This window comes from Aulonocara stuartgranti, assembly GCF_965226115.1.
Source record: "Aulonocara stuartgranti genome assembly, chromosome: 6".
Classification (NCBI taxonomy): Eukaryota; Metazoa; Chordata; class Actinopteri; order Cichliformes; family Cichlidae; genus Aulonocara; species Aulonocara stuartgranti.
Window position 1 is genome coordinate 38918865 of NC_138944.1, and position 144179 is coordinate 39063043.

At 41.3% G+C, this 144179-nt stretch overlaps 1 protein-coding gene and 3 long non-coding RNA genes across 5 annotated transcripts; 3 read left to right on the forward strand and 1 right to left on the reverse strand.

The window, feature by feature from the left end:
* The first annotated feature begins 2263 nt into the window (after positions 1 to 2263).
* On the forward strand, positions 2264 to 109073 carry LOC309708432 (voltage-gated delayed rectifier potassium channel KCNH1). Of its 2 annotated transcripts, none has more exons than XM_082536483.1 (11): positions 2264 to 2658; positions 6459 to 6582; positions 6685 to 6791; positions 15980 to 16108; positions 24245 to 24363; positions 25104 to 25496; positions 41466 to 41895; positions 52468 to 52667; positions 53963 to 54215; positions 94475 to 94671; positions 103837 to 109073. In XM_082536483.1, exons 1-11 carry the CDS (start codon positions 2586 to 2588, stop codon positions 104674 to 104676), a joined length of 2865 nt encoding a protein of 954 aa, XP_082392609.1. In that variant the 5' UTR covers positions 2264 to 2585; the 3' UTR covers positions 104677 to 109073. The 2 variants fall into 2 exon arrangements, with proteins under 2 accessions (XP_082392609.1, XP_082392610.1); XM_082536484.1 differs by lacking the exon at positions 103837 to 109073 and adding an exon at positions 87290 to 87414 and having other exon boundaries at positions 94475 to 94559.
* On the forward strand, positions 30750 to 32747 carry LOC309708448. Its single transcript, XR_014277267.1, has 3 exons — positions 30750 to 31104; positions 31268 to 31355; positions 32067 to 32747. It is a non-coding gene; the product is annotated as an uncharacterized lncRNA (long non-coding RNA).
* Positions 54946 to 56561, forward strand: LOC309708449. The gene is made up of 2 exons (XR_014277268.1): positions 54946 to 55228; positions 55944 to 56561. It is a non-coding gene; the product is annotated as an uncharacterized lncRNA (long non-coding RNA).
* Positions 109074 to 130248: 21175 nt separating the features above from the next.
* On the reverse strand, positions 130249 to 140220 carry LOC309708451. Its single transcript, XR_014277270.1, has 3 exons — positions 140139 to 140220; positions 139357 to 139427; positions 130249 to 131314 (listed from the first exon to the last, which is right to left on the reverse strand). It is a non-coding gene; the product is annotated as an uncharacterized lncRNA (long non-coding RNA).
* Positions 140221 to 144179: the final 3959 nt, after the last annotated feature.

Genomic DNA, 144179 nt, shown 5'->3' on the forward strand with positions numbered 1-144179 from the left:
GAAGATTGCTAATTCGTCATCTCTTCTGTGCAGAAGCCTGGATGTTTCCCTGGCCAAGTGTTTTTGTGAGTGAGAGAGAGCCAAGGAGGAGATTCTGTGTCTGCATGGATTTAAAAGTGTAAATTTGATTCACCCATAGAGTTACTTTTCCCAATTTATAAATATAGTCTGTGATTAATTACTTGATTGAAGATGCTGTAAATAACTTCTATGAGGACTGTAAATGACTGGTCGTGCATCAACATACAGGATTACGTTAAGTATGTGATTGGGTACATTAGCACTTTTGTTAACAACAATGCCAACACCTTTAACATGGTCATTCCCCACAAACACACCCATAAACTGTCTACACTTGGCCTGTACCTCACCTGGACTCTTTGACTGGGAAGCCTCAGTCTGTCAGTGTTGGTAATAAACCTTCAGCCGGTATTACTATAAACATGGGCACTCCACAAAGAGGCATTTTCAGTCCCATCCGCTACACTCCGTTCACCAACAACTGTGTTACCTATCACAAAGATAACATCCTCTTAAAGTTTGTGGACAACACCATCCTGATAGGACACAGTACATACAAAGCAACCTACAGAAGGGAGGTCTGATGTCTATGTGCGAGAACAACAACCTCACTCTCAACACAGCCAAGACAAAAGAGATCATAGTGGAAGAAGAGGAGATTCCACCTGCCACCGGTCATCTGGGAGCTGGAAGTGGAGAGGGTAAGCTGCTTGGGTATCTACATCAGTGAGGACGTGTAATACCAAGTAGTCTGGTATGTTGCCTAAAATCCTCAGCAGTGTCTACAGCTGCATTGTGGACAATATCTTGACCAGTACAGTAATGCCAGTGCTATGCACCACAAATGCCTGAAAAGTAGTAAGGACTGCCAAACAATTTTCAAGTTTTCACAATTGATTATTAAGTATTTATTGGCATCAGACAAACTGGAAAGGATGCCACTGCCTATTGAACAGAATTTTTGTAATATGGAACAATAAAGGCATTAATGTGATTGGTTAAAAAAGTTGGGCCAAGGCAAGGGTTTAAACTTGGCCCTCCCTTTATGGTCTTTGTCCATCCCTTGGTCATGTTTCATCTTCTGCACTGGGCTTGTCCTGCAAGATAAGAGCAGACAACTCCTCCCACTTCACCATGGCAACAGCTCTGTCAGCCCTGGGGAGGAAGGGTGAGAGGGATGAAAGAGAGAGAGAAAGAGAGAGCGCTCTTCTCTAAAACTTTTGAATAAAACTTTTGAACAAGATGGAAAAAAAGTCACAAAATACTTGCACTATAAGAAAAATTCTAAAAACAAGCAGCATAGCCTGCTAACCTTCTGTCAAAAAGTTATTAGGCCTTTTTTAATGAAATAAATTGATTTTTACAGTAATCGCCATTAAACAGGCATTCAGTTATTGGCAAAATGGAAACATTCTTATTTACAGCACAGGCTCTGTATCAATAACTTTTTTATCAAATCTGTACCACTAGTACTCAACACCTGTAGAACTAATAACACGTAGGCTTCATTTTGTGTTAAATATAAATCTATTTTATTTCACTCTATTTCTCCTTTGAGAAGATCAGTAAATTGCAGTTACACCAACATGAATAAATAAATTCACAAACTGAACATCTTTTAAACATACTTTCCAGATAAGTTGTATCTCATGTGAATGTGTTCGTATATATGCATTCAAGTATTCGCTCGTCTATTGTAAGACACATATGATCTTGGGTATCATCTGATTCTTAATCCATAAAGTTCAATCTCATGTCGACCCAGCCTTTGCAACTATCACAGCCGAAATTGTGGTTTATTAAAATGGGACAAACAGACAAATGGCACAGCTGTCGTGCCGAAAATAAATGCGCACTATCACAATATCATAGTGCCTTTTCCAGTTACGATCACATGGCCGCAAACTCGGTACAGTAGAAATGCGGTATAGCTTACAAACGTAGTCCTTGTGCGTGTGTGTGTGTGTGTGTGTGTGTGAGAGAGAGAGAGATTTCACTGTATTTCTAAGTTTTTTCACTTAGAAAAAACGGTGAACCTGGCTGAAGACTTGAAAACTATTTCTCTTTGGAAAAGCGAGCGAAATCCCTCACCTCGGGAAACCCAGGTGCAACACTTTGAAGCACATTGGTTCCGTTTAGGTGGCCCCACATTACATTTTCAGCATAAAGTAAAAAAACAACAACACACATTTGTTTTCACTACAGGTGCAATTACTTACTGTGGTACGTTTTCTTAATACCGAAATATTATGTCTGCAGTGTTTTTAATTACAATCAGTGACGTGATGATAATGTAATGCTCACTGTATAAAGCATCAATACGCCTCTCTCACTCCTCTGGCATCCACCCTCTCTCCCCACATATGTTTGAAGCTCGCTCTATCACAGCCAGTCTCTGGCCCATCTCGAAGCTTGTGCAGCAATAATCTGCCAATAGCGAGCCTGCTGAGGTGGGGAGAGAGCGAGCACAAGCACATACTATACAGCGTGCGAAGCTCGTGTTTATATGTAATATGTGAGCGGCAGGAAGCAGCTCGCTCTGCTCATTGCAGAAGGACGGCAGGATGGCGAGAGGACGGCGGGGTCTCGTGGCCCCTCAGAACACGTTTCTAGAGAACATCGTCCGCCGGTCCAACGGTAAGATACGATCCGGTTCTGATCTGTTCTGCACCTGGCTTCAAATGGTGATAATATATTTCTTATATATAATGTTTTGTGATTTTGTTGCTCATTTCGCCTTCAGGCATAGCCACATAAACACACACGGGCAATTGCTAAAAACCTAAGTAGTACTGAAACCACAAGTAATTATGGTTTAAATTTATTATGGTAGCTCTTTACTTTCAGTGATGGCTATTCCTCTCTCTCTCTCTCGCTCTCTCTCGCTCTCTCTCTCTCTCTCTCGCTCTCCCTCACTTTCCCCCCACACACACACACACACACACACACACACACACACACACACATATATATATATATATATATATATATATATATATATATATATATATATATATATATATATATTCACACGTTGTAACAGTTACAAAAGGCACATAGGCTCCTTATTAACAAGTAGGGGTAAGGCAAATCAATTTCATAGAGCAAAGTTTATTAGATAAACAACTACCAATTTAGAGCTGCAGAGAATAAAAACAAACTAAATAGCAGGGCTGACAGTACCAAACCGTTAAGACACTTTATTAATAAACATTACTTTAAAGGACCAGGTTCACTGCCATGATGCTGCCCTTGGTTAAAATAGCAGCTCAAGAAAATAGTTAACTAAAATGGTGGAGACTAGCCACTTGAAGGCAACCTACAGGGAGGAGGGACCAAGGGTGCCACCAATCACTCACCCGTGCAATCTTTCTGAAATCCTCACTGCCACTCTCACTGCAACTTAAATGGCCCGTTATACTTGTTTCCCGGTATGTACACTCCAATCCACAAAAGGGAATTCCACCACACGTGCCTAGCCCCCCTCCCCCTGCAAGCAGCTGTGTCTTCACTAAAGAAAATTAAAATAAACATGCATATCAAGCAATACAGAACACAAAATTCAGGAAATATTAAATACAGGAATACAAACACACACACACACCGTTTAAAATACAATTATTAGCAGTACAACTAAAAGCATGATTAAAATATAACAAACTGTTAACACTAAAGCACTATAGAACAAGGAACCAATCGATGCCAGTCAAACACAACAGCAACAAAGCAACAAAGGGTACAAGACAGCAGCGGTGTGTAGGCCTGTAACAGGAGAAAGAAACCAGTTATCCAGGGTCCACCCTACTTCTAAAAACAAAGAAAAGTACAAATGAAGTCACTTAAAAACAGCAAAAGTACGTAAGTGCAAATTGCATCAATAAATAATATGTACACTATAAAACTAAGAAAATTTTCTAATTGTTACTCGCTGCTCTCTATGGGCGTATTTGCTTTAACTAAAGCCACACTAATCGGGGGGAATAATTATTTTACTAAATCACAGCCTGTATAGTAACATTCTACATTTACCTTTGCTGTAAGCTAACATTACCATCACACCTCACTGAATTGAATAAAATTACTCAGCTGCCTTAATTCAAACTGACACTACTCTACATTTATAATAATAATAATAATCAGTTTGTGGTTCCAAGTTTCACAAGAAACAATTTTCTTGAATGTTTTGCAAAGTACTGGTTGTTAAAGTAAATCCCTTTTTTGCTGCTAGTGCTCTCTCAGAAATGCCCAGACTTGTCCCATTGTTGCTTATACTAGGAAATGTAAATGTGCTGCATTGGTATCGAAAAGATACTTGCAAAATGGATGGATGGATGGATGGATATTTTTTTTTTCATATCACCAGGCACTAATTTAAATGCTAGGAAGTTCTTCTAGACATGCTTTGAATTACACCAGCCATTATTCAGTAAAAGGGGGTAACTGCATCTCTAATTATATATTAACAAAAGACATTCATGAAGACTCAAGAAGGAATGCAGCACACTAAATCCAGTGCCAAGACCATGACCGTGCTGGAAAAGATAAGCAACTTTAATGACTTGAGTTTTCATTCATTATATTTATATGATGTCAATTTACAACAGTCACTTCAAGGCACTTTTATATTGTAAAGACCCTAAGACAATAATAGAAGAAAAATAGAGTACTTAGAGGAAGATGTCCGTGAAGGTTATCAGTCATCCAGGTCATCGTAGTCAAAGGAGCTTGGAAAGAAAAGCGTCTGGACTTTTTTAAGTTGCTTGAAGACGTTTCACCTCTCATCCGAGAAGCTTCTTCAGTTCTATGGTCAAATGGTGGAGAGTCCCAGATTTAAGATCTGTGGAAGTAACCCACCATGAGGGACAATTGACCCAATAATGATCCTCTACCTAATCACATGAGCCAAGGTGTGAAAATGGGTGTAGGTCACAATCAGCCAAGGTTTCGGGTGAGCTCATTGTGAAACCTAGCCCCACCCTATCATGTGATTTCCTGAGGTCAGATGGCCCAGGATGTGAGTGGGCGCTAAGGCGTCTGGGAAGGGATCTCAAAACTGGATTATAGATGGCAGACAATTAGTGTCGTAAACCACCGCCTGAGAGTAATGAGAGGTGAAACGTCTTCAAGCAACTTAAAGAAGTCCAGACGCTTTTCTTTCCAAGCTCCTTAGAGTACTTAGAGGAAGTAACAAGCAAGACAGTATTTTCCCCATAGTAGCTTCTTTTCATTGCCTTCGTGTTAAATCCAGAATCAAATTTCAACGTCCTTCTCCTTATGTAAGGTCTTGAATAATCAGGCCCCATTTTACCATCCATATTTTATCTGTGAAAAGTGCTTTATAAATAAATGTTACTTACTTAATTACTTTCTTAGCCTCTGGTTCCTGAGGTAAAAGTAGAATGTGGGGCAGAAAAAAAAGAGTTTTTCTTTTCTGCCGTCGCCTTATTTCCTCATAGAACATCTGATTGTTGGGGGTGGGATGGGAATCAAGAACCAGTTCCCAGGAGTTCAATTCCTTTGAACTGTTAGTCTGTGTGCCTGCTCATTGATTCCACTTGCACTTGTACTACAATCAGCTGATTTTGGCACATTCTTAAAGGTGGATATAGACATTACTTTTATTTTTAATTCACAAAAGGACAAAAATACAAGAGTAAGTGGAACCTCCATCCAGGACAAACACATTTTGCTGCCAACACAAATTCGGCTCTTTGCAAGTACCTGCACAGACAACATGCTAACACTAAGCTAGCTAAAAACCTAGATTGATGTTAAAGCTGAGTGAATCCCATCCCTGGTCCAGCAACTAGACCCTGAACTTCAACAGGTAACAAACAAATCAGTAAGAGAATCAATAAGTAATATCACTTATCCATACCAATAATAATGGTATTGGAATTGATAAATTCTTATTAATTCCCATCCACTATTAGAGGTTTCCCCTCTGTTATCGGAGGGTCCCAACCTTACAATAAAACGCACGTGGAGGACACTGTTGTGATTTGGCACTTTATAAATTAACCTGAATTGAACTGAATTGAAAAATGACTGTCTTTTAATAGCACAGGTATTAAGTGTAGGCCAGTTGGTTATTAAATAAAAAGAATCATCATAATTAGTTTAACACTGATTTTACAGGTGTAAAAGTGAGGCAATTATTTATTAGTTTAATTTACCACTTAATTGATTAGCAATAATTACTTACGTAATAGTTAGCTTAACTTAGCTTCTCTATTGGGTTTGGTGCTATTGAACAACCAAAATATTTTATCAGAATAATGTGGACTCTGGAAGGCTGCAATGGGCATTTTTTAAACTAGTTGTTGTAGCCCTCGTGAAATGTGGAGAAATATTGTGTATGCTGGATTCATATAATTTTTCAGTCATGTGATGTTGCGAAGTAGGGCAGACTATCACTTATTGGTTTCTGTGGTCAGATACCAATTTTGTGCTGGGAAACGCTCAGATCGTGGAGTGGCCTATTGTCTATAGCAATGATGGCTTCTGTAAACTCTCTGGCTACCATCGTGCTGAGGTCATGCAAAAGAGCAGCACCTGCAGGTACCACAACACACATGGATACCACCGCATGGATTATTGAGGACTGATTGTCTCAAGTAAATGTGTACTGTATCAATGCAAATACTTGGTTTTCCTCTGCAGCTTCATGTATGGAGAGCTGACAGACAAGGAAATGAGTGAGAAGGTTCGACAGACCTTTGAGAACTACGAGATGAACTCTTTTGAGATTCTGATGTACAAGAAAAACCGTGAGTATTTAATAGTACTGGATATGACCGTGTAAGCTGCATCCAAAAATGTTTGTATGAACTGCTTCCTCAAAAACCCAGATACCTAAGGATCTCAAGAAATCTAGAAATTGTATATATGCTAATCTGGGACACACCATGCTAAAAGCTCACAGCCTTTTAATTACCTAGCCAGGGGTCAGCAACCTTTAACACCCAAAGAGCCATTTGGACCTGGTTTCCACGCAAAAGAAAACACTGGGAGCCGCAAATACTTTTTGACATCTAAAATGAAGATAACACTATATATTGTTTTTTTTACCTTTATGCTTTGTGTGAACAACTAAAGTAAGTAAAGTTTATTTATTAAGCGCTTTTCACAGACAGGCAGTCACAAAGCGCTGTACACAAATATTAAAATAAACAATACAATCAATAGACATTATACAGAATGTAAAAGATCAAATGTAAATAATGTAAAGAATATAAAATACGTAGATCAACAAAAGGCTTGTTTGAACAGAATATTTTTTAACTGCTTTTTAAAAGAATCCACAGAGCAACTAAGTTGTGTTGCTTATGAAATCCATGAAGTGCTACAGAGAAAATGACATTTTATTCATGTAAATAACACATTTTGAACTCTTAAAGAAATATAACAAAAGGAAAGACACCCAGCTGAACTAAAATGATCCAGCAAACAAAAGCTGTTGTGAGCCGCCACCCTTATATCGCCTTTGGGCTTTTGGAGCCTTGACCTGACTTTTAAAAAATAATTTGAAAAAAAAGCACTATGCTGCAAAAAAAAATTTGATATTTGCAAAATTCTGCCTAAATATGTATTTTACCTGGTTAATGTGTGTGGCGGGGCGTGGTCTGCAGCGCCGCTGCAGGGGAGGCAGACGCACCTGAGCGGGACCCGCAATCACGCCTCGCTGCCTTAAAGTCTGTGCCCTCTCTGCTGTTGAAAAGCTACAGCTGGCTGTATGCGTCAGCAACCGTGTGTGAAAAGTGGTCAATAAAGAGATGCTGAAAAGCATGATCATGCAAACATCGTCAGGTCTGCCGTGATATGTTTACAATAAGACTTATGGTCCCGAACCTCTGCGCACAGCGTCTGCAAATCGGGGCTTTCATCTTTACGCAGGACTGTAAGCTGTCGTCTGTGAGGCGTGAGCGGTGTTTGTTTTTAACGTAGTTCACGGTGGAGAACAGCTGCCGACATAATGTGGATCCGAAGATCCACGATTGGCCTACCTGGGGTTGAAAGTCTCGATAAACGCACAGCGTTTCGGCGGGTACACCGGCTTCCGCGAGTGTGACGCTTATTTTGAGCGATGAAAAAATAATAAGATATAATTTTATTTTTATATTTCAAAATCACAATAATCTTCCAATTTAGAACTACAAGTTAAAAAAAGAACTAAACACAAATAAAATATACTTCAGCTAAATACTTCTAATTTATTTTCCCAAACCACCCGGAGCCGCAAAATAAAGACTAAAGAGCCGCGGGTTGCTGACCCCTGACCTAGCCTATTACATTTGCAAACAACTTTTGCCAGTAAAAAAAAAAATGTATTTGATAAAGAATTCAGAAGGTGAAGGTTCCTTTATTTTTTATTTCTGTGTTTTTATATATTTTTATAAGCATAACACCACCTAAAGCAAACTTCACACATCATACAAAATAACTTAGTATTTAACAAGACTTTGGTTTTAAAATGGTATTGATTCTTCTAAGTTGTAAGATTATACTAAACAACTTTCCTTTTTGATAAAATTTATGGTTGGATCAGGTGACCCAGAACACTTGTTTAGGTATGCTGCAATAGGTCAAGGCTGCTGGAGGCTGCATATCAACAAAAAAACTGGGCTTTCTTGGCTCCCATGTTATCTTTTTCTCTGTTGGTGACAAGTTGTATAGTTAGGGGTTGTTTTGTGTAAAGGATCAGTGAAAAAAATATTGTTCTTTTTTTTCTGCCTGGATAGAAAGTTATCGGTGAAATTTAAATCTCTCTATTTGGGAGCAAATAACATAATTAGAATAGAAGATATCAAGCTAATGCCACTGAGCTATGTATAGCTGCAGATCGCATACGTTTACTTTTCAAATTCAAAGCTTGAAATTGGTCTTTCCATGGGATGCAGCATTTAACATTCCATTTTTAGGCACTTGCCATTATTGAATATTTCTTTGTTGTAACAGTGCTTCTTGGCAGTAGATTTTATACCATTGGAAAACACATTTCCTCTAAATGGTGTAACATTTATAAGGAAATTTAATTGGTTTGTTGAGCAGCAGAGTTGAGTATGTGGGTTGTATCAATGAAAACCTTGGCATATCATCTCTGCCAATGCCAAACAGGTTATTTTCCAATTGACTCCTTTTTGGTGGTTGGATGATTAGTCTAAAGAAACAAGACATATTAAGAGTTTAACAGTTTATTCATCCTCACTCATGCTCAGTGGCGGTCCTAGCCTGTTTGGCGCCCTGGGCGAGCACTAACCTCTGCCCCCCCCCCCACACACACACACACACACACACAAAACATGTTAAGGATTGTACCATTGTACCGAATTGGTGAATTGTACTGGATTGCACACACACACACACACACACACACACACACACACACATATGAAGAGAGAGAGAGTATGCATAGTAGCATAGTATGCAAATGATTACCAAACAGCCATCATAATTTGTCATACAATGAGAACAGGACAAATCAACAACTGACAATGACTAATTAATATTAAAATCTGTAACATAATGTATTGTTTGGAGTTTAGTCTGTTACTGTTACTATTTTTACCATTTCTTCTTGGAACAACTGTAACCCATATAGTGTCCTTAGGGATTAATAAAGATTCTGATTGTTTCAGGATACATGACATAATCCAATGACACATCTGCTTACCTGCATCTTTTGCTCGTTTCTCCTCCTCTTCTTTTCTCTTTTTTCTAAACTGAGGACCTGATGGCTTTGAACTTTTCTTGTCGATCTCCCATTGGTTTTAATTTTGCACTCCAGTATGAACACCCATCCCCCAACCTGAGGATCACCACAACATAACCTTCACCTTAGTTCACAGATTCACTTTGTCTAGGGTTTATTTCTGGGATTCCAGGATTCAAATCATGAATACATAATGGATTTGGATTTACAACATTATGAATGAAATGTGCTCTATTTGGAAGCAGCAGGGCCCCGTCCCCTTTTGACGGGTTGTGTGTGAGACTTTAAATCATCAAACTATAAATTATAAATTGTTATTGATCCCTTTACCCCGAGTCCTAAAGTGTGTATTTATTTTCTTACTCTTCTTCTTCTTATTGTTTGTTTACTTGCACTGCTGTAACAGGAGCCTCGTCGTCTCGTCTCTCTATATACTGGACTGTATGTAGCGGAGATGACAATAAAGTTTACTTTGACTTCAGCAGCGAGCAGGCGCACCGAGGGCTCTCGCGCTCACTTTTCGCTTATAGAATTTCGAAAAAACATCGGTGCAAATTGTAAGTCTGTATCATGATGTCTGGTGTTTTCGTGTTTGTTGGTTTGTTTTTATTTTGTGTTATTTTGCGAGCTGGTTATTAGATGCTGCTCCAGCCAGCCGGAGAATACACCACCCCCCCGCCCTCTCCTCCCTGTGCCGCAAGCAGCAGGCGCACCTCGCAAATGGAGGGCGCCCTTACTCCCAGCAAATGGGCGATAGAAAACCGGTCGGTGCCTATGCCATTCCCAATATGCGCTGGCATGATGTCAGGGCAGCATGAGTACGAGCAATTTTTTTTTTTTCCTGATGCCTGTGATGCCGCCCCCCACCACGATGCCGCCCCGGGCAACCGCCTGTGTCGCCCGTATCAAAAACCACTACTGCTCATGCTGGCCAGCTTGCTGTGGGATGGCATCCCAGTGTATTGGCCAATCTGGCACAAGCAGCACACCCAAGGCAATCCCATAAGTGTTCAATAGCACTGAGATCTGGACTGCAGGTCCGTTTTTCCATCCTCTCCACTCCACTTCAGGGTTCAGTGCTAAGACCACTTCTCTTTACATTACACATGATTCCATTAGGCAGTATCATTAGAGAACATAGCATATGTTTTCATTGCTAGGTAGATGATACCCAGCTTTATCCATGAAGACAGACACCACACACACCAATTAGCTAGACTATAGGAATGTATTTAAAACATAAAGACCTGGATGACCTGGATTCAGATAAAACTGAGGTTATTGTGCTCTGGCCTAAAAAATTTGAAACATGGGGCCTGTTCTTCGTACCGCGCTAAGTGAGTTAGCTGGATGAGATTGTTGACGATTTCACGTGATCCTGGATCGTTCGGTTCCCCGAAGCCCATCCGGGACTTGCTGTCATAGCAACAGAGCCGTAAGCGTAAACCTGCTGGGGAGCAGGTTTACTTTATGTAAACAGGATTAGATCGCGGCCACGCAGGTATGTCCGCGTCATTCATACGAAAGCAACAGCGATATTCCACCACTGTTTCACCATAAATAAATAACAGCAATGTAACTAAAGATAATGCAGCACTTGATCCTTTTATTGATGTCACACAGATACATACAGGTCATTTCCTAAAAAAGGGAAATGTACTATTAACATTCTATTACATGTATGTGATTATTACAGATGTAATTCATATTTCAGAGTAGTAATTGCAGATTACTTCGTGTAATCAAGATGAGAGACCACGGCTATAAAAGCGAAGGTGGATTTGGGAAGTCTGTCGCAGTCATATCCTGTCCGTTTACGCGAGCAACCCATTGCGGAAGGTGCAAGATTGATAAGGAGAGTTTTCAGAATTCAGCGTATATTGCGGGACAGACAGGATCCTTTAGCTCAGCGCGACAGTGTGCTCATAGAGAGATATCGATTTTCCCGTGAGGGTATTATTCACTTAACCAACTTGTTGACGAGGGGGTGCAGGACCACCACCTGTCTTTTTTTTTTGCTCTGCCCTTTTCTTGGTTGCTGTTATGAACAAACAAACAGAGTATTCCAGGGTCTCTTTCCAAGAGACGACAAGCAATATAAGTGATAAATATTACCATTCTGTAGAATATTCTTATATTTCACTTTTACTTGTTCCCATGTTCTAGTGGGTCCTGTTGTGGCTCTAATGTGAAAGGGGATATAATATAACATATTATAATATAATATAATGTAATATAATATTGGATAATATGGTGTGATATGATAAATCTACCCTACCGCCTACTGGTGTTGGCCAGAGGGGCCGATGGCGGAATATGGCAGCCTGGCTTCTGTCAGTCTGCCCCAGGGCAGCTGTGGCTACAACTGTAGCTGCCTCCACCAGTGTGTGAATGTGAGAGTGACTGAATAGTGGCATTGTAAAGCGCTTTGGGTGCCTTGAAAAGCGCTATATAAATCCACTCCATTATTATTGTTATTATTGAATTACTTACGAGTTTGATTTGTCAGCAACTTCCTGCCAGCCCTCTCTCCTTGCTTTTGCAGCCTTTGCAGTGTTCCCTTGCGTTTTAATTAAACTCTGAAACTCCTGAAATCCCTCACTCAAGAGTTCTTGCTCTGCTGCCGAAAAATACCGAGCGCGCTCCTTCGACATTTTCGCCGACCAATCAAAGGGTTGCCGATCAATGTTTCTACTATCGATGCGTAGCCCCTGTTGGGCCACCCAGTGATCTCACATTACTTCATCCAGCTATACTAATCGTCAACAACAGGTGTGTTCGGGGAACCGGAATAGCGAGCTCAGAGTTAGCGCGATGATTTGGTCTTGGATGTTTCATTTGATCTTGGATGTAGTAAGCGACGTACGAAGCACAGGGCCATGGTTTCTAACCAGATACTTACTCTGAATGGCATTACCTTGGCCTCCAGTAACAGTGAAGAATCGTTTTTAAATGAATCTTTTTTGACCACAGTATGTTCTTCAGTGTGCATACTGTATTAAACTGTTTTCTTTTGATTGCACAATATGTCTAAAATTAGAAATATTTTGTATGAGAAGACTACTTTATGCATTTATTTCTTCCAGGCTGGACAATAATTCATTATTGTCAGGTTGTCTTGAAAACTCCCCAAAAAGCCTTCAGTTGATCGAAAATGCTGCAGCAAAAGTAATAATATATAAATAAAACTGAATTGAAATGAATTCAACTGACCACTGTAGTAGGGACCATGCTTACAGTTGCTGTGTATCATGCACCAATCAGCTACCTAATTGTCAGCACCTAGTGTAACAGTATACAGTAGAATCAGCTGCTCGGCATTGGCAGAGAAGGTTTGGCAACTGCATTTTCCATTTTCATATGTGTTTTCCTTACAAATGTGGCACAATGTAGGGGGAAATAAACAGGCTTTCCAACAATATAAGAAGAAGGATGGTTACAACAAAGATAACTGACCAAACACCAGGGCTGGTCTAGCATACCAGGCATTTTCCCGGTGGGCCATCGCACTTTTGGGCCGATGTGCCAGCCTGAAGGGCTGCTGCGTAGCAACCGTACAAGCACTGATAGCAGCTCGTTGGTTCATTTTCATTACTGACAGTGGATTTCCCAATTAAATCTCTCAATATGACCGGCGCCTCCCCTACCTTCGCTGTTGTCTCACGTTTCTTGTAGAAAAAGTTTAGTGTGGAAGAAGTGGCAAACAAAAAAAAAAAAACAGGCCCCACAGTCACAGAAAGCTGCTGCTGCTAGCACCAAGCCATCCTGTTCTATCCTGGTATTAATGTAATAGGGCTGCAGAAAAGCAGATGCCAATACAGATCACTGGTGCATCTCAGGTCCAACATAGAGACAGGCAACAGTCCACACCCTTACAAGATCTAACACTTATTTGTCTTTCCTCAACATTTTTCTTCTTTTTTGTGAGAATTCATTTATCATTTTTCTTTTTGTTTTGTTTTTTTGCCTGTTCTATCCAGCACTGTTTCAATCAGCATTATTGTCTGAAGGCCAAGAAAAAAGCCCATCAGATTGCTATAGTGGTCAATTTGACTGTCATAGTTTATTAGTTTATTAGTTATTTGAGATGTTCCGAGAGAGGTGGAGTCTAAGACCCCACTCTACACATAGACAAACAGGCACACACTCAGATACAAACAAACATACATTCCCACCCCCATTTCACATATACTCAGCAGCTGGTGTCAGCACAGCCCCTCCCAAGAACCCTCAATGTCTACATGTATTTAAAATTGAGAGCACCAGCACCAGAGGTGAAGCAAAATAAATAGACCGTCTTTTGGACGCCCATCCCCAAGGCCCAATATGTATGCGTCATGAGAGTGGAAGTAATGTGAGCCTCTAAGTGGTGGAATAAAATTGAGGCACAGGTGGCCTGGAGAGGAAAAAGGACATATGCCTCCCCTGCACCTCAGTGACGCACCTGTACCTCAAGGCCCTGCATGTGTGGTGGTGTGAAGGAGCGGGAGGAGAGATGCAATTGCGGATGGGGCGGAAAGGATTGGCAGTGGGGGCAAAGTACCCTATTCTTGGAGCCAGCTCCCCTGCTGACCCCCATGGGCATCCCTGTTCCCCGAAATCTACCAAGGGCAGGGGGCCTGGACCAATCCAGACCAGGGCCCACAGCAGCAGCACCACCAAGCCCCATAGAGCACAGGGCGGCCCACCTGTCCCCACCGCAGAGGACAAACAATGCCCACTCTACATTCAGTCAACTCTCAGACTACATAAGACAATAGACACCAAGGTTAGGTTTATCCGCCACCTCTGCTAGATCCCTCCCACTTATAGAAGCAGCTTCTGCTTCAATCAATCAATCGATCAATTAAAACAGAATATTATGGATTTCAAAATCTTATTTGGTTTTCATATGTACCTATTTTCAATGATATCAACTTTAATAGCAGGAAATTAACTCTATACATATTCTTTTTTTCTATTGCCAAATTTTTCAAGTAACTTATATTTGACAACAACATAAAAAAAAACCATGAAATTCTGTTTTTGGTGCTACCCCCCAATATTTGTATGTACCCCTATGAAAAAATTCTGGAGGCACCCCTGCTAGTACCAACTGTGGAGAAGTGAAGAAGAGATGGAGAAAGTGAAATTAATGTGGTAAGAAAATAGATGGAGAAACATAATTATGAAGGGAGAGTATCACAGATTACCAACTTGTTTCAATCAATCAAACAAGATGAAATATATACATATATACATTACATATATTGCCGTCTGAACTAGAAATGCCAGGGCTTTTTTTTTGTCCCATTTCAGCTCTGCCAAACACAAATTTCCTTACATTTTATATATTTATTATGGGGGTCTTGAGGCAATTGTTGTGATTTTGCGGTATATGAATGAATAAACTTTAATATCTATACACAAACTCTTGTAGTAAAATGACAATTGGAGAATTTCTATGTGGATGATGAGTAAATTTAAACTAGTGATTAGCTAATAATATGAAAATCTGCAGTATTAGTATTTGATAATGAAAAGAAATTTCTATTCTACTTATCCACTGAAAAATTCACTTGTCCCTAACAGGTAAACAAGCTTCAGTATTAAGCCCTGTAGTGTTCTGTTAGTATTATTGTAACCTAACAGCAATTTGGAGTCTTCCACTGGACTGTAAGTTAGGGCAGGCTGGGGAGCAGTTAAATAATGTAGTGATATCCAGATGCTGTAACAAATTATATTGTATAGACAAAAAGGATTAGCAGACCTTTGTATGCATATGACGTGGTAGTAAATACATTACATTGCAAGTGACTAGCAGGTGTATATACAGCTTTAGGCATAAAGTTGTTGATTTACCGATATAGCAGTGGGTTACGGTGCATGTGATCACTCACTGAACTTCAGAGAGTGTGAACAAAAAACATTTAGGTTGTAGACCGCGTACACACAATATTATCAGATGGTGTCGATATCAGAATTATATTGTTTAAAAGAACCTTTTTGTACAATAAATTTTTTAATTGGATATTTAAAATGGAGTGGTCCCACCGATGGTTACTTGAATTTTTGACACCATCATGTCAACATGCCAATGCCCAGAGGAAATGTAGTACTACAGTGAAACAGTACAAATCACAAATAAATTGTTGTCTACTTGTTATTCTTTATTAAATTTTATTTTAATTTTGCATTATTATATTTTCCTTGTTGACAGATTGTTGTTGTGAGAAACAGTGCTTTACTTCCTGTTCTGTTCCGCAGGGATGCCAGTTTGGTTTTTCATGAAGATTGCCCCAATCAGAAATGAGCAGGACAAAGTTGTCCTGTTTCTCTGCACTTTCAGTGACATCACTGCCTTCAAGCAACCGATTGAGGATGAATCTTCTAAAGGTGGGTTGGTTCCAAAGTGTGGGTAATCTTGACAGAGATAAAAGACAAACATAGAAAAGGCTGAAGGAACAGAATAGGAGCACACAGCTGGATTAACCTAAGGATATAAAAAACAGAAACTCAAAACTTTAGACTTGAAATAACAATATCAAAGGAAATTTTACCAGGTGTAGGGAAAAAATAAACATAGATATATAAACATTAGGAAATGGCTGACAGCTCAATTCCAACAATACATAATCCTCTTTCAAATAAATAAAACTCTAGAAAGAACCAAAAACCCCCAAACTCATAACATAGACAGCCCCAACAGCAAGTGTGCCAGAAGTGTAAAAGGGTCAAAAAGCTATTATCCTATAAGGATCACCTTAGCCTTCATTCGCATCCACTCAAAGTCATCTACTGAGCATAAATATTTACTATATTGAAGAAGAAAGATGTGTAAAAGTATTGTGAGCTTACTTGGGAAAAGTGACGAGACAGAAATCTCAAATATGAACAGGAATTCATAAATACTGATGTATCACCCTGTTTCAGAAAATCATTTCTTCTGTTGACATTTGGGCATTTATTGAAGAGGAACAATGCACAGAACTCTATAAGCCTCAGCCTTAGGTAAATAAATAAATAAAAAAAATGGCAGTGGTGCCACTATCGAAACTTTGGGGCATTACTGGAGATTGACAATTCATCTCTTCTTCCACAACATCGCAGGATAAAATACTGTCCTTACTCAAGAGTACACTTTAGCTAACTTTCAGAAGAGTTGATTCTGTTAATCTGGACATAGTATTTTCAGTGTTTCCTTACTTATCCAAGCGACTTCTTCGGTTTTAGCTGAATGCAAGTTTCCCCAACCTTATAGAGAGTACATTTGTACACTGTAAACCCGAACAAGTTGACTGAACTTAAAACTTTTGTGGAAACTGATTACCTCAAAAGATTTAAGTACAAAAACTCATATCTTCTAAGTATGGGGTACTCAAAATTTGTATTTATTGTTAACCTAAAAATTTTAAATTATATTTAATATTTTATTAATTGAGCTTTACTCAAAGACTGTATACTTTAATTTCAATATTTTTGTGTTTCTTGTAGTTTATTATTTTGATGCAACACAATGCAATTATATTACAACCTAAACTCAAATTATCTGATTATTAATTAAAAGATATTTATGTTGTGAGTGTAGACTACTAAAAAAAAAAAAAGTACGGAAATTCAGTTACTTATTTAACATTTTTTCATGAAAATTTAAAAACATCACAAATGTTTTTATAAAACAACTAACATGGACATCGGCACCATAAAGTGAGCATTATAAATTCTGTGTAGAACATTTATCTTTTTATAAACTCACAAAGGACGACATCAGTCCTAATTGCATCTTTCTCAAAATACACAAAAATGCAAAACAAAAAGTCAAATACTAATCACTTTTTTTTAAATAGAAATGAAAAACAATTTTTTAAAATGGGTACAAAGACGATCAGCTTCCAAATAACCAGATAAGGCAGTCAAGTATAGGAAAATTAGGTAAACTGATGGAGTTAAATCCACCCAAAGCCTGTAGTAAACTTAAAGTGCTTAAAGTGCTTCAAACAAAGTGCTCAGTAACAGAGTGCGTGTCCTGACCAGTGTTGGTCAAGTTACTTGAAAAAAGTAATCAGTAACTAATTACTGATTACTCCCCCCAAAAAGTAATCCCGTTACTTTACTGATTCCTTATTTTCAAAAGTAATTAATTACTTAGTTACTTAGTTACTTTTTAAAAACACGATTTACAACCTGAAGAGGTGATAAAGTGATAGATCTTTCAGCCCAATTCTACTTTTTCTACATAATCCATCATACAAAATGTAATCAAATGGAAAAGTCTCTTTTTAAAACTTGTTTTATCAGTTTTAATCTTTTAACTTTATGCATCAAGCAAAACATTTAATTATATGCAACATTCTCTGACTTGAATAAATTAGTTTAACATTTAAACCTATTTTCTACACATTCCAGCACATAAAATAAAATATTTTTTGTGTTTTCACTCACTCTTTCAAACAGATGCAAGTAAAACACAGCAGAAAATAAATAAAGTCAAAGACTCAGCGGTCCTTTTGCTCTATTTTCACCTGTAAAGCAGGAGCAGGGTAGGCGGAGGGTTACCCTGGTGCAGGTGTGCTGCGGTCAGTTGAAGAATCCGCGCGAGTGTCTCTGTGAGTTTCCCATCACGTCGTAGGTACTCGGTGCTTGCTCGGAAGTTTAGGGGTTTTTTTCGCTGTAAAAAGAAGTTTTCTTCCCACGCACGATGGACGCTAATGTTTTTGTCACTTTTTATGGAATCAAACTCAAAGTAAGGTCAGTACTTCCACACTTTAAACGCTGCACGCTCATACTCTCTCCCGCACTCGATATATTATCCATTGTTGATCTGCACACAGCTGCTGTCACCAACGTCGCACTTGCTTACGTCACTGTCATGAGACATTCTCGCAAAAAAATCACGGTTTTAGTAACGCAGTAACGCAGCGTTCCTACGGGAAAGTAACGGTAATCTAATTACCGATTTTGCAATAGTAATCCCTTACTTTACTCGTTACTTGAAAAAAGTAATCAGATTACAGTAACGCGTTACAAGTAACGCGTTACTGCCCATCTCTGGTCCTGACAAACATTGCCTTATATTCCTTAACAGCATGTAGGCAGGGGTTTCAGGGGTTTGCCGTCATCAAGCCCCATGAAGATATTTTGGACTAAGGCAAATGTGTGAACCAGCTTCCTGGGGTAGTCTAAATGCAGAGCATAGATCAAGCCAAACAATAAAGCAAATGCATTTGCAAATCTGGGAATATCACGCATCACCTAGTCGCCTTTCACCAAAACAGCCATGCTTGAGGAAGTAAAATGGACTGGACTGGGAAGCGCCGTCGGTAACCACTGTGAGAAGGGCAACTGGAGTGTCAATGAGGGTCGACTCATCCAATGCGTCCACCTGGAATAGACACAGTCTCAATGGTAAATGGCCTGTATTTGTATAGCGCTTTACACATTCAGTCATCCAGACATTCACACCCATTCACACACTGGTGATGGCAGCTACATTGTAGCCACAGCCACCCTGGGGGGCACTGACAGAGGCGAGGCTGCCGGACACTGGCACCAGCGGGCCCTCTGACCACCACCAGTAGGCAACGGGTGAAGTGTCTTGCCCAAGGACACAATGACCGAGACTGTCGGAGCCAGGGCTCGAACCGGCAACCTTCTGATTACAAGGCGAACTCCCAACTCTTGAGCCACGATCGCCCCAATTAAATGAGTAAGGTTGGTTTGAGAGAATGTGACAAGCATGACCTGTAATCTAGCAAAACATTCAGCAGTGTAGTGGGTTACTTTGTAACGAGTTAGGGTACTCTACTTTTTTTGAAAAATGTACATTAACGTGTTAGCTTCTTGCATTACATAATTTGTATTTTTATTATTTTTCTAAAAAAAAAAGTAATTTTTTATTGCATGACTTTATCTCAAAAAAAAACTAAATCTTGACTTCAGCCTGGTTTTTGGGCCACCTGCAGCATAGCCATAGTGCTGTGATACGCCTGTGCCCTGCTCCTGACCTGTGTGTGTGTGGGTTTTCTACAGAGAGGGTATTTTGTTTGTACAATTTGGTAGCTGCTAGGGTATTAAATTGTATTTAAAAAAATCCATAGCATTTTATCTTACTGGCAGAATTTAAGTAATGCAAAAATACACTTACATTACATGTCTAAAAGAATTCTGGGTCCTCCTCCCGCAGGTATACAGGAAGGGCACGAAGTACTGCAGTGCGTTTCACATTGATATCAGGCGCCTCCTAAAAAGGGAAAAGAAAAGTTCATTTAACGCAAAGTTTTCAGGTGTCATTCTTTGGGGAGAATACATGTTTATGAAACTGCATGACATCAGACTCTACTAAATTTTGGAGACTTTTCTTTTAAGATACAACCTTTCTGTCTCTTGTGACAGAGAGTATGTTTCTTAATCATTTGACAAAAACCCTACACAGTATTTTAAAATAGTGTTCTCCAGATCAGAGCTGTGATCTATATAGAACATGGGGTTCAAAGCAAGGAAAAATTGTGTGTTTATCAGTGAAACTTTTAATTTGTGTTAATTTTATCATTATCAATATATGAAATCTTCACCTTAAGGGACTTAATGAATGGTTTCTTCAATAGATCTTTCAACTCACCTGTGTTTACTGTCTCCACCTGAAATTAATTGCAGTCTGAATTTTTTTTTCTTCTGTCTTTTTGTCTTTGGCCTTCAAGCCTTGGAAGAAAAAATAAAAATATTGAAAACCTTATCAGCACACTAAATATACAACACCTTGCTATATTTCAATTGTTTTAGATAGAAGTTGCCACTGCTAGCTAAGTCACTTTTGAATGATGCTAATGAGAAGAAAAAAAAACAAAAACCTGCCGAACAATGAGGCTGCTGTTGTAAAAACGCCAACTTTCTTGCGTTGTGTTTTAATCGGTTAAAACTGTAAAACTGACGACATAATCTATGTTTGAAAAAGAGCGCGAACAACCGCGAACAACTATTCACCACCTGGGTCTGTGCTTTTTAACACAACAGCGCATTCGAAAACAAGTTATTGGCTGCAACATATTAATATACTTGCTTTTTTACGGAAAAAATAAACATAACGAAGGTTCCGTTTTACTTACAAGTTTCTCCAAATGTGTTCTCCAGTCGCTCGAGAAGGGCAGCCATATTGAACAGAATTTTCTGTCAACGTCGTTCAGGTTAGAGAGAAGACGTCATGACGTCATGACGTCCACATGCGGAGCTCGGAAAAAAACATTTACTCAAAAATCATAATTAAGAAAGCAGTATTTACTCTTAACTTCTAAGCCATGTACAATTATAACTGTTTGAATCGTTAACCGAACAGAAAAGTTTTAAGTTGTTTCAACTTTGTGAGGAATTTTAATTGTTATATCCACAAACTTTATAAGTCAGGTAGACTGTTGGGGTTTACAGTGTATGATTACTGAAACTAGCACCACTGACGAACGATGGGCTGTGAGGTCAGTTTCTTGATTATTAATATGCACATTGTCATGATTATTAATCAACAACCACTGATCATGACATGCCGTGAGTACCATTCACAGAGAGTTGGGGAATGGCTGCAATCTCAGCATTGCAATATAGTAAAAGATGTAACGTCCTCAATTCAGAGATAGTCTTTCCCCACTTCACGTAAATGGCCTCCTTGACTCCTTGCTCAAACTACTGTTCCTCTCTGTCCAGGATGCGTGTATCCTCATCTTGGAGTATACATGCATATGTATAAAATTCACCTCTCCCCCCTGTGGATGGTCTTTATCCTTCAAGCTCAGGTCCTCTGCAAGAGGCCTGGGAGCTTTAGGGTGCTGCACAGTGTCTTTGCTGTTCTTAGGACTGAGCTGCTCTGGACAGATCTCGGATGTTGTTCCTGGGATCTGCTGGAGCCACTCACCTAACATGGGAGTCACTGCACCGAGTGCTCCGATTATCACTGGGACCACTGTTACCTTCACCCTCCATATCTTCTCAAGCTCTTCTCTGAGTCATTGGAACTTCTCCAACTTCCTTTTTCCTGATGTTGCTGTCATTCGGTTTCGCTACATCTATCACAGGGGTCGGCGTGCGGCTCTTTAGTCGTTATAGTGCGGCTCCTCGTGGTTTGGGAAAATAAATTAGAAGTATTCAGCTGAAGTTTATTTTATTTATGTTAGTTCTTTTTTACCTTGTAGTTCTAAATTGGAAGATTATTGTGATATTGAAATATAATAATAAAATTATATTTTATTATTTTTTCATCACTCAAAATAAGCGTCACACTCGCGGAAGCCGGTATACCCGCCGAAACGCCGTGCATTTATCGAGACTTTCTTTCTCACAACAGTTTTTGTTTGCTGGATCATTTTAGTTCAGCGTCTTTCCTTTTGTTATATTTCTTTAAGAGTTCAAAATGTGTTAATTACATAAATAAAATGTAATTTTCTCTGTAGCACTTCATGGATTTCATAAGTAACACACCTTAGTTGTTCACACAAAGCATAAAGGTAAAAAACAGTATATACAGTGTTATCTTCATTTTAGATCTCAAAACGTATTTGTGGCTCCCAGTGTTTTCCCAAATGGCTCTTTGGGTCTTAAAGGTTGCTGACCCCCCTAATCTATCACTACGGCCATTTTCCTCTGCTTCTCCACTACTACTATGTCTGTTTGGTTAGCCATCGCCATTTTGTCTGTCTGTGGAAGTCCCCAGGATCTTAGCTAGGTCATTCTCAACCACCCATTTTGACCTCGGGACTTCCAAGCCATATTCGGCACAGATGTTTCTATATACTATGCCGGCCACTTGGTTATAGCGTTCTATGTATGCCCTGCCTGCTAGCATCTTGCACCCTGCTGTTATGTGCTAGATTGTCTAAGGGGTATCTTTACACAGCCTGCACCTGGGGTCTTGCACGGTGTGATAGACCCCAGCCTCTACGGATCTTGTGCTCAGAGCTGGTTTCTGTGGTGCCATGATTAGTGCCTCTGTGTTATCTGTCAGTCCAGCTTTGTCCAGCCACTGGTAGGATTTATGGATGTCAGCCACTTCCTCTATCTGCTGGTGGCACATACCGTGAAGGCATCTGTCCTTCCATGATGGTTCCTCCTCTTTCTTGGGTTTCTGCTGCCTGAGGTATTCACTGAGCATGCAGTTGGTCCTGGCCATTTTTCTGATGTACTCATGAATGTTTGTTGTCTCATCCTATACTGTGGTACTGACACTCAGTAGTCCCCGGCCTCCTTTCTTCCACTTAGTGTACAGTCTCAGGGTGCTGGACTTGGGGTGAAACTCTCTATGCATGGTCAGGAGCTTCCTTGTCTTGATGTCAGTGTCCTCTACCTCCTTTGACCAGCTTATTATTGCAGAAGGGTATGTGATCACAAGCAGGTCGTAGTTGTTGATAGCCCGAATGCGGTTCTCCCATTCAGTTGACACCTCAGGACTTCCCTGACCCTGCAGGTATTTGTTGGGTTCAGTTTTTCTAGCAGCCTCTTTATGGTTCCCATTTGCCTGTGGGATTCCCAGGTACTGTACTTGTAGCTGGTAAGCAAACTGAAGGGGATCCTGATGTGGCCTGACAATAGGTCAGAGCTGGTCAAGGATAAGTCTTTCCAGTGTCTTCATGACATGGGAAGTTAGTGCCACAGGTCTGAAATCCTGGGGGCCACTGGGACCCCAGTGTGTCTCATTCCCTGTGCGTCTTTGGCACAGGAATGAGGCATGATGTCTTCCACAGCAGTGGGACCCTCTGCATACTCAGACTCATCATGAACAGTTTATGAAGGACTCCACAAAGCTGGGTCTTCAAGACCCAGCTTTGTGGAGTCCGAGTGCTGGTCTTGAAGACACAGGGACTCACCCCATCTGGACCAGCAGATTTTCTTGAGTGGAGTCTTCTCATTAGTCTCTGAACCCGGGCATGAGTGAAAGTGATAGATGGGGGAGGGGTGTCAGAACTATTACAAGGGGCAATGGTGCCAGGTGGTAAGAGAGCGAGAAATAGTGGTGTAGCTGTGTATTACACGCTGACTAGAGGCAAGTCAGAAGGGTGGTGATCATTCATTGCAGTGATGAATCTGTTGAAAAACACATACAGCTCATTAGCTCTGTCCTCACCGCCCCCAGCTCCTCTGCTGTTAATTGGCCCGAATCCAGTGATTGCCTTCCACACCTTTCTCATGCTGTTCTGCTGGAGTTTCCAAACCAGCTTTCTCTTGTAATTGTCTTTAGCCTCTCTGATCTTGCCCTTCAATAACAAATGAACCATTCTGACCATTCATATACCTATCAGTTGATGTTCCTATACTTTGGGTCATACCACTACGGTTTGCTGTCATGGAAAGCTATCCGTCTTTAACATTAAATGGTTGGAATATTTAAAATTGTTTCAAAAAAGGAAAGAACCAAACCAACAAAACTAGCCTACTATGGCTAACTGGGTTAAACATTAGTTGCTTCAAAATCCAGCAGTGTTTTAGTCATTCATCATGTTTAATGTTAAGATAAGTTTTCAGTGTCTTCATGCTGTTGTGTTATCTCCTTGACAGGGTGGGGTAAATTTGCTCGTTTGACTCGTGCACTAACCAGCAGTCGAGGAGTTCTTCAGCAGCTTGCCCCAGCTGTCCATAAAGGAGAGAATGTTCATAAACATTCACGCCTGGCAGAGGTAACACCATTTCCCCTACAGTAAGGCCTTTTTTCTCCCTAATGAAAAAACAAACAAACAAAAAAAAAAACACTGGGATGGGGTACTGCAAGGGTTGAGGAGGTGATTATGAGAATGTGTGCCAGGCACAGTAGCAGGAGGGCAGGCCACACAAAGGACACACATTAATACAGAAAACCAAACAGGGAACCCAGGAGTAAAAAGAGTTGTAGAAACATCTTTTGTCACACATCAGCCATGTATAGAAGATAGAGGATTATGAGCTCATTTTGTCAGTTTGCTGAAAAAATTATCTGAATTAAATTTGTAATAGTCACCATGCCAAAAATAGAGATAAATACATCTAAATAACAAGAAGAATTGTGCTAAGCTAAAAGGTTTGTTGCCCCAAAATAAGTTTTTAAAAATACTTTATCATGTTTGTTGAACTTCTACTAAGTCAGGTACTTCTGGATAATTGCTGAATGTTATGTCTTACTTACTATAGGACAGAAAATACTGTAAGATAGCTCAAATGTGCTGTTTAGCAAAGTATTTCAGTCTCAGGCTGGACAGTTTCAGGTAAAAACAAGTTGTACTATACTGCATCGCTTGTTCACATTATGGTAATATATTCTTTCTGCTTTTAAGCCCAGCCTAACTCTTTTGTGTGTGTGTGTGTGTGTGTGTGTGTGTGTGTGTGTGTGTGTGTGTGTGTGTGTGTGTGTGTGTGTGTGTGTGTGTGTGTGTGTGTTTTGCAGGTTCTCCAGCTGGGTTCAGATATCTTGCCTCAGTACAAACAGGAAACCCCAAAGACACCACCACACATCATTCTCCACTACTGCCTTTTCAAGACCACGTGGGACTGGGTTATCCTCATCCTGACATTCTACACTGCTATCATGGTGCCCTACAATGTCTCGTTTAAGACCAAGCAGAACAATGTCACCTGGCTGGTGGTGGACAGCATTGTGGATGTCATCTTCCTCGTGGACATTGTCCTCAATTTCCACACTACGTTTGTTGGTCCAGCTGGAGAGGTTATCTCTGATCCCAAACTAATTCGCATGAACTATGTCAAAACCTGGTTTGTCATCGACCTCTTGTCCTGCTTGCCTTATGATGTTATCAACGCTTTTGAGAATGTGGATGAGGTTTGTAGGGATTTTTATTATAATTTATTTAAGATGAATGCTATGTTTTTACATCCTCTTTGTTCAGTCATGAGGTTGCAGTCATGATTGAACACTGGGTTCCTGTCACAGACCAGATTTAAAACTAATCAGTGTGTAGTACCTAAGATGAGCAGACTTAATAAGCTGTTCAGTGCAACTGAGTCTCTTGGAATTTGGGGATATTTTAGGGACATATGTTGATGATGTTTTAGATTGAAAATAACTACTGTGTTTAATTATCAATGAATCTATTATTCAGCTCCATTCAAATCCAAAGGCATTTGGTTGATTAAGACTTTCCATAATCATAACAGTATTAAATGATTATAAGTGATTTGTAACCTTTAGCAATTCAAATCACATTTGTTGAGAATGAGCTCTTGTTATGCAAATCTTTGAAACCAAAAAAATATAATTGGCTGATTTATGTCATGTTTGGGTTTGACCAGCAAATAGAACTCTTTAGAATTTGAATATTCTTTGGGTTAAGACTGGAAGTATTTAGCCTAGTCTAATTTTTGATTGAGGGAGAAACTGGAGTTTCTAGAGAAGACACGTGAAAGCACAGTGTATACAAAGCAAGATGTAATGTATTATCTTTATAACAAGTTTCCTATGTTATGCACAGGCCCTTAAACTTCAGCTTGTAGAATCAAAGCTCAAACATAGAGGTGGAAGTGTGATGATTTGGGTGTCCCTTGACTAAAAGAGATATGACAGAATTTTGCTGAGAAAACGCCTATGGGAGCAGCTATATTTTGACTTTTCGTAGAACAGAGTGCCGGCTTCCAACTCATATTCTTTTATTTGTGTTTTCTTTCAGCATTAATGTGAGAGTGCAGCTACAATGGATTTTTCATCTCAGAGACTCACTTTATTTTTTACTTCATGTGTTTTTAAGTCTTTGCAAACTGGCCTGAATTTTAATTTACTCAAGCAGTTTGCTACGAACCCAATTCCACAGAGGACTTGGGCTTATTTAATGCATAGTAACTTCTCAACAGAAAATATACATATAAAATGTAACAGTTATAAACTTCCAGTTTAACATAGGCTTACACACAGCTAACAAGTTGGTTACTCTTTTGAGACCTGCATATATGTGTCTTTCAGAAAGACATCAATGTTAAATACTATAGTTTAAATAATCTTTGGTAGTGAGGAACTAGTTTCTGTAATGCATCAAATTTCTGTGTGTCTATTTTTGATTTTTTGATAGCCAACTCTTCCTACACAGTCAGGAGTTGCGCATCCGAACTTGGCACATAAGTCCATTATAGGCCCTTGAAGACTCTGAAGACCATGTCACATATTATCTTGTCATTGTCCTGCATAAACTGTTCATGATGAGTCTGAGTATGCAGAGGGTCCCGCTGCTGTGGAAGACATCATGCCTCATTCCTGTCATTGCGTTGTTGACAATTGACAGGCAAGCGGGCTAACAGTTCCAAGGAATTCCCATCCTTACTTCTTATTCCCTTAGGTGGATTGGGCATGCAACCTTTTTCCTGCTCAGAACCATGGCCCCTATATTGGAGGAGTTAATTCGAATTCTTCACACGACATTGTAGAGGCATGTCAACCAAGGCAGCCCTACATCATCCAGGGCCATCTGGAAGTCAGGGTCTATTGCATCCACCCCAGGGGCCCTGCCACCAAGGAGTTAACAGCCTCAGTAACTTCGGCCCCACTGATAGGGAAGTCATCCCTGTCATTCCCACCCATATAGAAAAGAAATAGTAAAAACTTACATGATTTACTCATGAAAGTGGCCACTTTCTCATTACTTTCATATATTGTTTTAGTAAGTATCCAAAACATACAAGTTTCATTATATAATTTTTCACTCTTGTATGCTTTTCATACAAGTTTCACACAAGACAGATACAAACTTTATAAGATTTATATATATCTTTTCCATATGGGCAAACTTACCGTCTGAAATTTTAGTTCCGCACATCAAATAATTTTCAAGAAAATTTAGTTAAATCTGTGTATATTTGTCATTTTCAAAACCTGGATCACTTGAATCTCAAATCATCAGGTTTTTGGGGATGAATCTTCTAAAGGTGGGTTGGTTCCAAAGTGTGGGTAATCTTGACAGAGATAAAAGACAAACATAGAAAAGGCTGAAGGAACAGAATAGGAGCACACAGCTGGATTAACCTAAGGATATAAAAAACAGAAACTCAAAACTATAGACTTGAAATAACAATATCAAAGGAAATTTTACCAGGTGTAGGGAAAAAATAAACATAGACATATAAACATTAGGAAATGGCTGACAGCTCAATTCCAACAATACATAATCCTCTTTCAAATAAATAAAACTCTAGAAAGAACCAAAAACCCCAAAACTCATAACATAGACAGCCCCAACAGCAAGTGTGCCAGAAGTGTAAAAGGGTCAAAAAGCTATTATCCTATAAGGATCACCTTAGCCTTCATTCGCATCCACTCAAAGTCATCTACTGAGCATAAATATTTACTATATTGAAGAAGAAAGATGTGTAAAAGTATTGTGAGCTTACTTGGGAAAAGTGACGAGACAGAAATCTCAAATATGAACAGGAATTCATAAATACTGATGTATCACCCTGTTTCAGAAAATCATTTCTTCTGTTGACATTTGGGCATTTATTGAAGAGGAACAATGCACAGAACTCTATAAGCCTCAGCCTTAGGTAAGGTAAATAAATAAAAAAAATGGCAGTGGTGCCACTATCGAAACTTTGGGGCATTACTGGAGATTGACAATTCATCTCTTCTTCCACAACATCGCAGGATAAAATACTGTCCTTACTCAAGAGTACACTTTAGCTAACTTTCAGAAGAGTTGATTCTGTTAATCTGGACATAGTACTTTCAGTGTTTCCTTACTTATCCAAGCGACTTCTTCGGTTTTAGCTGAATGCAAGTTTCCCCAACCTTATAGAGAGTACATTTGTATGATTACTGAAACTAGCACCACTGACGAACGATGGGCTGTGAGGTCAGTTTCTTGATTATTAATATGCACATTGTCATGATTATTAATCAACAACCACTGATCATGACATGCCGTGAGTACCATTCACAGAGAGTTGGGGAATGGCTGCAATCTCAGCATTGCAATATAGTAAAAGATGTAACGTCCTCAATTCAGAGATAGTCTTTCCCCACTTCACGTAAATGGTCTCCTTGACTCCTTGCTCAAATTACTGTTCCTCCCTGTCCAGGATGCGTGTATCCTCATCTTGGAGTATACATGCATATGTATAAAGTTCCCCATTCGCACCTGTGGGCGGTTAATCCTTCAAGCTCAGGTCCTCTACCAGAGGCCTGGGAGCTTGAGGGTCCTGCGCAGTATCTTAGTTGTTCCTAGGACTGCGCTCTTCTGGACAGAGATCTCCGGGACAGAGATCGCCGATGTTGTTCCCGGGATCTGCTGGAGCCACTCGCCTAGCTTGGGAGTCACTGCACCTAGTGCTCCGATTACCACTGGGACCACCGTTACCTTCACCCTCCACATCCTCGCGAGCTCTTCTCTGAGCCCTTGGTATTTCTCGAGCTTCTCGTGTTCCTTCTTCCTGATGTTGCTGTCATTCGGAACCACTACATCGATCACTACGGCCGTCTTCTTCTGTTTGTCTACCACCACTATGTCTGCTTAGTTAGCCACCACCATTTTGTCTGTCTGTATCTGGAAGTCCCACAGGATCTTAGCTTGGTCATTCTTCATCACCCTTGGGAGCATCTCCCATTTTGACCTCGGGAGTTCCAGGTTGCTCAAGAAATGCTCTTTGCTCTTTTAAAGGGAGAGTACCTAGCCACTGGTACAGATATGTAGATGAAACCTGGGTCAAAATCAAAACACGAGAAGTGGAATCCTTCATTGCTCACATTAACGTTGTGGATAAAAACATCAAGTTCACCAGGGAAGACACAAAGGATAACTGTTTGCCTTTTCTGGACTGAAGAGAATGGAACCCTCAACATTGAAGTTTACCGGAAGCCCACACACACACGGACCAGTGCCTCCTCTTTGACTCCCACCACCCCCTGGAACACAAACTTGGAATAATCAGGACCCTACATCACCGGGCAGAGAATGTTCCCTCTAAGCCTGAAGGGAAAAAGAAGGAGCACACACATGTAAAGGAAGCGCTTAAAACATGCGGCTATCCTAGATGGGCTTTCATCAAGTCAGCAAAGAGGCACAGAGAAGAAGATCAGACACTAGGGAAGATAAGAAAGAAAAACGCAACAATATTGTCATCCCCTATGTAGCCGATGTATCTGAAACACTAAGAAGAGTCTTCTCCAAGCACGACATCCCAGTGTACTTCAGACCCCGTAACACACTCAGACAAAAACTGGTTAATCCCAAAGACAAAATTCCTAAACACAAGCTGTACAGTGTAGCGAGGAATGCCCAGACCTCTACATTGGAGAGACCAAACAGCTACTTCATAAACGCATGGCACAACACAGAAGAGACACCTCCATGGGACAAGACTCGGCGGTCCATCTGCATCTAAAGGACAAGAGTCAATCTTTTGAGGATGCCAATGTACACATATTTCGGACAGAGAAGACAGATGGTTTGAAAGAGGATTAAAAGAAGGCATTTATGTCCACTGTGAGCGAATGTCTTTGAGCAGTGGTTTACGGTGGTTTACAACACCATCTATAATTTTGAGATCCCTTCCCAAACGCCTTAATGCCCGTTCTGAGATCCCTTCCCAAACGCCTTAATGCCCTCTCCTGGGCCTCTAACCTCAGGAAATCACATGATAGGGTGGGGCTAGGTTTCACAACGAGCTCACCCAAAACCTTGGCTGATTATGACCTACACCCAGCTTCTCAGATGAGAGGTGAAACGTCTTCAAGCAACCTAAAGAAGTCCGAGAACGGTCATTGTAGTCTACGATGACAGAGAACCTGCACAGACAGGTAGGTGTACAGTTTCGCTAAACCAAAAAGACTATCATGAGAAAATTTTGTCACTGCTTAGTGACGAAAATACATATGAGTCCCTGAAACGAAACCACGGAAGTGACTACAGGAGGAGGGTGATAGACCATCTGAAGCAGTTAGAACAGGACAATGCTATTGACCGGACCTCATACCACAGGCTATACCCAGAGGAATCTACACCAAGTCTGTATGGTTTACCGAAGATACATAAATAGGATGCACCTTTAAGACCGATTGTCTGTATGATCAACTTGGTTATGTCTGTGAAGGTTCTCAGCAGGGGCGGAGCGTGGGGGTGGCTTACTGGGCTTAAGCCCGGGTTGTTTTGTCAGAAGCCCGGGGTCTTTTGGAGTGTAATTTTTTCATAGTTAGATGTCTGGCTGACAACTGTATAAAACAAAAAGTACACACAATATTCGAAGCACATAGTGCACACTGTGGGAATTTACGACTGTGCGTGAATCCCCCCTGATATTGGTATGATCCGAGCTCAGGCACTAAGTGACTGAGCGAGGGGGCGGGGCAGCTGCTGCCTGTGTGCGCTGTTGGAGAAACGGAGCCAGCCATACTAAGGAGAGCTTAAGTTTGACCAGTTACCAAAGAAAATCATTCATACCGTACAAATAATGTAAATATGACGGTGCATCACGAAAGATTGATATCAAACTGATCACTTGACCAATATTACGTTACTCGCTCTTCAAGTGAATCAACAAATGGCGAAATGAAAAGCCGAACAAATGCTATTTTTTTAGAGTCTTAGCTTACGTGTGTTTATTTCATATTTTCAGTTCTTACCCTCCCCGACTAAATCGGTTTCAGTTATGTACTGAAATATAAGAATGGACATTAGAGGCTTCTTTCAAAGAAAAAACTCAGGTAAATGTTATTTTATATATTATGCTTTGTATGTTGTTCAGTATATTTCTATGCAAAACAAGAGGGATTTCAGTACACAGCAGGATATTCACATTTGTAACCAGATATTTACATACACTTTAGGGAGAAAACATAAAACATTTTTACTGTACAACATCAATTTAGAGTAAACTTTTGTTTTAGATAAATATTGAAATATCTTTTGAATTAGTTAAATGTCAGAATAAAGAGAGACAGAGCTGTCTATTTTTTATCACTTTGATCAAATTTAGGAGTACATATACATTAAGTTTATTGTTAATTAGTAAGAAACTCCAGACGATTCCATTCTGAGCTGAAGAAGCTTCTGATAGGTTAGTAGAGTCCATGTGAGTAAACTGGTGGCACAGCTGTGGATGCATATAAGGCAAAACACAGAGCCTGTTTTTTTGAAATGGGAAAATCAAGAGATGTCAACCAAAACACCAGGAAAAGAACTGTGGAGCTCCATAAGTGTGGCTCAGTTTGAATACAATTTGGTGCCATTTGCAATTAAGAAATACAGATAGTTTCTCTCTTTACTCTTAAAGTTAACAAATATGTTTTTTATATTTATCAATCTAAAAAAATAAACATTTAGTCCGATTTGATGTTACAATTAAAAAGTGTTTGTGTTTTGATCTGAACAGTACATAAATATGTGGTTTCAACTGTATATTTGATGATTGTCAGCACAAAGAGGGAGAGAGAGGAACAGAGAGGGAGATGGAGAATGAGGACAGAACAGAGATGAACAAGAGCAGGTGAGACACACATGTTAGTCAAATGGTCATTTGCCAAAAGTATCACCGTATCATAGGTCCTCATGTATCTCGTACCTAGTGTTTCTTTTTAGGTTTGCTATTTTTCAAATTCTATATTTATTAAGTTATGCAGGCTTGTTCGCACAACAAGGATAAATAATTATATAAACTTTTCTCAATCTAAATATTGTACTTTGGTGGAATTAAAAAATAAGTGTAGTGCAGGTCTATGATGATTTTTAGTGCTACTATCATCTAGTTCTGATTCTGGTTCTGTCTTGGTTAAGTCCTCAGTAGTCCTGATTTTGAACTGTTGTAGTCCTGTTTTAATTCCGGATCAGTTCTGGGTCTGGTTGAATTGGGGTTTAGTCCCTGTGTCTTGATACAGCCCCGACTTTGTTCTGCCTTGCTGCTTAATTAAAAAACTAGTTTAAGATGTCCTGCACATGTGATATATATTTTTCCCTATATGAAGTCATTCTTTTTTGAACAAAACTCAAAACAGAGCCTATTAATCTTTCAGTCATTTCTAACCCCCCCCCCAAAAAAAAAAAAAAAAAAATACCACATGCATACTACCCTTTAGGGCTAAGCCCCGGGTGTTTCAAATGTCTGGCTCCGCCTCTGGTTCTCAGTCATCCAGGTCATCGTAGTCAAAGGAGCTTGCAAAGAAAAGCGTCTGGACTTCTTTAAGTTGCTTGAAGACGTTTCGCCTCTCATCCGAGAAGCTTCTTCAGTTCTAAGGTCAAATGGTGGGGAGTACCAGATTTAAACCTAGTGGGAGTGGTCTTCAAGCAACTTAAAGAAGTCCAGACGCTTTTCTTTGAAAGCTCCTTTGAGCAACTTGGTTACCTATAACATCTCTTATTTTCTGGCTTTGGTCCTCAACCCGCTGGTAGGCAGCTCTGAACACCACATTCAGAACCCCTTGGATTTTGTTGAGAAGGTGAGAGATGTCATTATGGAGGCACATGAAACCATGGTCTCGTACGATGTTACATCTCTCTTCACTTGCATCCCAGTCACGGAAGGGAGGTAGTTCGTAAGAGATTACAGGATGATCCCAACCTCAGCAACAGGACCACTCTCCGCATTGAAAAAGTCTGTTTGTTTTTGGAACTGTGTCTTCATTCCACCTATTTCACATACAAGGGTCAGTTCTACAGGCAGAAACATGGGTGTGCCTTGGGTTTCCCAGTTTCACCCATCATGGCAAATTTTGTACATGGAAGAAGTGAAAAAGAGGTCTTTATTTTGTCTACCTTGGAACACCACAAAGTCATTGGTTCAGGTATGTGGATGACACTTGGGTGAAAATCAGGACGTACCACAATTCACGGATCACATTAACTCGGTGGACCGACACATCAAATTCACCAGGGAGGATATGAAAAGTGGCAGGTTTGCCTTCTTAGACAGTGAGATCTCCATCAGTAATGGGGGACATCTAAAAGTCGATGTGTACCGGAAACCTACGCATATGGATTAGTATTTAAGGTTTGACTCTCATCATCCACTGGAGCATAAATTGGGTGTCATCAGGATGCTACAACACAGAGCAAACACCATCCCCACAGACACAGCGGGCAGAGAAGCAGAAGAACATCACATCAAGAAGGCCCTGAGTGAATATGGTTATCCCAGCTGGACATTTGTCAAAGCTGGGAAGGCTCCTAAAGAAAGCTCCAGCCGATCCAGGAGATAAGGATAACCGCTGACGAAGCGAAAACCTGTAGTGATCCCATACGTGTCAGGAGCATCGGAACAGTTGAGACATATTTTTTCTAAACACCGTGTCTCTGTGGGTTTCAAACCTCAAAAAATGCTGCGCCAAAAATTGGTCCACCCCAAGGATCAGGTCCCCCAACACAAACAGAGTAACATAGTGTACGCTGTTAAGTGCCAGGAGGATTGCCAGGATTTATACATTTGGGAAACCAAACAACCTCTGGCGAACCGAATGGCACAACACAGAAGAGTTACCTTGTCAGGCCAGGACTCTGCAGTCTATTTACACCTACAGGCCAGTGGACACTCTTTCAATGATGAGGATGTACACATCCTGGACAGGAAGGAACGCTGGTTTGAGCGCGGAATCAAGGAGGACATTTACGTGAAAAGGGAATCGAGGAGGGGGCTTCTGTAAGCCATCTTACAGTGCTGTGATTGCAGCCATTCCCCAACTCTCTGTGAATGGTATTCATGGCCATTGATCAGTGGTCTTTGATCAGTGGTTGTTGATCAGTGGTCATGAGAATTTGCATAATCACGATGAAGGAACTGACCTAAGTGCAGTCGAAAAAACCCTCAAGTGCTATCATGAAAGTGGCTCACATGAGGACCGCCCCAGGAAAGGAAGACCAACAGTCACCTCTGCTGCTGAGGATAAATTCATCTGAGTTACCAGCCTCAAAAATTGCTAGTCAAGAGTACCTCAGATTAGAGTTCCAGTAGCAGACACATCTCTACATCAACTGTTCAGGGGAGGCCAAGAAACACAAGGAATGTACATTAGACCAGTGGAAATCTGTGCTTTGGTCTAATGAGTCCAAATTTGAGATGTTTGCAACCATGCATATGGAGACCATCCCTTCACACAAAGACACTGTGTCTTTGTGTGAAGGGATGGTCTCTATTTGCATGGTTTCCATCATGAAGCATGGAGGAGGAGGTGTGATGGTGTGGTCAAACTGTTGGGGATTTATTCAAAAATGAAGGCACAATGAGTCAGCATGGCTAACCCAGCATCCTGCAGAGATGTGCTATCCCATCTGGTGTACGTTTAGTTGAACCATCATTTATTTTTCAACAGGACAATGACCCCAAACACACCTCCAGGATGGGTAAGGGCTATTTGACTATTTGACCAAGAAGGAGAGTGAGGGAGTGCTGCTCTAGATGGCCTGGCTTCCACAGTCACCTAAACTAAACCCAATCGAGATGCTTGGGATGAGATCGATTGAGGAGTGAAAACTATTTCAGGTGACTACATCATGAAGCTCAATGAGAGAATGCCAAGAGTGTGCAAAGGAGTAATCAAAGCAAAGGGTGGCTATTTTGAAGAATCTAAATCCTAAAACATTAGAATTTATGTTATGAGTTACTTCATAGTTTTTCATTTGCTACACAGTTCCACACGTGTTTATTCATAGTTTTGATGCCTTCAGTGAGAAGCTGCAATTTAAATAGTCATGAAAATAAAGAAAAACCATTAAATGAAATTAATTAAATTGACTGGTAGTGTATATTTACCTTTTAGTTAAAATATACTAAAAGGCAAAAAAATGCATATATATAAAATTCCCCTCTTGCCCCTGCTGGCAAACTTTATCCTTCAAGCTCAGGTCCTCTGCCAGAGGCGTGGGAGCTTGAGGGACCTCCACAGTATCTTATCTGTTCCTAGGACTGTGCTGTTCTGCATAGAGATCTTGGATGCTGTTCCAGGGATCTGCTGGAGACACTCCCTTAGTTTGGGAGTCACTGCACTAGGGATGGGTATCGTTTAGGTTTTATCCGATACCGGTGCCAAATCGGTACTTTTGAAACGGTGCCGGTGCTCAAACGGTGCTCAAACCGGTGCTTAAAGAATGGAGAACACAAAATTGGTCCAAAAACCTCTCATGTTCAGCTGTTTTTTGTAAAAAGATAACAATGTTAGCCTTTTCTGCAGCTATGGGGCATATATGGTATCACTCTTGGCTGGAAGCAGTGCTTAAACAATGGAAAAAACACAAACTTTGTCCAAAAACCTTTCATGTTTAACTGTTTTCCACTTTTTCTTTGGTCATTTTAGCCTTTTTGGCCAGGGTGAAGGGAGTATCTGCCATCAAACAAGAAGACAGCCGCATGTAGCTATGATGATGTTTGCTAGTTCACCTTACATGCATTAATGTAATAACGTGGTTAGCCTACTCAACGTAAATTACACACGAACAACATTAAGCTACTCACGCAGAGAAGAACGGCTGCTGCTGCATCATCATCCTCATCATTTCTGCTACACTGGCAGGGCTAGGGGCCAGGACTCTCCTCTTCGTGTTTTTGGGGGATGTTGCATAACAGGCAACCCACCCGCAGTAGATGCGCTCGGTGTGAGGTCTCGCAGCAAGCTATCAAATACGGTGCATTTCTGGGCTTTTAAAAAAAACGCTATGCGTCGCCAGGTGTTTCATCGGATTTGAGGTGTTACCTCCTTTGACAGTATCACAGTATCAGCTTAAAGCACTTGTTGCAGGCTGCTGAGTTTGCATATTTTGCTGTGAAGTACAGCCAGACTTTTGACCGCTTCGCCTTGGACATTTTTAATCTGTAGCTCTGCTCTAAAAGAACGTACGTACCTGGGCCCGCCTACTATCCTCGGAAACGTAAAGTGATTGGCTAGAAGTGTATCACAGCTCAGGAAAAAAAAGCACCGAAATAAAGCACCGAAATGTGCGCTGCTTTTCGGTCTGGTTACTACCGTTTATGTCAGAACCGGTGCCATCATGGCACCGGACACCGGTACCCATCCCTACACTGCACTAAGAGCATTGATTACCACTAGGTATTGCCTTCACCTTTCACATCTACTCAAGCTCTTCTCTCAGCACCTTTAGTTCTCTAGCTCCTCATGTTCCTTCTTCCTGTCCCATTTTGACCTCTGCTGTTATGTGCTGGGCTGTCTCAGGGGCACTTTACACTGCCTCCATCTGGGGTCTTGCCTTTCATGGTATGATCTTGTGCCACTTCCTCTATCTGCCAGGGGTACTATGCAGGGGCCTGATGATTTTTCTCTTTGCTCATCTTCTTTCTCAGGTTTCTGTTGCCTGCTGTATTCACTAAGCACACAGTCTGTTGTGGCCATCTTCCTGATGGATGTTTGTTGTGTCATCCTGGAAAGTGGTTCTGACACTCACCAGTCCTCAGTCTTCCTTGTTCTGCTGGGTGTACAGTCTCAGCATGCTGGATTTGGGGTGAAACCCTCCATGCATGGTCAAGGAGGGTTTTATGTTTCCTTTATGTTTCCTACCATTTGTTTTGTTTTGTTTTTTGGCAAAAAAGAATAAAACCTTACTCTTCTGGATGTCCTTCCTTATGTCAAGATCTGGTTTGGTACAGTTGCCAGTGCTCCTAGGTGTTGCCCACTTCTTGAGTGGTAAGAAAATAGAATAGCTTAGTGAAAAGGGAAGTCTGGGTTTCAAAAAAGAAAAGAGAGACACGTGGAAATTACACTCATAGCAAGTCAATATGAAAGAAACTGCTCGACTTCCCTAGTATTAGTTACCTTACTTCATTTCTAATGGAAAATAATGTTTTGGTTTTTTTTTAGCTGACATGTAATCGGTGCAGGCAGACCCTTTGAACATGTTATATTTATATTCATATTTTTTCTACACACAATTTATTTTGTGATAATAGTATATTATCACTACAACCCACATAACCAGAGTGTTTTTGGAGAAGTGTGTATTGCTTTGGATATATTTTGCACACTGTCGATGACTAATGCAGGTGAAGAGAGCTTTCATTAAGCTAAATCAGATTAAAACCCAATCTTTGCACAGTGTTATATTTTTAGGGCCACCGTGATTTGCAACATTAAACTAATATTAAATTGGGCTAATATTTTTTTCATGGGGCCCCAAATCCCTGGTGGCACCCCTGAGTACTCTTCCCCATTCCACACTCTTTAAGATTATGTTAAGCAGCCTGGTCAAAAGGTCCACGGCCTGCTCTTCTACACATCTCCATACCTCCATAGGCATGTCATCTGGACTGACTGTCTTTATCTTTTTGTGGCTATTTCAACAACATCTTTACCCCTCTATTCATCTTGACCTTTAGTAGACCTGGCTGGATTTTTACAGTGTCACATGAGCTCCTCGATTGTTTCTATTTTGTAATGATACTGATTGTAAAATACTTTAACAGTGCTGTTGCTTATGAATTAGCACAATTTGTGCAGCTAATATTTTTTTATTAGAAGCTGCAGTGTTCAGTACATCAACATAACAACAAGTTGACTTGTTTTTTCATTTAGTCTTTTACCTTATTGGGTAGTATAACTGATTTCATTTTAATCTAAACAATTTTGACAATAAAAAGAATAGAATCAACATTTTACACTGTAATGGATTTGTTGGTGAAATTAAACACTGACTTATCATTTTTGTTTTGGCCAGCCTATTACAGAATGAAGTATCACAGACTGAAGAAAAAGAAAGAAAATCCATCCATCCACCCATCCATCCATCCATCCATCCACCCATCCATCCATCCATCCATCCATCCATCCATCCATCCATCCATCCATCCATTTTCTTCAGCTAATCCAGGGCCAGGTTGCAGGGCCAGCCTAAGCAGAGAAGCCCTGGACTCCCTCTCCTGGGTACCTCCTCTAGCTTGTCAAAGGATTTCCTAGGCCAGCCAAGAAAAATAATCTCTCCAGTGTTTCCTGTGTCTGCCCCGTAGCCTCATTCAATGCCCAGAACACCTCACCCAGGAGGCGCCCAGGAGGCATTCTTGTCAGATGCCTGAACTTCCTCACTGGCTCCTTTCCTACTCTGAGCCCCACCCGAATGGCTGAACTCCTCACCCTATCTCTTAGGGAGAGGCCAGGTAAATCTTGAGAGAAAGTTCATTTCCACCACTTGTATCCGCAATCTCATTCTTTTGGTCACTACCCAAAGCTCGTGACGATAGGTGAGGGTAGGGACATAGATCAACCGGTAAACTGAGAGCCTCGCTTTTATACTCAGCTCTCAATTCCCCACGACGAACCGGTACAAGGCATCACTGCTGCTGCAGCACCAATCTGTCTGTCAATCTCCTGCTTACTTCTCCCATCACTCATGAACAAGACCCTAAGATACTTAAACTCCTCAACTTGGGGCAGGAACACATCCCTGCATTTAAGTCGGCACTCCACCCTTTTCTGACTTTTGGAGGTGCTGATTCTCATTGCCGCTACTTCACACTCGGAGCTGCTGGCTGTCACTTGATGAAGCCAATAGAACCACATCATCTGCAAAAAGCAGAGATCAGATTCTTAGACCACCCAAGTATAAGCCTTCCCCCACTTGGCTGCGCCTAGAAATTCTGTCCATAAAAATTCTGAACAGAAAAGGGCAGCCCTGGTGGAGTCCAACACCCAATGAGTCCAACTTATTGCTGGCTACGCAGACCAAGCTCTTTTAGCAGTTGTATAAGGATCGAATGGCCCATAGCAATGGGCCAAACACCCCATACTCCCGAAGCACCTCCCACAGGACAGTCTGAGGGGTACAGTCAAATGCCTTCTCCATGTCCTTAAAATACATGTAGACTTGTTGGGCAAACTCCCAGGCGTCCTCAAGAAACCTGAAGAAGGTAAAGAGCTGGTCTAGTGTTCCATGACTGGGACAAGAACCACATTGTTCCTCCTGTACCGTGGTTGGACTAACGGACGGACTCCAGCACCTTGGCATAGACTTTCCCAGGGAGGCTGAGGAGTGTGATCCCCCCATAGTTGGAGCACACCTTCCGGTCTCCCTTATTTGAAGATGGGAACCACACCCCTGGTTTGCCAATCCAGAGGTACCACCCCTGATCTCAACGCAAGATTGTAGAGGCATGAAAGAAAAACAAATTCAACTAAACTAAAATAAATGGGATTCAACAATGGGATTCAATACTGTTGCCATCATGTTCTGTGTCAGACCATATCATCACAATTGGTTTGGTGTCATGTACTGAAATTATAGATTAGAATTAGATTAGAATGTTGGATTAACAGTCTTACAAAATAAAAATAACAAAAAATAAAGCAAACATGGCAGTTCAGCTTCTTATTAACATGTATTGTCATCAATAAATAATTATTTCTATGATAACCAGAAAACAGAACTTATCATTTAACAATAATTTTAATGAATTATGTCAAGGACATGGGGGGAAAAAGCAAACAAATGATTTGTTGGTATTCCTAGAAATGAGGGGGGGTAAGTTGGTGAACAAAGAGATCTATTGATCCGTTCTCTTCCACTTATCCTTATTAGGGTCGCAAGGTGGCTGTAGCCTATCTCAGCTACCATAGCGAGGTACACTCTGAACAGGTGACCAACCTGATGCAGGACTAACACAAGCTTGCAATAAATTTTGCAAAGCTATTTGTGATGGCAAGAGGATAAACTCTTCTAATGTTGGTGGCCTAAAAACTTTTTAAACTGTAATTTGGACTGTACAAGAAATATAAAATAAACTTATGATAAAAATAAAACACCTCAAACTGCCCAAACTAATGTCATGCCAAGGAAGAAGCCTCAAAACTTTATACATAGCAATTATATAAGTTAAGCAAGTTCTTTCTGCACACAAATGTTTATATTATACAACAACAGTGGGAACATGTCTGTCTGAAATATGTTATTGGTATCAAATTCAAAATATGCTTATATTAAAAATGAAACTCCAGATAATAGACTGTGATTTTCTTTATATCCTTTCCTATGTTTGAATTTCATTAAGCAGTGGCTTATAGGATTCACAGAAAATGATATGCAACTGATCTGATCCAGCAAGACCACTCCTCAAGTCAGCAAAGCAATTATATGACAAATTGTCTGGATTGTCATAATATACATTTGATTCGTGAAATTAGATTAAATAAAACACCTGTGGATGACAGCAGTTTATATAATAATTTGAAGACAAATCAAAGAAAACAAATGAAGGAAGAGCAAGAAAACAGCTTGTAATGAAGTGAATTTTCAGGTCAACCATTTCCAAAAAAAAGCATCAATGAAAGTCTCCACTCAGTTTCCACTCAACACAAAGAGAGGCCCCAATATAAATACGTAACACTGAGTGGAATAACAGTTAAAAGTGTTTTATTACATGAGAAATTACAATCGAGATTGATGCAGGCTAAAAGATGCAATGGACAGCAAAAACAAAGACATCAATATTTCACAGTTTGTTTTTATTGATAAAATCTGTTTCCTTTTGTTTGAAATCTGGTTCAAGTTTACACTCATTCAACAAGATCTTCACATAACAAGATACGTGACTGACATGTCACATACTGATTAGATGATGATGTGATCCTGCATAATTATAGGTTACATGGTAAAAATAACAATAATAGCAAAGTTATTATAAGCACACAGTTTGTGTGAACTGATGCCAGCATGTTTGATGGAAAAGGCCCCTTAGATTCCCATGATGAGCTGAATGTTTGAAACAAGAAAAATCTTTCATAAAATTAATTGTTTCTGTACTCTTCTTTCACCTTTTTTCTCTTTATTTGTCCCCCTCCCTCCTACGGTGTCATATTTTCTCTTATCTGCTTTATCTCTTCTTTCACTTGCAGGGAATCAGCAGCCTTTTTAGCTCTCTCAAAGTGGTACGTCTGCTGCGTTTGGGTCGAGTTGCCAGAAAGCTGGATCATTACATTGAGTATGGCGCTGCTGTGCTGGTTTTGCTGGTTTGTGTGTTTGGCCTGGCAGCCCACTGGCTGGCCTGTATCTGGTACAGCATCGGATACTATGAGGTGATTGATGAGAACACCAACACTGTGAGGATGGACAGCTGGTTGTACCTGTTAGGAGAGACAGTTGGGACGCCATACAGATTCAATGCCTCGAGCTCAGGCATCTGGGAGGGCGGGCCCGGTAAAGACTCAGCCTACATCACTTCGTTGTACTTTACCATGACCAGTCTGACCAGTATTGGCTTTGGAAACATAGCACCAAACACAGATGGAGAGAAGATCTTTGCTGTAGCCATGATGATGATTGGATGTGAGTCCTTGTCATTTCCTTTCAACTTATTTCTCTGTGCCAAATATGCAAAACATTTCTGCCTTCCAGTTGTTTTTTGAGTTTATCAAGGTACTTGGCAGGAAAATTGCTGAACTTACCAGTTTTTCTGTGGATTTGACTCTCTCAGTGTCTTTTTTTCCCCTTATGACACCAGACAGACTCCATGATGCTGAGACCAGGTCTCTTTCTATAGTCTCCAGATTATCTCTTGCACTCTCTTTGTACTGCTCGTAAATCATTTCTTCCTGTCAAAACAACTTATTTTAGTTCTTTATGACTCTGACTGGATTGTCAAACATCTCCCCATTGATATTAAGGCAGTGTCAGCAATCTGTAAAGTCTTAGTCTAGGCTTTGCCATGTTTAACCAACCTAACGTTACAGTATACAACCTGGTAAATCCTGGAATATCTGTAGTTATACTGTACACCCGAAAAGTAAGGAGCTAAAGCATGCTCTTTAAGCTCTAGTCAGCTGCTACCAGAGAGGCCTTTCACAACATACAGCCTTTGTTACCGTCATTGTTAATATAAGCAAAAGCTTCTCACAACACTGTCAAAATGAAACATCCAGAGAGAGAGGATATTATGATTCATAGCTCTGTCAGTCAACCTACACGTGAATAATATTTTAATGATCAAATATCCTGTCCTATTCTTATGTGTGTTTGGTTTATATTAATGTATATAAATGCAGGACTAGGTAAACTTAAACCACAGGACTGTGTGCAATGTCTGTGTTTTTAAGTTCAGGTTTAGTTTATAGATAATTGTCCTGTTAGACCTCCAACTGTCTTTCGAAGCAAAATTAATGTAACATCCTGTGTTCTCCAACTTGAGTGTATTTAAATATTTATAGAAAATATATAAATTTAAATATAGAAAACTATTCATCTCCATCTAGTTTAGTGTACTAGAAATACCACTGACAATACCACTGTCTTTTTTTCTTGCGGAATTGCTGACCCCTCCCAGAAACTATTGTTAGGCTTCCATTGCATTTGCTCTTGGTATTCAGACTCTCCAGAAGATACATTTCTTTTTCTTTTTCCCACCAACAATATCATAAAATGTTCTGTTCCCATTCCTACTCTGCAGAAGATAAATCTTTCTATTCTAATGTCTTTGTCTTTGCACTATAAATAACAGTCTATTTTATGTAACTGCTGAAAGTAAAGGCAAGCAGACAGTTTCATGTTTTCCAGAGCAGAGAGGACATCTGCACGTAAAAGCTTTTCCTCACTGAGCTGAAGAATGAGGAGCTGTAGGGTTGACAATTTGTCTCCTTGATCGGAAGCGCCTGTCACCTTGTGTCATATCAGAATCTACAGTCTGTTAGCCTAGATCAGCTTCACACACCTAATGTTGCAGAAAAGGTAATCAAATGAAATAGGTGTCTAAAGCTTCGCTTGCAAATTGAAAATAATGAAAATATCTGATTTGTGATGGCATTGTTAGGCAGCAAACCTCAGAAATTAGGCCCCAGAGTGTTTAATGAAAATCCATTTCTAACCCAGTTTTAGTTGCTGTTTTTGAGTGTGCAGTGATTTATGTGGCTGTGAGAGCTTGTCCCTTTGAAACTCTTGTAAAGACGCTGTACTGAGACTATATTGAAGCTACCAAGCAGTCTGGTCTGGGTAGACCATTTGGTTTCCTATTAGAATTCACAAGGAACGAAAGGAATGAAAGCTGTAATTAGCACACCTTTCTTGTCCACAAAGTGGCTGAAAGCCTCTGGAGAATCAGTTTGGGTCATTAGGAATACGAGTGAGAGAGTTATAATGCTAACTGCAATATCAGGTTGGAATCTGCAGGAAAGACAAAAATAGATGGTTAATTTCCTTTCCAGAACATTCTACATCTGTGATATCTACATCAGAGATGCTGGACTGAAATCTGTTCATCACTTCTGTGATAATACCAAGAGATTCACCATTTTATGTAGCCTAAGGAGCTTGGAAAGAACCTCATCATGAAATTTCTCTAAGTTTCTTGAGGACATTTCATCTCTCAACCAAGAATCTTCTTTAGCTCTAAAACCAAATGGTGGTACAGAGTACAGTAGTTACAGAATAATAGTTTGCCATTTTTGCAGTGCACATTGAGGAGAATGGAAACCTTAACACTGAAGTTTACCCGAAGCCCACAGACACAGACCAGTACCTACTCTTTGACTCCCACTACCTTGTGGAACACAAATTTGCAGTAATAAGGACCCTGCAACACTGGGTAGAAAACGCTCCCTCTAAGCCAGAAGGGAAAGAAAAGGAACACACACATCTAAAGAAAACTGTTAAACCCAACTGGGCCTTCATCAAATCAGCAAAGATGCACAGGAGAGAAGGTCTGACACCAACTTTGGGCAAACAGAATGACAAACGGAACAACACTGTCATTCTTTGTTTATCAGGTTTATCAGAGAAACTCAAGAGAATTTTATTCACGCATGACATCCCAGTGTACTTCAGACCCAGCAACACCCTCAGACAAAAACTGGTTAATCCCAAGGAGAAAACTCCCAAACGCAAGCTAAACAAAATAGCTGCATAGCATACAAACAAAATAGTGTATGCTATGCAGTACGGTGAGGCTCGGACATACACTGGAGAAAAGAAACAGCCACTCAGTAAACCCATGGCACAACATAGAAGAGCCACTTCAACAAGACAAAATTCAGCTGTCTATCTGCATCTAAAGGATAAGAAGAAGAAGATAGATGGCTTAAAAGAGGAGTGCAAGAAGCCATCTACAGTGGTGTGAACAAGTGTTTGTCCCCTTCATGATTTCCCAAATTTGTTTTTGGTATATTTACCACACTTAAATGTTTGAGATCATCAAACAGATTTAAGTATTTCACAAAGATAAACACAAAATTCAGTGAATGAAGATGTTATTATTAAAGGGGGGGGGGGGGGGGGACAAACCTACATGGCCCAATGTGAAAAACACACATGCATTCATACTGATAAATGTATGTGCAAAAGTTTTGAGCCATCTCCATTTCTATGTATTTTGCTAGAAAAATGGTAAATAGGTCCAGCAATTTCTTGAAACATGGAAAAGCATACATCAAAATACAGTATGTTTGACATAATCAAAAACGTTTCCTAATGAACTTGAAAGTCAATTCTAGATTTGTATCCTTTATTCTTTATTCCTTCATAGCCTTAACTTTCTTTCTCTCTTTCGCTTTCATGTAATTTTTTGAAACAATCTTTGGGAAAAAGGTAATTCCAAAGCTGTTCTTTGGTGGTTGAATGCCTTTACTTGTTTTCTGTCAAAATGATCCCTTCAATAATGTTGAAGCCTGAGCTCCGTGGAGTCACTGCGTGACCAATATCATTCCATTTTGTGTTTCTCTATCCAAATTTTACTGCACTGGCAGTGTGTTTCGGATCTTTGTCATATTGAAAAATTAAGCCACTGCATTTATAATCCCCAGCACCACTTGCTGAAATGCAGCCCCATCCATAACAGCGCATTCACTATATTAGATTGGTGTAGACACTCAATCTTGTACATCTCTCCTGATGTCCTCTGTAAATATTAACAATGAACCAAAAATTTCTAATTTGTATTAATCACTCCATAACTTGTTGCCACTGATTTTCAGTCCATCTTTTCTGTATTGTGACATAGCCTAGCTTTTTCTCCCTATTTCAATTCTTTAAGAAATGTTTCTTGATAGTCACTTAGGTCTTTGTTGAATTTTTGTCTTTCAGATACTGCTCATTTGCTGCTTTAGGTCTGACTTTTGTTCTTTCATTTACAATTTGTGTAGTTTCCTCAAATTTATTGAGGACAAACTGTGCACCATGCAAAAATATGGCAAGTTTTCAACTAATAGTGTTCCTATCCAGGGGGGTCTCAGTGGCTGTAGGTAGCTTATGTGACGGAACAAAATGTGCTCCTTTGGAAAACCAATGACACCCACCAGAAATGATGTTTTAATAGCGAAGTTGTTCAACTCACACCTGGGTGACCCAATGGAGGGCAGCTCCATGGGTAGATCGTGGTACATATTGAAGATTGGGTAGACCTGTGCCAGGGTCTGGTTCCTCTCTGAGAGTGAGACGGATGGTGCCTTCAATTTCCCTGCAGCAGCGTTCTGCCATATGGATCAGTTCTCTGACACAGCTGCTCCCATACCAGGATGTGATGTGATGGAGGATGCTCTCCACAGTGCCTGTATAGAAAGTCCTGAGGATCCCTGGAGAGACCCTGAACTTCCTCAGTTGTCGGAGATGATACAGGCACTGCCTAGCCTTTTTGGATTAGACCTGAATGTGGGCAGACCATGCCAGGTCTGAGGAGATCCACTTTATCCATGTAGGCCGCCCAACACCACTGTGCTATCAGCAAACTTCACAATGGTATTGGAGCCATGGGTGGCCACCAGAGATGGGCTACGCGTTACTGTAATCTGATTCCTTTTTTTGAGTAACGTGTAAAGTAAGGGATTACTATTGCAGAAAAGGTAATTAGATTACTGTTACTTTCCCGTAAGCACGGTGCGTTACTGCGTTACTAAAACCATGATTTTTTTGCGAGAGTGTCTCATGTCAATGACGTAAGCGAGTGCGACATTCGTGGCGACAGCTGTGTGCAGATCAAAAATGGATAATATAACGAGTGCGGGAGAGAGTATGAGCGTGCAGCGTTTAAAGCGTGGAAGTACTGACCTTACTTTGAGTTTGATTCTGTAAAAAGTGATAAAAACATTAGCGTCCGCTGCTCACTGCGTGGGAAGAAAACTTCTTTTTACAGCGAAAAAAACCCTAAATGTCTGAGTAAGCACCGACAGTACGCTGCCACAGCAATGTGTGATTCACAGAGAAACTGCCGTATCCTTCCACTGACCGCTGCGGCACACCTGCACCAGGGCAAACCTCCGCCTACCCCACTCCTGCTTTACAGGTGAAAATAGAGCAACAGGACCGCTGAGTCTTTGATTTTATTTATTTTCTGCTGTGTTTTACGTGCATCTATTTGATAGAGTGAGTGTAAACACAAAAAACTATTTTATTTTATATGCTGGAAAATGCAGAAATTAGGTTTAAATGTTAAACAAATAAAACAAGTTTAAAAAGAGACTTTTTCATTTGATTACATTTTATATGATGGATTATGCAGTAAAAGTAGAATTGGACTAAAAGATCTATTGCTTTATTACCTATTTAGGGGATAAATCATGTTTTAAAAAGTAAATAAGTAACTAAGTAACTGATTACTTTTGTAAATAAGTAATCAGTAAAGTAACGGGATTACTTTTTGGGAAGTAATCAGTAATTAGTTGATGATTACTTTTTTCAAGTAACTTGACCAACACTGGTGGCCACACAGTCTGAAGTATAGAGGGAGTAAAGCACTGGCGACAGTACACACCCCTGTGGCGCTCCCGTGCTGATGGTGATGCTGTTCGAGATGCACCTGCCCACCCTCACCACCTGAGTTCTGCCAGTGAGGAAGTCCAACACCCATGCACACAGACGACTGTTGAGTCCTAGATCCTTTAGCTTAGTGAACAGTCTACTGGGCACTCTTGTGTTAAACGCTGAACTGTAATCAAAAAACAGCAGTCTCACATAGTTACTCTGTTTCTTGTCCACGTGGCTAAGGGTGGTGTGCAGGACATGGGCGATGGCATCCTCTGTGGATCTGTTAGGTCAGTAGGCGAACTGGAGCGGATCTGTGGTGTTTGGGATGGAGGAAGAGATAAAGTTCTTGAACAGCGTCTCGCACACCTCCGTAACCACTGAAGTCAGTGCAACTGGCCGGTAGTCATTCTGGCATGAGGGCTTGTTGTTCTTGGGCAAAGGGATGATTGTGGATTTCTTGAAGCATGCGGGGAACACAGACTTAGCCAGGGATTCATGGGAAAGTACCACACTTACATTTTTCGGCTTTAACATGAAGACGGTTTTCAAGCAAGCATTGTAAAACAGAGCCCACACAGAGATTTTACGACCTATGTGGGGATTGTGTTTCTCTAACTATGGGAAACCTAGAATGATAGAGCGTCTAGTAACCTGAATGTGGAAAAGGTGAGTGATTCAAGGGAATCAGAATCGGAGAAACTTAGGGAAATTAAGTTGTCATATCAGCATGTTTACAACAAACAACAAGCACTCATATAATAGGAGTGTAGAAACAGAGTTATGATAGATATATATTAAGATAAATAGATAAATATAGAGATATAGGTATAAACATAAATATACATATAAATATAAAAAGACAAATATGTGTGAAAATATGTCATGGTGTACAAAAGTGACCAGGGTGCATTGAGGTGTGATTAATGCTGTTCCACATGTGTAGATCTGATCCACGTAGATAAATTAAAGATTCCGATAGCAGTGGGAAGGAACGACCTCCTGTAACATTCCCTCAGGCAGCAAGGTTGAAGGAACATGTTGCTGAAACTGCTCTTCAGATTGTCCAGTGTGTTATGGAGTGGGTGGGAGTCATTGTCCATGATTGCCAGCACTCTTCCCAGCATTTTGTTACTGATCACCACCTCCAGGGTGGCAAGCTTCATGCTAGCAACAGACTCAGCCTTCCTGATGACTTTGTTCAGTCTTTTTGTGTCCTTCTCTTTGATGCCCGCACCTCAGCACACCCCAGCAAAGAAGATGGTGCTCCCAACAACAGACTGATAAAACGTATAGAGCAGCTTGCCGCATAAGGATCTGAGCCTTCATAGGAAGTAAAATCAGCTCAAACCCTTTTTGTAGGCAGCTTCTGTGTTGGCAGACGACTCCAGCTTGTGATCCAGATGAACTCCCAGATACTTGTAGGATGTGACTATTTCGACGTCAGTCTCACCAATGCAGGATCTGTTTCTTCAGAAGTCCTCCATCAGCTCCTTTGTTTTGGCCACATTCATCTGCAGGTGGCTCACCTCACACCACCTCACGATTGATCAGTCCTCTGTACTTCTCTTCCCTTCCCATGCCCACACTTCCAATAATGGCCGTGTCATCAGAGAATTTCTGGAGGAGACAAGTGTCTGTGATGTACTTGAAGTCGGCCCTATAGATGGTGAAGAGGAAAGGGGACAGAACAGTTCCCCGGAGTGCTCCAATATTGCTGTTCAGACTCTCTGACACACAGCTCTGCAGTCTCACAAACTGTGGTCTGCCTGTCAGGTAGTCGCTGATCCACTGGACCAGTGGAGCCTCTACCTGCATGTCCTCCAACTTCTCTCTCAGCAGCCCAGGCTAGATGGTGTTGAAGGCACTAGAGAAGTCAAAGAACATTATCCGAACTGTGGTGTTGTGTCTGTTGAGGGAGGAATACGCTCTCTGCTGCAGATGTATCACTGCATTGTCCACCCCTTAAGTGGGGCTGGTATGCAAACTGCAGAGGGTCTTGTGAGTGGAAGGCAAAGCTCACTGACGAAATCGAAGTCGATTAAGCTCTGCTCAGTGCCCAAATCTATGAGCGCATTCAATGAGTGAGACACACGGGGCAAGCTAATAGTCACAGGGAGCATTAGACAGGGCTTAGAGCTAACCGTGGATCCGCCTACCCGTATCCCCATACCTCGTACCTTTTCCTTTCTTCAGAAGTAACTGCCAAAGGAGCTGGACCGGAACGAGAAATGGGAGCGGAAAGGAAGAAAGATCACTAGGTTCAGTAGTTCCTCTCAACCAAATCCTTGAATGTGGCCAGCTCATCACAGGAAGCCAGGTGGTCCTGCATCTGATCATTCAGGGTATGATGGAAAACCCCACGGTGCAAAAATCAATAATAAATTCTGCTGTACTGCGTTTCCCTGCCTGAGATTTAATTTAATTTAATTTAATCTCTTTGCCGCACTGCCCTCAAAAGCAAGATAAGAAAAGGTCTTTTTAAACTCACCCAGAATAGCATCATACGGACACATGGAAACTGGACAGAACGTGAGAAACACTTCAGCCTAAGCCAGTGCTCCTCCCCTGGTTCAGCACAGAACCAGCTCGGGGTGAGTTGCAGTTTGTCATTCCCAAATGTTGGGTAAGATCTCATCCTGCTTACCCCCAATAGATTTACATTGTTCAGTTAGATGTTGTAGAACCTGTTCATATTGTCCTAATTACACACCTTGCTTGGCAATTGCAGAGCGAACCGGGTCTGTTGGGTCCATGGCTTGACCAGTCTGTACTGTCACAGGGCAGCCCAGAGGCCTGCGCAACTAAAAGGACCCAAAAGCAGGCTCAGTAAACTCAGCGATCAAATCACACATGTTTTATTCAGTGAGAAGAACTCCAAGTGAGAAGACACCCAAATCCACAATAACCCAACATGACCTATCACAAATATTTACACGACTGTACATAAGAATTGGGAAGTGGCGAGGAATAGACATAGGGAAGGCTTGAAACTTGAAAAAGGCACAGAAGACAGGTTTGTTAACAGTCATTTAACATGAAGTTAACTAGTTAAGTTAGTTAAGTTTTTTTTTTTTAAAGCAGCTTGACTGCTTTGGTAGATGGGAGAGAAGTTTCAGCTTTGAGTGTGTTTGTGAATAAATTAATGTTACAAAATAAGAAACATCTTAACTGCTGCGCACAACAGCTCAGTAGTGGACCTATAGACCTGGCATCTGTTCTGAACCTGCTGTTATTGTTTTAACACCAACTCAGCTCCACCTCTGTGCTGAGGCTGCACAGTAACCTTTCGGGAGGTCACAGCAAGTTCTCTATGCTGCGGTCAGCTCCACACTTTGACTGTGTTCATAGTGGATGACAGCAGGCTCCTGCTGCATGCTGGATGGGGTCGGCATTGATCTGATGACCCAGAGTGCATACTGCTGACAGGCAGTGAGGGAGAGCAGCTGAGTCAGGGATAGACTGTATGGGCTCAACTGATGGGCTGAGCTGTGGATTTGCTAAAGGTTAATTTTTTTATACAGAGAAACACCAGTGCACACGTTCATTACCTTGTAGGAAATACAACAGAACTTTCCAAAGAAACATCTTTAGAGTAAAAAAAAATGCCTGTTTGCTAGAAATGTCCTCTTGCTTAGAGCACCTCTCAAATGATCACTTACATGAGGTGAGAATAGCTAATCAGAGATTTTGTCTTTTTTAATATGTTAGTCTGGGCTGGGAAATGAATGTCTCTGTATGATTTACAGCACAAAATGAATGCCAGTCCTGTAATGTAGTACACAAGCCACAGTTAAAAACAGTCACACGGCACTTTATAACAAAAATGATGATCAATTTAGAATCCCCAGTTAACTTGGTATATGTTATAAGCATATGTTAGGACTGTGGGAGGAAGCCAGAGCACCCACACAGACACAGTAAGAACATTAAAACTCCACAAAAAAAGGCCAGAGTCAACAAGGAGATTCAAACCTTTCAATGCTGTAAGATTACTAAACTTCTGCACCGTCCTCTACTGTGATTTCACTGAACAAAAACCTTAAACCATAAAAAATCAGTTGCAACTATTGAGCATTTACATTTAAGTGCCTGATTAACAGCAAGTAAACAGATGATAAAACTGAAATTATGTTTCTTTCCGGAACACTTCTTTGTCATTGTTATTTCAAAGAGTGTTTTGAGGTCTATTAAGTGAATCACACAACATGTTGATGTGCTTTTACAAATCTGGTCTTTTCTCTGCTGTTGATTTCAAAAAAACTTTCAAAAACCTGTCACTTTTTATTATCTTTCACTTCAATCTCTTTGAACTAGGAGCTAAATGAGGAGCTATTTGTAGCTGATATAATGAGGAGTTTCAGAAATTTCAGACAACTTGTACAAGTATTCTAGCATTGCTATGGATAGAAATTTCCTACCCAACCTAGCACCACTGATTAAAAGTGGGCCGTGAGGTCAGTTTCATGGTCATTAATATGTTAGTGACCACTGACCATTGATCAGTGACCATTGATCAATGGCCATGGGCGCCATTGACAGAGAGGATGCAGTCACTGCATTGGGAGATGGTGAAAGATGTACCCTTTGGCCCCCTCTGCGATTCAGAGACGGTCTTTCCCTTTTCATATAAATGGCCTCAACCAGCATTCCTCCCTGTCAAGGATGTGTGCATCCTCGTCATTGACAGAGCAGTCACAGGGCTGTAAGTGAAAATTGACTGCAGATTCCTGGACTGATGAGTTAGATCTTCTATGGTCTGATGTGACGCCTTCATATTATTTATCAGAGTAATTTGTCGTTGTTTGAATCAAAAGACTCTTCAGAGTCCTCTGTCAGCTTAAGCAGAGTTTATTCGCATGACTGTGGCAGTGGTCAATGGAATTAGATAGTTAATGGATAAAGGCATTTCATGCATCTCATACTGGACTTTCGTATGGTCTTCACATTTTTGTATTTTCTGTTTAAACTTATTCTGTAACACAATAAGTTTTTAGCATTTCATATCTTATAATATGGTATTTGAGCACATCTACAAGTGACTGAAGTGATTGCTGCGACACTGAAATTCTGTTTTGTGAATAATAAAGACAGGTTTGACAATATAACATCTACAATGTAACAGTAGGTTTTGTAGAGAAGTATAAGAACTTAATGTTTTTTGTCCTCTGTTTACAGCGCTGCTGTATGCCACCATTTTTGGTAACGTCACCACCATCTTCCAGCAGATGTATGCCAACACCAACAGGTACCATGAGATGCTCAACAGTGTGAGAGACTTCCTCAAGCTCTACCAGGTCCCTAAAGGCTTGAGTGAGCGTGTGATGGACTACATTGTGTCCACCTGGTCCATGTCAAGAGGCATTGATACTGACAAGGTAAGAATTCAGTCCAAATCATTGTGTTATTGGAAGTGAAACAGCTGGTTGTGGTTGTATTTTTATTTATTATGAATTTTTGCTTCTATACAGTTATAGCTACAGTTTTAGCAGTAGCATCACTGCCCAACCAAACTGAAACCAGAATTCTTAAATTTTTAAGTTAGTTTTGAAAAAATGGAACCATTCATTTCCAACACCAGGCCGGGGTCTTTCTGTGTGGAGTTTGCATGTTCTCCCCGTGTTTGCGTGGGTTCCCTCCGGGTACTCCGGCTTCCTCCCACCGTCCAAAGACATGCAGCTTGTGGGGATAGGTTAATTGGAAAATCCAAATTGTCACTAGGTGTGAATGTGCGAACGAATGTGAGTGCGAATGGTTGTCTGTCCCTGTGTGTTGGCCCTGCGACAGACTGGCGACCTGTCCAGGGTGTACCCTGCCTCTCGCCCTATGACAGCTGGGATAGGCTCCAGCGCCCCCCGCGACCCTGAAAAGGATAAGCGGAAGCGAATGGATGGATGGATGGATGGAACCATTCATACTCTTCTGCACAAATAAATCACAATATATTTCCATGAAGAGGCTGCTACGAAAACTGCAACCACTAAATACCTGCAAAGAGTAAGACAAGTCCTGAGCAGTCAGCTGAATGGAATGAACAAGATCTGGGCAATCGACACTTATGCCCCACTGGCCACCGGATACCTTGCTGGAATAATAATATGGCCAAAGGAGGACATAGAAGCCACTGACATCAAGACAACAAAGCTGATTACCATGCATGGAGGGTATAAACCCTAAATCGAGCATCTTGAGACTGTATGCTAAAGAGAAGGAAGGAGGCCAAGAACTAGTTAGTGTCTTTGTTGTCCAGGATAAAACAACAAAGATCCATGAATACATCAGGAAGGTGCCACAGCCAATCCTGTACTTAGTCAATACTTCAGGCAGTCATGACCAAAAGGTTTGGCAGTGGAACAATGTTTATTCCATGTGCAACTTCAGTTTTTATTGATATTAGTTTTTAAATGTTTTGATGATACAGTGAAAAACAATCTCAAGGATTTCATAAGTTTCAAAAGTTGCTGGTGAACTGCTGGTGAACAGTAAGTAGAATGTAGTTCATCAGCATGGAAATGAAGCATAAAAAGGGCAGCATCATTATGTCTGCATTAACTGTATTTCTGTTTTCACGTCAGCTTAGGAAATCCTGAATATAACTACTGATGACATTTTAGCAATGATCATTATTTATCTGGCTCTGTGTGACGTCACCTTGGTCTAACTCTGTTTGCAGGTGCTGCAGATTTGTCCAAAGGACATGCGAGCAGACATCTGTGTCCACCTCAACAGGAAGGTGTTTAAGGAACACCCGGCATTTCGCCTGGCCAGTGATGGCTGCCTGCGGGCTCTGGCCATGGAGTTTCAGACCATCCACAGTGCCCCTGGTGACCTTATCTATCATGCTGGAGAGAGCGTGGACAGCCTTTGCTTCGTCGTGTCAGGATCGCTGGAGGTCATCCAGGACGATGAGGTGGTGGCCATTTTAGGTGAGGGTCTTCAGTTAGAGAATAAGGCTAAGATTGTTAAAAAATGAAGCTTTAGTCTTTTTAAAAGACAGTGTGACAGTGGGAAGGAAAAACTTGCTTTTAAGCAGGAAGAAACCTGTAGCAGAACCCAGCTCATGAAGGGGCAGCCATCTGCCGCGACCATAGGGGATGAGAGTGGGGAAGACCGGACAAAAGACATGCTGTGGAAGAGAGGCAGCAATTAATGGTATCTAAGTAGCCTAGAGCTACTGCAGCATAACTAAGGGAGGATTCATGTTCACCTGATCTAGTCCTAACTTTATGATTTGTCAAAAAAAGCTCTCCATTTCTAGTTCTCATCCCCTACTCTTTCTGCAGTATTTTGGATCAACGGAAGGCTTTTAAAGGAGTCTTTAGGACAGCCTGATAATCAGGGGCGGAGCGTGGGGGTGGCTTACTGGGCTTAAGCCCGGGTTGTTTTGTCAGAAGCCCGGGGTCTTTTGGAGTGTAATTTTTTCATAGTTAGATGTCTGGCTGACAACTGTATAAAACAAAAAGTACACACAATATTCGAAGCACATAGTGCACACTGTGGGAATTTACGACTGTGCGTGAATCCCCCCTGATATTGGTATGATCCGAGCTCAGGCACTAAGTGACTGAGCGAGGGGGCGGGGCAGCTGCTGCCTGTGTGCGCTGTTGGAGAAACGGAGCCAGCCATACTAAGGAGAGCTTAAGTTTGACCAGTTACCAAAGAGAATCATTCATACCGTACAAATAATGTAAATATGACGGTGCATCACGAAAGATTGATATCAAACTGATCACTTGACCAATATTACGTTACTCGCTCTTCAAGTGAATCAACAAATGGCGAAATGAAAAGCCGAACAAATGCTATTTTTTTTAGAGTCTTAGCTTACGTGTGTTTATTTCATATTTTCAGTTCTTACCCTCCCCGACTAAATCGGTTTCAGTTATGTACTGAAATATAAGAATGGACATTAGAGGCTTCTTTCAAAGAAAAAACTCAGGTAAATGTTATTTTGTATATTATGCTTTGTATGTTGTTCAGTATATTTCTATGCAAAACAAGAGGGATTTCAGTACACAGCAGGATATTCACATTTGTAACCAGATATTTACATACACTTTAGGGAGAAAACATAAAACATTTTTACTGTACAACATCAATTTAGAGTAAACTTTTGTTTTAGATAAATATTGAAATATCTTTTGAATTCGTTAAATGTCAGAATAAAGAGAGACAGAGCTGTCTATTTTTTATCACTTTGATCAAATTTAGGAGTACATATACATTAAGTTTATTGTTAATTAGTAAGAAACTCCAGACGATTCCATTCTGAGCTGAAGAAGCTTCTGATAGGTTAGTAGAGTCCATGTGAGTAAACTGGTGGCACAGCTGTGGATGCATATAAGGCAAAACACAGAGCCTGTTTTTTTGAAATGGGAAAATCAAGAGATGTCAACCAAAACACCAGGAAAAGAACTGTGGAGCTCCATAAGTGTGGCTCAGTTTGAATACAATTTGGTGCCATTTGCAATTAAGAAATACAGATAGTTTCTCTCTTTACTCTTAAAGTTAACAAATATGTTTTTTATATTTATCAATCTAAAAAAATAAACATTTAGTCCGATTTGATGTTACAATTAAAAAGTGTTTGTGTTTTGATCTGAACAGTACATAAATAAATATGTGGTTTCAACTGTATATTTGATGATTGTCAGCACAAAGAGGGAGAGAGAGGAACAGAGAGGGAGATGGAGAATGAGGACAGAACAGAGATGAACAAGAGCAGGTGAGACACACATGTTAGTCAAATGGTCATTTGCCAAAAGTATCACCGTATCATAGGTCCTCATGTATCTCGTACCTAGTGTTTCTTTTTAGGTTTGCTATTTTTCAAATTCTATATTTATTAAGTTATGCAGGCTTGTTCGCACAACAAGGATAAATAATTATATAAACTTTTCTCAATCTAAATATTGTACTTTGGTGGAATTAAAAAATAAGTGTAGTGCAGGTCTATGATGATTTTTAGTGCTACTATCATCTAGTTCTGATTCTGGTTCTGTCTTGGTTAAGTCCTCAGTAGTCCTGATTTTGAACTGTTGTAGTCCTGTTTTAATTCCGGATCAGTTCTGGGTCTGGTTGAATTGGGGTTTAGTCCCTGTGTCTTGATACAGCCCCGACTTTGTTCTGTCTTGCTGCTTAATTAAAAAACTAGTTTAAGATGTCCTGCACATGTGATATATATTTTTCCCTATATGAAGTCATTCTTTTTTGAACAAAACTCAAAACAGAGCCTATTAATCTTTCAGTCATTTCTAAACCCCCCCCCCCCCCCCCCCCCCAAAAAAAAAAAAAATAAAAAATAAAATACCACATGCATACTACCCTTTAGGGCTAAGCCCCGGGTGTTTCAAATGTCTGGCTCCGCCTCTGCTGATAATAATGAATTCCAGTAGTCAAGAAGTCTAACCTTGCCTGACCTCGTTTTTCAGGATCACCCTGAGAAAAGATGTTTCTAATTTAGAAACATTGTGTATATGAAAGAAAGGAATCCTACATGTTAATTTAATATGCAAATTGCAGGTCATATCCTGTTCAAAAATTCAAAGATATTTAGGAGTTTTAGTTTTATATGAATTTAGAAGCATTAGAGATCATCCAGGCCTTTGTGTCTTAAGGCAGTCCTATAGTTTAACTAATTGATGTGTATCATCTGGTTTGTGGCTAGATAAAGCTGGGTACCTGCATAGGAGTGAAAATGTATGCTATGCCTTTTATTGATATTGAACAGAATTGATCCTAGCACAGATAGGAAAAAACTCCATTCCTCTTCAGATGATAAGTTAGCTGTTTTACCACTACTCTTTCACAATTTTTTTAGATAAAAGGAAGGTTGGAAGTTGGCCTATAATTAGGCAAATGAGCTAATTATAGGCTAATTTGTGAGCTAATTATATTACACCTTCCCCATTGCCGAGTAACTAATTTGTACATTTCTTATAGCCCATTTGTTGAAACAAAAATGATTTATTGTCCATTGTACGCTCTCATAGTAGTGCTATTAACCCTCCACACTATGTGGACCAAATATAAATAACAGATCAATGGTGTCTTTCAAACGCTATTGCTTCTAGTTAGACACACACACTTGGCAGATTATTTGTTACTTTCTGCATGATGAGAACGAAGGCTGTCTAAAATTGATTAGTTCTGGTGGGTTGCCACGTGGCCAGCGGCTGAGTTGAATCAGTTCAGGTGGGCAGCCCCATGGCCAGCAGCTGAGATGAATCAGTTCAGTAGGACTGCACCGTTGCCAGAAGCTGAGATGAATCAGTTCAGTCGGGCAGCCCCATGGCCAACAGCAGCGCTAGAGCCAATCCAGAGGACGGCCCGCATAGAAAATGGCAGTGACACAGGGCAAGCTGTGAATGGAGGCTGTTGGGCAGCTTGGCAGGTGGCTGGCATGCAGGACCAGACGAGGTGGATCCTGCAGGCGATGGCGTGGGAGCTGCGGGTAGAGGAGCTGCAGGTGACGATGTGGGAGTCGCGGGTGGAGGAGCTACAGGCGATGGCATGGGAGCTGTGGGTGGTGGAGATGAAGCAGGACCAGCAGGTGCGGAAACGTCTGGCAGCGGAGACGAAGCAGGGACAAACTGAACTGAAATACACATGCGGAATTGACAACTACAATGACAAGACAAGGAACTGAGGGAAACTGAGGACTTAAATACACAGGCTAATGATGATGGTGATAAGAGAGTGTTGAGTACACAGCTGAACTTAATGTAACTAATCACAACAGGACGTGGAACTAGACATAATGCACATAGTCAGAAGGTTACCACACTAAGACAGGAAACACATGGACTATAAACAGTGAACATAAACAAACTGAAAACACTGGATCAACAACCCAGGAACCCTGAAACATACATTTTAGAGTCAAATGTTCATCTACCACTATTATTACTATTCATCTACCACTAGAATATAGAAAAAGGTCACACATCAGCTGTCCAAACCTTGTGATGTACTGCTGACCAAAAAGAGCACAAAGTTTCATTTCACATTTGCCCAAAAAACATCTTGATTAGTCTTTTGGGAAAATATTCTTTGGACTGATGAGAAAATCTGTCTGTGTAATACACTATCACAACTCCTTTTTCCTTTCCGGCATGGCCACTACTGAAATAGGGAAGGCATGATTAGAAGATGCTCACCGGCTGCGAAAGCCAGTCTCCCCTGCCACCCACTGCACATGCTCCACCCAGGTCTCACTGTGGATGACAACATCATCTAGGTAGAAGCAGTATATGTAGCTTGTGGACACAGCATGCGGTCCATGAGGCGCTGGGGATCTGACACAAGCCAAACCGAAGAAGCATTGTAACAAAAAGTGAGCAGTGCCTAACCAGTCCAGGAGCTCGTCGACCCGTGGCATCAAACTGTGAGATCTCATTCACCTTGAGATATTCAACACAGAACCATATAGCCCCATCTTTCTTTACTCCAAAAACAATGGGGCTACACCACGTGCTGTGTGACTCTTCTATTACTCCCAGCTTTAGCATTTCAGCCAACTCCTTTTGAACCATTTGTCTCTTGTGCTCAGGTAACCTGTAAGGTTGTGAACGCAGGGTCACACCAGGCTGTGTTTCAAAGGGGCACTCCATGGGAATCATATGGCTGGGCAGAGGGGAACACATCTACAAACTCCTGTTGCAGTGTAGCAACATCTGCTCTCTGGACCTGTGTGAGATGGTCATCACAATGGAGGAAGATGGGAATGATCGAATTTGGCACCTCTGGCCCCAACTAATCTCTCTCCTTCAGACTCATCAGAGAAGCCTCTCAGCATCTCTCCATGTTTCTAGGAGATTGAGGTGATATACCTGTGTGGCTCCACCTCTGTTTCACCGCACCACCTCATAGTCTACCTCACCCATTTGCCACGTGACCACTAAAGGTCATAACCTCCCCAATGTGTGCAGCTTTGCTCTCAGGTCCAGCGTGTATTGAATCGTATTCTTAGCCAGGCTTGTACCTTCCTCCCAGCTTTCTTTAATCAGGTCCAGCAACCCCACAGCTTTCTGCTGGACAGCAACTCTGGGAGAAAGGGAGAAAATCCTGTGGATGACTGGAGCACCTCCTACACTGTAAACAGGTCTTACCAGCAACCCAATTGCAATCATCCTCATGAATGAACTTCTGAATCATAGGCTTATTCAGAGATGACCTGAAAAAAGTGTGCCTATGCCACAATTTTTGGAGGGCTTTCAGATCTGGAAACACAGAGGGAATGAACAGAGAGTCAGCTGAGGAAGATGAAAACCAGGTAGGCCACGGGTCCAGATGGAATCAGCTCCAGACTATTGAGGGACTGTGCAGATCAACTTTATGAGGCTATCACATACATCTTTAACCTCAGTCTCTGTCTGGAGAGGGTCCCCATTCTGTGGAAGACCTCCTGCGTGGTGCCGGTCCCAAAGACAACGCACCCCAAGGAGCCGAACCACTTCAGACCCTTTGCACTGACTTCACACCTGATGAAGACCACGGAGAGGATCATACTACACCACCTTCGCCCATTAGTCGGGAGAGACCTAGACCCGCTGCAGTTTGCCTACCAGCCGAACATCATCTACCTGCTGCATTGGGCCTTCTCTCATCTGGAGAGCACCAGGTGCACTGTGAGAGTCATGTTTTTTCATTTCTCCCGTGCCTTCAACACAATCCAACCCTCAGTGCTAAGGGGGAAGCTGCAGTGGGTTAGACCCCAGTATGTGAGGCTGCAGGACTGTGTGTCTGAGGTGGTAGTCTGTAGCACCGGGCCCCCACAAGGAACAGTACTCGCCCCTTTCCTCTTCACCCTGCACGCTGCAGATTTCAGTTATAACACGGACACTTGCCATCTCCAGAAGTTCTCAAACGACACCGCCATTGTGGGTCAGGTGTCAAAGGGAAACAAACTGGAATACAGGAGGGGTCATCAATGACTTCGTCAGCTTCTGTGAACAGAACCAACTTTGCATCAATGCCACAGATTGACTTCAGCAAGAAGACAACCCCTATTACACCAGTGAACATCAAGGGTTTCGGCATTGAAACGGTGGAGGAGTATAAATACCTGGTGGTTCACCTCAATAACAAACTGGACTGGTCCACGAACACAAATGCACTCTACAGAAAGGGTCTAAGTTGACTCCACCTGCAACGGTGGCTGAGATCCTTCGGGGTGAACAGAACACTCCTAAGGACGTTTTATGACACTGTGGTGGCGTCTGCCATCTTTTAGGCTGCGGTCTGCTGGAGTGGTGGAATGGCAGAGAGGGGCAGGGGGAAACTCAACAAATTGGTCAAGAGTGCCAGCTCTGTCCTGGACTGGCCGCTGAAGTCCATTGAGCAGGTTGGGGAGGAGAGGATGTTGTCTAAGCTAAGATCCATCATGGACAACACCTCACACTGAGCAGCTCGTTCAGCAGTGTACTTTTACACCCACAGTCTTGGAAGAAGTACTATTGCAGGTCATTCTTACCAGCAGCTTTTAGACTCTATAACACAGGTTATCTTACTGATCAGCAGTGATGGGAATAATGGTGTTACAAGTAACGGTGTTACTAACGGCGTTACTTTTTTCAGTAACGAGTAATCTAACTAATTACTATTTCTATCGTTACAACGCCATTACAGTTACTAACAAGAAAATGTGGTGCAGTCGCATTACTATTTTTCAACAAACAGACGGCTGAAGCTTTGTTCAGCTTACCTCATCTTATATCAGTTGCACGGAAGTAGCTTACTATGTAAGTAATCTGGGCGCTATAGTTTTAAACAGCTGCTTGCACTCCCGTGGACGGCAATCACTTTCTGGCAAACGATCGCTTTTTGGCACAACACCTGAATATAAGGGGGCAAAACAACCGCATGAGTGCTGCTGTTTGACTGAGGAGGAATAAAGTAGTCATGGTAAGCCAATCACATGACCACTTTAAGATGTCAAAGCAACAAGGTGATATATACCAGTTTTTAAATTGTGTTGATAGGCCACGTAAAACCAGAGTCATGATAAACAATATATATGTGGTGTTTTTCCTTTCCTTTACTTCTTTAAAAAAGTTAGTAACTGATTTACAATATTCTCAAATTAATTAATTAATTAATTACTTGAAAAGTAACTATTGCGTAATGTTTAACCCTCTGGTGTCCAGGGTATAATTGGCCATTTTTAACTACTTTTGATTTTACCTCTACATTTTACCTTTAAAAACTATTTACTTTGCCTTGTTTGGTATCATTCTTTTCAGCACAACCTCACAGGTCTGAATTTACAGTCATGTTTTCATTTTGACATACTCTATTAACACAATTGATCTAAAAATCAGACAAAAAACATAAAATCCGAGTAGAAAAAGTTATATTTTTATTGTAACAACCACAAACATGTTTAATGAATCATATTTCATAACTTTAAATGCAATTATAAATTGTCAATTTTAAAATCCTATGCACAAGTTTTGCAAACAACAAAGTTATTTGCAGCTTTACCTTTTACCCTTTTTCAAATAACCATTTCAAACTATTTACATAACAATCAGCTGTTCTGCATTCAATAAGATGCCACACAAATTATTTGTGCCACTCCAAAAAAAAATTTTCTGTCCACTATAAAGGAGAACATCACAGCCTGATACCTGCAGGTCTGACAGCAGCAGGTGTATCACTCCTGTTTCTACCTGGAGACCGCAGTCGCCTCTAGGGATGGGTATCGTTTAGGTTTTATCCGATACCGGTGCCAAACCGGTATTTTTGAAACGGTGCCGGTGCTTAAACGGTGCTCGAACCGGTGCTTAAAGAATGGAGAACACAAAATTGGTCCAAAAACCTCTCATGTTCAGCTGTTGTTTTTTTTTGTAAAAAGATAACAATGTTAGCCTTTTCTGCAGCTATGGGGCATATATGGTATCACTCTTGGCTGGAAGCAGTGCTTAATCAATGGAAAAAACACAAACTTTGTCCAAAAACCTCTCATGTTTAACTGTTTTCCACTTCTTCTTTGGTCATTTTAGCCTTTTTGGCCAGGGTGAAGGGAGTATCTGCCATCAAACAAGAAGACAGCCGCATGTAGCTATGATGATGTTTGCTAGTTCACCTGACATGCATTAATGTAATAACGTGGTTAGCCTATTCAACGTAAATTACACACGAACAACATTAAGCTACTCCCGCAGAGAAGAACGGCTGCTGCTGCATCATCATCCGTCATCATTTCTGCTACACTGGCAGGGCTAGGGGCCAGGACTCTCCTCTTCGGGTTTTTGGAGATGTTGCTAACTCTGGGTCCGATAACAGGCACCACACCCGCAGTAGATGCGCTCGGTGTGAGGTCTCGCAGCAAGCTATCAAATACGGTGCATTTCTGGGCTTTTAAAAAAAACGCTATGCGTCGCCAGGTGTTTCATCGGATTCTTGGTGTTACCTCCTTTGACAGTATCACAGTATCAGCTTAAAGCACTTGTTGCAGGCTGCTGAGTTTGCATATTTTGCTGTGAAGTACAGCCAGACTTTTGACCGCTTCGCCTTGGGCATTTTTAATCTGTAGCTCTGCTCTAAAAGAACGTACGTACCTGGCCCCGCCTACTATCCTCGGAAACGTAAAATGATTGGCTAGAAGTGTATCACAGCTCAGGAAAAAAAAGCACCGAAATAAAGCACCGAAATGTGCGCTGCTTTTCGGTCTGGTTACTACCGTTTATGTCGGTACCCATCCCTAGTCGCCTCATTGTTCTGACACACAACACAAAACTATCCACAACACTACACATTAACTACACACTCCAAACACGCTAAACGTCACAAATCTCTCACATTTCAAAACTCGCTCGCTCTCTTTTTCTGCTGTCTGTCTGTCTTTCTCTCTCTCTCTCTCTCGCCGTCACTCCTAAAACTTCCCCCTCTCCCTAAACAACCAAATGTCATGTTGCCATATCATTTTTGATTGGTCGACATTGTACATTTTTCCACCAACACGAACAGGCTGTTTTTTGTTTTGTTTTTTTATTTTTTGGTCATAAGCAGAGAGTGCTTGCTAGTGCTGTCCTTAAACAGTAAATGTGACGAAACTATTGAGGAAAAAACTCCGCGTATATATTGTTTACCTTGACTCTTGTGATTAAGCAGAGGATAAATAGGGGGTCCACAACACTCTTATGGACACTCCCAACAGGGCTTAAAAATCTGTGACTCTGTACCAATTGCTCTTAGAACTGAAGAAGCTTCTCAGGTGAGAGGTGAAACGCCTTCAAGAAACTTATAGAAGTCCAGATACTTTTCTTTCCAAGCTCCTTAGACTACAATGACCTGGATGACCGAGGACCTTCACAGACAGACCATAGAATTCTTTTTTTAGAGTTTTAGAATTCAGTAGAATTCACAAAGGAACTTACAGCTGTAGTTGTTATATTTACTGGGGAAATGAGTAAGGAGGACAAGGGAGGGATTTGAGGCAGGTTTCTAAGGTGTCAGGAATTGGCATCACCATATTAAAGTAGCTGCTACACAGAATGTGCACAAGTAATTTGTTAGTAAAGTAGCTGTAAAATTTGCGTACTATAATTATAATAGTCTATTTATAGGTTATCAAAAGGCTTATCTGGGCATACAAGAGTTGTACCATGTATTTGTTGTGCCATCCCTTTTTTGCCATCATAAGGAGAATGAGTAAAGGAAAAAAGTTAGATGAATTGTCTTTTGGGCAACATCAGGGCTTCTCCTCCTGGGTATCTTGACTCTTGGCCCGTAAATCTGTGTTAAGAGATGAAGTTAGTTTGGTTTTCATGTTAATTCTGTGGTCTAATTTCCATATTCTGTTTGACTCCTGGCTCTGCCCCATGATCCACCCTATAACTGGCAGAAAAATAGAATCTTTGAGTCAATATAAGCTCAGCTGTCTATACAACCTGCCTCGCTCACAAACTCATGCATGCAACCTGGAGCACACCGGGAAACCAAATCACCAACCTTTCGGTTAGTAGGTGATCTGCTCTGCCACCTGAGCATCCCCTCATGCTATGGTGATCTGTGACCACTGCTATCCTGCTTTATATTTTGGGTTGCATGATGCTGAATCATCCACAAAGACCCTCAGAGTTAGCCAGTGGCACGTCCTATGGGTCAGCTCTGAATGCCCAGATTCCAGAAAAGGCTCCTATAAAATCATATGGGAGAAGCAATGACCTTTAACTGTGATATTTTTTAATAAATACAAAGTGATACCATAACCAACATGCAGCTAGTAAATACATGTTTTTTTTACAGGAATCAGTGACACAGAATATAATGTGGGAGCTAAAGGGTTGAGTCTGAATGGCCCACAAGCTCATGTGAACCTACAATGTCTTTTGACCGTCTGTTCTCTGTCATTCCCCCTGCTCCTACAGCAAAAGGGTAATTCAAACTAGGTGGAGTCTGTAGTTTTAAATCAGTAAAAGTTTTGTCTGGGTGTCATCAGTCCGCTGTAATCTGTCATGTCCAGTCAGTCCCCTCCCATGTATCATTGCTGATATTGGAGCATCTCATGACATCATGTCAAAAAATAAATAAATGAAATTCATTTATAAAATAAAATAAATTCCTTGTGATTTTGGAATGAGTTGGATCGCTGCAATCCTTTTTACCCACAAGGACATTCCATCTGATGTGTGATCCAAAGCCCATTTTAATTTGGAGAGGCGTACTTTGTGACTGTTGTCAGTGAGGTATTTTACAACACTTTAGTTTCAATCTTGCAGGCCGGCTTAAAAGGAGAACACTATTAAATCATCAATGTAAAAAAAAATTTAGACCCCCCCTCCTAAGAGATGAAACTCTACATGTTTTCTTTAAGTGCACTGTTATCAGTGTAGGGAATAACGCGTTATTAAGTAACGCTTTACAGTAACTACGTTATTATTGTGGTAACGAGCACGGTAACTAGTTATTATGCCAAAATCAAGAATGTGTTAATCGTTACTGGGATTTAGATAGGGTTGTTATTTGTTACTTCGTGTGTTGCATTCGACTTACCTCGGAAATCAGAACACGGACCTGGGAATGATGTCACACTCGAGTAAATGGCATTCTGGTTAGCCTCGTCAGAGAAGTCGGGATTCCAATATGGCAATGCCCTTGAAAATGGTTGTTTTGCTAGCCCTCTACAAAAAGAAATTACTACTAAACACATATGCAGCTATAGCTGGACTCGGTGGGCAGATGGAGATTTTTCGTTTCGTTTCGTTTTTTTTCGTAACGGTATAAACAATGAAAGGTGGTGGATTGGCCAGATGCTGGCAGATGTGTAAAAAATAACTCAACTGTTTGGTGGTGACATGGCGGAGCTTCCACAGATTCAGTTACATTAGCAAGTGGTGGAGGCCAGCAGGTGGATGAGAGAAAGGTGAGACAGGAGAAGGAGAGACCTGGGGCGGCCAGCGGTAAAAGGTATCAGGGGAACTGAACTTCAGGTAAGAAGTTATGACCTGGGTCAGATATAAACCAAGTTTAGGTGTAGTTTATTTTTGTTGTGCTAACTTTTTACAGTATGTTACAATAACTCGTACTGTGTACTAGCTAGAATGACGGAGTTTCTATACAGCTGGGCGGGTGCTATGATGTTACTGATAGTGAACTTTATTTTATTCATAAGGTTAGTTAGTAGAGTTGCCAACCGTCCCATAAAAAATGGAATAACCCGGTATTCAGAGAAAATATTACGCCTTTCGTATTGAGCTGAAAAGGAACGTGATTTGCCCCGTACGCTAGAATGAAAACAAGACACAAAGCTGGAGTTATCCTGTACGCTGTACAGCTGCTTCTTCTTCTCTCATTCTGTCCCCTCCCTCTCCTGTTGCTACTTCAATCATGAAACTGATCAAGAATCAGGTGATCGGCTTTTCTGTCACAAGTCCAGTCTCTCTTGTTTGTTTATCACCCATTTTGAACCAGAAAGAGGAACCCGATGTTGTGCTAAATAACAGCAGCACATTTAAGCTTGATCAGCTGTCGTTAGAATTTATTTAATATTACTTTCTAGTATCAGCTGATGTTTGCTGGAGCCACAGCTGTAAAAGCCGCTGGTCATGATGTCGGTTTGGATATGTGGTGAGAGGGAAACATGAAGATGAAACCAGGAGATGTCCTTACTGAATCATCAGAGCTGAACAGGTGATGGAGAAACAGGTTTACCTTTGAGGTGACATGAATGAGTTGAAGGGAAGTTATGAACTGTTTCTGAGGGACAAATAACACCAGGATCCTTTTCTAAGTAGCTGACAGCTGGTAACTGTGCAGGGGCGGGTCTAGCAAAGTTTTGTCAGGGGGGCCAGGTAGAGCATTAACAGGAAAAGGGGGGCACAAACAAAATACCCTTCTTTCTTATTCTCATTTAAAATGTCTAGCTTTTAGCGAATAATTATCCGAATCTTACAACCAATGTTTTCATCTGATGTAAAATGTAGAGAAATCCATTATTGTACATAGTAATTTATATTCCAGGGTCCCATCATAATTTCCTCAGAAGTAAGTACTGTATATGATGCCAGTATTTCCCACATTTTCTAGATTCTGTACCAGTACTGTGTAGGGATGGGTATCGTTTAGGTTTTATCCGATACCAGTACCAAACCGGTACTTTTGAAATGGTGCCGGTGCTTAAACAGTGCTCGAACCGGTGCTTAAACAAAAGAGCACTTAGCACTTTTAACAAAATGCTATACGTCGCCAGGTGTTTCATCAGATTCGAGGTGTTACCTCCTTTGCACAGTATCACCTTAAAGCACTTGTTGCTGCTGAGTTTGCATCTTTTGCTGTGAAGTACAGCCAGACTTTGACCGCTTCGCTTTGGGCATTTTTAATCTGTAGCTCTGCTCTAAAAGAACGTACGTACCTGGGCACGCCTACTATCCTCGGAAACGTAAAATGATTGGCTAGAAGTGTATCACAGCTCAGGAAAAAAAAGCACCGAAATAAAGCACCGAAATGTGTGCCGCTTTTCGGTCTGGTTACTACCGTTTATGTCAGAACCGGAGCCATAATGGCACCGGATACCGGTACCCATCCCTAGTACTGTGTGTAAAATACCATCAAAAAGTCAATTAAGTTTTATTTTGATTTTTTTCTTTCTATTTATTTCTCACCTGTCTTTCTGTCTCCTTTCACTTTTTAACGGTTGCCATGTTAGAAAAAATATTTTGCCTGCCATGCGGTTTATTGATGTGGTAAATAAATAGTTAATGAAAATATCACTAAATCTGTCATTTATTATTTTTAATATTCAGTAACGATCATGTCTCACCTGTAGTCTTCTCTGTCTTAATGTCAGGTTTCCACTATGTGTTGTAGATAGTTCAGGAGGTTAACTCGACCAAGCAGTCTTCGGGTTTCAGCTAAGTACTGTTTCGAATACCAGAATAGGGAGAATGGTGTAGGTTTAAGTTTATTAGACTGATACATATATACCAACAAGACAGTGTACATCACTGTCACAACAGTGTTTGTTTTCATTCAAAGGCCTCTTTGGTTCTTCCTATAATGCCTGGTGGGCCAGTCTCTAGTCAAAATGCCTGGGCCGATTTTTTTTGTCCCAGTCCAGTACTGTATGGCTCTATATACATGCTTAATGTTGGAGTACGCATGATCTAGGGTGTTCTCTCCCTGTTGGGACATTTGACATGCTGATAGAATTTTGGGAGTACAGTTTTCTTGTCGACCTTATTAAAATCACCTGCAACAATGTGAACACTATCAGGCACCATCAGGGCCTGCTGTTGTTTGTTAGTGGTGTTCAGCAGGATGGGCAAGCGCCATGTTTACACTGGCGTCGGGTGGAATGTACAAAGCCGTGATGATCGCTACTGTCAGTTCTCTTGTTAGAAAAAAAGTCTGGCATCTTTTAGATATGTACACGAGGTTTGGGGATCAGTTTATGTCTATAATTGTCCCATTGTTGCACCAGCTTTCATACAAATAAATACAGACGCACTCTGGTCTGCTCTTACCGGAGTCCTTTGTCCTGCCCCAGCAGACCAAAGTGCGTCCTGCTAGCTGCACGCTAGCATCGGGTATTCCGGATTAAGCCAGGGTTCGATGATGAACAAGGCAGAGCAGTCATGGACATAGCAATTTCCCACTAGTTGCAATTTCAGGTCATTCATTTTATGCACAAGGGATCTGGCATTGAATAGATATAGGCTCGGAAGAGGTGGCTTGTGTGGTTGATTCCTAAGCATGACACCGGACCTGCAGCCCTGCTTTTGTTTCCTCTCCCTCCTCCGTCTCCTCTCCCTTCTCTGTCTATGCTTATGCTAAGGCATGCATTGCAGTATTCAAAATTATTGCATTAATAAAATTGTTTTGTTGTTGTTGTTTGTTTGATGTTTAAAGGGAGATGCGACTGTAAATTCATTATGTCATGTAATGAATATGAAGCTATTTTGCTTTTCTTAAGTGTTGCAAAAATGAAATGACTGAGCCTCACACAGGAATATCGTTGCGACGTGTTTACTAAACCTTCTGTTTAGTCACATGTACCCAGTGTTGGGTACATGTTGGGTAAGTTATTTGAAAAAAGTAATCAGTAACTAATTACTGATTACTTTCCACAAAAAAGTAATCCCGTTACTTTACTGATTACTTATTTTCAAAAGTAATTAGTTACTTAGTTACTTTTTAAAAACATGATTTACAACCTGAATAGGTAATAAAGCGATAGACCTTTCAGCCCAATTCTACTTTTTCTGCATAATCCATCATATAAAATGTAATCAAATGAAAAAGTCTCTTTTTAAAACTTGTTTTATTAGTTTTAATCTTTTAACTTTTAACTTAAAGACGTTTTCTTCCCACGCAGTGTACAGTGGACGCTAATGTTTTTGTCACTTATTATGGAATCAAACTCAAAGTAAGGTCAGTACTTCCACGCTTTTAAATGCTGCACGGTCATATGATCTCTCGCATTGAAAGTATTAAAGTAGTTTGTGCAAAACTGTGAAGTGAGGACTTAAAGTGGTTTAAGTGACAATGTGTCGAGTCCAGTAGTTGAAGTGAGTGTGTAATGGTATGTGCAGAATGTCAACAGTTCAAAAGCCTGATCGCTTGTGGGTAGAAACTGTCTGTGTCTGCTAGTGCGGGTCTCTATTCACTGCTTCTGGCTTTAATGGCTTACTGATGCTTACTTGGTCTGAAACAGACCAAGAACACAAGAAACAAAAAACAAATAACCTGGAATCCCAAACAGAAACAAAAAAGGTACAGAACCCTGACTCCAGAAGTCCAAAGAACACAGTTTACGATGTGGACATTCAGGGGGTTGACCCGGAGGACGATACCACAAAAGTCCATAAACACCAGGTTCCGGCGGCCGACCTGGAGGTCGACGGCTCAACAGTCCATAACAGAGCAGGTCTGGTGGCCGACCGTGTGGACGGCAACGGCGGCAACGTGGAGCACAGTCTTCTGATTGGAGGTGGCAGTGCTGGAGGTAAACAGTCCAAAAACACCCTGCTTAAGATTCTGAGGAAAACACAAGTCAGGTTGGGACGTTTCACAGTTCATGTTACCATGATTTGAATCCATATTGTCGTCTTCAAGTTTCAACGTGAGTTCATGATCAGCATTTTCAGTTTTCAGTTCATTGAAAATAGGAAAAGCAGGCAAAACGTGATCACACATCTCACACTCAGTCTTTTCATACTTTATTTCATGACCTGTCTCCTCTGAAATATCCTTACTTGCTATGAAAGCATAGGGGCCTTCTTCAAGTAGCTCCTTGGTGAGCAGAGCAGAGTCAGGAAGGGATGCATTAGCCACAGATAACTCAGTCTTTGATGGAACCCCAGGCACATTAAATGACACAGAAGAAAACACTTCCACCCCACTCCCCACACAATTAACATTATGGCCTGTGGAAATCTCTTTCAATCTAAGTGTAGTGTCAGAGGTCCCTACAAGATTACTAGGTTTGTCCATGATCATCTTTGAAACAAATTCTCTTGGCTGTGGCTTGGTTAGAAGAGCATTACTCAGCCTAAAGTTAGCACTGGCTAATTCTGAAACAGTGTCTTTATTTTCACAAACAGAAACACACAAAACAGGGGATTCCCCGGTCAGCTTAGAGGCTGGACAGTCAAACACCTGTTCGGGTGGCGGTGACAAGAACACAGGCTGAAACTCTCCAGTGCTGGGATTCACAGTCCATGTGGGTCTTACTCCTTGTTCATAGAAGCCAGACGAACAGACCACACCATTCTCAGTACTAGAGTCAGCCATCTTCACACTATGAGTCTCTTTTAACTTTGACTCTTGAATCTGTAATTCTGAATCTAGTTCAACTTCTAATGTTTCAATGGAGGCTGGTGATGAAAGACTGCATTCACTCACCTCCGGTCGTTGTGCAGTGCAACAGCGACGCGAACGCCGTTTCTTTTTGATGGTAGTTTCGGATGACCCAGACATCGGTGCCTCATGGGCGCCAGGCGGTGTTGCAGAGGCTGGGGAGCTGGGTGCTGACGGAGCGGTAGGTTCCCGGCAGCTCAGGGGACCCCCGAGAGCCAGGCGAGTTCCCAGGAAAATCTCTTCATAGTTAGGAGTGAGCCACGGCTTCTACCAGAGCTCCTCCTCTAGTTGAGCGCATGCAACGAGCTGCCGCTCTTCGAGGTCGAAATCCATGACCTCCACAGCATCCTCAACATCCTGTGACGGCAAAGTAGAAACCGGCGAGCTGAGGGGCGGAGCGGGCGCAGAAGGGTGTGGCGCTGTGGCAAACTTCAGCGTGCCAACTCGCACGCTTACAGCTGGCGGTGGCGAGGCTGCGCAGCCACGGGGCTGTGGTGATGCAGCCCGCGCACCAGGCCACTGATGCTGCCATGGACGGGGTTGGAGGATGTTGCGGAGGTAGTTCAAGATCAGAGGGGGTAGCGCTTCTTATAACTAGGGAAAAGCCTTGACGCTTACCCGCAACCAGTGAAGTAACTTCCTCCCTCTCCTCCACTGGCAACATAACAACTCCACTGCCTGGATTACTTCTCTGCTATTTGTTGCTGGGTCTGTCATGGTCAGGACGTACTGTCATGGCGGGGTGCGCCGGTGTGTTTGTTGGAGGGGACCCAAAAGCAGACACTGGAGGCAAGGAGCTGGTTTGCAAACTGAAGGCGAGCCTTTATTTCGGCTGAAAACATGAAACTATGAAACACCAAGCACAACTATGATAAACTATGACGAACCTATGACTGACCATGATAACAAAAGGTAAAACTATGACTGTGACAGGAACTATGACTGTAACTAGATGACATGAGGGAAATTGGCAGACATCCTAACAATGAACAGTAAGAGACAAAGGAAGTAAATACATTCATGAGGTTATCGGGGGAAGTGGAGACACATGAGGAAACAGCTGACTGGGGTGAACATAATGATGCACAGGAAATGTAAACTAAAACACAACGACATGAAAACTAGACTTTCAAAATAAACAGGAAAACATGACAAGACAGGCATGACAGCATTAACCAGGCAGACCAGAAACATGACACATAAGACACAATAAACAACAATGGGAACTTTAACACATGGGAACACTGCTGACACACATGAACCTAATGACAGGGCAGGGGAAGGGAAACTAAATACAATGAACAAAGAACATACTGGACTCTTTCAAAGTAAAACAGGAAACATGGAGACGTAGACATGACACACAGGGAACCTGATAAACCATGAACTAAACTGCAAACTAAACATGGCTGAATAACTAGATAACTGAAAAGAAACTGTAATACAGATGAAATAACAAAACAACATGAAACTCAGAAACACTGGGTCGCATGACCCAGGACCATGACAGGTTGCCCATAAGTGCTCTGGGATATCATGCAATTCTGGAGGTTCTGGGGTCAACTGGCATGGTTTCACTTGCTGAATATACTTTTATTACTTTTATTTTTATTAGCAGCTAACAGCTCTTACAATACTACTGTCTTGTTGCATGGTATGTGACTGGCTACAGGACTTTTTGACTGGCAGGCCCCCAGTCTGTCAGGATCAGCAACAGGACTTCAGCCAGCATTATTACAAACACTGGCGACTCCTGGCAACTCCACAGAGTTGCGTCCTCAGTCCCATCCTCTACACACTGTACACCCATGACTGTCACCTCCAATAGGGAAGTTCGTGGATGGACAACTCCTTCTTCCCCACTGCAATTAGTTTCTTGAACAGCTGACCTATTTTAACAGTAATAATAATTTTTCGCACATCAGGTCATCTTAAATATTAAACCAGCATATTAAGCTCATAGCTCTTTTGCACACAAATCTATTTAACACTTCAATTTTTGTCTCCATTTATTTATTTATACTACAGGGTGGCCATTTAGAAGTCGGCCATCTTGGATACAACTTTTGTTTTTTCAATAGGAAGAGGGCCATGTGACACATCAAGAAAAACAATGGTGTGCTTGGTTTCAACGTAAATTCTTTCGTGAGTTATTTACAAGTTTCTCTTTGTTCACAGCCATTGACATGTTGAAGAGGTTAACACGTGAGGAGCAGATTGAAATTGTGTTGATATCTGGTGAACGCAGTAACCGGGTCATTGCAGCAGATTTCAATGCAAGACACCCTACGAGACCACCCATCTCCCATGCTACAGTTAGCAAACTGCTTGCTAACTTTCGTGAAACTGGTTCAGTGTTGGATTTGCCAAAATGTGGACGCAAGAAAACTGTCACTAATGAAGAAACATCAGTGGCTGTCCTAGCTTCATTCAGCAAGAGCCCACAGTGTAGCACTCGCCGCACGTCACTGGAGAATGACATTAGTTGAACATCCCTTCGGCGGATATTGGCTACTCACAGATGGCACCCTTACAAACTCCAGCTACTGCAGCATCTCAATGAGGATGACCCAGATCGGCGCACAGAATTTGCAGAATGGGCAAAACACAAATTGGAACAGGACCCTCAGTTCACGCAGAAGATTTTGTTCAGTGATGAGGCAAACTTTTATGTGAATGGTGAAGTTAACAAACAAAACACAGCTATTGGTCTGACACTAACCCACATTGGATGGATCCTCCAAGACTGTTGGAACAACAAAAGTGATGGTTTGGTGTGGTATATGGAGTACAACGATAGTTGGTCCATTCTTCATCAATGGAAACCTCAAGGCCACTGGATATTTGAAATTGCTACATGATGATGTGTTTCCCTCTTTATGCACTGAAGCTGGCATGTTCCCTGAGTTCTTCCAGCAAGATGGTGCACCACCACATTATGGGTGCCAGGTCCGAGCATTCCTAGATGAACAGTTTCCTGGAAAGTGGATTGGTCGTCGTGGGCCAGTTGAATGGCCTCCAAGGTCTCCCGATCTGACCCCCTTAGACTTTTATCTTTGGGGTCATCTGAAGGCAATTGTCTATGGTGTGAAGATACGAGATGTGCAGCACCTGAAGCTAGGGATACTGGATGCCTGTGCTGGCATTTCTCCTGCGGTGTTGCTATCAGTGTGTGAAGAATGGGAGAAGAGGGTTGCATTGACAATCCAACACAATGGGCAGCACATTGAACACATTTTATAAGTGGTCAGAAACTTGTAAATAACTCATGAAAGAATAAAGTTACGTTGAAACCAAGCACACCATTGTTTTTCTTGTGACATTACCAATAAGTTTGATGTGTCACATGGCCCTCTTCCTATTGAAAAAACAAAAGTTGTATCCAAGATGGCCGACTTCTAAATGGCCACCATGGTCACCATCCATCTTGACGAGTTTGCCCCCTCACATATACTAATGTGCCACAAACAGGACTTTAACATCACCAACCATTCCCATTTTATTAGGGTGTATCCATATAAATGGCCCACCCTGTATTTCTATTTTATCTGTTCTAGTTCTGTTTGTACATATTAACCCGACATCTGTGTGTGGACAACAGAGAAAGCATTTCGTTGCACAGAGACATGCTTTTCTTTATACACATGACAATAAACACTTTGAATTTAATGCTTAATCATCCAGGTTTTATGTGTTCCCACATTAAAAACAGCCTTCATTATTTCTCAACCCCATGTAGTCCCGAGATATTTTGTCCTCTGCATTTAACCCATTCACTCAGTGAAGCAGTGGGCAGCTACTGATCCAGCACCCGGGAAGCAGTGTGTAGAGACGGTACCTTCCTTGCTCAAGGATACATCAGAGTAGCCGTTCATTGCCTTTGAACCCCTGACCAGTCTACCTACTGTGTTATCTCTGCTCAGGCTATTCCTCCATGTTCTTTTCTCCCTCGTTGTTATCTACTTCCTCCTTCTCACCACTGCTGTCTGCCTCTACCACATCCTGCAGCAGTTCATAGTTGTGACATGTACATTCTCAACTGTCCCATGGGCAGTTTTTCTTCAGCCTTGTGTTATTTTTCAGTCTCTTCCTCTGAACCTTTACTCCTTGTGTGGCAAATCTCGAGTCCTTTCACACACAGTGATATTGCAGATCGACTTGCCAGCTTGTGATTTGGAGGGCATCTCTTTATCCATGATTGTTCATACAAGCTGAAGCTGTGAAATGTTTAGCCAAAAACTGAGCCTGAGTGTAGTTCTAATTATGTTACTGATGTGGGTAGGTGGGTTGATCCAGGTCCAGGTTTACCTGCTACTGACACACTGAGACTTTTAAAAAATAAAATTTTTCATCCTGTTAACACTGTTAACACTCTCCCTCTGATTCTTCTTCTTTTTTTGTCAAAAATAATATTTTACACTGCATTAAATTACTCCCCCCCCCCCCCCTTTTTTTTTTTTCAATCATCTTCTTTTTCACCTTCAGGGCAGTTGGTCCTTTCTCCCCTCACACTCTAATCACAGCTTTACTCCACTTCATACAGTTTAAATTGCAATAATCAATATTTCCTTAAAAGCCAGTCATTTTATTTGGCAAAACACTTCAGCAACTAATCCAATCAGCTAGGCCAGGGGTCAGCAACCTTTAGCGCCATTTGGACCTGGTTTCCACGCAAAAGAAAACACTGGGAGCTGCAAATACTTTTTGACATCTAAAATGAAGATAAAAAAAAACAATATATACAGTGTTACCTTTATGCTTTATGTAAACAACTAAGGTGTGTTGCTTAAATCCATGAAGTGCTACAGAGAAAATTACATTTTATTTATGTAATAACACATTTTGAACTCTTAAAGAAATATAACAAAAGGAAAGACACCCAGCTGAACTAAAATGATCCAGCAAACAAAAGCTGTTGTGAGCCGCCACCCTCATATCGCCTTTGGGTTTTTGGAGCCTTGACCCGACTTTTAAAAAAATAATTGGGGAAAAAAAGCACTAAGCTGCTGAAAAATGAAAAATAGATATTTGCAAAATTCTGCCTAAATATGTATTTTACCTGGTTAATGTGTGTGGCGGGGCGTGGTCTGCAGCGCCGCTACAGGGGAGGCGGACGCACCTGAGCGGCACCTGCAATCGCGCCTCGCTGCCTTAACGTCTGCGCTCTCTCTGCTGTTGTGTTGGTGTGTGTCGGGCTGTGCGCTTTAACACCGGCTGTATGCGTACAGCAACCGTGTGTGAAAAGTGGTCAATAGAGAGATGCTGAAAAGCATGTTCATGCAAACATCGTCGGGTCTGCCGTGATATGTTTACAACGGGACTTCTGCTCCTGAACCTCTGCGCACAGCGTCTGCAAATCGGGGCTGTACGAAGTCACTTTCATCTTTACGCAGGACTGTAAGCTGTCATCTGTGAGGTGTGAGCGTGTTTGTTTTTAACATAGTTCACGGTGGAGCTGCTGACATAATGTGGATCCGAAGATCTAGAATTGTCTTACCTGGGGTTGAAAGTCTCGATAAATGCACGGCGTTTCGCAGGGTATATCGGCTTCCGCAAGTGTGACGCTTATTTTGAGCGATCAAAAAAAAAATAGAATATAATTTTATATTTATATTTCAATATCACAATAATCTTCCAATTTAGAACTACAAGTTAAAAAATAACTAACATAAATAAAATACACTTCAGCTAATTACTTAAAAAAAATGTATTTTCCCAAACCACCACTAAAAGGACTAAAGATAAAGAGCCGCATGCGACTCCGGAGCTAGGCACTGCTTCAGTTTCCACAGCCAGACAGTTTGTTGACACTGTGCAGTGTCTGCTGTCTTCTGCCTTAGCTGAGACACCGTTAATATCTACCAGCAACTTTAAATCTCCACACAATATCACATTCCAGGCTTCAGTTGATCTCACACATGCTTACAGATACAGTTGTTGTCTAAGTAACCTAAGAATTTGCATGGGTCAGCACCCAGGTTGCTGTAAAAACGGGATATTAAACCCTTCTTAAGCTGATGGTTTATTGCTATGTCCTCTAATGAGTTTAGAGTAGGCAATGTTAGGGATTTTTGAGTTTTTGAAATGAAGCTTCTGATTTGAAGAAATTTGAAAAAATGTTTGGTTGGAATACCAAATTTCTGTGTCAAGCCATTAAAACATAGTAGGGTGTCCTTGTCAAATAGGTCTGCAACTTTGCACAGGTCTCTGACGGCCCACATTTTAAAGCCCAAATCTTTCCAACCGGATTTAAAGGCCCTATTGCCCCAGATAGGTGAGAATTGGGATAGTGCAGGTGTTTCATCTTTAAACTTGAGTGCGTCGAACCAGACACGGATGGTATTTTTAACAAAGAGGTTTGATGTATCTTTTATCAGATCTTTATACTTTGCGGAGTACAGTTAAGTGCTGAGCGGTAAGGGGGTAGTGCTTGTCCTTTCTAAAGTTACCCAGGGTAAGGTTGTCGTTGAAAACCAGCATGAGGCCGCAGAAAGCTGGGCAGCCCAGTAGTGCCGTTTGAGGTTTGGAACACACAGACCTCCCCTGTCATACGGGAGATATAGTAGCGAAAGGCGCAGTCTGGCTCGTCTATTATTCCAAATGAATTTAATGAATATTGTTTTTGCCTTTGTGAAGAAGTCATCTGGAGGGCTGAGAGGAATGACTTGGAAGAGATATAGAAATTTTGGAAGAACGTTCATCTTGAGAATATTTCCGCGTCCAATCAGAGATTGGCAGCATAGACCATCTATTGATTAAGTCAACAAGAGAGTTGATTGTAGGAGAGTAATTTGCATGTACCAAATCATTAATTTTTGAAGTGATTTTTATACCTAGATTGGTAAGACTGTCTCTGGCAACTTGAAACATTGTTTGAATAGGTGGTTTAATTCTTTCAGAATGTTTAAAGAAGAGGATGGCCGACTTGGATTTATTAATTTTATAACCGGAAATATTGCCAAAGGAGTTAATTGTTTTGATTAGGTGGGGAATTGAGCTCTTTAATTTGGACAGCATTAAGATAATGTCGTCCGCGAATAATCCAATTTTGGACTCAATATTATTTGTTCTAATGCCAGAGATATTTTGATTGCTCCTTATCGCAATAACCAATGGTTCAATTGCTAGGACGAAAAGAAGAGGCGAAAGGGGGCAGCCTTGACGTGTACCTCTACCTAGATAGAATGGTCTAGATATGATGTTGTTAGTTCTAACTGAGGCTATAGGTTTATTATATAATATTTTGACCCAGGTCATGAAGTAACTGCCAAAGCCAAATTGAGGCAGTACCTTATAGAGATAACTATCTCTATAAGGTACTGCCTCAATTTGGCTAATAATGTTCGACCCTATCGAAAGCTTTTTCTGCGTCCAAGGAGAGCAGAGCCATGTCTGGATGTTCTGAATTTGAGTAAAGTACATTCAGTACTCTGCAAATACCATGCTGCACTTGCCGGCCTTTTACAAAACCATTCTGGTCAGTATCAGCGAGAAGATGAAGGTATCGTTCAAGTCTGTTTGCCAGTACTTTACTTATTATCTTGGCTTCAGAGTTTATTAATGAGATTGGTCTATAAGATTCACATTTTGTAGGCGGTTTCCCAGGCTTAGGGAATACCATTATGAGTGCATTACGCAAGGAGGGGGGAAGCTCTTTTAAATCATAACTTTCCGTTAGCATGTCGTACAGAGGGCGTACTAATTTGTCTTTAAATATTTTGAAAAGGTCTAGTGGGATTCCATCTGGGCTGGGAGTTTTTCCCATTTTTAATTTATCAATTGCAATCGACAGTTCACTCATTGTTACGATTTGGGGTTGGCAGTGTATTGTTTTAGGCGTTTTGTTTTGGCGTGACTGTTATGTGTTTCCTGTTTTACTTTGAAAGTCTGTGTTATCTTAGTGTGTTCAATTTACTTGTCCCTGTCTCGTCAGTGTAAGCGTTGCCCCAGCTGTGTTTCCCTCTTGTTGTCCATTTCCTGATTGCTCCCTCTAGGTATTTAAACCCTGTGTTTCAGTATGTCATGGTCGCGATCTTCCTCCCCGTTGTAATTAGTTTGGTGTTTTGATGTAAATAAATATCATATTTTGCTTTAATGAAAATAGTTGTCGATACTTTCGTTTGGGATTTTTTTTTTTTTGTGGAAGCCTGTATTAGTCTTTTTTATGGGTTCGCCCTCCTTAAGAGCAGTGAGCTTGGGGGCCTTTTCCCCTTATTTTTATTTTTCCTGTGTTGCACGCCGGTTGCCTAGGCCGGGGTGTAACACATAGATAACTGAGAGTCTAATTCACATCGAGCTTCTTCAGAGAGTGAAGGGGTGCTTATTGAGTCAAAGAAGGATTCTAGTGACTCTTGAGTCGCATCTCCTGTTGAGGTATATAGTTGTGAGTAGTAGAGTTCAAAGAGTTCATTTATTCTGTGAGGATCTGTGGTGTTTTCGTCTGCAGTTCTAATTTCATTTATTGTTTGTTCGTTCAGTAGCGTTTTTATGCGCCATGCCAAAAGTTTTCCTGCCTTCTCCCCCTGGTCATAGTAGGTCTGTCTCAGTCTAAATAGTCCTGCTGAGGCTTTCTCAGTAGTTAATTTATCATATTTTACTCTTAATCTTAAAAGTTTTTGTTGTTTTTCTTTAGAGTCATTTAGGTTTATCTCGAGTTCCACTTCTTTTATTTGACCTTCGAGGTCCAACATCTCAGTATAATTTTTATTTGCTTTGTTTTTGGTGTAGCTTATCATCTGCCCACGTATAAAAACCTTAAAGGCTTCCCATCTTACTGAGGCTGTAGTTTCGGATTTATTAAAGTAAAAATAGTCATCAATATTTTTGCCTACATATTCCAAGAATTTTTATTATGCACCCAGTGTGGTTTTAAACGCTAAACAGGATTACGTCTAAAAGCTATTGTAACTGAAAAGTTAAGCGTGGTTAATGAGTGGTCAGATATAAGCACACTTTTATATGAACAGCTGTTAATTCTGGGGATAAGAGAGTTTGAAATAAGAAAATAATCTATGCGACTGCGGCTATTATGACTGGCTGAATAACAGGAGTATTCTCTCCCTGTTGGATTTTTTAATTTCCATATATCTTTAAGGTTCAATTCAGACATAAAGTGTTGTATGGCTTGTCTAGATTTTGGATGGGAAGAGTCTAAACCTGATGATCTATCAAGCTTAGGCTCTAGGGTACAATTAAAGTCCCCCCCAACAATTATCTCACTGTGGAGGGCTGCAATAGAGAGGAATAGATTGTTATAAAAGCTGGAGTTGTCGATATTGGGGCCATATAAATTAAAATTAAGTCTTGGTTCAGCACGGAGCATTGTAGGATGATGAATCTCCCTGCAGGGTCCAAGATATTTTTTTTAATACACATGGGCACTTATTTATGAATGAGTGTTGCCACTCCTCTAGCATGTGTTGAGAAGTGGCTAGAGAAAACCTGACCTGGCCATTTCCTCCTTATCCGGGCAATTTCACTCGCAAGTGTGTTTCTTGAATAAAGACTATCTTTGGGTGATATTGTTTAATTCTATCCATTACTCTTTTCAGTTTAATACATTTCCTAAGGCCTCTTACATTCCAGGAAATTAGTTCAATATTTGAATAACTACTCATACAGTTTGTGCCCTTAGTAACCTGAACCTGACTACATCTCGTCTCCCCTGTCGGAACTCACAAATTATTATTTCAAGAGCACTGCACTTTAAAGACAAACTCTTATAAACAAAAAAACAAAACAACCCAGAGACCTCCCATCAGTGTAGATCTCAAAACTTCCCTCCCCAAAGTCATTGCAGCTTGGTTATGCATCAGATCCACGAAAAGGAGCTGATAAAGCGTCCTAGTATTGATTTGAAGCTTCAAACTTAGATCCGACCGTTTTTGGGTTTTTTTTGTTTGTTTGTTTTTGTCCCGTTTGGATCTGTATTAACCGTATTAACTGAAGAAGTGGCCACATAATGTAAATGAATGAAAAGATTTAAACATAACATATCTAAGGCCATCTATATCATTCCTGTAAACCAAAGCCACTGTAAGTCCGAGCTGAAATTGTTCATCAGAATTACACATTTTAGATATGATAGTGTTTTGGAGTGGGCGTGAATTTATCCCTCGTTTTGTTGCCGGACTCTTCGTATGAAATCTTCCACCTCCACTGGTGTGTGGAAGAGGAGCCTGTTGCCGTGGTGGAAAATCCTCATTTTTGCTGGAAAGATCAGTCCGAAATTTATGTGCATTTCACGGAGTTGTTGTTTTACCTGGTTGTATTGTTTCTGCTGTTTCTGGACCTCCGTCGACAGTTCAGGGAAAAACATCACGTGATGTCCGTTGTGCGTTATTTTTCCCTTCAGACGTGCCGCTCTCATCACCCTCAACTTGTCTTGATAATTCAAGAACTTCATGATGATCACACGGGGTGGGCCATTTGGGGTATTTCAGCCTTGTCTCAAAACGTCAAGTAGCCAGGTACAAACCTGGCTACTTGACATTTTGGGACGGGAAAATATTGTGATTTCTCCTTGTTCAGTATTCTCGGGTAATCCGACGAGTCTCGGATTGGATCTCCGGCTTCTATTTTCGAGGTCGTCCACTTTTAGCAGGAGTTCCTGAAGTTTCTTTTGAAGGGAAGCCTCTTTACTTGTGAGGGAAGAGACGTCGTCTTCAACTTTGCTAATGCGAGTTTCTGCTGAGGTAAGCCTCTCTGAAAACACTCCAATTGCGTCTTTTATTTCTTGGTTTGATGTTATAACTTCTTGCAGTTGAGCAGTGAAGTGTATTTTCAGCGACGGAATTGCGGCCAAAACACTCGTCTCAGTCTGTTGGGCGCTAGCACAAGCTCCTTCCATCTTCTCGGTTTCAAGTTCGTTGCTAGCATCGTCGTCTGATCCATCCTTTCCGGCTGTTTTAGATTTAAACCTATGTTTAGTCGGCATCCTAGTTGTTTAGATCAGAGCAGAAGCTTAGGTCGGAGAGGAAGCCACTAAAAGGTTGACTTTTAACCGCTGTTTAGGCGTACTTAAAGGATGTTAACGTCGGAGCTCGAAGTCTTGCTGCCGTTCAGGTGGACGCCATAACCCCCCTGGGTGTTTTCTTGTTTGTTTGTTTGTTTGTTTATTTGTTTTTTGTGTACAACTTGAACACTAAAGTGGCCCTCAAATGAAATGACAGTGGCAGCAGCGGCCCACAGCTCATTTGAGTTTGAGACCTCTGATGTAGAGGGTGAAGATAACAGTAGTCCCAGTGGTAATCGGAGTTCTCCGTACACTGACTCTTAAGGTAAGCGAGTGGCTCCAGCAGAATCCATGGACAACATCCGGGATCTCTGTACATTTGAGTGCAGTCCTAGGAACAGCTAAGTTACTGCACGGGACCCTCAAGATCCCAGGCCTCTGGTAGGGGACCCATATTGAAGGATAAAGACCACCTGCAGGGGAAAGAAGGGAATTTTGTGTGTATATATATATATATATATATTAGGGGTGCAACGATACACAAAATTCACGGTTCGGTTCGGTTCGATACTTTGGTGTCACGGTTCGATATTTTTTCGATACAAAAAAATGTTCATGCATTTTTAATTTGTCATTTATTAAAATTATAAATATATATTTTAACTCAAAAGTACAGTTTTTAAATTTAACCCTAACCCTTGTGCGTGTTTTTTATTTTGACAGCGAATGCGCACCTGCGGACCACTTATGTGCAGCCCTGGTTATTTAGCTCATCATATTGCAGCCACAGAAATTCTTTTGTCCATGAAACCATAAAGCTGCACTTTCTTTTTGCCTTATAGTCTCATTTGTCATAACTTCTCCGTTTTGTGGTAAGCTTTTCTTTGGCTGTCACTTCTTCACCCTGACCTGTCTTATTTGGCTCAGCAGAACTAAAATATATATCCTGCTGCTTTTACACACGGACTCACATAAGCTCAGCGATTCTCTGCGCGATCAACCTCTCACATGTTTAAGCTTGCTGCGGGAGATTTCACTTGTCATGTTTGCATAGTAAGCTAACGATTAATAAGACGATGTCAGAGGAATTGGTGCACAAATTATCATCACTCACAGATCAGTGCTGTCGCTCTCTATACACAGTTCGCACGATTGCAAAGTGAAAGCAAAAAAAACAAGCGCAAATTCAAACGCGATTTCAATATGTCACATATTGACAGTGTCTCACCAATGCCAATGACATAATTACCCAGCTACATTTCCGAAAGAATGCAAAAGCATTGACATATATTTTTCCTACAATAGCCCGACGGGCAGGGAAGAGATAGATTTTGGTAGCCCGACTGAAAAAATCTCTAGCCCCGGGACGTCGGGCTAGCGATATTGCAAGCCCTGTATCTGATTGAGGAATCACTCATCTTTGGAAAAGAGAGTTTATTACAGAGAAATGGCTCTTTCCAAAATAAAAGCTATACTATCCGCTTCTTCTGGGCTATATTCTCAGCAGCATAAGGAGAATCATGTGCTAACAGCTGTCTAAATGACTCGGCTAAAGTTAGTAGCATGCTTGTTGTTTTTGTCTTTGCACTAGGATGATGTCGGCGTAAATGTGCAGTCATATTCGTTGTGTTCCCACTAGTGCTTTCAGGTTAATCTCGTTGAAATGACCTTAACGCCACAACACGGCAAATCTCTGTTAACGAGCTACCGCCGATCGCTCTGTGCATGGGGCTAGATGGCCAACATGTTAACGAGCTAACTGCGCTAACACACTAGTTCACACCAATGTAATTGAGCATTGCGTGGCACATCCAACATACTGTTTTACTTTAGTCCATGACTCGCTTACCTTCAGGGTCATATGTCACATGAAAACCAAAATAATTCCAAACGCCAGATCTGAATGAGGTTCAATTTGCCTGTTGCAAGGAGAGCTTAACTTCTGTCTCGCTAGCTTGCCCTGCGCTCTTCCTTCTGACGATGCTGTCTGTGTTGAACGCTCAGTGGATCTGCGCTCGACAGTGCAGCCTAGGCGGAGTAGTCGAACACAGATTCACTGAGCGCTCAACACAGACAGCATTGTCAGAAGGAAAATTGATAAAATAAATTACAAATGTTGTATTGTTCGATACATATGCGTACCGAACCGAAAGCACTGTATCGAACGGTTCAATATCGATACGAATATCGTTGCACCCCTAATATATATATATATATATATATTAGGGGTGCAACGATACACAAAATTCACGGTTCGGTTCGGTTCGATACTTTGGTGTCACGGTTCGATATTTTTTCGATACAAAAAAAATGTTCATGCCTTTTTAATTTGTCATTTATTAAAATTATAAATATATATTTTAACTCAAAAGTACAGTTTTTAAATTTAACCCTAACCCTTGTGCGTGCTTTTTATTTTGACAGCGAATGCGCACCTGCGGACCACTTATGTGCAGCCCTGGTTATTTAGCTCGTCATATTGCAGCCACAGAAATTCTTTTGTCCATGAAACCATAAAGCTGCACTTTCTTTTTGCCTTATAGTCTGATTTGTCATAACTTCTCCGTTTTGTGGTAAGCTTTTCTTTGGCTGTCACTTCTTCACCCTGACCTGTCTTATTTGGCTCAGCAGAACTAAAATATATATCTGTCTGTGAAGGTTCTCAGTCATCCAGGTCATCGTAGTCAAATATATATCCTGCTGCTTTTACACACGGACTCACATAAGCTCAGCGATTCTCTGCGCGATCAACCTCTCACATGTTTAAGCTGCGGGAGATTTCACTTGTCATGTTTGCATAGTAAGCTAACGATTAATAAGACGATGTCAGAGGAATTGGTGCACAAATTATCATCACTCACAGATCAGTGCTGTCGCTCTCTATACACAGTTCGCACGATTGCAAAGTGAAAGCAAAAAAAACAAGCGCAAATTCAAACGCGATTTCAATATGTCACATATTGACAGTGTCTCACCAATGCCAATGACATAATTACCCAGCTACATTTCCGAAAGAATGCAAAAGCATTGACATATATTTTTCCTACAATAGCCCGACGGGCAGGGAAGAGATAGATTTTGGTAGCCCGACTGAAAAGATCGCTAGCTCCGGGACATCGGGCTAGCGATATTGCGAGCCCTGTATCTGATTGAGGAATCACTCATCTTTGGAAAAGAGAGTTTATTACAGAGAAATGGCTCTTTCCAAAATAAAAGCTATACTATCCGCTTCTTCTGGGCTATATTCTCAGCAGCATAAGGAGAATCATGTGCTAACAGCTGTCTAAATGACTCGGCTAAAGTTAGTAGCATGCTTGTTGTTTTTGTATTTGCACTAGGATGATGTCGGCGTAAATGTGCAGTCATATTCGTTGTGTTCCCACTAGTGCTTTCAGGTTAATCTCGTTGAAATGACCTTAACGCCACAACACGGCAAATCTCCGTTAACGAGCTACCGCCGATCGCCCCGTGCATGGGGCTAGATGGCCAACATGTTAACGAGCTAACTGCGCTAACACACTAGCTCCCACCCATGTAATTGAGCATTGCGTGGCACATCCAACATACTGTTTTACTTTAGTCCATGACTCGCTTACCTTCAGGGTCATACGTCACATGAAAACCAAAATAATTCCAAACGCCAGATCTGAATGAGGGTGGGGGAGGTCCATGTTGCAAGGAGAGCTTAACTTCTGTCTCGCTAGCTTGCCCTGCGCTCTTCCTTCTGACGATGCTGTCTGTGTTGAGCGCTCAGTGAATCTGCGTTCGACTACTCCGCCTAGGCTGCACTGTCGAGCCTAGGCGGAGTAGTCGAACGCAGATTCACTGAGCGCTCAACACAGACAGCATCGTCAGAAGGAAAGTTGATAAAATAAATTAAAAATTTTGTATTGTTCGATACATATGCGTACCGAACCGAAAGCACTGTATCGAACGGTTCAATATCGATACGAATATCATTGCACCCCTAATATATATATATATATATATATATATATATATATATATAACCATCATGGAAGGGCAGGCCCCTGCACGGTATGTACCACCGGCAGATAGAGGAGGTGGCTGATATCCAGAAATCCTACCAGTGGCTGGACAAAGCTGGACTGAAAGACAGCACAGAGGCACTAATCATGGCAGCACAAGAACAAGCTCTGAGTACAAGATCCATAGAGGCTGGGGTCTATCACACCAGGCAAGACCCCAGGTGCAGGCTGTGTAAAGATGCCCCAGAGACAATCCAGCACATAACAGCAGGGTGCAAGATGCTAGCAGGCAGGGCATACATGGAACGCCATAACCAAGTGGCCGGCATAGTGTACAGGAACATCTGTGCCGAGTATAACCTGGAAGTCCTGAGGTCAAAATGGGAGATGCCCCCAAGGGTGGTGGAGAATGACCGAGCTAAGATCCTGTGGGACTTCCAGATACAGACGGACAAAATGGTGGTGGCTAACCAACCGGACATAGTGGTGGTAGACAAACAGAAGAAGACGGCCGTAGTGATCGATGTAGCGGTTCCGAATGACAGCAATATCAGGAAGAAGGAACATGAGAAGCTGGAGAAATACCAAGGGCTCAGAGAAGAGCTCGCGAGGATGTGGAGGGTGAAGGTAACGGTGGTCCCCGTGGTAATCGGAGCACTAGGTGCAGTGACTCCCAAGCTAGGCGAGTGGCTCCAGCAGATCCCGGGAATAACATCGGAGATCTCTGTCCAGAAGAGCGCAGTCCTGGGAACAGCTAAGATACTGCGCAGGACCCTCAAGCTCCCAGGCCTCTGGTAGAGGACCCGAGCTTGAAGGATAAACCGCCCGCAGGGGTGCGCTGGGTGTTTTTTTTATATACACATATACATATATTTATATGTGTACACACTACCATTCAAAAGTTTTAGAACACACCAATTTTTCTAGTTATTCATTGCAATTCAAAAGTCCAATGAAGAGCATGAAATGGTACAAAGGTAATCGATGAACTGCCAGAGTTTGCAAAGAAAGTCAAGGCGTCAGTGAGTACTGAGGGCAACCTCTGACAGGAAGAGGTCTGGCAGACCCAAAGCCACAACTGACTCAGAGGACAAGTTTCTGAACATTAACAGTTGTATGATAGGTGGCTCACAGGACAACAGCTTCAAGCACAGCTTAATAGTGGTCATAGTAAGCAAGTCTCAGTTTCAAATGTGAAGAGAAGGTTTCGAGGTGCAGGTGTGACAGAACGAGTTGCAGCAAGGAAGCCATTGCTAGGATTGCATCAGAATAAGGCAAAGAGCCATGCGTAAAAGCTTTGCCAAGAACTACCTCAGGAAAAAAGAACAAGATGGTAAGCTTGAAAACATGGAGTGTCCAGCACAGTCTCCAGACTTAAACCCCATCAAGCTGTTTTGGATGAACTGGACAGCAGAGTGAAAGCAAAGTAACCAAGGGCAACACATTTATGGGAACTTCTGCAAAAGATAGGAAAAGAGGTGTTCAGCTGTTTTATCTGCCAAAGGTGGCTACTTGCATGAGTCAAAAGTTTAGAATACAATAAGTTTAGGTCTATATATTGATTCCATGATTTCTTTTCTAACTCCAATTTCTTATTTGTACTATACTGTCATTTCAGAGTGCAATGAGACATCAAACTGCATTATTTTCAATAAAAAACTGGAAAAATTGGGGTTTTCTAAAACTATTGACCGGTATTCATATATAACATTATACACGACATCATATATAAATGAATTCTGCTCTCTACCAGAAAATCCTGACGGAGAGTGTCCAGCCATCAGTTTGAGCCCTGAAGGTCAAGCACACTTGGATTATGCAGTAGGAATATGACGAGAAACACACCAATCCACCCCTGAATGGCTCAGAAAAAAATAAGTAAGCAATGATGTTGTTGTTTGTTTTGTTTTTTACTGTGGTGCATAAGTGTCTTCCACTCCTTGATGCTCTCCTTGATGGTAATATTGGATGCTGGGTGCTTTGCATTGCTGAGACAGGCTAAAACATTTATCTGTTGTTGTCACACTTCTGAAACAACATCTGCAATGTTGTTTCCAATTTCTGATTCTGTGGCTGTGATGATTTTGAGTAGCAAACATTTTCTCAGCATGACAGAAAGCTTCAAGGTTTTTGTAAGGATGCCTCCCTCTGCTTGAGTGAGCTGTCTGTCAGACAAATTTTTCCCCTACTTGTCTACATTCTTTTTGTGTGTCTGATATCGATCCCTCTATTAGCAGTTTAGCCCTATTACGCCCTTCGTATCATATTTTGATACATGGGTTTCTGAGACCTCTATCTCATCAACATGATCAATACTTGCCATAATTTCAAAATGTTATGGAAAAATTATTATTTTTGCCTAAAATTAACATTGTTGTTAACAAAAACACAATATAAATTTTTGTTGAATCTGCTCCTCTTTTGATTTTAAAGTATCAAGTAAAATTTGTCTCACATGTTTGTTTATCAGTTGACCTAAGGCATAGCAGCAGATCTGTGCCTTCTGGAAGATATTAGTAGCTTGGAAGCTCTTAACAGATTATCTCATTACAGACTTTTAGAAGTTCTTTGACTTACATTAGATTTTAGAGTTTAATTACAAATTTCATTGCAGTCAATACTTCTTTAGTCTGACAACTAAGAAGGGGTTAGTCAGTACTGCATTGCTGTTTGGTTTTCCAAGCTGTAGAGTCAAGTCTCAATTCGGTTGTCTAAGAAGCTTGGAAAGAAAAGCGTCTGGACTTCTTTAAGTTGCTTGAAGACGTTCACCTCTCATCCGAGAAGCTTCTTCAGTTCTAAGGGCCAAATGGTGGAGAGTCCCAGATTTAAACCCAGTGGGAGTTTTCCCCCAAAGAGGGACAAAGGACCCCCTGATGATTCTCTACCTAATCACATGAGCCAAGGTGTGAAAACGGGTGTGGGTCACAATCAGCCAGGGTTTCGGGTGAGCTCATTGTGAAGCCTGGCCCCACCCTATCATGTGATTTCCTGAGGTCAGATGGCCCAGGGTGTGAGTGGGCGTTAAGGCGTCTGGGAAGGGATCTCAAAACTGGATTATAGATGTCAAACAGTTGGTGTTGTAATCCACCGCCTCTGTTCAAAGATGGTCGCTCACAGTGGACATAAATGGCTTCTTTCCCTCCTCTTTCAAACCATCTGTCCTCTCTGTCCAAAATGTGAACATTGGCATCCTCGAAAGAGTGTCCTTTATCCTTAAGATGCAGATGGACTGCTGAGTCTTGTCCCATGGAGCGACATCATATATAAATGATCTCAATTGGTGCATCATATCTTTATTCTCTTCCCCCTCCTGCCCCCCCCCCCCCCCCTCTTTCTTAAATAGATAACTATCATATCTGATATCATATCTCACAGTACAATAATATTGAATGGGTTGCATTGTTGTATTTTGTCATGTTTCTCAGGTCTTTGTCTGAATTTCTACGAACATTATTGCTAAGGATTGTCTTATTGCATTGGAGTCACACTGGGTTAAATATGTACACTTGGGTTTTAGGGGGTATTTATTATTTTCTTCTTTTTTTTGGGGGGGTTGTATGGAAGCCCCAAACGCAATTTCATTGTTCTTGACAATGACAATAAATAAATAAATACAAATACAATTCAGTTGTTTCTTCATGGGTGCATCCAATAGTAATAGTCAGTAACAGTATGTGGGCTGTGTTAGTTCTGCTATATTAGAGCATTCCACTGATGGAGGAGAAGGAATTGGTGGGTTTCTTCTCTGTTAGATGGAAAGAGTGGGTTCTTGGCAGCTTACCACCTCCTAGGCCAATTAAGGAGGAGAAGGAATTGGTGGGTTTCTTCTCTGATAGATGGAAAGAGTGGGTTCTTGGCAGCTTGCCACCTCCTAGGCCAATTAAGTAATCCAGCTTCCAACTCCAGGGAGTTTTTAAAACTTCCATCCATCCAATCATCTTCTTCCACTTATCCGGGGCCAGGTCGTGGAGGCAGCAGCCCAAGTAGAGAAGCCCAGACCTCCCTCTCCCCAGTCACCTCCTCCAGCTTGTCCGGGGGAACACCAAGGCATTCCCATGCCAGCCGAGAGATATAATCTCTCCAGCATGTCCTGGGTCTGGCCCTTGGGGCTCCTCCCGATGGGACATGCCTGGAACAGCTCACCCAGGAGGGGCCCAGGAGGCATCCTTGTCAGATGCCCAAACCACCTCAACTGGCTCCTTTCGATGTGAAGGAACAGTGGCTCTACTCTGAGCCCCTCCCAGATAGCTGGGCTTCTAACCCTATCTCTAAGGGAGAGGCCAGCCACCCTTTGGAGGAAGCCCATTTCTGCCTCTCGTTCTTTCGGTCACTACCCAAAGCTCGTGACCACAGGTGAGAGTAGGGGCGTAGATCGACTGGTAAATTGAGAGCTTCGCTCACACACTCAGCTCTCTCGTCACGACAACAGACCGGTACAGTGTCCGCATCACTGCAGCCCCAGCACCAATCCATCTGTCGATCTCCCGCTCCCTCTCCTGTCACTCATGAACAAGACCCTGAGATACTTAAACTCTTCCACTTGGGGCAAGAACTTGTCTCTTAGCCCGAGTGGGCACTCCACTGTTTTTTGGCTTAGGACCATGGCCTCAGATTTGGATGTGCTGATTCTCATTACCACCTTGGCTGCGAACCATTCCAAAGTGAGATGGAGGTCATTCGACTCGACGAAGCCAGCAGAACCATATCATCCGCGAAGAACGGATGAGATTCTGAGACCACCCAAGTGAAAGCCTGCCGCCACTTGGGTGTGCCTAGAAATTCTGTCCATAAAAATTCTGAACAGAATTGGTGACAAAGGCCAGGGCTGGCGGAGCCCATCACCCACCAGGAATGAGTCCGACTTATTGCTGGCTATGCGGACCAAGCTCTTGGAACGGTTGTATAAGGACCGAATGACCTGACTCCCAGAAATCATCCCCTTATCCCCAGACTCTGCTTCCTCCACGTAAGATGTGCCAATGGGATTAAGGAACTCCTTAAGGTATTCCTTCCACCGCCCGACAATTTTCTCAGTTGAAGTCGGCAGCGCTCCACTGGCACTATGCACAGTACAAGTAGAGCACTGCTTTCCCCTCCTGAGTTGCCTCCTGAGTTGCCAGAATCTGTTCAAGTCAGTCCAAAAGTCTTTTTCCATGGCCTCTCTGAACTCCTTCTACACCTGAGTTTTTTCTTCAGCCACTGCCCGCACTGCATTCTACTTTGCCTGTCGGTACCTATCAGCTGCCTCTCAGGTCTCTCCAGCATCCTCCCCTGCCACCTGATCCAACTCACCACCAGGTGATGATCACTTGACAGCTCAGCCCCTCTCTTTACCCAAGTGGCCAGAACATATGGCTACAGGTCTGGTGATACAATTAAAAAAATCGACCATCAACCTGCAGCCCAGAGCGTCCTGGTGCCACACGTCCAGTGTTGGGAAGGTTACTTTTAAAATGTATTCCGTTACAGAATACAGAATACATGCCCCAAAATGTATTCTGTAACGTATTCCGTTACGTTACTCAATGAGAGTAACGTATTCTGAATACTTTGGATTACTTAATATATTATCGTGCTTTTTACAACAACGTGAATGTACTATTGCTGTGTGATTTATTACTATTACTGAAGGTCCGCGACTCCGAACTGTAGTAAAGGGACCTCTGACTAATACGGCGGGGTCCCTGTCGGCTCATAGCCGAAAAATAGCTTTACTTTGTTGTGTGGGTCAATTTTTCTTGCGAGAGACAGAGAGAGGTGTTGAAAAAGTTCACATGGACAAGTTCTAATGGTTGAGAAGTTTAATGTTTACCAGAGCAGCTGCTTTTTCAAGAGGACTCTTTCTTCAGCGGCCAATAAAACCTAGTTCTAAAAAGGGTTCTGGGAATACCCAGTTGGTCCATGTGCAAATTGTGAACCACTAAGGCTCTGAACTCTTCAGGGAGAACCAATTGATAGGTCACTTGGTCCTGCATCTTGCCTTATTATTTTACCTTGTTGTGTAGTTCTAAGCGATTTAACTCCCACAGCAAAAATGGGAAATCAGGGAGCTCTTTGCTGGAGGTGGGGTGAGGTGTTTCTTCCAGTACAATCTGTGCTATGACTTCTCTGATAGTTGGATCAGATCTTTGTTTATCCTTTATTTCAGGATAAGACAATGAAGAAATTGTGGGTAAGCCATGTTTGTTCTCTGAAACAAGGTTAGTGTTAGCTTTTAGTTTTCAAAATAAAAACCGGCATCACTTTAGCCAGCTCCTTATGCTATAAATTCTGCACTCAGCTTTGCAGTTCTCCAATATGTTTGAGATGCAGCCAGATGCTTCTCATTTAACATTTTCGCTTGGTTTTTCATTTTTTTCCTAACTTTTCATTTAAATCCAACTCCCCTGTATTTCTGTGTACCTGGCCTGTACAACTATAAATGCTGTGTTTGAAATGTCTGCCCCCCTCCATTCTTTCACATAAAGGTATGATCCCAGTCACATGGCCATATGGCTGAGAGCTCATCCCAGTGATCTAAACCGACACTCAATGTAACCGAGCATTTTGAAATGAGGAACACCAATTCAGGCTGGATACTAGATTTGACTTCTGGAAAGCCCTTGATTAACAAAAGCAATAACTCTAAGCTGACCTTTGATACAATACTCATCAATATATCACTTGACTGTTAAAGCTATTAAATCAGCTTTTCTGTCAAACATAATTTCTAGCAACAGTCACCAGCCCCGAGTTCTTTTTAATATTTTGAATTGTTTGTTTAACCCCTGTGGTGCTGTTCATGTGAACATCCTCTGCACTTTGTGAGAACTTTCTGGGATTTGTGGAGAGTTTCAGTCTAACCGCTGCCTTTGACACAGTTGATTATAACATTCTTTTATCAAGACACAAACATGCTGTTGGTTTTAAAGGTACAGTTTTATTACAGTTTAAATCCTGTCAGAGAGGTCTTTTTCTGTTGCAACTGGGGAGTACTCCTCTTCTTCTGTCCCTATTAGTTGTGATGTACCACAGGGGTCTGTTGTGGTCCGCTATGTTATCTTTACACATGCTGCCTTTGGGAACGATTTTCAGGAAATATAATATTCCCTCTCACTGTTATGCTATTGATATCCAAATTTACTTCCTGATGAAATGGGATGCCTCTGTCACACTGCAGCCTCTGTTTATCTGTCTACATGACAGTTAAACCCTAAATGAAAACAAGACTGAAATTATTGTTTTCGGAAATCATAGCTCTTTGGATGAAGCAGCATATACCCTATGGCCAAAAAGATCGAACCTAAGAACTCCAGTGCGCTTGTCTGTATTAAAGTAATTAAGGTGCAGTTATTTCATCATTCACTCCAGTGTAAACACAAACTGTTAAAAGCTACAGAAAATCAAGCACATTTTATACATTATTATTTAAGAAGAACCACTGAGTTCAAATTACAGGCCCTTTAGGCTGTAAATCAAATCAGTTATTGTGGTAGAATTCATTTAGTTTCATGAAGGAAATTTCTTTTGTGTACATTTACATGTAGTGTTTTTATTTTTGGTTGAATTGTGCTGCAAAGAAAATTTTAATTTTAACTGGCAATTCCCTTAAAAAAATTTTCCTGTACTGTATTTCAGTGTTATGTCGTTTTTATGTGTCTCTTACTGTGAAAACTAGAAAGCAGCATGTTGTCATTGCCGTTGGTTATTAATATTAACTTCCTGTTGACTCACACATTTAGGTATTTATATAAGCAGGTACTGATGTTAAGTTTATGTGTGTTTTGTTTTTTATCTGTGTTCTAAACATTGTTCTCTAAACTTGTGTTTTTTATAACTTAATACAAGTGTCTATTCTGTATAATACTCTTTGAGTAACATTTGAGAATTTGCTACAATAGTGGGAGTGGCAAAATCTACCCTTTGGTACATCCTGAAAAAAAAAGAAAGAAAGTATTGGTGAATGCAAAAAGACCTGAATGTCCACAGAAGACAACAGTTGTGCATGCTCGCAGAATAATTTCCATGGTGACGAGAAACCCCTTTATAACAGTCAACCAAGTGAACAACACTCTCCAGGAGGTACGCACACCAATATCCACCTACCATAAAGAGAAGACTCCAACAAAGTAAAAACAGAGGGTTCACTGCAAAGCGCAAGCCACTCATAATTTAAAAAAAAAAAGCCAGCACAGTTGTGGAAAAACATTCTTTGGAAAGATGAAATCAAGATCAACTTCTACCAAAAGGAAAAAAGTATGGAGACATGGAACAGCTCATGATCTAAGGCATACCACATCATCTGTAAAACAAGGTGGAGCCAGGGTAAGGCTTGGGCATGCATGGCTACCAGTGGAAGTGGGACACTCGTGTTTATTGATGATGTGACACAGGACAGCAATTCCAGCTAAATGCATTTAAATTGTTTGGGTGGCCTTTCATACAGAAGGACAATGACCTAAAACATAACCCAGCCACCCAGGAGTTTCTTAAAGCAAAGAAGTGCAATATTCTTGAAAGGCCAAGTCAGTCACCTGATCTTTACCCAAATGTGCATTCATTTTACTTCAGGACTAAAATTTGGAAAGAAAGACCGACAAACCAACAGCAACTGAAAGCCGCGGCAGTAGAGGTCTGGCAGAGCATGGAAAAGGAGGAAATCTGGTGATGTCAGGCTTTCATTGGTAGCAAAGGGTTTTCAACCAAGTATCAGAATTGAACATTTTATTTTTTTTAGTCATTTAATTTGTCCAGTTACCTTTGAGTTCCTGAAATGAAGGGATTGTGTTAAAAAAATACTTGAAGTTTTCACATGTCTGTGAGAACCTTCACAGACATTTTACACTTCAACTGCATCTGAGTTGTTTCACTTAAAATTCATTGTAATGTACAGAACCAAAATTAGAAAAAAGTTGTATCTGTTGAAATATTTGTGGACCTAACTGTGTTTGTTTTGCAGGTAAAGGTGATGTGTTTGGTGACGTGTTCTGGAAGGAGATGACACTGGCTCAGTCCTGCGCTAATGTCCGAGCATTGACCTACTGTGACCTCCATATAATCAAAAGAGATGCGCTGCAAAAAGTTCTGGAGTTTTACGCCAACTTTGCAAACCACTTTGCCAAGAACCTGGTGCTTACTTACAACCTGAGGAAGAGGGTGAGTTTGCTTTACTGATGTATATTTAGTATCTATTACATGTATTTTAAGTCATGCCAAAAAAAACCTTTTCACGGGACTTTATACAGTCCTAAGAAAAATTTAATTTACCACGTGATTCAGTACATTGTAAAAGCACCTTAAGCAGCAATAACTGTATGTGAAATTAAAACTCTCACATCATTTTGGATGAATTTCAGGCCTTCTTTACAGCAGTGGTTCTTAAACTGTGGTACTTGAGTTCCCTCTAGTGGTATACAGGAAATCTCTCAAAACAATTTCCAAATTAATAATATACTGTGGTGGGGTGAAGCGTCTTTACTATAAAAAGCCCACGTAGAGGTTGAGCTAGCTATTCCACCCCAAAAAGAAGAAGGGAGAACTCCTTTTGTGAGATACTCACTGCATTACATGATGCTTCAGAGCCTTAATGACCAAGCACATGAACTCACTCATGGTATAAACATCTATTTCCATCGAACAATAACTGCCAGTAAATTTACACTGTAAAATTAACAGGTACAGTTAAGATTCACGTAACAATAACAGATGTAAATAACACAGTTTCCTCATCTTCCTCATCAACACATGTTCCTAAGGCATGATCGGAGATAACTAGCCACTCCCAACAAGCCACAATACCATGTTCTGATTGAGAGATTTCTGAAAAATGAAAACGTACAGCACTGCTATCACTTCCGACATAAATGAAGACAGAAAACTAAACAGAAGTGACATTTGTAGGGTTACTGATGTTGGGCTTTGTTCCCCTTTTGTTAAAAACGCAACACACAAAAATACTGCAAAAGGAAACGGTTGCCTTATATACAAAGTGTATAAACTCCAAATGCACATTTCACTTAAAAATTAAGATGTGAAAATGTGAACAAATCAACTGTTAGAGATATTCTTCTCCTGTTGACCCCCCCCCAAAAGAAATAAATGAGTCTTCTCATCAGATATTGATGCTTCTTTCCTGTGTGACAAAAAATAGGAGACATATGTTTGTTTGTTTGTTTTTTAAGTTAATTCCCAATAAAACTGTTTTATTGCTAACTACATTGCTGTCTGTATTATTGCTGAAGTCCTAAATGATCACCTTTGAACAGCACTGACTGGGAGGCTTTGAACAGATCACATAGTTCAATTCAACATATAAGACTTTAAGAATGAAAAGCATCTATAAATGATTGGGTTATTCTTAATCCCCATTTGTAATATTGTTTTTTTGTCACAGACAGCTATGCTCCAAAGGGAATAAGGTAAAGTGGACCAAGAGTCTAGGTGAGAGTGAGAATTTAGATAAGCATGTAGCCACTCCCATAAGACACGGCTACGACATGCCCAATTATAAAAAATTTAATTTGGTAAGGCTAAGCCTCCCCTATCTATAGGCAGTTGTAGAGTTCCAATCCTTAATCTAGGTTTCTTGCCACGCCAGATAAATTTTGAAAAGGCTTTTTCTATATCACAAGAAACTTTCTGAGTGATCAGTAAAGGTAGCATTTGTAGGGGATATAAATAAACGCAGGAGAATACTCATTTTGATTAAGTTCACACGCCCCATAAGAGAAAGCGGCAATTTTTGCCATCTATCTAAATCTTTTTTTGATTTTTATTATAACTGGTGATAAGTTCAGTTTCCATAAATCTTTAAGAACTGGTGGAATGTTTAGCCCAAGGTATGTAAAGCCGCTGGGGGACCATTGAAAGGGATTAGAAATATCTGGCAAAGAGTTAATCTGATCACCCATGACTTCTGATTTCCCAAAATTAATTCTGTAACCAGAGAATGAGCTGAACTCATGTATAGTAGACATAATAGCTGGTGTTGATTGTTCTGGTTTTGATAAGAACAGCAAAATATCGTCAGGATACAATGCTATCTTATGATTTGTTCCACCCACTGTTATACCATGCACATCTCGGTGCTGGCGAATGGTGTCAGCTAGAGGTTCAAGTGCTAATGCAAAGAGGTAAGGGGACAGGGGACAGCCTTGCCTCGTACCTCTTTGCAGTGGAAACGCTGATGATTGTACACCATTAGTTATGACACAAGCTTCTGGAAGTTTGTAGTGTTGTGGAAGTTTTCCATTTAAATAAAGCCTGCAGACAAGCGGTGAGCGGTAGCTAACATTCTTTAATCAAAACACACAAAGACAACAGACAACCAAGCTTGATGAAGTCCCTGCATGTCCGCGGGACAGACGGTCAGCAGAGTCTCCCTGAGCCTAGCATGGCTCTCAGTTAAATACCTTCTCCAGGAACAAAAGGCAGTACACAGCTGTTTCACACCTTAAGGTTCAGACTCCCTTGCTACCTCCCAGAGTCCTCGAAGAGACAAAAGACTCTTCCTGTGGAGTTGTCTGCTTCCTTGCTAGACCCCCGCCATTTGTCTTTCAGTATGAGTGTCAGACATGTTAAAATCCAGTGGCACCAAGGCATTATACAATAAAATAATGTGATTAATACGTAAGTAAAAGAAATTCCTATACAGTAGATAGTTTTAATCCATGCAATAAAACCCTCACCTAAGCCAAATCTTTCTAATACATTAAATAAATATGTCCACTCGATTCTGGCAAATGCCTTTTCGGCATCTAAAGATATAACATAGGCTTTATAATTTGTCTGATTCGAGTATTGTATAATATTTAATAGTCGTCTAATATTTGTAGATGAGAAACGATTTTGGATAAAGCCTGTTTGATCAGGGTTTATAAGCAGTGGGAGAATGCCCTCAAGCCTCCTTACTAATAGCTTGGAGGGTAATTTAGCATCGACATTGATGAGGCTGTATGTCTGTATGATTCACACCTATCTGGTGATTTATTTTTCTTTAAAATTAACAAAATATTAGCCTGTCTAAGTGTTGAGGGCAATTGTTCATTCTTAAAAGAGTCTAAAAACATATCAGTCAATGGTCCTGCAAGAAGATGACTTAGTGTTTTATAAAACTCTGGGCAGAAACCATCAGGCCCTGGTGCTTTTCCTCCTTTAAGGGAGTTAATAGCAAGTCGCACTTCCTCGTCTGTCACAGGGTTATTTAACTCTTTCCTGTGACTTTCTGATAACGATACAACAGGCACCTTCTCTAGAAATTCCCGCATCTTCCCATCTCTATTAGTACACAATTTGAGTTAAATTGAAGTACACCAACAGCAATTGATTGAATATGATTAGTTCTATTACGGCACTTATATTAGACATACTCTTAATTTAAGGATACCCAGCCCAGGCTACGGTGTATTGGAACTGGAAGTTCTACATTTATTAAGGAATGACTCAATTGTCCCCTCCTTTCTTATTTGTCTTTTCTTACGGACTTTATAAAGTAAAACGAGTTCAACTTAGAAATATAAATGAGGTGGACTGTCCCGGGATCTGTGGGGCCGGGAGGCGCTGCTGCACTGGGCCCCGGTCTGGATGGGCCTGGGCCCCCTTTCCCTGGCGGGCCGTGGAGTATGGGGGTGCCTACTGGGGACAGCGGGGGAGCTGGCCCCAGGGAGGGGTCACTTGCCCCTCCCTTCCTTCGCCCTCTTCCGCTCCACCACAACCACCCACACATGCAGGACCTTGGAGTAGGGGTATGTCACCAGGGTGCAGAGGAGGCGCCCCCCCCCCCCCCCCCCTCTGTCCCCTTCTGGCTGCCTCTGCCTCAATTTTATCCCACAACTTAGACATTCACATTACTCACACTCTCATTACACATACATATAGGATCTTGGGGGTGGGCACGATACACGGAATCCAAAGTACCATCAGGGTGTACACCTCACCCCTGGCGTCGTTGCCCACCTCTCAATTTTAAATACACGTAGACATTGAGGGCTAGCAGGAGGGGCTATGTGCTTACCTGCTGCTCTCTGGCAGGTAGCTCCATGCCCTCCTGGGTTTTAAATGCACCTTAGAACACACATGCATCAACACTACAATGAGCGGGTGGAGGGAGGTTTGGAGTCTTCTCTCACCCCCGTTCTCTGCGACCTGCTGGAGTGGGGGGGCTAGGAGGAGGAGTTGGCCGTCCGACTGCGGTCTGGAGTATGGGGCCTTCCTGCTGCTGCGGAGTCGGGGCGGTCTGCCTCCCCCCACCGCAGGGAAAAGGGTAACACCACCTGGGTCTGGGTGCAGTTCCCCCCTCCAGGGGCAAGGGTACCTAGACCCGGTTTGTAGAGTACGCTTTGGGAGTGTGATCGTGTGTACAGCGTCTCTTTATGTCTGTCTCTACGTTGGTTGAGTGGTGGAGTAAGTGTATATGAGAGCATGAGGGGGGGAATGGATGTTTGTATATGTGTGTGCCTGTATGTCTGTGTCTATATGTCAGGTCGGGTATCAGACGCCACCTCTCTGGGGACATCTCAGGCCCTCCAAGGTTTGGAGGCCTATCTCCCCCCACCACCACTTCCCCTGCCAGTGACAGACGCCCTCAGACATCGGTGCGTTGGTGGTTCTTTGTGTCTGGGGATGGGCGTCCAGGTGCACACCAGCTCACTCCTTGGTGGCCGCTTATCGGGGCCTGGAGCCTGGGGCTCGCTCGGGCCACTTCGGAGGTGGGGTGCCCCCGGCCTCTCGGCCTGGGGCTCGGTCACTCAGGCACGGCTGGCTGCCGGCGGAGCTCACGGGCGCGTCACTGCAACTCCCCCTGGCTTCTGCTCCGCGGCTGCTGAGTGAGCCCTCATCTGGGACTCTCCTCAGCTCTTTCTGGGACAGTGGCGCGGCTGCCCCTCTGTTGGTCTTCCTTGGTCTCTTGTGTTCTGGGGGCCTCTGGATGTCTGGAGTTTTGATCTCCTCCATACCTGCTTCATGCCCTGGAGGACGGGGCTGTGGCCCCCCCACACCCTCTAGCAGATCATTACATGAAGGAACCTTTTAAAAAAACAAGCGCGTCCATGCTCACAGGTGTACACACGGGTGATCACACCCACAAACTACACCCTTTTTGGCTCCTACCTCAAAGCACACTGTGTTCTGTTGATCTTATGTGCTGCACAATAATGTTTAATATTTAGTATTTACTGTCATATTCCCATATATCATTGTGATGTTGTTTATTCTATTACTCTTATTCTCTTCTGCTTGTTTTCTTTTTTCTTTCTCAGCAGGTGATCCAGGTGATCGATAGATGCATTTTTTTTCTCTGCCCGTTCTGTTGGTTTATGTTTTTTGCCCTTCTCCCCCGTCCCTCTTCTCAGCTGTTTCTCTTTCCCTCTTTCTTTCTCCCCTTCTTTCCCCCAGTCAAGTCTGTCCCGTATTCAGTAAGTGAAAATAAAATAAACAATAAAAGGTGAATCAAATGGACCATTACGGCAAGGCTGGGATGGTCAATTTGGTAAAGTAAATCCGTTGGGCATCTTTGTTTGCCTTTAGACAACAATTCTGAGGGCAAAAGAACCAAACGGGACAGGCAAAAAAAAAGAAAAAAAAAAAAAAGAAATATAAATGAGGTTGGCTGGCTTTTTCGGTGGCATGCGGGAGTTTGGAGGGGAATTTTTGTTTCTCTTTTCTTTTCTTTTTGCCTCTCTGTCAGTGACTCTTGCTCGGTTTCACGGGACCCAGTTTTCTTTTTTGATGGATCGCAGGATCGTTTTTTTTTTTTGGGGGGGGGGGGGGGGGGGGGAAGGGGGGGTTTTAGGGGTTGTCTTTCTCCTTTTTTATCATTAATATGCGTGGCTATTGTTTCTGTTGTTTATTTATTTATTTATTTTTTCGTGTTTGTGTCTATATAATGCATCTAAAATTACCCACATTCCCTTTTATGGAAACATCAGTTTGCTTATTTGCAGTAGCGCACTCCGAGAAATGGTTTCCCACACATCATGTTATAATAGAGAGGGGAAAAAAATTATAACAAAAAAAAAAGCTGAGCTGATATGACTGATCTTAAAATAATTTCTTTAAATGTTAAACGGCTGAATAATGTTGTTAAAAGACAAAAAAATATTTCATTTTTGAAGAAGGAAAAACACAAATTGCCTTACTGTCAGAAACTCATTTAAATGATTTGGAACACGTTGGGTTGGTTTTTTACTCATCCTATGATACAAAAAGTAGAGTAGCCGCCATCCTTATCCATCGTAATCTGCCTCTAACCATAGAAAAAGTCATAAAAGATAAGGAAGGACGCTACATTCTTATATCTGGTTTCTTATTTAGAGAATCTATTTTCATAGGATGTGTTTATGGTCCAGATTCAGAAGATGTCTCTTTTTTTCCCAATCTCTTAACCCATGTTTCAGCCATAGCTTCTCCATATTTGATTTTGGGAGGTGATTTTAATTGTGTTCCTGATCCTAGGGTTGATAAATCTCCACCAGGGGGTGAATTGTCACCAAAAAGCATTAGACTGATAGAGTTTTGTTCTGATCTAGAAATTTTTGATTCCTGGCGAGTAGCTCACCCCACAGATAGGGATTTCACTTTTTTTTCTTGCCCCCATCAGAGTTTCTCAAGAATAGATTTGCTCTTGTCATCCAGGACGGTGTTGGATAGGATGGAAGAGTGCTCAATAAGGTCTTGTCCATTATCTGATCATTCAGTAGTAAGTATAAATATTCACCCACCTTATTTTGAGCCATATTCCCGCCGATGGAGGATGAATCCTTATTTATTGAGTATATCACTAAAGAGTGGAATGTTTTTATGACCACTAATAAAACGGAAGATGTAAGCCCATCTTTGTTGTGGGAAACCGCTAAAGCCTATCTTAGGGGTAGTATTATCTCATACACCACAGCGCAGAAAAAGGCTTCAATGAAAGAACAACTTGGTTTAGAGCACATAATACAAAAACTAGAAGTGCAGTTTAAAAGGTCCAAAACTATACTTAAGAAGTTAGAAGCAGCCCGCTCAGCTTTAAATCAATTACTGACTAAAAGAGCAAAGGCAGCAATTTTCTTTGATAAGCATAAATTATGAATCTGGGAACAAACCTGGCCGTCTCTTAGCAAAAATAGCAAAAGGCAGGACAGATACAAACGTTATACCATCACTGTTTGATAATAAACATGTCAAGCATTATAAAACAACGGATATTAATCGAATTATGAAGCAGTTTTATATACACTTGTACTCATCAGAGTGTAGTATTTAAGGTTTCCATGTTAGCAGGCTGTGGAGTGCTCTGTCAGTGTAATTGGTCTAAAAGTGTTTAAATCTTCAGTCTTATGTTAAAATCTCAAAGGACAGCATTACATTTTTAATATTAACAGTAACCCTGGGCCTCTGTGGATTGGGCAGCTGATCTAATCTCTGTCTAAAACTGGATAACAAAAACTAAGGAGTGCTGAATCACTTTGCAGACTATTGCAGAGTAACAGGTGTGTAGCATCGCTAACTAGCTAGCAACAAGCCTCCAACACATTGTATATTCTAGCGGCTAATCTAGCACACGAATTAACAACAGAGTGATTTTAGATGCTGTAAAACTATAAGATGATAAGCTGTGTGGTTTTTTGATAATAGTGACATGGTTGTATTTACCTTAATTGGACGAGTCGTCAGTCACGGTAAACCCATCAGCAGATAAACTGGAGCAGCCGGGCTACGTAAAAAGTGTAGGGGACTTGTTCGTGGTCACATCCAGCAGGTGTGTGGACGGGAGCGTCACGCAGGCGCTCCACCTCAAGTCGCTACTGTGCAGACTCTGGCTCCAAAAGTGCAACATGGCAGCGTCTACAAGCGGGATATTTTGGCTTCATTTTTATGCAATGGGAGTAAGTGCTGTAGTGTCGTCCATGTTTTCTACAGTCATTGGCTGGGACCTGACAAAAGTGCCACCTGAAGGAGGCTTCTCTCTGTCTGATAGCTTGTGTTCTGAGACCTGACACCTGACTTTTGATTCCTGAGACCTGACTCCTGACATGTGATTTCTGAGACTTGACTCCTGACTTCTGAGACCTGATTTCTGAGACCTGACACCTGATGACTTTTTGTCTGAGACCTGACAGCTTTTTTCCTGAGACCTGAGGATGTCCTAAAATGTACACCGTACTGTAGACATCCCAACATTCTCACAAGGTCAGTGGGTCACTGGCAGTCTCCTGGTCCTGTTGGTGGGGGTAGATACTGTTATGGTCCTCTCTGTGTCAGCTCACCACTTTCTCTCTGGCTCTTTCTCCTTTAGTGCTCTCTATCTCCTCTTTCTCTGTGTGTATGTCTCTGTTTATGGGACAAAGACACAAACTGAACTGGAATACCATTTGTAGATAATCCTGCCCTGTGGAATCTTCATTTGAATTCAGTGTTAATATGCACTGAACTTTGGTACACATCCTTCCTACCTGAGTGATCTTTGACAGCTTGAATGTAACTTTTCACAATCCTTATGTTTGAGAGAATAATCGAACAGATCAGTCTGTTGTGGCACTGGCAGAAAATATTTTGCAAGGTTTTTTTTATTTTTCAACTCTGCAGCTGAAGCCACAAATGCATTTTCCAACAACTGTGGCATCATTTAAGAGGAAATAAATTTATTACAAAGAAGCATTGTTACAGCAAATAAATAATTGACCAAACACAAATTTTCTTTTTGTGTTGATAACAAAAGCTGATATTAAATAGGCTATTCAATAATTTACATTTCCTGTTCATTGACAAGAAAACTGTATGAAGACAAGCCTAAATTCTTGGGGAATTTTAATAAATTTCCCAGTTTAATACATGGGGCCTGTACAATAAAACAAGTTTGCTATACCCGGGATATCTTTTCGTCATCTGGCTTCAGTTCAGTAATCATTCTAGACAACCCAATGAGTCAACGAGTTTACAATTCTAGCTATAAGCTGCCTTGTATAAAACAGTTCGTTGGCAAAATATAACCAAGAAAATAGCAAAATAAAGAAAATGGGTAAGTCTACTGCCCATTACATTTCTAAAAATAAATAAATAAATAAATAATAGTAGAAAAGTCTAAAGAATTTAAACACATTATAGGTTAAAACAACACAGTAACTGCAGCATAAAGTGGCAGTGTAAGTGTTTTAGATGTGGGAGTGGAGTGAATTTATGTGTCATTTAAATGGTTTAGGTGGTCAGTAAGACTGGAAAATCGTTATAAATAAAGTACCTTTAAAGCCAGATAGGAAAGCTAACAAAGAAGATTCATCAGTATCAGTACCACAGTACTGATTCTTTGAGCTGCAATAACTATGGTCTATCTCTTAACAGATTGTCTTTCGGAAGATCAGTGATGTGAAACGTGAAGAGGAAGAGATGCTGAAAAGGAAGAATGAGGCTCCTCTCAACCTCCCACCAGACCACCCAGTTCGACGACTCTTTCAGCGTTTCCGGCAGCAGAAGGAAGCCCGTCTCGCTGCTGAGCGGGGTAGTCAGGCCACTGGTGATGTCGAGAAAGGTGTTATTCACCTGGAGCCATCCAGAGGTCCAGAGAGGCTTGCCTCTACTAGTATTGTCATAGTAACTGAGAACCAAACTGCAACCACCAGTTCCTCCACATCTTCATCATCCAGGGCATCCAGCCAAGCCATGTTTCATGTTCCCGGCATCCAAAATGGCAGCCTAACTGGTTGCAAATCTGCAGAGCCACCCAAAGCTAAAGGGTGGGGACGTTTCAAAGAGTCAGTTGTGAAAGCTGAGTCGTGGAGCAGTGTCTCCAAGGCTGAGTCCATGGAAATGCTGACTGATAGAACTAAGTGTCACAACGAGGTGTCTCTAAGGAAAACAGATTCATGTGACAGTGGCATCACAAAGAGCGATCTCCGCTTAGATAATGTTGGCAGTGTCAGAACACCACAGGAGCGAAGCCCAGTCCAGTCTGATGAAAAGAGGGTCTTTTGTCCAATACCAGAGCAGAGTGTGCAAGCGTCTATCCTCGAGTTCAAACAAGAATTAAAAGGAGACATCAGAAATCTGAACAGTCGCATGACAGTGCTGGAGACACAGCTTACAGAGGTGCTACGACTTCTTAAATCAAGGAAATCATCTGGGTCCTTTTTCGAGTTCTCTCGGCCACCATCTCCTGACTCTGATAAGGACAGCTTCAATTAAATTAGATGGCTCGGATAATTGTGGTTAATGATGATTCATCATTGTCATATCATACTCAGCATACTCATCCTATGCTGTCTGTATGGTATCATATACCATATGATACCTGGGACATAAAGACAGCAAAAGCACCTTTTATGTTTTCAGCATTACGTTTCTTTTTGAGATAGTCAGGTCCATAAATATTGGGACACCGACACAATTCTAACATTTCTGGCTCTATACACCACCACAATGGATTTCAATGGAATGATACGAGCAAGATGTGCTTTAACTGCAGACTGTCAACTTTTATTTGAGGGTATTTATATCCAAATCAGGTGAACGGTTTGCATATGTGCCTCCCAAAAGTAATGGGACAGAATAAGAATCATAGATCAAACTTTCACGTTTTAATTCTTGGTTGCAAATCCTTTGCAGTCAAATACAGCACACACATAGACATCACCAAACGCTGGGTTTCATCTCCGGTGATGCTCTGCCAGGCCTCTACTGCAACCGTCTTCAGTTCCTGCTTGTTCTTGGGGCATTTTCCCTTCAGTTTTGTCTTCAGCAAGTGAAATGCATGGCATATTTTAACCTGTGCTGCTTTTGTCAACAGTCACATCATCAAATACAAGAGAACGCATTCCACTGGCAGCCATACATGCCCACGCCATGACACTACCACCACCATGCTTCACTGATGAGGTGGTATGCTTAGGATCATGAGCAGTTCCTTGATCTTGGTGTCATCTGTCCATAGGATGTTGTTGTTCCAGAACTGTGAAGGATTTTTAGAGGGTGTTTGGCAAAATCTAATCTGGCCTTCCTGTTTTTGGGGCCCACCAATGGTTTACATCTTGTGGTGAACCCTCTGTATTCACACTGGTGAAGTCTTCTCTTGATTATTGACTTTGACACACATAAACCTAAGCGTTTTTTTATTCCCACCCTATTCCCACCTACTAATAATCTGAATACATATTGTTTGTGCATCACAAGGCTGTAGTTTTACCTGTGGCATGTGAGGTGACTTCAAGATGCAAATTAGACAAAAAAAAGTGAAGTGGTACAGAATACTCTAGACAGCTATCATATTTAAAGCAAGGGCCACAAAAGTTAACTTGGTAAGCTTTTACTATAACGAGATGATCAGAGCCAACTTGCTAATGCTGGTGCTATCTTGACCATATTGTCAATATAGAACACTTTGTTTTTCCCTTTTGCTTAGAAAGGCCCTCACTGTAGCTTGTATTTAGGGTGGTGTAGGAGGCAACTTTTCTGTTTCTGGTTACTTTTTTCATTCTAGAAAATAGATAAGGATAGGATTTTTATAAAGTATATGATGTTGTTGTTCTGAGCTTGTTTTAACTGACCTTATGTCATAATCTTTGTCTTTGACTTTTTGTAGAATCCTATGTGTTTCTAAAATACATGCAGAGAACCACGTTTTGGCAAGTATTGTACACTTATTAAACTACTGATTTGTTTGTAAAGAAGCTGAGGTACTGGACACCGAATGGTAACACAGTTAGGCTTTTACTGCCTAAATGCTAACTGTTGTCTTTAGATAGTTCACACTCTGAAGGTGAAGTTTCATTTATGTCATAAAACCTGCTCAACCTGCTTCAAGGGATTTATTAAAATGAGTAGATGCCCTCACGAGCAGCAAGGGGCCTTAAAACGAATTAAAAAAGAAAACGCAATCCACATGTAAGATAAGATGAACCTTTATGAGTCCCACACGTAGGAAATTTTTGGGTCACAGCAGAAAGCACAAGTTAAGAGCAGTAAAAATTAAAAAAAAAATAGAATAGAATAAGATAACATAACATAACATACTGTACAAAATATTAAAAAGTTAAAATGAGGATTAAATTTAAGGTCTTATGTAATTAATATCACACAAATAGTTAAAGCTGCATTCATTCATATTTGACACCATTTTGACAGAAAGATTTTAAATAATGTTTCTTCATTTAGATTACTAGAGCTATTGAATAAGATATTTATGTGTATGTCAGTTAGTGCCTCCTTCAGGCCCCTAAATCTTTGTTGGATTTTTTAAAATTTACTATTTAATATGTCATTTAAAACAGTTCCTATGAAAAAAAAATCACTTGCCAGATATTCTTTTACTTTACCTTACTTTAGCAAAGACTGGTTTACTTCTGTTAAAGCTTTTGTGTTTTCAGTCAACATAACTTGTTGATACTTTTAAGCCACCACCTCTGGACCACTACTTCTGTTTGGGCAGTTCATCAACTCTCATTAGTTTCTTTTTTTCTTTCTTTCTCTTTTTTTTTCATTCACTAATATTAAGGTGTGTTCACAGCAGTGAAAAATTCCAGGCCACAATAACATTTTAGATTATCTAGCCAAAAGACAAAATTTATGTCATTGCAAAGTGTCCATCATCCATTAACAATTCATAAGAATCCCTATCCCTCCTTGTAGGAAGCCAAGTTACACACACTAATGCGCTAATGATTTTTCATCTAAACTGTGCTAAAGGTGAAGGTCATGGTTGTTGAAGGTCAAGGACTGATCGAAGTGCTTAACTTTAAAAACATTAAAAATATAAAAATACAAAAATTATATATCTATGTGTGTGTGTGTGTGTGTGTGTGTGTGTGTGTGTGTGTGTGTGTGTGTGAGGAACCTTGGAGTAATTTTTGACCAGGATACGTCCTTCAATGCGCAAATTAAACAAATATGTAGCGGCATTCTTCCATTTGCACAATATATCTCTAAAATATTTCTAGGCTGGACTACTGTAATTCGTTCGTATCAGGATGTCTAAAAACTCCCTTAAAACCCTTCAGTTTATCCAAACTGCTGAAGGAACTGTACCTAAAGTGATTAGAAAGAGAGAGCATATTTGTCCTATATTGGCTTTTCTTCATTGGTTGCCTGTTAAATCCATAATCAAATTTAAAATCCTTTTCACCACATACAAGGTCTTGAATAATCAGGCCCCATCTTATCTTAATGGCCTTATAGTATTATACCACTCCACAAGAGCACTTTGCTTTCAGACTGTGGGCTTACTTGTTGTTCTTAGAGTATTTAAAAGTAGAATGGGAGGCAGAGCCTTCAGCTTTCATGCCCCTCAACTATGGAGCCAGCTTCCAGTTTGGATTTCATCTCTTTTTCTCATTAATTACTGTTTGTAAGCTAGTGAAAGTCCTAATATGGCCAAAGATGGGCCAAACCTTAGGTAGATGTGCACATTACTATGGTAGGTAGGGACACCTATTATCACCTATTACCTAGTAAAATTATTTCTATAATTAACTTTTAATTATACAAATTTTGACCAATATCTGAAGAAATATGGACTTTCCAGCACACAGGACCATGCAGTTGAACAAATTGAAGTGTAAGCTTTACATCATGTGTCCACATAAATTGTAAACTGTATTGTCTGTATTGTAAACAAGGGTCTCCACTGACAAAACAGAATGTACATGTGGTACATTCTTTCATACTAAGCTGTAGAAGGTGTTTATTCACTGAACTTTTCCTCACATCATTTAAATGTCTCTATTAGCTTGGAAAGAAAGCAACTGGACTTATTTAATTTTCTTTCCACGCTGCCTAGACTACCATTACCTGGATGATTGAGAACCAACATAGACATATTGCCTTTATTAAAGAATGCATCATGCATATATTGTTCTGCAACTTTAATCAGCATCAGACTACTTTATTAATCCCTAGGAAATTATGTAAATTATGTAAGCTCTGTGTTGTCTGCAAGCATGAAGAAAATACTAAAACTGTGCCAACTATAAACTTTAAATGAAAACTTTACAGTAAAATTTGAAATGTCAGGCTTCATGACAAATTTGATAAAGAATTACTTAAAGGCACAGAAAATAAAGTGTGTCATTCAAAAAATGTCAAAAATGTACCTCTTGACTTGTCTAAATAATAACCTGAGATGTATGTATCCCAACTTGGTATCTGGTGTGTCCTCTCTCAGTGTGATAATATGTCATAATATGCAACCATTGTCCTATATGCTGTGTTTATGGAGAGACTGGTTGTTATTTGTGTGAAGTTGTGAAGGTCATGTTGTCCTGCGGGGAAACTGCTATCAACACTGATGCATTTTGATTGTCATCCCTGCATGAAGCTTGTGTCTGAAATGTGTTTTTCTAAAGGAAATGCTTAAATCTAGCTGAATGCCTTGTTACTTCACTACTGTTACTTGTTACCTGGCTGGATATCTGAAGCCTCTTCTCTAAACTTTACCATTTTCTGTTAGTCACATATATGTTGCGACTGTCACCTGTGCATGACGACCATAACAATAAATAAATAGATAGATTTTGTTTTGTTTGTTGTTAGGTCTGTTTCCATTTTTCACTTGTTATGAACTAACACTGTATCAGCACAAAGAATATTGATAAAATCACATCAAATGTCATCAAGACACCTTGTACTTGTATCTTTGCTGTGTATTTTTTGGAAGAAGAACGTTGTTGCTCACAGTAACAGACACAGATAGAAGTAGAAACCTTTTGTTGCGACTTAATGTATTTCAGTTAAAGTCTTTAAAGGTAAAAAGACAAAACCAACTTTAAATAGATAACTGTATAAGAGTTATTGTGTTGAATGTTTCAATACAATTTATTTTTGTTGATTATTCACTTTGCAAAATAATTTTTTTCTGACGTTGATGAACATTTTCATTTTAATCAATGGGATTTTTGTCCAGCCTTTGGCTGTTTTTTTCCCCACCTTTGGTCTTACCAGGTGTGACCAAACATTTGGTCCCACCTGTTAGGTGCATCCTTCTGGGTCGATCATCATAGCCGTTTTTTCTACAGAGTTCTCATCGTTTCGAATCACGTGTCCATAACACCTCAGGCGGGACTCAAGCATCTTTTCCTTAATTGGGGCTACGCCTATTCGCTTCCGTATGTCTTTGTTCGTAACACGGTCCCGTCTTGTAATTCCCAAGCTCCATCAGAGCATGCGCATCTCCATGGTGTTTAGGGCCTGTTCATGTGTGGTCAACGTTAGTTTTTAAAAAAACATCTTACTCCCAGATGTTTCTTTAGGTTGGAGGTGGAGTCTTTTGATGCCGAGAGCAGCTTGGTTGCTGGCAAACAGAGTATGCATCCCACGGTCAGATTTTGCCCATCCCTTTCTTCTTTAAATGTGAAGTGGTGTCAGAATTTCCAAGTAACAAATGCATTCCTGTGTAACTGACACCACCAGCATTAACAGGATACTTACATTAGAGCCTCTTAGACTACGTTCACACTGCAGGCGAAAGCGCATCAAATGACCCTATGCGACCCACATCCGATCATGGTATCACAGTGTGAACGGCACAAATCCAATATTTTCAAATCCGATCTGGGTCACTTTTGTATGTGGTACTGAATCCGATGCATATCTGATGTTTTAAAAGTTTTAGACTGCTGTTTGAATGGTCATGTCGCATTAAATCTGTCTTTTATGTCACTGACACAGGACAGACGCCAATTATCAGCGTCGGAGAAGTGCCCGATAAGACATCGCAAACGCTTCCTGGCCATCCCGTGTAGATGTCAGTGAAACTGTTGGGAAGACAGTATTGGAGAAACGTTAACATTTTATTTGTACTGTATAATCTGCAGATTCTGACAGAAATCTGCAACTATCCTTTGAAGCACCGCTCCTCTAAAACAGCAATAAGGATCATTATTAAGCCATATGTAAATAAGAAAATAACTTTAAGTTATAAAGTCAGAAGCAAGTCTTTATATTAACAGCTAACAATACTGTTTGGTCTAGGTCTAAACAGGGAGAAAAGCGGACTACTCCTCAGGGTGGAATATATAATTATTATGTATAATCCCTGAATACAACAGAAATGTCACTAATAAAATCAGTTGCAACATAAAATCACAGCCTGCTTTAGATCCGCATCCAGCTTGTCTCTTTGTTTCTGGGCCAAGCTCTGCTTACTTTTCCTTTTTCTGGATCTTTTTTTTCTGAATCTTTTCTATTCCAGCAGGGATCCCCATAACCTCACCCTTGAAAAAAAGCTTTCTGCAAAGCCCCCTCCCTCTCTTGTTCCCTGTTCCCACTTTCCTCTTTCTCCTCCTCAACTGATGATCTGTATTGCAGTGCCAATCCTCCTCCTCACTGCAGCAGAGAACAAACAAGAGGGTCATCCTCTCAGACTGAGAAGAAAAAAATACATCTACAACCAACTTCCCGTTTTTCCATCCTTTCTGTATTATACTCATGCCATAGCATGGTCTAGAGGGCTACAAATGAACAGCTTCCACTTCCTGCAGGTTACTTCTTCTTAGACCAGGGACATTTTAAAAATCAATTAGACACTTGGAAAATAAGCTTATTATATGTATAAAGGATGACAAGGATGCCACCTGGGCGCCTCCTGTGTGGTGTTCCAACTCAAGACATGCTGGTGAGTTTATATATCTCGCCTGGTCTGGGATTGCTGTGATGTTTCTCAGGTGCCTGGGGAGAGGGAGGTCTGAGCCTATCTGCTGAGGCTGCTGCCCCCATGATATGGTCCTGGATAAGCAGACGAAAATGGATGGTCTGATGGATGGATAAATAAAAAGATGTATAAATAAAAGTAGTAGTTTCACAGTACCAAAATATATATTTAAAGTTTATTGTTTAATTTTAAGACAGACACTGAATAGTGCAGGTCTAAAATGTGTTGCTTTGGTAAGAATATTTGGCAGTAAATAATAAATCCCTGATGAAATCTTAACAGTGGTGACATTTTCTTTGACTTTAACTTGAAAAAGTGTTTTAGCTAGATGAACATGAACACGAACACAATAACTCATATGGAAATAAGAATGTACACACTGGCAATAGTTTGAAAAAGATACTTTAGTGTCTCCAGCACAACATTCTAGTGAGCTTAAATTTGAGTGTTTTTGAACTCTTTAAACTCAGGATTGCTATTGCTTCAAAACTTTAGTAATCAGGCTGCTACCTAAACGCATAGTAATTAGTGAAACTTATTTTATAACATAGTCATTGTAGTCATCTTGACATTAAACTTTAACAATCTGTTTAAGCAATTAGGAATTAAATGCAAAAATACTTAGATGTCAAATGTTTCGAATATTTGAAACAAGCAATTTAATTGGTTTCACATTTCACTACTTTCATCTTTAGCTTACCAGCGGCGTGGATATTTCTTCTGGAGTTTTACTGTATCTGGCCCTGATAACCGTCACATTCCACAAAGAGCACAGAAAAAGCTGAACAGTTTTCATTTTTAAACTCTCCAAATGCATTGAAATCAGTTGAATGAATGCAGAGTTCAGTTCAGTCCATCGCTACTTCAAACTTATTTTCAGGTTAAAAATAGGAAAGGCAGCATTTCACCTGCATATTTGGCTTAACTTGTCAACAGGCTAGCTGAGCTCGGGATCACCCATTGCCATTTGCAGTCAGAATTGCTGAGTGGGCCCGCCTTTTTAAAGTACGCCTTTGCCCCTACAGAGGTGTGTGTGTGTGTGTGTGTGTGTGTGTGTGTGTGTGTGTGTGTGTGTGTGTGTGTGTGTGTGTGTGTGTGTGTATGCCACTACCCCCTGTCCCCCACCCCAACACACATACACACCACCTGAACAGGTCAAGGCCTTCTGTTTGTTATCAGACTTGTTTTTGCATCCTGGCTGAACCTTCTGGTGTGTGAGGAAAAAACTGCAGTGGGGATCATATATCTACCTCTGCAGGGCTGCCGGGGGCATAACCTAACAAATGTGTGGGGTCAACTGGTAAGGACTTATTTCTGTTGTGTTTGTAATGCAGAAGTAGGGAATACTGCTAGGTTGAATGATTAGGTAAGAAACTGCTTGGATATGAATAACAATGACTGGGATTCCTGCAGTTTAAAACTGCTAACTTTTAAACTATTTAAGAGATTCAGAGTGAGAACTCCTGATGAATTTGACGCATGTGTTCTGGTTTGACAGTCCTGTAAACTTGTAGATCTGCTTATAATTTTAAACAACTTAGTAATAGTTCTCTCTTTAAGATGAATGGTTCTTTTCATGCTGTAACAGACAGAAGGGAGCTTTTGTGACATTGCTGCTCATGATTTGCCCAGCCAGATTATTGTCAGATAATAATGAGCTGCTATTGCTATCTGCTACATCTTGGACAAACAAGGAGAATATTAACTGGTTCCTCTGATTTCTTAAGTATGCTGGCAACCAGGCAGTAAAAAACAGCTGTTGTGAAGGAGGAAGATGTAGTAGGCTTGGGTAGGGATTAAAATAATTTACAATTTAAGATTAAACAAATAAAAGGAGAAAATGATTGAGATGAGTCAAGAGGTTTTGTACTGAAGATGTTTAGTTAGATGGCTTTACATAACTCATTTTAAAGTAAAGATGCAACTTCCCTCACTTTCTGAAGCCTATAGGAGCACTTGAAGAGAGAAAGAAGCTAAACAAGAAATAATCAGATGAAGACAATGAAATGGATGAAGACTAAAGATTGGGGGGGACAACACAAACAGTTACCCTCGGTACATTTAACATTGAGCCCAGCAGGCGACAACAATGGTGTCAGCAAGACTCTTCTCGGTCTGAACGTTGCTAGATTTCTCTTTGGCTGATTTCAGTGTGCTTGGGCAGCACAAAGTTAAAACAATTGGGAGGGGTTTTTTTTTCCTTTTTTCCATTGTGTCCAGCAGGTCTCAACTCATATAAAGACACAAAGGTTGCAGGTGCTTCATGGTACTGCACAGCTCTTATATTGACAAACTGCTGCTTGATTGTCAAGAATGGGAAGCTGGAGTCTTAAGCATGCTAAATCCTTTGCTATGATGGTACTTCGGTGAGGAGTGTTTCTTTTCAAGGTGCTGCCCTATTTTCTATTTCTGACTCAGAGAAAAACAGCGATAGGTGAGAATGGGATTGGTCAGTTGGTTATTTGTCCAAATTGTTGAACTACAAACAAAGTGAAAGATAAGAACTGTAAGATATATATATATATATATATATATATATATATATATATTGGAGACCTTTTTTTCTCTCACATCACCTCACTGACACGGTTACTGGATATTAGAAATGAGGAGAAGCAAAGCCCAAATGTAAGGGAGGAAGAGTGTAACATTGAGATTTTTTTTCCTGCAAACATGCTGATGGATGTTAGGAAATATAGTGATGTTTGTTGTTTGATGTGCATGTAGTAAACTGTTGTGTTGTGTACTGCTTGGTTCTGCTTGCTAAACAAGACTATGTTACTGCATAAAACAGCTCTGAGTGTGTCTTGCGAACATGTGGTTTGCCAGCTGATTGTGCAGCTCAGTAGACCCGGCCCGAGGGGGGGAAATCCTACTGTCAGACTCCAACTTGTCAGTCTGGTGACCTACACAGACTCTCATCTGCACAGTCCTCATTCATAGTCTTCTACAAACCCTAACATTACAGCTAACAGGTAGATTTTCTTATTTTAGTCCAGCTAGGTCAAACAACAAAGACCCACTCAGTAAATGGCACCACATTTCCAAGGAAAAGCAGTGAAGCTGAGCCTGTGGGTCTCACACGTGGATCCTGGAATGCATAAAACTGTACAAGATCAACAGGAACTTAAGACCCTTCATCAGGGCTCTCTGAAGGTCTGTGGTAAACAGCCGATTATTAGAGATGGATACAGAATACAACAAATGTCACATTAAAATGAGACAACACTGAAATGTCATTGCTGTAGACTGTGTAGTCTAATGGATCATTCTACCAAACGGCATCATTGTAGGCAAAAGGAAATCACGAAGAGGCTGCACCAACCATATATGTGTAGAGAGGAAGCCAAGTCCTGAGTCATGGGAAGAACAAGATCTGGACAATACCTATGCCCTGACAGGCATCAGATCCCCTGCTGGGATAATAAGATGGGCAAAGAAGATGCCACTGACATCATAAGAAAGCCCCTTACCATGTATGGAGGATTTAAAGAAGTCCAGATGCTTTTCTTTCCAAGCTCCTATGGCTACTATGACCTGGATGACTGAGGACCTTCACAGACACAAGAATTGGAGACCCGGCTCCACACCCTTGAAAAACCTGTAGCTAGCCAGGGTCCACTAGACGGTGCAGCTGAAAGTAGTGTAGCCTCAGAGAGCTTTCGCCAGCAGATTGTCCCAAGCAGCAGGGAAAACAGGATAGCTGAGTGATGCTGATGACATTTGGTGATACCAAGCTTCTTGGGCTCTTGGGTTCTTTTGAATCTCAGGAAACTGGATGTCATATTTGACAGTTCAATGTCGCTTGAGCATTACTTAAAAAAACTGGTTTTGAACTCCCCAAAATTGACCATCTGAACATAGCAACAGAACACGTTGGATTTTGTTGAGAAGGTGAGAGGTGTCATTATGGTGGCAGATGAAACTATGGTCTCGGACAATGTTACATCTCTCTTCACTTGTGTTCCAGTCACTGAGGTAGTCCATAAAAAATTACAGGATGACCCCAACCTCAGCAACAGGACCACTCTCAGCACTGACCAAATGTGTTTCCTTATGAACTGTGTCTTAATTCCACCTACTTCACATACAAGGGTCAGTACTACAGGCAGAAACATGGGTGTGCCATGGGTTCCCCAGTTTCACCCATCGTGGGCAATTTGTACATGGAAGAAGTGGAAAAGAGGGCTTTGCTATCCTACCCTGGAACACCACCAAGCCATTGATTCAGGGTGACACCAGGGTAAAATCAAATCTCAGGATGTACCACATTTCACGGATCACATTAACTCCATGGATTGACACATCAAATTCACCAGTGAGGATATGAAAAATGGCAGGTTAGTCTTCTTAGACTCTGAGATTTCCATCTGTAATGGGGGACATCTAAAAGCTGATGTGTACCGTAAACCTACACATACGGATCAGTATTTAAGGTTTGACTCTCATCATCCACTGGAGCATAAACTGGGTGTCATCAGGATGCTACAACACAGAGCGAACACATCCCAACAGACACAGCAGACAGGGAAGCGGAAGAACATCACATCAAGAAGGCCCTGAGTAAATGTGGTTATCCCAGCTGGACATTTGTCAAAGCTGGGAAAGCACCAAAGAAAGCTCCAGCTGATCAAGTTCAAGTTCAAGTTCAAGTTCAACTTTATTGTCACTTCAACCATATACAGTTTAAAAATACACAGTGAGGCGAAACAACGTTCCTCCAGGAACCAAGGTGCTACAAGACAAGTTAGTGCAAAAAAAAATATATATATAATATATCTAGTAATAATATTGTGCAAAAAGAGCATTTACAGGTTGGTGTGTGCGATGGTTTGGTGGTGTAGGTCAGTGTGTTTGCGCTTTGTGTTGGTTAGTCAGTCCAGTCTCAATGTTTTGAGGTATTTGAGTTAAGCTGAGTGATAATGTTAGTGTATGTGTGTGTGTGCGTGTTTATCAGCCAGTCCCTTTTTGCTGAGGAGACGGATGGCTTGTGGAAAAAAGCTGTTGCACAGTCTGGATGTGCGTGCCCGAATGCTTCGGTACCTTTTTCCAGATGGCAGGAGTGTAAAGAGTGTGTGAGAGGGGTGTGTCCGATCAGCCACAATGCTGGTGGCTTTGCGAATGCAGCGTGTGGTGTAGATGTCCTCAATAGAGGGTAGAGAGACCCCGATGATCTTCTCTGCTGTTCCCACTATCCGCTGTAGGGTCTTGCGGTCTGATATGGCACAGCTCCCAAACCAGACAGTGATGCAGCCGCTCAGGATGCTCTCAATAGTTCCTCTATAGAAGGTTGTCAGGATCGGTGGTGGAAGCCGGGCCTTTCTCAGTCTTCTCAGAAAGAAGAGACGCTGTTGGGCTTTCTTGTGCAGGGAGCTGGTGTTGAGGGACCAGCCGAGGTCCTTCTCCAGGTGGACGCCCAGGAATTTGGTGCTGTCGACAATCTCCACAGAGGAGCCGTTGATGCTCAGCGGTGAGTGGTCGCCTCGTGTCCTCCTAAAGTCAACAACCATCTCTTTTGTCTTGTCAACATTCAGAGACAGGTTGTTGTCCTTACACCAGTCCGTTAGTCTCTGCACTTCCTCTCTGTACGCTGACTCGTCGTTCTTGCTAATGAGACCCACCACGGTCGTGTCATCAGCGAATTTAATGATGTGATTTGAACTGTGTGTTGCTACACAGTCATGAGTCAGCAGTGTGAACAGCAGAGGACTGAGCACACAGCCTTGTGGGGCCCCAGTGCTCAGTGTGGTGGTGCTGGAGGTGCAGTTCCCGATCCGTACTGACTGAGGCCTTCCGGTCAGAAAGTCCAGGATCCAGTTGCAGAGGGAGGTGTTCAGGCCTAACAGGCTCAGCTTTCCGATCAGTTGTTGGGGGATGATCGTGTTAAATGCTGAGCTGAAATCTATGTACAGCATTCGGACGTGTGAGTCCTTCTTGTCCAAGTGTGTCAGGGCAAGATGGAGTGCAGTGGAGATGGCGTCGTCCGTTGAGCGGTTATGGCGGTATGCAAATTGCATTGGGTCCAGTGAGGGGGGCAGCAGGGTCTTGATGTGTCTCATGACGAGCCGTTCGAAGCACTTCATGATGGTGGGTGTAAGTGCGATAGGGCGGTAGTCATTGAGACAGGACACAGAAGACTTCTTGGGCACGGGGACGATGGTGGTGGCCTTGAAGCACGTGGGGACAACGGCACTGCTCAGAGAGATGTTGAAGATGTCGGTGAGAACATTTGCCAGCTGATCAGCACATTCTCTGAGCACTCTGCCTGGGATGTTGTCTGGTCCAGCAGCTTTACGTGGATTGACTCTGCGTAGAGTTTTCCTCACCTCAGCTGTAGTGAGACACAGGACCTGGTCGTTCGGAGGAAGGGTGGTCTTCCTCGCCGCCACGTCGTTCTGCCTGTCGAACCGAGCATAGAAGTTGTTAAGCACATCTGGGAGGGAGCCGTCACTGTCACAGGCAGGTGGTGTCGTCCTGTAGTTAGCGATGGCTTGTAAGCCCTGCCACATGCGTCGTGTGTCGCCGCTGTCCTTAAAGTGGTTGTGGATTCTCTGGGCGTGTGCGCGCTTCGCCTCTCTGATGGCCCGAGAAAGTTCAGCCCTCGCTCTTCTAAGCGCCACCTTTTCTCCCTCTTTGAAGGCAGAGTCTCGGGTCCTTAGAAGTGCACGCACTTCCGCAGTAATCCACGGTTTCTGGAGAGAAGGACAACCGCTGCCTAAGCGAAAACCTGTAGTGATCCCATATGTGTCAGGAGTATCGGAGCAGCTGAGATGCATTTTTTATAAACACGGTGGCTTTTTTTTTTTTTTTTTTTGCCTGTCCCGTTTGGATCTTTAGCCATCAGAATTGTTGTCTGAAGGCCAAGAAAGATGCCAAGTGGATTTACTTACCAAGTGGATCATCATGGCCTTGCCATATTGGTCCATTTGATTGACCTTTATTATAATTATGTATTTATTTGATTTTCGTTTTTTAAAGACGGGACAGACATGATTGGGGGATAGGACAAGGAGAAAGAATGAAAGAGAGGGAGAGAAAGAAAAATAGAGGGGAGAAGAGATGGTGAGAAAGGGGGGAAGAAAAAAAACAAACAAAACACCTGGATCACCTGTATGGAGATAAAAAACCAGAAGAGAAAACAAACAACAAAGAGCAACATAATAAAAACAACACCATCACAATAACAGTAGATAACAGTAGATACTTTTTTAATTTCACCTGTTGAGAATGAAAAAAGAAAACAAGCAGAAGAAAACGAGAGCAATAGAATAAACAACATCACAATGATATATGGCAGGGGTGTCGAACTCCAGGCCTCGAGGGCCTGCAGATTTTAAGTCTCACCCTGGGTCAACACACCTGAATCAAATGATTAGTTAATTACCAGGCCTCTGGAGAACTTCAAGACATGTTGAGGAGGTCATTTAGCCTTTAAATCAGCTGTGTTGGATCAAGGACAGATCTAAGACCTGCAGGACACCGGCCCTCGAGGCCTGGAGTTCGACACCTGTGATAGATGGGAATATAACGGTAAATACTAAATATTAAACATTATTGTGCAGCACGTAAGATCGACAGCGCACAGTGTGCTTTGAGGTAGGAGCCAAAAAGGGTGTCATTTGTGTGTGTGAGCACCCGTGTGTACACTTGCATGTATTTAAAAGGTTGCTTCATGTAATGATCTGTTAGAGGGTGTGGGGGAGCCTCAGCCCCGTCCACCAGGGCATGAAGCAGGTATGGAGGAGATCAAGACTCCAGACATCCAGAGGCCCCCAGAACACAAGAGACCAAGGAAGACCAACAGAGGGGCAGCCGCGCCACTGTCCCAGAAAGAGCTGAGGAGAGTCCCAGATGAGGGCTCACTCAGCAGCCGCGGAGCAGAAGCCAGGGGGAGTTGCAGTGACGCGCCCGTGAGCTCCGCCGGCAGCCAGCTGTGCCTGAGTGACCGAGCCCCAGGCCGAGAGGCCGAGGGCACCCCACCCCCGAAGTGGCCCGAGCGAGCCCCAGGCTCTAGGCCCCGATAAGCAGCCACCAAGGAGTGAGCCGGTGTGCACCTGGACGCCCATCCCCGGACACAAAGACCCACCAACGCACCGATGTCTGAGGGCGTCTGCCACTGGCAGGGGGAGTGGTGGGGGAGATAGGCCTCCATACCTTGGAGGGCCTGGGATGTCCCCAAAGAGGTGGCGTCTGATACCCGACCTGACATATAGACACAGACAAACAGGCACACACAGATGCAAACATCCATTCCCACCCTCATGCTCTCATATGCAATTACTCAACACTCACCCAACGTGGAGACAGACATGAAGAGACGCTGTACACACGATCACATTCCCCAAGCGTACTCTAAGCCCCGGGTCTAGGTACCCTTGCCCCTGGAGGGGGAAACTGCACCCAGACCCAGGTAGTGTTAACCTTTTCCCTGGGGTGAAGAGAAGCAGACTGCCCCGACTCTGCAGCAGCAGCAGGGAGGCCCCACATTCCAGACCCCAGTCGGACAGCCAACTCCTCCTCCTAGCCCCCCCGCTCCAGCAGGCCGCAGAGAACGGGGGTGTGTGAAGACTCCAAACCTCTCTCCACCCGCTCATATGTATTGTTGATGCATGTGTGTTCTAAGGTGCATTTAAAACCCAGGAGGGCATGGAGCTACCTGCCAGAGAGCAGCAGGTAAGCGCATAGCCCCTCCTGCTAGCCCTCAATGTCTACGTGTATTTAAAATTGAGGGGTGGGCAACGACGCCAGGGGTGAGGTGTACACCCTGATGGTAATTTGGAGTCCGTGTAGCGTGCCCACCCCCAAGATCCTATAGTGAGTAATGTGAATGTCTAAGTTGTGAGACAAAATTGAGGCAAAGGCAGCCAGAAGGGGACAGACCCCAGTAGGCACCCCATACTCTGCAACCCACCAGGGAAAAGGGGGCCCAGGCCCATCCGGACCGGGGCCCAGTACAGCAGCGCCGCCTGACCCCACCACAGAGAAAACTGCACCCACCCCTTCCTCCACTCATCTTCCAGACTACATAAGACAATAGACGCCCAGCCTGAGATCTTCCTCCACCTCTCCTGTATCTCCCCCTCCTGCAGAGTGAGTTCCTGAAGAGAGGAAAGCCCCTGCAAGATGTAACAACCTCCCCCACCAGTCGAAGAGCCCCCCAGGTGGCTCGATGCACCGGCGGCACTCTGCGCCAGGGCTGGGCCCCCATACACCCACCCGCCCACAACCCCGGCAACACACCAACCAGGACCCAAGCCCCCGAGGCCCAGCCAGTGCCCCAGCCCGGAGACGGAGCACCCCTACAACCCCACGTCCGTCAGCACAGACCCTCCCCTAGCCCCGCTGCACGCATCCACGAGGAAACCGTCACCTAAGAGCCAACAGAGCCCTTAATAGGCCATGACCGCTACCCCGGGTTGAGCCCTCCAAGGAAGATGCTCCTGGGGAACCCCCCGACGCCCTAAGCCTGTCCCTACCCCCACACCAATCACAACAGCATAGGCGGGATCAAACTATGACCCCCCACCCCCGCTAGGTGATGGAGCTGATCAAAGGAGCCCAGAGCAATTGATCTGATGTGGTGGCCGAGGCTGTATCAAGACTAATGTAATCTAATAGATAATTTCTATATTGGTTAGAATTAAGGTTATTTTTATTTTTCCAGTTCATGAGGACAGTTTTCTTGGCTATGCATAGGGCAGTGAAAACCATATGGGCTATATTCTTTTCTGTAGTGACATTATCTAAGCTGCCCAACAAACACACTAAAGGGGAAGTTGGAATGTTACATTTCAGACACTTTGATAAGTCTTCACATATCTCGCGCCAAAACTTCTGCACTGGTGGACAGAACCAAAGAGCGTGAATATAATTGTCTGGTGTATTGTTTTGACAGTGTGAGCAGTTGTTGGTAGACGTAAAGCCCATCTTGAACATCCGATGACCTGTATAGTACACTCTATGTAATATTTTGTATTGAATTAATTGAAGACTGGGATTTCTGATTAGATGAAAGGTTTTTAAGCAAATCTGAGACCAGAAGTTTTGGTCTAAGTTAACTGATAAATCCGCTTCCCATTTTGCAATAGGAAGTGATATTGATTCATCTGTTTTAGAAAGCATTCTGTATATTTTGGATAGTAATTTGGGGGGTTTAAGAGTAAGAAATTGAACCACACTTGGTGGTGTTTGTAGTTCAACTTGACCCGGTTTAAATTTCTTTTTTACTATGGATTTAATTTGTTGATATTCTAAAAATCTTTTCTTGTTGATCCCATATTGTGTAACCAGTCTGTCAAATGGAATAAATTCTGTTCCTTCTAGTATATGTTCTAAATATTTGATTCCTTTACCACTCCAATCTGAAAGGTTTATCATATTATTGTTTTATAATATGTCAGGGTTGTTCCAGATAGGTGTACGTTTGCATGGGATTAATGAAGACGCTGTCAATTTTAGAAACTCCCACCATGCTGTCAGAGAAGAGCTGATGTTGACGCTTTTGAAGCATTCATGTCGTTGGATGTTTGAGCTGATAAGCTCTAGATTATTGCAAAGTGCTTGTTCTACATCTAGCCAAGGTTCATCTAAGAGGGTATGTTTTAGCCATCCTGAGATAAACTGAAGCCTGTTGGCTAAGAAGTAGTGCTGAAAGTTAGGCAGTTCTAGTCCTCCTTTATCCTTGGTCTTTTGTAGTGTTTTTAAGCTTATACGTGGGGGTTTATTTTTCCAAAGGAATTTGGACATACATGAATCTAGAGATCTGAACCAATCTTGTGGCGGTTTAGTTGGGATCATTGAGAATAAATAATTTATTTTTGGTAAGACCATCATTTTTATAGCGGCAACCCTTCCCATGAGTGATATGGGTAGACATTTCCATCTAGCCAGATCATCTTCTACCTTCTTTAAAAGTGGGATATGGTTTAATTTAGTTAGATCTTCAAGCTTGGGAGAAACATTAATACCTAAATATTTTATATTTCCCGATTGCAGTGGTGTAGAAGAGGAATTATGGAAGGAGCAATTAATCAGAAGGACTGTAGATCTCTGTGGCTTTTAAACCCCATAACACGCCGTGCCAAATAATTGGTCCACCCCAAGGATCAGGCCCAAATATGAATAAATTTTACATGCTTTACTATCTATCCATCTATGAATTAAGGTATACTAAATAAATGCTGCTAAAGAGATTTGGAAAAACATTATACTATCTTTTTTTTGTTAATCTTTTATGTATTAAAAAGAAGAAAAAATTAGAAAGCATGAAAAAGTGCTGTGTGGCTCTCCATGCTGTAATATATTGCTATTTCTACAGGTTTCCCAAGGGGACGCTACTGAGAAGCTGGCTCACCAAGTCGCGGCCCAGGTTGCTGCTACTGATCGCAGGCTTGAAGAGGCCTCAGGTGACCCTCATGAGGCGGAAAAGGATGAAGCGCACAAAAGTAGCAAAGGCCACGTAAGCGGTAAATATAGTTTATGTTGCATGGAGAAATGCTGGAACCAACTGGTGACAAATTGAAAAAATATCACAGCAAAATAAGATTATATTTTTACAGATCCAATCAGGTGACAACATTCTTATCTTTGTCATTCATTCAATTTTCATTTATCAGTCGAAATAAATGTCAATAGACTGGCTATTGCTAAAACAGTGTTGGAATCTATTATTTTTCTGGTTCTCTCGCTGATCGGACCAGTAGTTACATGTGCATGCGTTACATGTTTTTTTTGTTTTGTTTTTTGCATGGCTGTGGCTCAGGAGGTACAGCAGGTTTTCTATTATTGGTTGGTTAGTGGTTTACTATAACAATATTCCCTGTAAATCCTCTGTTGGCTGATTATTTAATAATAAAATGTAAATTTACAGTAATTGACTACACAGCAGTGGGAAATAAAGGTCATTAGAGTGCATCTATGTAAAGTAAGCAAGTTTAAAGAAGTCATTCTGGCACTATTGTCTTTTTCAGTGCCAAGTGTCAACACAATGCAGAGCAATTACATAAATCTTGCTTCTTCAGACTATTTTAGTAGTGTTACATCCTCATTGCATAGAGCTATGAATATTGTGGTCCCTCATTAAAAAAAGGCAGATACCAGAAGTCTACCAGAGCAAATAATAAGTGATATCTATGTGTGTTTAACATATCCAATGTGCCTTGCCGTGGGGTTGTACTGAAAAAAATAGAAAAAAAAAAGAGGTTAATTTCCTGGCGACTTTTAGGCACCAACAACATTGTATGTTCTTCTGTGCGAGTGTCACAACTCACTTGATACAGCCTATCTTTAATCAATATTAAAGTGCTAGTAGGTGCGTGCTGCTTCAGGGCGCACCAAGTGACCATAAATTTTTATCACTTGGTGGAAGGGTGAGTCTAGGGTATTGTCAAGACTGCTCCAGTGGAAAATCTTCTGTGGAGCAAAAAGGCCCCGCTGTCTGCTCCTCCTCAGAGTCAGTGTCGCCCAACACCACATTGATGCTGTGAGCAGCACAAACACTCCACTAAAGGTTGCTAAAGCATCCCCATGCCCTCCCACAACAAGTTATTGAACCCCGGCGAATCTCTTCCCCGAATTATAGGAAGCGTCAGGCACGGGCTATGTGCTGACTTCCCAACTAGCTTTTGCCCTAATATTTGTTTCATGAATCTCTCCATACATAAACCTAACCTTCACCCACTCCGCCTCCAATAATGTCCTGGGCCAAACCAGGGTTTGGTGAACCAGGGTCTGCATGCAACCCAAATCCATCATAGCCTGGCGGCTATATTCACTATATCCACCATAGTCCATACCACCTAGCATCTTACCAGAACGTTGCACGTCTCTCCTGGACTGAGGGAGGGTGTTGACCCCTCAGCAACACAGAACACCTGCCTGACCTCTGTAAGCGTGTATTCCTGGGGAAAATGTCCCAGCTGCCCCCACCACCAACACTGCTGCACAACCTGCAATGAAGCTGTCCTCTGAACATGCTGCTGTACCCCTCCCCTGCAGCTGAGCCTCAAACCAAACCCCACTACACTGTATTAATCTTTCACTCAACCTTGACTGGTCTCCCAGCTCCTGCAACCAAAAAAAAAAAAAAAAAAAAATCCCCAAAATGATGCTGCCACCATCATGCTTCATTGTAGGGATGGTATTGGCCAGGTGATGAGTGGGTTTCTCCTCTCTTAATTGCCCCTTGGGGATAAATAAAGTTTTTTTGACTTTGACTTTCCTAGAGATCTGATGCTTGCGTTCAGGCTAAATAGTTCAATTCTTGTTTCATTAGACCTGAACATTTTGTTTTGGTCTAAGATTCCTTCAGGTACCTTTTGCAAACTATAGTGCCTTTTATTGAGAACTGGCTTGTACATCAGGGAAACCAAACAACCTCCGGCGAAGCAGATGTCACAACGCAGAGATACCTCGTCAAGCCAGGGCTCTGCAGTCTATTTACACCTGCAGGCCAGTGGACACTCTTTCAGCGATGGGGATGTACACATCCTGGACAGGAAGGAACGCTGGTTTGAGCGCAGAGTCAAGGAGGCCATTTACGTGAAAAGGGAAAGACCATCTCTGAATCGAGGAGGGGACCTAAGGGTACATCTTTCACCATCTTACAATGCTGTGATTTCAGCTATTCCCCAACTCTCTGTGAATGGTACTCATGGCCACTGATCAGTGGCATTTGATGAGTGAGTGTTGATCAGTGGTTGTTCATCAACGGTCATGACAATCTGCATACTAATGATCAAGGAACTAACCTCCCAGCCGATTGTTTATTCAGTGGTTCTTAGAGATGTGCAAAGCAGGCGTATTTGTATTTGTTGAGGGTGGAAAAGTATTTGTATGTGCATTCGAGTAAAATTCTAAATAGGCATAATAATCAAGTTTTTTTGCGTTTAACTTCGAATTAACATTATAGTGTAAGTGTTCTTTAATTATATCCATTATAATAATTATGGATATGCAATATTAGTTGATGTTTTTCCATAAATCCAGCAATGAATATGTAACAAGGAACATCATCGAAAAGAAAATAACAGCAATTGCCTCATCCATGATTAAACCACCAACTGATAAAATACCATTGTGAAGATTATGAACCCCACCACCTCCTTGTTGGAGGACACTGAACAGACAGCGAAACTGACTTGCAGGGGCAGGACATGGTTGTGATGATGAATTGGTGCTGGTGGGGGGATTGATGCTTGTGGGGGGAGTTGGCAGACAGTACCAGGAGAGGATGCTTTAAGTGCATGTGATTATGCAGATGTTGCCAGATGTTTGATATATCTGCCTCTGCTGATTTGACTTTTGCACACATTACATATCACTTTGGTTTAATCTGCAGTACTGGCTGTAAAATGCTTCCACACAGCAACACTCTTTTCTGTTTGATTGCCCAAATCCATGTGGGGAGTTTCAGCTAAGTTAATGAGTGACAGGAAGCTATGCTAAAGTTAATTACTCTATAGCCCACATCTTGCTGTCTGCAAAACTAACTTAAACGTACCATATAACTCCCACAAGTGCATAAAATTCAACACAACTACACAAGCATTGTTTTAACCTTTTAAACCGAACGTTAACGTTACTCTGTCAACAGCCTATTTCAGTAATGCAGCGTAATAGAATAATCTTCCGATCTTCGCGAAAGTTATAAACCACCTCCGGAACTCAGTTAAGGTATAAAAAAATCTATTCAACAATAATAGTGATGCAGTTCAGCCTTTTTTCGCTCAGCCGAGCCTTCTCTGTTGCTGTGTGGAGCAGCCCATGTCAGTCACCTCTTTTACACATCACTCATCTAGTCATGCACAGCGGTCTCATAAGGAAACTCAGCTTTTTGATATAAAGTTTTTCTTGTTCCCGAATATGAATATTTTTTTAAGTATTTGTTCAAAATAAGTATTCTTTAAAAAACACGTTATTTGTACCTTTCTGAATACCGTATTCGGGTTTGGCTCCACTCCTAGTGGTTCTAGTTTCAGTCATTATGCAAATGTACTGTTTATAAGGTTGGGGAAACCTGCAGTCAGCTGAGACCAAAGAAGTCACTTGGATGAGTGACGAAACGTTTCTCCCACTGAAAACGCTACGTCCAGATGAATCAGCTTTTTGGGATATTGTATTTCAATACTGAACTGTAAAATGGCCCTGCTCCCATTTCTCTCTGTGTACTCAGCCTGTATCACTACACTTGCAGTCTTGGAGCGTCTGCTCCCCTTCCTTCTTTCACATAATGATATGATACCAGTCTGTCTTTGGATGTGATTGGCCGCATAGTGTGCCCATGAAAATAAAGTCTCACCCTTGCCGGCATGGATTCTTCAGCCTTGCTGTAAATTACACATACCAACGGGCCATTAATAACTGACATGGAAGAAAAAATAAGACTTGTGAGATTAGAAATCTCTCTTTTTAAGAATCTAGGCCAATAAAGACAGCAGTACAGTCAGTCGATTTTTTTTAGCACACAGAGTTTCAAAACATTTTATAGTTGCAAAGAATTGAAAATGGTCATTTGTTGAATTTGCAGCATTAGTAGATCAATTTTACTGAAATCAAAAGCTATTTCAATCAAAAACATCTTAACAGGTCAAGTTAAATATTAACATAGGACACCTTGTTTGATATCAGTTTTACAATTCTTGCATCCATGTAACTTGTAAGTTTTTGGAAAGTTTCTACTTGAATGTCTTTGCAGCCCCCCAGAGCTGCTGTTTGGATGTGAACTGCCTCCCACCCTCGTATTCTCAATAGGATTGAGGTCAGGGAAGAATGGGGGCCACACCATAAGTTTCTCTTCTTTTATGCCGATAGCAGCCAAAGATGCAGAGGTTCCTTGTAGCATAAGATGGTGCATTGTCTTGCATGAAGACGGTTTTGTTGCAGAAGGCACAGTTCTTCTAGAGAGTGGTCAGTCAGAAACTCCACATACTTTGCAGAGGTCTTTTTCACACCAAGCTCTCTCCCCATGATTCCGGCTCTAAACATGACTCCACCACCTCCTTGCTGATGTTGCAGCCCTGTTGAGGCATGATAGCTGTCCACCAACCATCCACCACTGCATCCATCTGGCACATCCAGGGTTGCACGGCACTCAGGACTGTTTGAAAATTAGTCTTCTTGTAGTTCTGGGCCCACTGCAGCCGTTTCTGCTTGTGAGCATTGGTTAGGGTGGCCAAATATAAGGTTTATGACAAATTGCAAGTCTCTGGAGGATCCTACACTTTGATGTTCGCAGGGCTCCAGAGGCACCAGCAGCTTCAAAATATCTATTTGCTGCTTTGTAATGGCCTTTTAGCAGCTGCTCTCTTAACCTGATGTATTTGTCTGGCAGAAACCTTCCTCGTTGTGCCTTTATCTGCACGAACCCATGTGTGCTGTGACTCAGCCACAAATCTCTTACATTATAGTGATCACGCTTAAGTTTTCGTGAAATAGCTGACGTTTTCATTACATGTCCAAGGCATTCAACTATTTCACGCTTTTCAGCAACAGAGAGATCATTTTTCCTTCCTATATTGCTTGAAAATGGTGGTCTGCTTAATAATGTGGAACATCCTTCTTTAGTAGTTTTTCCTTTAATTGGGCTCACCTGGCAAACTAATGATCATAGGTGTCTAATATTGATTTCAATCATCCAAAGAGCACAATTCCATCCATGGGTTTAATTGAAAAACAACTTATTTAATCTTTATGACACTTAAACACAATTTGCATAATAATTTGGAACGTATAGAATCTATAGAACTAAGATAATAACTTACCACATATTTCAAATTTTCTAGAGAAGGTAAAGACATGGTCCGATGTTCGGTGACTTGGATGAAAATCACATTATTCCTCTTGTATCTGAGGTTCAACTAACAGAGACTCTCCTTTCAAGCACCCTGGCATAGAAGTGTGGTCCTCCGATGGTTGGAGCATGCCCTACAGTCATCCTTCTGAAGATGGGACTCACCATCTCCATGAACATTGTAGAGGCAAACCCAGGGGCTCTAGACCAAGGTGTTGTTTAACTGCCTCAGTGACCTGATCCCCAGTGATAAACGAGCCTTACCCCTAGTCCCCAGATAATCGGATTCCTCTATGGAAGACATGTCTGTGGGAAGAAGTCCTCACAGTATTCCTTACATTACATAACAATATCCTTAGTTGGAACTTTTCCACTCCTAAGTCATCTAACAGTTTGCCAAAATCTCTTTGAGGCAGCCTGAAAGTCTTTTTCCTTGGCCTGCTCCTCCCAAATTCGCGTTTTGTTTTCATCACTCCCCAAGCCGTGTTCCGCTTGGCCTGCCAGTACCTACCGCCAGTACCTAATGCCACGTGTCTTATTTGTGTGCTAATGTGGAATTAAATTTAAGATGGTGCTCTGAGACAAAACATCGGGATAAGCCAGAAAACCTAAATGCAGAACAGAAAATACAGAAAGTAGAAGAACTAAAGAATAATCTGACATCTCAGCAGACGTTTTTCACCAGAGCAAAATCACAAAGTGAAGTTGTTGTGAAAGCAAGTTTTACTGTGATAGATGAGATAGCCAAATCAACCCCATCATTTACCAAGGGAAAGTTTCTGAAGAGCTGCATGATGAAGGTGTGTGACGTGTTGTGTCCAGACAAAACGCAGATTTTGGCAAATGTGAGCCTGAGCAGAAATACGATTGTTAATTGGGTTTGTGAGACGGCCACTGATTTAAGAACACAGTTGTATGAAAGAAGCAAAGACTTTATTGCATACTCTCTTGCTGTGAAACAAAGTACAGACATGATGAACATTACACAGCTGACCATCTTCATCCGTGGAGTGGACTCAAATTTGCGCGTTACAGAGGACATTAAATCAATGCACTGGACAATGACAGGAAAATACATTTTTGAAAACATATGTCAAAGTGTAACTGACATGAAACTGCCCTGGGACAAACTTGTTGGACTTACAAAAAAGTGGACTAGTCGGCAGGATGCAAGTAAAGATGCAGGTGGAGAACTGTACTGGTGAGTTAACAGCATATCACTGTGTCATACAACAGGAAACGCTGTGTGGTAAAGTCCTAAAAATGGAGCATGTAATGAGCACCATAACACAAACTGTAAATTTTATCCGAGCAATTTCAGTCTTTTATGGAGGAAATAGATTCAGAGTTTGCCGACATTTCTCATCATACAGAGGTCCGTTGGCTGAGTTGGGGAAAGTTCTCAATAGAGTTTTTTAGCTCAGCAAGGAAATCTGTCAGTTCATGGACATGGCATGTATGATGCAGTATAGACATTTCAAGTGAAGCTGCTCTTATGGGAGTCACAAATGCACCAGTGCAACTTGCCTCACTTTCCCTGTAGCCAAGTAATGTTGAACCAAGTCAGTGCAACAGTGTTCCCAAATGCGGACATTGCTGATAAATTGAGTGCACTGCGCACTGAGTTCGCACGGCACTTTGGTTTGGTTCAATTCAATTCAATTCAATTCAATTCAATTTTATTTATATATAATAATAATAATAATGGATTGCATTTATATAGCGCTTTTCGGGACCCCTCAAAGCGCTTTACAATACCACTATTCATTCACTCTCACATTCACACACTGGTGAAGGCAAGCTACAGTTGTAGCCACAGCTGCTCTGGGGCAGACTGACAGAGGCGAGGCTGCCATAACGTGCCATCGGCCCCTCTGGCCATCACCAGTAGGCGGTAGGTGAAGTGTCTTGCCCAAGGACACAACGACCGAGACTGTTTGAGCCGGGGCTCGAACCGGCAACCTTCCAATTACAAGACGAACACCCAACTCTTGGGCCACGATCGCCAAATCACAACAAAAGTCGCCTCAAGGCGCTTCATAGATACAGAGAAAAACCCAACAATCAAGCTCTTTGGCGACAGTGGGAAGGAAAAACTCCCTTTTAACAGGAAGAAACCTCCGGCAGAACCAGGCTCAGGGAGGGGCGGGGCCATCTGCTGCGACCGGTTGGGGTGAGAGAAGCACAAAAAGAGATTTTCGAACTGCTTCGCAACCCATTTACAGTTGACATGGAAACTGCACCTGTGCAGATTCAGATGGAGCTGATGGAGCTGCAGTGTAATGGGACACACTCAAGACAAAGTACGACACTGAAGGGCCCGCCCAGCTCCGTCTACATGCGGCTCAAACCTTATGTATGTTTGGTAGCACATATCTCTGTGAGAAGCTGTTTTCAGTGTTGAAGGTTAACAAAACAGCACACAGGAGTCGTCTCACTGATGAACACCTGCAGTCCATCCTGAGAATCTCTACAACACAAGACCTCACACCAAACTTGAACGAGCTTGTCATCTTAAAAGATGCTAGCTTCTGATCTAGCTCTGACAAAATGGCATAAGAGCAAAGAAAATTGAATGTTATGATTTGTTGGGGTTTTTTTTAACTTTTGCTGAAAAGCAGAAATTTTATTTATATTTACAATTTGTTTTTTGCATCATGTTCATATTTTATAGTTTGAATTTGTATCATTTTGACAGGAGAAATTTTTATGAAGAGCAAAATATTTTAAGTTTATTTTGTTTTTTTAATATATGGCATAATAGCAACAAAATCTCATTGTTTTGATTATTTTGATTTGTTGTTATTTTAGCGTTTACTTAAAAGCACAATTTTCATTCATTTTTTCTGGGGGTTTTTGGCAGCATGTTCATATTTCTAACTTGCATAATTTTTACAGGATATATTTTTATAGAGAGCAAAATATTTAAAGGTGAAGTTAAAAGTTTATTTTTTCCAAGTTTATTTATTCTGGAATAATATTCCTGTCTGTTTTTATTCATATTTATATGTAAAAAACATTTTTTTAGTATGTTCAATAAATGTTTATCTTGTTTGGCCCGCGACCTAAAGTGTGCCTTGAGTTTTGGCCCCCTGTGCAATTGAGTTTGACACCCCTGCCCTAGGGTGTCTCCAGCGGCTCCATTTTTCCATTTTTCCAACACAGTCATTTCATTATTCTTTATTTGATGTTAATGGGGTTCATGTTTTCATTACTGATTGTGCATGTACTTTTTCTTACTTTTTTGTCAGTAATTTCTGTTCATCTTGCTGATTGTATTTGTGAAAAAAAGAATACTAGCTATGACAAACTTTGATGAGGTATCCTTTCTTTTTCCAGAACCTGCAGCCGAATGCCCCACTTCACCTCAGTCCTTAAAGGATAGGATGTACTTCCTGGATACGGAAGAGAAAGAAAAGGAAGACTTGTGTGTTGGATCTTTGCCCCAGCAACGAACTAATATCAGAGAACCACAAAACAGAATGACGCTAGAGAATAAACCACACAGACTGAAACCTCCGGACTAATCATTATTAGACCCAGACCTGGACTACCAACTTCACCTGTTTCTTCAAATATGCATCTGTTTTGGCTCATTAGACGCTAATGGTGGTAGCTTCTAAATTATTCTACATTATTCCTGTCCAGAGAATAACTCTTAGTAGACCAAATACAGCTGACATTGTGTTCATACCCTGCTGTCTAAACTTTTTGATGGGCATCAACTCTTGCTTCACATTCTTATGTCAGATTAAAACTTTTCAATTAGCTCATTTCCACAAAGTACGGAGCCCTACAAACCAAGAAAATGTGAACATCAGCACATTCATATATAGGTGATTTACAAATTTCTCAGTTTCTAGACTGAGAAACAGGAGCAAAATACATATACTAGTCATATCTATAATCACAACATTGCAAATAATAGTAAAGCAAATAATACAGTTGCTTTATTACTTGTGCTGTCGTTGCAAGACACGCACTCAAGTAACATTAAGTTGTTACCTGACTATTAGAGGAACATTTGCAGACTACATCCTATAGGTTTTAGGTAAATTTGGGAGGACAACTCTTTTTCATATTTCCATAGAAAAAGTTTTGGAACCTTACACAAGCACCTTGAGGCAACTTGCTGTGATTTGGTACTATATGGAATAAAATGGAATTGAATTGAATTACTTTTCCTGACATAATAAAATCCTCTCACAACATCAGAAAATTAAAGTTTGTGAGGTTCTCTGCTTGGGTAATAAGTTTACAGTCCCTATTGTAACAACAGATCCATTGAGAAATAAAATATCATACGGTAGAAGGTATGAGCTCTGAGAAATGGTCTTACTGATGTGTGGTGTAGTGATGTGCTTACTTTGAAAAAAATTCAGTAAATGGGTTTTTTAAAAAAGGATATGTGCTTCAATGCAACATATCTAGGACTGCTTTCTTCCATTTGTGCAATATCTCTCAAATTTGAAATGAAGCTGAAAAAATAGTTCATGCATTTATTACTTCTGGGCTGGAATTCTGGAATGTGTTATTATGTCCTTAAAATGTATTGAAAAGCCTTTAGTTGATCCAAATTCTGGAGCAAGACTACTGACAGGCTAAAAAGACAGAGCAGGAAAAAATACAGAAATGAACTTAAAATCCTGCTCCTCACATAGAAGCTGGTGAATAATCAGGCCTTATCTTGTCATAATAGCCTTATAGTGCAATATCACCCCATTAGAGCACTTCCCTCTCTGACTGCAGGCTTACTAGTAGTTCCTTGAGTATATAAAAGTAGAAATTGAATGGGAGAAAGTAGAATGGGAGGCAGAGCCTTCAGCTTTAAGGGCCCTCTTCTGTTGAACCAGCTTTCCAGTTAGGATATAGAACACCCTCTATACTTTTAAGATTAGGCTTAAAACTTTCCTTTTTGATTAACCATATAGTTAGGGCTGGATCAGGTGACCCTGAATCCTCACTCAGTTACTCTGGAATACGTGTGCTGGCGGATTCCCCATGCTGGGGATGCATTAAGTGTTTTTTCTTCAGTCCTCTTTTTCACCTCACTATGTGTGCCATTATTAGTTATTATGAATTTCTGTCTCTCTTCCACAGCATGTCTTTTGTCCTGTTTTTCTCCTCTCCCCAAGCAGCCACATCAGACAGCCACCCCTCCTTCAGCCGGGTTCTGCAGGAGGTCGCCAAAGTATTTGCTCATAGAGGGTCATTAGATCGTTAAGATTTTCTCTGTTTCTTTGTGTTATTGTAGGGTCTTTACCTTACATTATAAAGCACCTTGAGGCAGCCGTTGTTGTGATGTGGTGCTGCATAAATATAATCAAATTGAATTGTATTGAAAAGGAGATAGAAGAAACATTGTGGGCAAATAGGTTTTCAAGTAGTTTGAACTAAGAGTGATGTCTCATTTCCTTCTAATCTGATACCAAGTAACTTAATGTGCTTTGAAAATCAAAATAAAAAAGTGTATTTCAAATTATACCTTGAATAAAAGACATCATACTACCTTTTCTTATTTTTTAATTATGAAAAATTATCATACAAGAAATAAAAAATCTGAAAAGTCAATGGTTATATTTAAAAATATTTAATTAACAATCACTCAAAACACATGTGACTGACTGAAAATAATAATAAAGCTGGGAAACATTTTATAAATACATGTTATCATCTTACTATCCTTACCTAAACCTTGTTTTACCCCATGTACGTTGTATTTTTTAACGACACCTAGCCTATATAATCCACTTTAAACCTTACCTGACTAAATCTGAGCCAATTGGATTGATGTGAGGTGATCTCTGGGACACACTCCAATCTAAACTCATACATCTTTGTATTATAGCATGTATTTATTTCATTACTTATTTCATAACCATGTTAATCAGTGTACATTTGAACAAATGGGAATTCAGTAGTTTTAAGGATGAAGTGAATTAACATTACTAAAACTCGACACAAAAACCTAAGCCTAGACATTAATCATTTTCCAAAATTTATCAACAGTGCTACACGTCGCCAACAGCTCCACATTTTCTCCCTCTGTACCTGGATAGTGCAATGTCAGACTTGCCCTTTACAGCACCTGTCCCTCTCCTTCTCTTCAGTTCGCCTCATCATAATCTCATCATATTCGGTGTTATAATTTGCTTTTGATAGTATATGACAAGGTTTGTGGTCTTGCCACGTGTCACAAACCAAGTCTTGGCTGTTTATGGAGCTGAAAAAGCTCCGCTTATGCGTATGCTTATGATCAGCCATTATTGTCAACTGAGGGATTGAACGCACATAAGCCTTGATGCATTTACACATGCATATTTCACATATCACAATGACAGAGGAAGAAGTAGTTCCTACCAATCATTTAGACGATCCAAATAATATATTTATTTTCCACTGTGTTCCTGTTAACTACAACCAAAAATTTAGCCCAAATGACTGCAATATTAATATTTTAATATAAAAATCTGTTTTAGAACATAAATATCTGGATCAGAAGAATCAATATTTCAATATCGATTCGATTTGATTTTAAAAGTGAGAACACTGTCATTTTAACACATTAATCTCTGTTAAGGATTCCTAGGGTAGACACCTGTCAGAATCGCTTATTCTAGGTAAAATAAAGGCTCTTTATGCATCTTCACAAAGAAAGGTTTGATTCATTAAGAGACAGTTTTCTGCTAGTAGACTATAGGAGATAGAATAAACTTCTTGTGCAAATACATTTTCAAGCAGTTTGAACTAAGATTTTAAAATTATACTCAAAATGAAAAAGAAACTGACAAATTTCTGGGAGAACAGTGTTGTTTCAACACACGAACCGCTGTTAAGGATTCTTAACATAGACACCTATCAGACTCTCTTGTTCTAGGTATAATAATTCAATTCAATTCAATTTTATTTATATAGCGCCAAATCACAACAAAAGTCGCCTCAAGGTGCTTTATATTGTACAGTGGATCCTATAATAACAGATACAGAGAAAAAACCAACAATCATATGACCCCCTATGAGCAAGCACTTTGGCGACAGTGGGAAGGAAAAACTCCCTTTTAACAGGAAGAAACCTCCGGCAGAACCAGGCTCAGGGAGGGGCGGGGCCATCTGCTGCGACCGGTTGGGGTGAGAGAAGGAAGACAGGATAAAAGACACGCTGTGGAAGAGAGACAGAGATTAATAACAGATATGATTCAATGCAGAGAGGTCTTTAACACATAGTGAGTGAGAAAGGTGACTGGAAAGGAAAAACTCAACGCATCATGGGAATCCCCGGCAGCCTACGTCTATTGCAGCATAACTAAGGGAGGATTCAGGGTCACCTGGTCCAGCCCTAACTATATGCTTTAGCAAAAAGGAAAGTTTTAAGCCTAATCTTGAAAGTAGAGATAGTGTCTGTCTCCCGAATCCAAACTGGAAGCTGGTTCCACAGAAGAGGGGCCTGAAAACTGAAGGCTCTCCCTCCCATTCTACTTTTAAATACTCTAGGAACAACAAGTAGGACTGCAGAGCGAGAGCGAAGTACTCTAATAGGGTGATATAGTACTACAAGGTCATTAAGATAAGATGGGGCCTGATTATTTAAGACCTTGTATGTGAGGAGCAGGATTTTGAATTCAATTCTGGATTTAACAGGAAGCCAATGAAGGGAAGCCAAAACAGGAGAAATCTGCTCTCTCTTTCTAGTCCCTGTCAGGACTCTTGCTGCAGCATTTTGGATTAGCTGAAGGCTTTTCAGTGAGTTTTTTGTACTTCCTGATAATAATGAATTACAGTCGTCCAGCCTGGAAGTAATAAATGTATGAACTAGTTTTTCAGCGTCACTCTGAGACAGGATATTTCTAATTTTAGAGATGTTGCGCAAATGGAAGAAAGCAGTCTTACATATTTGTTTAATATGTGCGTTGAAGGACATGTCCTGGTCAAAAATGACTCCAAGGTTCCTCACAGCTTTACTGGAGGCCAAGGTAATGCCATCCAGAGTAAGAATCTGGTTAGATACCATATTTCTAAGATTTTCAGGGCCGAGTACAATAACCTCAGTTTGATCTGAATTAAGAAGCAGAAAGTTAGCGGCCATCCAGGTCTTTATGTCTTTAAGACATTCCTGCAGTTTAACTAATTGGTGTGTGTTATCTGGCTTCATCGACAGATAGAGCTGGGTGTCATCAGCATAGCAGTGTAAATGTATGCTATGTCTTCTAATGATGCTGCCTAAGGGAAGCATGTATAATGTAAACAGAATTGGTCCTAGCACTGAACCCTGTGGAACTCCATAATTAACCTCAGTGTGTGAAGAGGACTCTCCATTTACATGAACAAATTGGAGTCTATTAGATAGATATGATACAAACCACTGCAGCACAGTACCTGTAATACCTACAGCATGTTCTAATCGCTCTAATAGGATATTATGGTCGACAGTATCGAACGCTGCACTGAGGTCTAGCAGGACAAGCACAGAGATGAGTCCACTGTCAGAGGCCATAAGAAGATCATTTGTAACCTTCACTAAAGCTGTTTCTGTGCTGTGCTGAGCTCTGAAACCTGACTGAAACTCTTCAAATAAGCCATTCCTCTGCAGATGATCAGTTAGCTGTTTGACAACTACTCTTTCAAGGATTTTTGATATGAAAGGAAGGTTGGAGATTGGCCTATAATTAGCTAAGACTGCTGGGTCTAGAGATGGCTTTTTGAGTAAAGGTTTAACTACAGCCAGCTTGAAGGCCTGTGGTACATAGCCGATTATTAGAGATAGGTTGATCATATTTAAGATTGAAGAATTAATTAATGGCAGGACTTCTTTGAGCAGTTTTGTAGGAATGGGGTCTAAAAGACACGTTGATGGTTTGGAGGAAGTAATTATTGAAGTTAACTCAGAAAGATCAATTGGAGAAAAAGAGTCTAACTTAACATCAATGGTACTAAGAGTAGCTGTAGATAATATTACATCTGTGGGATGATTATTGGTAATTTTTCCTCTAATGATAAGAATTTTATTTGTGAAGAAGTTCATGAAGTCATTACTAGTTAACGTTAAAGGGATGGTTGGCTCAAAAGAGCTCTGACTTTTTGTCAGCCTGGCTACAGTGCTGAAGAGAAACCTGGGGTTGTTCTTTTCTTCAATCAGTGACGAATAGTAAGATGTTCTGGCTTTGCAGAGGGCTTTCTTATAAAGCAGCAAACTATTTCTCCAGGCTAAATGATGATCCTCTAAATTTGTGACACGCAATTTCCTCTCCAGATTACGAGTCATCTGCTTTAGGGTACGTGTTTGAGAATTATACCACGGAGTCAGGTACTTCTGATTAGAGACCTTAGTTTTCACAGGAGCTACAGTATCCAGAGTCGTACGTAGTGAGGAGGTGAAATTATTAACAAGATAATCGAACTCTGTTGGGGTAGCGTTCAGATAGCTGCTCTGCTCTATGTTGGTACAGGGCATTGAAGATGATAACAGTGGGTGGATTATATTCTTAAACTTAGTTACAGCGCTTTCAGAAAGACATCTACTTTGATAAAGTCTACTCTCCACTGCTGTGTAATCAATTATTGTAAATGTAAATGTTATCAGGAAATGATCAGACAGGAGAGGGTTTTCAGGAAACACTGTTAAATGTTCAGTTTCTATGCCATATGTTAAAACAAGATCTAGAGTGTGATTAAAGTGGTGGGTGGGTTCTTTTACATTTTGAGAGAAACCAATTGAGTCTAATAACAGATTAAATGCCATGTTGAGGCTGTCATTTTTAGCATCTACATGGATGTTAAAATCACCCACAATAATTATTTTATCTGAGCTCAGAACTAAATTAGATATAAAGTCTGAGAAATCAGACAGAAACTCTGTGTAAGGCCCAGGTGGACGATAGATGATAACAAGTAAGACTGGTTTCTGAGTTTTACAACTGGGGTGGACAATGTTAAGCATCAGGCTTTCAAATGAATTAAAAGTCTGTCTTGGTCTTTCATTAATCATAAAAACAAATCAGCAGATCCACAAATTATGAATACAGTCTTTTCAGCTATAGAGGTAAAGGTATACTTCATGCACTTATCAGCATACAGTTTAAAGGCTTGCATTTAAACTGCATTGGTGCACACTTGGGCATCTTTTGTTTAACATGGTTATACCATTGTGAATTTTGCTATTTAAATATACTCAAGAGTCTATCGTGTGTTGCATATGTGTGACATCCAGCTAAAAATCGAAAATATATTTTTTTAAATCAGTAACTTTGCAAATTTAGAGGAAATGTTTTTGGACAACAAATGAGTCGCCTTTTAGACAGGGTTTGAATAATTAGCGCTGACAGCCATTTATGAAGCGACGGCTATAACAGACATACTTACCGTGTGAAAGGACCGCGGATGTCTTGGAGCAGTGAAGCACGCTGTATTGTTGCTTTTCTCTTATGCATAAGCAACGCCAGCCTGTCGAGGCATCAACTGGCCTTTCTGCCGGCTGACTGGTCCCTCAGCTTTCATGCTAGGATCTGCAGCACAACTTCGCTCTGGCCACTGGGGCACGGCAAAACTTGCAAGTCCTAGTTTTGGTTCTTCACTGCTCGCAGAGAATTAACAATGGTGGCTTCTGAAGTGAGCGAGCTTTATTGCGACAGTGATGTACCAAACAAAGGAAAGGGTGGCGAGAAACAGAACTGAAAACACTCTAAACTGGGGAAACTAAAAGTTAAACAACAAAACCTGAACGTCAGTGAGGGTACCTTGCAGGGAGGACAGCGCGGGGAGAATGCACAGGGAGACGGAGGAAGATACACAGGCAGACTCAGAGGCGGAGCCAGACATTTGAAACACCCGGGGCTTAGCCCTAAAGGGTAGTATGCATGTGGTATTTTTATTTTTATTTATTTTTTTTTTTTGGGGGGGGGGGGGGGGGGTTAGAAATGACTGAAAGATTAATAGGCTCTGTTTTGAGTTTTGTTCAAAAAAGAATGACTTCATATAGGGAAAAATATATATCACATGTGCAGGACATCTTAAACTAGTTTTTTAATTAAGCAGCAAGGCAGAACAAAGTCGGGGCTGTATCAAGACACAGGGACTAAACCCCAATTCAACCAGACCCAGAACTGATCCGGAATTAAAACAGGACTACAACAGTTCAAAATCAGGACTACTGAGGACTTAACCAAGACAGAACCAGAATCAGAACTAGATGATAGTAGCACTAAAAATCATCATAGACCTGCACTACACTTATTTTTTAATTCCACCAAAGTACAATATTTAGATTGAGAAAAGTTTATATAATTATTTATCCTTGTTGTGCAAACAAGCCTGCATAACTTAATAAATATAGAATTTGAAAAATAGCAAACCTAAAAAGAAACACTAGGTACGAGATACATGAGTACCTATGATACGGTGATACTTTTGGTAAACGACCATTTGACTAACATGTGTGTCTCACCTGCTCTTGTTCATCTCTGTTCTGTCCTCATTCTCCATCTCCCTCTCTGTTCCTCTCTCTCCCTCTTTGTGCTGACAATCATCAAATATACAGTTGAAACCACATATTTATGTACTGTTCAGATCAAAACACAAACACTTTTTAATTGTAACATCAAATCGGACTAAATGTTTATTTTTTTAGATTGATAAATATAAAAAACATATTTGTTAACTTTAAGAGTAAAGAGAGAAACTATCTGTATTTCTTAATTGCAAATGGCACCAAATTGTATTCAAACTGAGCCACACTTATGGAGCTCCACAGTTCTTTTCCTGGTGTTTTGGTTGACATCTCTTGATTTTCCCATTTCAAAAAAACAGGCTCTGTGTTTTGCCTTATATGCATCCACAGCTGTGCCACCAGTTTACTCACATGGACTCTACTAACCTATCAGAAGCTTCTTCAGCTCAGAATGGAATCGTCTGGAGTTTCTTACTAATTAACAATAAACTTAATGTATATGTACTCCTAAATTTGATCAAAGTGATAAAAAATAGACAGCTCTGTCTCTCTTTATTCTGACATTTAACTAATTCAAAAGATATTTCAATATTTATCTAAAACAAAAGTTTACTCTAAATTGATGTTGTACAGTAAAAATGTTTTATGTTTTCTCCCTAAAGTGTATGTAAATATCTGGTTACAAATGTGAATATCCTGCTGTGTACTGAAATCCCTCTTGTTTTGCATAGAAATATACTGAACAACATACAAAGCATAATATATAAAATAACATTTACCTGAGTTTTTTCTTTGAAAGAAGCCTCTAATGTCCATTCTTATATTTCAGTACATAACTGAGACCGATTTAGTCGGGGAGGGTAAGAACTGAAAATATGAAATAAACACACGTAAGCGAAGACTCTAAAAAAATAGCATTTCGGCTTTTCATTTCGCCATTCGTTGATTCACTTGAAGAGCGAGTAACGTAATATTGGTCAAGTGATCAGTTTGATATCAATCTTTCGTGATGCACCGTCATATTTACATTATTTGTACGGTATGAATGATTTTCTTTGGTAACTGGTCAAACTTAAGCTCTCCTTAGTATGGCTGGCTCCGTTTCTCCAACAGCGCACACAGGCAGCAGCTGCCCCGCCCCCTCGCTCAGTCACTTAGTGCCTGAGCTCGGATCATACCAATATCAGGGGGGATTCACGCACAGTCGTAAATTCCCACAGTGTGCACTATGTGCTTCGAATATTGTGTGTACTTTTTGTTTTATACAGTTGTCAGCCAGACATCTAACTATGAAAAAATTACACTCCAAAAGACCCCGGGCTTCTGACAAAACAACCCGGGCTTAAGCCCAGTAAGCCACCCCCACGCTCCGCCCCTGGGCAGACTGCGGTAAAGTGAGCCGTCATTTGTGAGCCGCGGTCAAGCCTGCCGCCTCCTATCCGCCGCATAAATTTCCTTGCGCTTTTACACCAGTCTTTACGGTAGCGCCTTTTCGCTTTATATCCTGATTGAAAGCCTAGACTCGCGCACACATGCACGCGCGTGAACAGTCACACGCACGCGCGCACACAAATTACAATGGAACAGCCCAATACAGCCATCGTGACAGTCTGGTTGCATATTCAAAAATTCATTAAAAATCATTCTTAAAAGTTGATGCCAAGCTTTCAACACAATCCTCTTCTCGGACACCTACTTTACCTCTGGGCCAGTTTTTACCCAGATTTACTGTAATATTACTCAGAAATCACAGTAAACTCATATTCAGTGCAATACAGTCAATGCACTACAATTATGTTTATTTCAAAAATTCATTAAAAGTCATCCTGAATAGTTGAGGTCCAACTTTCAACACATCCCTCCTCTGGGACACCTACTGTACCTGTGTGCCAATTTTCATCCAGATTTACTGTAGAATTCCTCAGAAATTAAAGGGTACTTGTATTCAATGCAATACAGTCAATACAATAGAATTATGTCAATTTTCAGAAATTCATTAAAAATCATCCTGAGTAGTTGATGTCCAACTTTCAACACATCCCCCCTCTGGGACACCTACTGTACCTGTGTGCCAAGTTTCAGCCAGATTTACTGTAAAATTCCTCAGAAATTAATGGAAACATTTATTCAATCTAATACAGCCAATGCACTACAATTGTGTCAATTTTCAAAAATTCATTAAAAATCATCCTGAGTAGTTGATGTACAACTTTCAACACATCCCTTCTCTGGGACACCTACTGTACCTGTGTGCCAATTTTCATCCAGATTTACTGTAATCTTTATCAAAAATTGAAAGAACAATTATATGTCAATGCTGGATGTGTGTCCTTTCAAAGTGACACTAAATAACAGAACTCAGGCACATCAGGGAATAATCCAAAAGGCGGATTTATTAAACAAAAACAACATACAAAATATCTCTAACCCATACTACATAACCTAAAAAGAAACAAAGGGACACTTAGAAGCACAAGGAAACAATACTGAAAGGGCAAGAGACACAGTCCAAACATAATCCACAACTAAAATGCCAAAAGAACAAGTCATCCCACATAGCAGACGGGTCTTGCCTGGATCTGGTGTCAAGCCGGCACTGCTGGCTGACTTCTGGCATGGTAAGATGGCACTGTTTATGTGATGGCATGCCACATTTGGCCTGATTGGGTGAATGTGACATGTTGTATAGAGCACTTTGAGTAATATGGGTGAGTAAAAAAGTGCTGTATAAGAATCAGTCCATTCACTGTCTGAACAGAGTTTCGTCATGTCACTTTTGCACTATTATGTTCCAGCACATGTTGTTATTACATGGCTTACATGGCTAAGGTACACATTAGGCTGACATCTGGGGCCAGAGCTGAAACTGTTCTGGGCCAGCACAGGGCCAGCAGTGTGTCTGCAACTGGCCTTGTGCTGGCTCATGTGTGGGCCACCTCTGGTAAACCAGATCTGGGCCACCATAGGGCCGTCATTCTTTGCGGTACGCAGGCCATGTGTAAGCACATTGTGTGGGACAGATCCAGGCCATACCAATTTTGCTATGTGGGAGGAATTATGTAAAAATAGAAACATCATAAAAATGAAAATGAACATAAAGTAAAATGTACTGAAAAGAACATCAGTATGGCCATCATTATTTGCTTGGAAAGTCTAAAGTTCCATGGCTTTGAACAGCCAGAGAACGCAATGCCCAGCTTAGAGTGACTAAAAGTAACTTCTTTTAACATTCTGTCATTCTGCTTCTATATCAAAAAACCACTAAAAATAGTCATTTGAAAAAAAATATTCGCCACTTTTCATCAGTTTGGGTTCCTCTGTTTATAGCAATTTTTAGAAAAGAACCCAATACCTTTGTCACTATACAGTTGTACAGTGAGATACAGAGCATCTCCTACTCATTGCAAACATGCTGGGAGGGTGGCTCTATCCGCCTTAGTGCAGCTGCTGTACCATACTGTGATGCAGTAAGTTAGTAGGCTCTCAATGGGCGAGTGGTGGAAGGGTGAGCTGTAGTCCACAAAGAGCATTCTGGCGTAGCTCTGCCGCTGTTCTAGGTGACTCAGCACCGAGTGGAGGGTGATGGCATCTTCTGTGAATCTGTTTGCACGGTATGCAAACTGGTGGGGGTCGAATTCTGGGGGGAGGTAATCCTTGGTGGTGCTGAAGGACTAGTCTCTCAAAGCATTTCATGATTACCGGTGTGAGGGCCACAGGGCAATAATAGTTCAGGCTGGTGATGGGAGACTTCTTTGGCACTGGGATGATTGTGGCTGATTTTAGACAGGATGGGATGGCTGCTTCATCCAGTGAGAGGTTGAAGATTCTGGTGGAGATGAGGGTGAGCTGGTGGGCACATGGTCTTAGCACTTTACCACGTATTCCGTCTGGACGCCTTCCTGGGGTTCACTGCTAGGAACACTCATCTGACATCGTGCTCCGTTACAGTGAATGGAGCGGTGCAGGAACCAGGTGAGGATGAGGATGGGAGCAGGGCTGAGGCAGATGAATGCTGCTGTTGTGGTGTTTCAAAGCGGGCGAAGAAGCTGTTTATGTCCTCTGCTAGCTGCACACTCAGGTTTTCTGTTTTCACAGTTCTGCCTCTGTGGTTTATGATGTCTATTATTCCATGCCATGTGTTGTTGCTGGACAGGTGGGACCCCTTTTCAGGTCAGCTCGAGCAGACCTGTACAGAGCTCTGTCAACAGACCTACAGGGAGTGCAGAATTATTAGGCAAGTTGTATTTTTGAGGAATCATTTTATTATTGAACAACAACCATGTTCTCAATGAACCCAAAAGACTCATTAATATCAAAGCTGAATGTTTTTGGAAGTAGTTTTTATTTATTTTTTTGTTTTAGTTATTTTAGGGGGATATCTGTGTGTGCAGGTGACTATTACTGTGCATAATTATTAGGCAACTTCACAAAAAACAAATATATACCCATTTCAATTATTTATTTTTACCAGTGAAACCAATATAACATCTCCACATTCACAAATATACATCTCAGAATCAGAATCAGAATCAGAATCGTGTTTATTGGCCAAGTACTGTATATGTGCAGACACATACAGGGAATTTGGTTCCGGTAGATGGTGGCTCTCAAGCACAGCAATGTAAATCTCACACACACACACACAAGTGTCTATATATACACATTACACATACATACACAAAGCTATGTAAACCAACTATAAATAACGAATCTAACCTTATATACATAAAATACAGAAATGAATGAGGTGGAATGAATACTACAAAATGTACATAAGGTGCAGTTGCAGTCTGGCAGTGGGAGCAGTGTGACAGGTCAAC

Excerpts from the sequence above, each read along its gene's own strand:
- LOC309708432 (XM_082536483.1), top strand. The coding sequence starts at position 2,586 with ATGGCGAGAGGACGGCGGGGTCTCGTGGCCCCTCAGAACACGTTTCTA. Across the intron at positions 52,668-53,962 it reads GAGGCATTGATACTGACAAG|GTGCTGCAGATTTGTCCAAA; the intron begins GTAAGAATTCAG and ends CTCTGTTTGCAG. Across the intron at positions 54,216-94,474 it reads TGAGGTGGTGGCCATTTTAG|GTAAAGGTGATGTGTTTGGT; the intron begins GTGAGGGTCTTC and ends TTTGTTTTGCAG.